General features: G+C 40.5%; 8 protein-coding genes across 9 annotated transcripts in view; 4 read left to right on the top strand and 4 right to left on the bottom strand.

The window, feature by feature from the left end:
- LOC146614956 (NACHT, LRR and PYD domains-containing protein 14-like) overlaps positions 1–14,823 on the top strand; it is a 26,476-nt gene extending 11,653 nt beyond the window's left edge. Inside the window, exons 5-11 of the mRNA XM_085375525.1 lie at positions 1,082–1,255; positions 2,989–3,165; positions 3,458–3,631; positions 3,750–3,923; positions 4,137–4,310; positions 13,636–13,813; positions 14,776–14,823. Coding sequence (XP_085231651.1) covers positions 1,082–1,255; positions 2,989–3,165; positions 3,458–3,631; positions 3,750–3,923; positions 4,137–4,310; positions 13,636–13,813; positions 14,776–14,823 — 1,099 coding nt within the window. The remainder of the gene's footprint in view (positions 1–1,081; positions 1,256–2,988; positions 3,166–3,457; positions 3,632–3,749; positions 3,924–4,136; positions 4,311–13,635; positions 13,814–14,775) is intronic.
- A 5,441-nt stretch (positions 14,824–20,264) lies between these two features.
- On the bottom strand, positions 20,265–30,300 carry LOC146614955 (uncharacterized). 2 transcript variants are annotated; one of them, XM_085375740.1, is made up of 9 exons: positions 30,226–30,300; positions 25,415–25,477; positions 23,844–23,969; positions 22,734–22,808; positions 22,414–22,509; positions 22,113–22,213; positions 21,626–21,701; positions 21,117–21,200; positions 20,265–20,387 (listed from the first exon to the last, which is right to left on the bottom strand). In XM_085375740.1, the coding sequence occupies exons 1-9, from the start codon at positions 30,283–30,285 to the stop codon at positions 20,265–20,267; spliced, it is 804 nt and encodes a 267-aa protein (XP_085231866.1). In that variant the 5' UTR covers positions 30,286–30,300. The 2 variants fall into 2 exon arrangements, with proteins under 2 accessions (XP_085231866.1, XP_085231865.1); XM_085375739.1 differs by having other exon boundaries at positions 21,626–21,680; positions 30,226–30,285.
- A 10,036-nt stretch (positions 30,301–40,336) lies between these two features.
- Positions 40,337–50,952, bottom strand: LOC146614954 (tetraspanin-8-like). Its single transcript, XM_085375741.1, has 8 exons — positions 50,896–50,952; positions 44,062–44,124; positions 43,409–43,528; positions 42,983–43,057; positions 42,810–42,905; positions 41,053–41,190; positions 40,810–40,893; positions 40,337–40,411 (listed from the first exon to the last, which is right to left on the bottom strand). Exons 1-8 carry the CDS (start codon positions 50,950–50,952, stop codon positions 40,337–40,339), a joined length of 708 nt encoding a protein of 235 aa, XP_085231867.1.
- Positions 50,953–53,916: 2,964 nt separating this feature from the next.
- On the top strand, positions 53,917–56,740 carry LOC146614953 (uncharacterized). Its single transcript, XM_085375753.1, has 3 exons — positions 53,917–53,946; positions 54,397–54,472; positions 54,596–56,740. The coding sequence occupies exons 2-3, from the start codon at positions 54,398–54,400 to the stop codon at positions 56,450–56,452; spliced, it is 1,932 nt and encodes a 643-aa protein (XP_085231879.1). The 5' UTR covers positions 53,917–53,946; position 54,397; the 3' UTR covers positions 56,453–56,740.
- A 1,241-nt stretch (positions 56,741–57,981) lies between these two features.
- LOC146614952 (uncharacterized) lies at positions 57,982–60,041 on the bottom strand. Its single transcript, XM_085375738.1, has 2 exons — positions 59,134–60,041; positions 57,982–58,630 (listed from the first exon to the last, which is right to left on the bottom strand). Exons 1-2 carry the CDS (start codon positions 59,950–59,952, stop codon positions 58,295–58,297), a joined length of 1,155 nt encoding a protein of 384 aa, XP_085231864.1. The 5' UTR covers positions 59,953–60,041; the 3' UTR covers positions 57,982–58,294.
- A 330-nt stretch (positions 60,042–60,371) lies between these two features.
- LOC146614951 (putative E3 ubiquitin-protein ligase TRIML1) lies at positions 60,372–65,370 on the top strand. The gene is made up of 3 exons (XM_085375735.1): positions 60,372–60,398; positions 63,764–64,046; positions 64,176–65,370. Exons 1-3 carry the CDS (start codon positions 60,372–60,374, stop codon positions 65,237–65,239), a joined length of 1,374 nt encoding a protein of 457 aa, XP_085231861.1. The 3' UTR covers positions 65,240–65,370.
- A 6,741-nt stretch (positions 65,371–72,111) lies between these two features.
- On the bottom strand, positions 72,112–81,635 carry LOC146614950 (F-box only protein 15-like). The gene is made up of 10 exons (XM_085375736.1): positions 81,433–81,635; positions 81,280–81,345; positions 78,758–78,862; positions 78,122–78,343; positions 77,745–77,921; positions 75,275–75,398; positions 74,135–74,217; positions 73,810–73,955; positions 73,231–73,349; positions 72,112–72,384 (listed from the first exon to the last, which is right to left on the bottom strand). Exons 1-10 carry the CDS (start codon positions 81,633–81,635, stop codon positions 72,112–72,114), a joined length of 1,518 nt encoding a protein of 505 aa, XP_085231862.1.
- Positions 81,636–89,563: 7,928 nt separating this feature from the next.
- dyrk2 (dual-specificity tyrosine-(Y)-phosphorylation regulated kinase 2) lies at positions 89,564–117,077 on the top strand. Its single transcript, XM_085375729.1, has 7 exons — positions 89,564–89,646; positions 107,296–107,399; positions 112,504–112,846; positions 112,960–113,123; positions 113,692–114,081; positions 114,166–114,256; positions 114,848–117,077. The coding sequence occupies exons 1-7, from the start codon at positions 89,607–89,609 to the stop codon at positions 115,480–115,482; spliced, it is 1,767 nt and encodes a 588-aa protein (XP_085231855.1). The 5' UTR covers positions 89,564–89,606; the 3' UTR covers positions 115,483–117,077.
- Positions 117,078–144,179: the final 27,102 nt, after the last annotated feature.

Genomic DNA, 144,179 nt, shown 5'->3' with positions numbered 1-144,179 from the left:
TGATACATACTGTGCTTCAACGTAATATTACCATATTGTGTGTGTAAATGGCACCTATTCAGAGACATGGTTACAAAGCGGATTTCAAACTCCAGGCTGTCAGTCACGCAGGAGAAGTTGGGAACAGAGCAGCTGAGAAATCTGGCTTTGTTATTATGCTCAGCGTCTTTTAGTTTACATTTTGACTGCACAATTGTGAGCTCTTTGTTATGCATAAAAACAACATTGTTTTATTTTATTTATGGAGCATTATTATTTAATAAATGCTCATAATTTATTTTTGAGTAATTTTTTCATGTACATCTATGCTGTATGTTAATAAAAGTGCCTGTGTGACATCTGGGACACCGCTTTGACTAAGAACTCTCTTTTTGTTCTTACTTTATGGCTTTAAAAAAATATCGAGATATATATCTTATATCGCCATCCAGCTAAAAAATATCGAGATATGAATTTTGGGTCATATCGCCCAGCCCTACTTCCAGCCAACCCAGGTGGCCTTGCATAGAATGTGAAGAACAGTCTAAACACAGTCGTTATCAGGGTGTTTTTGTTCAGCTCCAGCCTTGAGACCGCAGCTGGCGCCAAAGGGGTATCCGCATGAAGTGATGGTGTTTTTTTTTCTTTAGTGCGAACAACTCATATGAATTTCAAAGCTGTTCTAACAGTCCAACACTGGTCTCTCAATCTCCCGTTGGAGAGCCGTGAGCTTCTCCATGATGTTATCAAACTTACGTTCCGTGGTCTCGTCATTCTTGTGCTCAAAGAGCCGATTCTGAGAACTCACGAACGCAGTGAGCTTCTCCAAGATGTGATCCAATTTGCGCTCAGAGGTGTTATTCCGATTTTATTGGTACTACTTGAACTCCGCCTCTGGCTGCACATCGTATACTTCACTAGGTTTGTGTAAGCATTCTGTCTGCAGATGTGTGGAAAGAGCTGATATTAATTTGTCTCTGTCTGGATTCAGTTTGCACCATTGTGCTCTTTTTCTTTTGTTCAATAACATCTTACTTTGGAACATGCCACACAAAACACTAGTTCTTTATAATAACTTGTTCTGTAATATGTGTCATCACAGACTTTCTGGCTGTAAACTGTCAGAGACTCACTATGCAATCGTGGCCTCAGCTCTCATGTCCAACCCCTCCCACCTGACAGAGCTGAACCTGAATGGAAACAACCTGCAGGGTTTAGAATCAAAAAACCTTTTTGCTGCTCTGGAGAGTCCAAACTGCAGACTGGAGACTCTGAGGTTAGTTCACTGATTACTATTTCTGAAGATATTTCAATAAATTGAACTGTAAAGCTTTCCCCTTATAACCTGACTCTAGAGCTGTCAGATGGAGTGACCCATCTTTTTCCAGTTCCTTTACGGTATGTTGGTTTTGGGTATCCAGGACTCGAATTTCGGCACCAGATTGTGCACATAGTTTAATAGGTTAAATCCTACACTCTACATTACCTGATGCAATGCCATGTGTCAGGTTGTCTTGCCTTTAGTTTCTTCATGTGGTGTTCTGCACTAACAGCTCCCATACAGACCTCCATACTCAGAGACTGAGAAAGTATATATACAAGGGGAAGATTAGGGAGTGGAGACAGCTGGGAAACATGGTGGAACAAATTAGACATAAGAGGAAAGGGAAGCAAACCGAACGTTATACACAAGAGACAAGGACTATCAAAAGGAAAGAGGAAACCTGACAGACACAGTACTCAAAACTTAAAACAATGATATTTTGTTTTGTGATTTTATTTGCTGGGGTGCTGGAATTTATTTTACATTTTTTTAATTTAATACTCAAATGTTTTTTAAATGTATCCATCACAAATTTCTGAAATTAATTTTTATGCTAAGACCAGTTAAATATTCAACTCAGTCAATAGTTTTAAAGATATACATGTTTAATCATTAACTCAAATTTTAGAGTGCAAAATAAAGGCCAGAAAGTAAATTGACAGACCAACCAAAATATATTTTGAAAGGTATTCTGTATGTATGAGTATGCACCAGGAGGGGAATAGATAAGAACTAAAACTGGCTTCATAAACATGGTTGATAAATAATCTGGATTGAAAAATTGCAGCCACTCCTCCTCAACCTGTGCTTTTTTATTCTAGGGTCTACCTTAGAATATAAATTGCCTTGAGGTGACTGTTTTTGTGGTTTGGCTCTGTATAAATAAAATCTAATTGAACTGGACTAAATTTGAGGATTCTGAAAGTTAGTTGAACTCAGTATACTGATTTATACAAACTAAATTTTCATCATACCATAACCAGGTTTCTGTAAGGCAGAAAAAATCAATATGTTGAACAATTATTAAATCATTTACTCACAGTAACTTAGAGAGATCTAATGTTTAATAGTCCACATTTAATTGTTTTAGTTTTTGAAGCAGTTTAGGGTGTTATATTATTATTTTTTAATATGCTCATTTTTGGTTTGTTTGATGATGATCTGAGAGCAGACACAGTCTCTGTGGGGATAAAATAAAGAGGGAAACTTCAGAGAGGTGTGTGAGACTGCAACTCTCTTTCCTGGTACCAAATCAGGATGATCACTTTGTTATTAATTTGACCAAATGATGAAATGATGTGATAGAAATGATGTCATTTATATCTAAAGTAGGATGAATGCCAGCTTTCCCCACAAGACCGGTTTTTCCACAGAAAGCTTCACAATTCTCTATGAAACCCATGTCTATTATTTTTTTCACAAAGGACTAGGTTGGTGTGCATAATATTGTTTGAATAATAGGTCAGTGTAATATTAAAACTAAAGAGATCATTTAAAATCACTTTATATTTAAAGTATGACAAATATGCAATTAAAAAAATAAAATAGGAAGGGGCCAAACACCTTTTCACGCTCTGACCAAACATGAGTGTAAAAGTGAAAGTGAAAGAAAGACAGATACTAAGTACTCGTTTGATTGAGAGAAGGTAAAAATATTATAATAACGTGTTTTATTCCCGATTCAGTTTGGAGAGCTGCAGTTTGTCAGCAATCAGCCATGTTGCTCTATTCTCTGCTCTGAAATCAAACCCCTACCATCTGAAAGATCTGGACCTGAGCTACAACAACAACCTGGATGATTCAGGACTGAAACAGCTGTGTTGTTTTCTGGAAAGTCCACACTGTAGACTGGAGTCTCTGAGGTTAGGTCATTTACTCTCTGTTACTATTATAAATTTCATTATTAATTCATTTCCATTGTGTAGCATCCATTTAAAAATCAACGTTTTATTGGAATATAAATTGCTCTGTGGTCACTAAAGACTAGTGTTGGGCACAGATATTAAAATGAATAGCCACTGTTAGTTATTAAATTAAATAAATGTTTCATATGCCTGCTAAACAGTCACATCCGTATACAGAAGATTCCCTGAACTTCAAATTACCAACCTTTCCACATCTAATTTGTTTATTATTGTTTTATTCGTTACTTAGATTGGAGCTCAGCGGTTTGTCACCGAAAAGCACTGTTGCTCTGGTCTCAGCTCTGAAGTCTAACCCCTCCCATTTGAAAAAATTGGACCTGGCCTTTAATGACCTGCAGGATTTAGGCGTGAAACAACTATATGGTTTTCTGGAGAGTTCAAACTGTAGACTGGACATTCTGAGGTCAGTTAACCTATTCTGTGACTACTGATAAACCTAAATTTGATAGACTTCCATGAGTTCCATGTATAAATGACCAAAATATACTGTATGTTATCTGCATGTTTTATTCTCTATTTAGATTGGAGCTCTGCAGTTTTTCAGAGATTGGCTGTGCTTCTCTGGTTTCTGCTCTTAAATCCAATCCCTCCCACCTGAAACATCTGGACTTGGGTGGAAACGCGATTCAGGATTCAGGAGTGAAGCAGCTGTGTGGTTTTCTGGAGATTCCTCTATGTAGATTGGAGACTCTGATGTCAGTTTGCTTACTGTCTGCTATCACAAAATCTTATAATTTATGTGTATAGTATAGTTAATTTCCTCCTTCAAAACTGAGGAAAATGATAATGATTAATGAATAAGAAATTCTTACTGATGAGGGAAAGTATGGTTTATGTGCAAATTTAAAAACTGTCCATATGTGGCTGAATTGTATCTGATTTTATCCACATTTTTTTTCTTTGTTCAGTCTGTGGTGCTGCAGTTTGTCAGAGATCAGCTGTGCTACTCTGGTCTCTGCTTTAAGGGTCAACCCCTCCAATCTGAAATATCTGGACTTGGGTGTAAATAAGCTGCAGGATTCAGGAGTGAAGCATCTCTGTGGTTTTTTGGAGATTCCTCTTTGTAGACTGGAGACTCTGAGGTCGGTTCACTTTCTGTAATTCTCTAATACATAATTACATTATGGATACACACAGATACAAAGAAAATCAGAAATTAGGGATTGCTCATTTAATAAGGACAAATAATGTTTAGCTAAATCAGAATCGTTAGAATCTTTTTTTATATTGTCATTATGCAAAAAACACACTGATATTATATGCTGTTCTATTCAATGCAAAGAAAAACAAGGAAAGCAAAGAAAGCAATCTATTCATAACAATATAGAAATAGAAAATAAGAGTTTCTAATAAATAAATACAGTATAAGCATGATTAAATATGTACATATTTAACCTCCTAAGACCTGAAATCTTCCATGGCATGCATTTTTGATTTCTCTCTTTGATTTCTGATTTCTCTTTTGTTTCTAAGAAAAATGAGCACCACATATGAGGATATTCGTTTTAAATTTCGATAGAACAGTAGCAGTATAATGTCCTCGTAAGTGGATATCAGGCCCTTGTAAAGCAAAATTGAGTATTTTGGTCTAAATAACCCAAAATGTGATGTCCACATATGTGGACGCCAGGTCCTAGGAGGTTAATATGTACATATTAACATATGTAGATATGTGTGTGTGCTTGATTATTGATTGCACAAGTTTGAGAAGTGGACATACAACCCTAACAACATACAACTGATAGAGTTGTTTCGGTGGGTGCGAGTGCAATTGTAACCACGGTAACCTCTGACCCCACTTCCGCCAGTCCCTTTATTGTGGCGGGAATGAATCCTGTATAAGTTCCGGGTCAATCAGCTGCATGTCCCTGCTCCTCTGGCTGCTGTTGTCCCTGTGGTTGGTGTACTTGTCAGATCACGACAAATTTTGCACTACAGGCCAGTTGACAGCGTGCAATAACCCGGCCGATTCATTCATCTTTACACTACCTCACACTCGACTCAACGGTCAGGTTTTTTTTGTTCTCCCGCGATCAGCCCTGATCAGCGCGAGATGGCGAGCCACCCGACCACCGCTACGTTGCGGTAGGAATTGTGAACCTATGGACTGAATCACAAATTGTTGACACATGACCTATCACAGGTCCATGGAACTAAACTAAATCACATACTGGACTACACCTCATCCCACCTCCTTTTGGAACCTACTAAGCTGTTTTGTATTGTCAACATTATTTTTGTTTGTGATATATATGCATATGTTTTTATTTCTTTTGTACATCCGTCTATACACTTCTCATAACAAACATAATATATATATATTTGAGCTCTACTTTTGTTTCCTGTGTTTTATTCACACCCTCAGGCTCCATAGTCGAATCTTATTCTGATAGCTCATTGTCTATGAGGCTGCAGTCAGGCGCCCTGGTCCTTTAACCGCGTTACAAGTGGCGAGCTAGCCAGGAGCCTTTGTGTGTGAATATTTTGGGGTCTTACGTACAATTTTCTTTACTTATTTACTTCGCTTTTGCTGAACATAACATCAAAAATGGATTCAGTTGCACTTTCTGGCATAAATATATCACAGTCTGTGATGATCTCCGGTGTGTCTAACACAAAATCTGATAATGAAATTCTTGACTACTTGCGTACTTATGGGAATCTTAGCCGTCATTTTTACATAAATGATCCCGCAAGTACTTTCTTCAAAAACCTGATCGCTGAGTTTGTAGATACCACTGCTTTTACAACTCTAGAGCCGTTTCTGCCATACACCCACTGTTCTAAAAGTGTTGCCGACCTTGTTTTCCGCGTCACAGCTTTGGCCTGTGAGTACGCCGCCACGGAGGACAGCAGCAGTCCCCCTCCCAATTACCTCAAAGAGCTCAAGCATATTGCTGATCGCAGCGGGCACCGGTTTGAAGATGTCTTGAAGACAGTAATGAGGCAGATTGGTCAACATTTGCATGAGGCAGGAGCAGGTGATGATGGAAAAATTGAATATGATGAGGAAAATGGAGTAGATGAGGACATTGGTGTAGAGGAAGAAGAAAGTGAACTGGAGCAGCAGCAATTGTCTTCACCTCCTGCCAGACAGGTTCCCACTGACCAGCAGGGGGCATGACCTCGTCAAAGCCAGACTGGACCAACTCCAAGAGTATCACTCACAGCCCCTGATCTCAACCCACCACAAATACAAAGGGTTGTTGTTGAGCATGTGGTCCGAAACCCAGACATAAGCACCACAACTTCACTACGTCTCCGTGCTTTTTCAGGAAGGATTCCTAAGCCAAGTAGTGAAGCAGATTTTGAATCATGGCGTTCCCAAATTGATCTACTGCTTGCCGACCCCAGTTTGTCAGCTCTATACGTCGCCAGGCGTATTATAGAGAGCCTGTTGTCACCTGCTGCTGATTTGGTTAAAGGTCTAAGTCCCAACACATTGCCTTCAGTCATACTAAGTGTACTTGACTCCGCTTTTGGAACAGTTCAAGATGGTGAAGAATTGTATGCTCAATACTTAAATATTCTTCAAAATCCAGGTGAACGACCATCCGCTTACCTCCAAAGATTGCAGCTAACCCTCAGCACTGTTGTAAAGCAAGGAGGACTTGCAGCTGCTGACATGAATAAGCATCTGCTGAAGCAGTTTTGTCGTGGGTGTTGGGATAACACTATACTAACCAAACTACAATTAGAACAGCAAAAGGACAACCCACCACCTTTCTCTGACTTGTTGTTGTCGTTACGGACAGAAGAAGACAGACAAATTGCTAAGGAGTCACTTATGAAGAAATACATCGGTTCATCAAAACAAAAAGCTAACATCCAATCCCAAAGTACTTGTTCTTGTGGGCACTCTACAGCCAATGAAGAGCTAAAAGAAATGAAAAAACAACTCCAAACCCTCCAACAGCAAATGTCCCAACTTTTGTCCCAAAAACGTCCAACCGAGTCAAAGTTTAAGCCACGACAAACCAAATCCAGTCATTCTTCACCTCAGTCAAATACCAGACCCAAGCCATGGTACTGTTTTAACTGTGGAGAAGATGGCCATGTTTCTTCCACCTGCAACAACAGAGCAAACTCCAGTCTTGTGGAACAGAAAAAGAGCCAATTAAGAAAAAAACAGCAAGAGTGGGACGCTAGAAATACTTCATCTTTAAACTAGAAGGAGTTTCTGTGGTGGGACACACAGGAGCTGCGTGCACGAACAGTCCCAGAAACCACAACAAATTTCCATTGTTGCCAAAAGGGCTTGTGGGGACCAAAAGCACAGGCCAAATTCAAATCAAAGGCAACCATTTCAACTGTCTTCTTGATTCTGGCTCTCAGGTTACTACGATTCCTTTTTCTTTCTATAATACTTACCTTTCAGACCATCCAATCAAACCACTGGATGATCTGTTGGAAGTAGAAGGAGCAAATGGACAAGCCGTACCTTACCTGGGATACATTGAGATTAACATGACGTTCCCAGCTAATTTTCTTGGTTCATCCATTAATGTTGATACACTTGCGCTTGTCGTGCCTGACGTCCAGCAATCACCCCCAATGATACTTGTTGGTACCAACACTCTTGACGTTGCGTACAGCAAACACTGTGATACCCTCTCTGAGCAGTCATTCCTGCCATCTGGTTCCGGTTACATTGCAGTTTATAAAATCCTCCAGTGTCGCCACATCCAGAATTCAAATGACCAGTATGCTCCTGTAATCTTAAAGTCAGACCAACCGCATACGATTACTGCCGGCCAAACCACTGTCCTTGAGGGATGCCTGGTCACAAGGCTATTCCAAGGTGAGAAAGCAGTTATTCTGGAACACCCCACCTCCAGTTCTCTGCCTGGTGGACTCCTAGTAAAAACCTGCCTTGTGGACTTACCTAAACGTCGGCCATATTCTCTGCCTGTTGTAGTGAGTAATGAGTCCGACCATGAAATCCACATTCCAGCTCGAGCTATTATTGCAGAAATCAGCGCCTTCCAAGAGGTCATTTCCAAAGAGCAACCCACCCAGTATTCAGACCAGTCTATAGAGTCGTTACCTCCATCTCAACCACCATACAACTTTGGAGATTCCCCCTTAACTCCAGACTGGAAAGAACGTATTGTTCAAAAACTCAACACTATTCCTGAAGTATTTGCCAAACACGATCTGGATTTCGGCAGGACCAACAAAGTTAAACACCAAATCAAATTGTCCGATCCAACTCCTTTCAAGCAAAGACCACGACCAATTCACCCTCAAGATCTTGATGCTGTCAGGAAGCACCTGCAAGAACTTCTTGACTCTGGCGTTATCAGAGAATCTGACTCACCATTTGCCTCTCCAATTGTGGTTGCACGCAAAAAGAACGGCAGTATACGTCTTTGTATTGACTACCGCAAACTCAATCTGCAAACAATCAAAGATGCTTATGCTCTGCCTAAACTGGAAGACACCTTCTCCGCACTTGCAGGATCAAAGTGGTTCACGGTGCTAGACCTCAAGTCGGGTTACTACCAAATCGAAATGGAGGAGAAGGATAAGGCAAAGACTGCCTTTGTCTGCCCAGTAGGATTTTGGGAATTTAATCGGATGCCACAAGGGATTACCAACGCACCAAGCACTTTCCAACGGCTGATGGAAAAATGCATGGGAGAATTAAATCTAAAAGAAGTCTTGGTTTTCATTGACGATCTCATTGTCTTTGCACCAACTCTTGAGGAACATGAAGCTCGCCTGATGAAAGTTCTCACCAGACTCAAAGATTTTGGCTTGAAGCTTTCACTTGAGAAATGCATGTTCTTCCAGACATCGGTGAAGTATCTGGGCCATGTAGTGTCCCAGGCTGGTGTTGAAACTGATCTGGACAAGATTTCCACACTCACTTCTTGGCCAGTGCCAAAAAACTTGAAGGAATTAAGATCTTTCCTTGGTTTTGCTGGGTACTACAGACGTTTTGTCCAGGGATATTCGGCCATTGTCAAGCCGTTACATGAACTCACTGCTGGTTATCCACCTTCCCAGAGGAAACTGAGACGAACTGTAAAGCCAGAGAATTACCTCAACCCCAAAGAGCCATTTGGAGGACGATGGACGCAAATGTGTCAACAAGCTTTTGAGTCCATTATTGACAAACTCACTTCTGCCCCAGTTCTGGCATTTGCTGATCCCCAGAAACCATACACACTCCACACTGATGCCAGTGCCACAGGTCTTGGTGCGGTGCTGTATCAAGAGCAGGATGGAAAAAACAGAGCTGTAGCATATGCCAGCAGAGGTCTTTCCCGGAGTGAGTCAAAGTATCCCGCCCACAAATTGGAGTTTCTTGCTTTGAAGTGGGCGGTGACTGAAAAATTCCACGACTACCTTTATGGTGCTCAGTTTACAGTTGTGACAGACAGCAACCCATTAACATACCTCTTATCATCAGCAAAACTTGACGCTACCGGTTACAGATGGCTTTCAGCTTTGTCCACTTTCACCTTCAAATTAATCTACAGAGCAGGAAAGCAGAACTCGGATGCTGATGGTTTGTCTCGCCGACCTCATGGTGAACTGTCTGATGATCCTCTGTCACAGAAAGAACGTGAGCGAATCTGGAGATTTGCATGGCGACATCTCAATGAACCAGATTATGTCTCTATTGACCAGCATACCATCAAAGCAGTTTGTGACCGTCATCTGATGTACAGTTCAAGCACGGATCCTGATCTTGCTCTGGTGTTATCCATGTCTGTCAATGTCAACAGTCTGCCTGACAGTTTCACGGACGACATCCAGTTCACCTCCATGGTACTCCCCCAAATCTCAACAGCTGACCTTGCAGCCAAACAACGCCTTGACCCTGTCATCCGGCATGTCATAGCTCAGGTTGAACGAGGCGAGTCACCACCGCCATTCCTGAGGGAAGAACTTCCCGATCTACCTCTATTACTGCGAGAAGTAAATAAACTGGAGCTCCATAACACCCTTCTCGTCAGGAAGAGACAAGTGGGAAGTGACTTCGCATACCAGCTAGTGCTACCTGAGGAATATCGACCAGTTGTACTTAACCACCTACATGATCAAATGGGTCACATGGGAATTGACAGAACGCTGGACTTGGTCCGTTCCCGGTTTTATTGGCCTAAGATGACAAGTGATGTGGTCAATAAAATAAGACAGTGCGAAAGATGCGTGAGACGCAAATCCCCATCTGAACGAGCCGCACCTCTGGTCAATATCAAAACCTCTCATCCCATGGAACTGGTGTGCATGGATTTTCTCTCTGTGGAACCAGATCGTGGAGTCAAAGACATACTTGTCATAACTGACCATTTCACAAAATATGCCATTGCTGTGCCAACACCAAACCAGAAAGCCAGGACTGTTGCCAAATGTTTATGGGACAACTTTCTTGTGCATTATGGTATCCCAGAACGTTTGCACAGTGACCAAGGCCCTGACTTTGAATCCAGAATCATCCGAGAGCTTTGTGAAATGGCTGGGATCCACAAAATAAGAACCACTCCATACCATCCAAGAGGCAATCCTGTTGAACGGTTTAACCGAACATTACTGGATATGCTAGGAACACTCACAGCTCAACAGAAATCCCATTGGAAAGATTTTGTAAAACCCCTGGTGCATGCATACAATTGCACAAGAAACGATGTTACAGGTTTTTCACCATATGAGCTTATGTTTGGCCGCCAACCTCGCTTACCGGTGGACTTGGCCTTTGGACTACCCCTTGCCAAAGAAGGATCAACATCCCACACACAATATGTGGACAAACTAAAGTCCCACCTAGAAGAAAGTTACAAGCTGGCCATCGAAAACTCAGAAAAGGTGATGAAACGTAACAAAAACAGATTTGATAAAAATGTCACTGCATCACAGCTGAATGTTGGAGACAGAGTTCTTGTGAGGAACGTGCGGCTAAGAGGCAAACACAAGCTTGCAGACAAATGGGAGTCATCTGTGTACATTGTAGTGAAGAAAGCCGGCACTCTTCCTGTGTATACAGTTCGACCCGAAGGCCAAGACAAGCCCCTGAGAACTTTACATCGGGACCTCCTACTGCCCTGTGGGTATTTACCACCTGAAAAGGAAATGCTTACTAAGCAGAAGAGGAAAATGCCTGTCTTACCTGTGTCTCCTGTACGTGCTGATGATGCTGATAACAATGACGAAGAGGAACTAATCTCATACCTACCTGTTCCCTTCTCTGCTGAACCTGTCACCTTCACAACAACCATCGACTTACCCAATACTCCGCAACCTGTGCCGCTTATCAACCAGCCCGATGTCCCTGTAGTATTGGCTACAGAGGAAGAGAATGCTATCCTCTCAGAGGAACCTGTACCTGCTGAAGAGGAACAAGTTATTGCTAGCGGAACCGTGGAAGCTGGCTTTGAGCCAGTTGATCTTGTCGAAACTTCTCACGATGAAGAAAGTCTGTCTTCTGATTCGGAAGGATCCAGAAGTAACTTGTCACAACACTCACCTACTGAATCAGAGCCTCTCAGTCCTGAGGCAGAACCACCTTTGAGGCATTCAACCCGCACCAGGAATCCTCCTGATCGGCTGCAATACATCAAGCCTGGTAAGCCTCTGTTAAAGAGCGTTCAGACCTTCCTGCATGGGTTAAGTTCTGTCTTCTCCTTCGCTCTTCAAGACGATGAAGAAGAGGAGACGATGCCTTCACACCTCAGCCAACCAGTCATTCGCTGCCAGCCTAGTCCGTGTACGAGGACGTCCATGAGATTAGGGGGGGAGAGTGTAACCACGGTAACCTCTGACCCCACTTCCGCCAGTCCCTTTATTGTGGCGGGAATGAATCCTGTATAAGTTCCGGGTCAATCAGCTGCATGTCCCTGCTCCTCTGGCTGCTGTTGTCCCTGTGGTTGGTGTACTTGTCAGATCACGACAAATTTTGCACTACAGGCCAGTTGACAGCGTGCAATAACCCGGCCGATTCATTCATCTTTACACTACCTCACACTCGACTCAACGGTCAGGTTTTTTTTGTTCTCCCGCGATCAGCCCTGATCAGCGCGAGATGGCGAGCCACCCGACCACCGCTACGTTGCGGTAGGAATTGTGAACCTATGGACTGAATCACAAATTGTTGACACATGACCTATCACAGGTCCATGGAACTAAACTAAATCACATACTGGACTACACCTCATCCCACCTCCTTTTGGAACCTACTAAGCTGTTTTGTATTGTCAACATTATTTTTGTTTGTGATATATATGCATATGTTTTTATTTCTTTTGTACATCCGTCTATACACTTCTCATAACAAACATAATATATATATATTTGAGCTCTACTTTTGTTTCCTGTGTTTTATTCACACCCTCAGGCTCCATAGTCGAATCTTATTCTGATACCTCATTGTCTATGAGGCTGCAGTCAGGCGCCCTGGTCCTTTAACCGCGTTACACAATCATGGGTGTAGCGTATACAGTAGGGGACTTAGCACACATCCCTGTTTTAAGTTGACGTTGAGGCTGAGTGTTGGGGAGAGGTGAGACCCTACTGTGACTCTATGTGGGTGAGTTTCTGAGAAAGCCACTAATGCAGAGGCAAATGAAGTGTGGGAGGCTAACGTTGATAAGTTTTGTTATCAGTCTCTTAAGGATGATTTTGTTGAATGCCAAGCTGACGTTGATGAAAAGAAGCCTGGCATAAATATCCTTGTATTCCAGATGGGTCAGGGTCCTGTTTAGAGCTGTGGCTATGGCATCGTCTGTTGATCTCTTATCCCTGCATGCAAACTGGTGTTGTCGAATATGGGTGGAAGTCCTTGGATGATATAACTTTTGGCCAGTTTCTCAAAAGAAGTGGTTCATGTTCTGAACTTGAGTGACAACAACCCGAAGCACAGCGTCACTATCAACAGCATTGGGTCTGGGTTTGTAGTTAATAAGTCAGCCACAGCCGACTCAAGTTGTTGCTGTGGAGGTAGTCCTCAATTTTATTATTATAATCCAGCCTGGCCTGTCTGATGCCCTTTTTTAGATTTACTCTGGCTGAACTGTACAGTTCCACATGACCAGACTTGAAGGCAGTGTTTCTGTTCCTCAACAGGGTCCTAACTGCACTTGCCTTCCAAACCTTTGGTTGGCATACACCCAGATGCCGTGGTGATGGTGTCTGTGCAGTACTAGATATAGCAGAGTATAGATGTGGTGTACTCCTTCTGGTAGGCAGGCTGGTAACATAAACAAGGATATTTGGTCCAACTAGCACAGGTGGGGTGTTGTTATGGTGCTGTATCCTTGTTTAATGTTGGAGTAGACTTTATTCAGTAGCTTTTCCCACGTGCAGTACAGTTTACATACTGACAAAAATTGGGGAAGTAACCTGAACACATTTGATATAATTTATCACTGATTATATGTAGATGTTTTATTGTTTATCCAGTCTGAGGAGCTGCAATTTGTCAGTGATCAGCTGTGCTGCACTGGTTTCTGCTCTGAGGTCCAGTCCTTCACATCTAAGAATCCTGAACCTGAGTGACAACAACCTGCAGGATTCAGACGTTAAGCAACTCTCTAAACTTGTGAGGAGTCTACACTATAAACTGGATACCCCAAGGTTAGTAAAGGTTGATTGGTATTGTACTAAACACAGTTATTATGAAAGGTCAACACATATATAATCAAAATTTTCTTGTAAATCTCTATCATCCAAGTGTTGGCTTTGAATTAAATTAGTTATTAACTAACTAATTAATTATTTTACTTTTTTTCCTTTATTTGGCTTTCATTTATATCTTGTGTAAATGTTATTATTTAGTTCCAATCTATAGCACTTTGCATCAGCTATGTTTGTTTTAAGGTTCTTTATAAATAAAAATGATGATGATGATGGCTTGACATTAAATATCTCCCTCTGCCGGTTTTGCAGCCTACTGTAGCTTTTGTTGTGAGCATGTGTTTGAGTTGTTGTAAAGATGATTGCTGTTTTTGTGTTCAAGTCTAAGGATATAAACTTGGATTGTAGCTGACAGTCTTATAAGATTTAAAGAAACAGGTTCTCATTCATCAGAGTGTGGGAGCATAAATCTGCGGACTGTTGTTCAGAGAACCACTGTTACATTTAATAATCTAGTATCTGCATCTAGTCTTCATACAGAGCAGAAGTTCTTTTGAAGTTCAGAGTTGCATTTGCATTTTTTTCCCCGTCAGTGGCTTCATCTAGATATATTCAGTGAGAGCCTGCATGTTTATTTATTAGCTGATGAGATGTTCATTAATGCACAGAAACTCTTTGTTTCATTTAAACAGCAAGAATCTCATCATTAAAGTGCAATGAAGTATTAAAGATTCTCATCGGTTCATTTCCACTGTGAATTTGAGTGAAACAAACTTGATGTAGAAATTCTGTGTGAAGTTCAATATATTCACTCCAACATCTTAACATGAGAGCTGAGAGGACAGCGGTTACACCGCACATTTGCTCCTCTGCTGCATGTTTTACTGGAGGTGCTTCATCAACAAAGCGAATAAACTGAGTTTCCGTAAACAAAATATTAATCTCCGGTTCTTCTCTGATTTACAGCTGGGAATGATGATCTTGGCAATGGTGACAGTGTATGTGAGTGGATGAGCTGTGTCCTGATCATTCCGAGAGACTGAAGCAGCAGCAACGTGTGCGTTACTGGGAGGTGAAATGGAGAGTTAAGCTTCATCCAAAGAGAAGAAGTCTAGATGACTGTTAGTGCTGGAGCGTGAACTCTTCTAAGAGTATGCTAAGTGTATTCTTCTAACAGCTGCACTGAAGAAAAAACACATCAAGGGGGAAAGGGACACAGTTATTATTAAGGGGGAAAGGGACACAGTTATTATTATTATTATTATTAGTAGTAGTAGTAGTAGTAGTAGTACTATTATAACAACCAATGATCAATTTTACAAATATAAGTATAAATGAAAAAATATGAATACTGATGCTTTTAATGAAGGACAATGTAAATACTGGTGTAAGTATATACTCATATAGTTAGATATCATTCTTTTTATTTAGTTTTTTTTTTTCAAATAAGTACTTTCAGTTTAACTTCATTTTAAATGTTATTCAGCTTTTGCTTTATGTTCTGTGCTATAAATAAATCTATCATGATACTACAACACTTCAAACCACAACAATGTGTTGGTTATTTTAACATAGGCAGATAGATTTTAAAACAATTAAGAGTTTATTGTATTATATGTCTTCACTAATGGACAGCTTAAATGGCATTCTGACACAATCATTTTCGTCCATGGTGGCGGAAGCTACCCCTTCAGTAGCTCCTGCTTGCATTATATTCTTTATTGTCATTACCTGATGGAACATAAAGATGTTAATAATTCAATTTAATTCAATTTTATTTGATTTATACAGTGCCGAACTACAACAACAGTCGCCTCAAGGTGCTTTATATTGTAACGTAGACCCTACAATAATACATACGGAGAAAGACCCAATAACCATATGATCCCCTGTGAGCAAGCATTTTGGCAACAGTGGGAAGGAAACACTTTCTTATAACAGGAAGAAGCCTCCAGAAGAACCAGTCTCAGGGTGGGGCTTCCATCTGCCTCAACTGGTTAGGGCGAGAGGAGGAAGACAGGATAAAAGAAAGGAAGAGAGCCAGAGATTGATAACAAGTATGATTCAATGCAGAGAGGTTTGTTTTGTACTTTCAGTCTTCAATTTCTTTGGAAAGCTGGTTCTATATACTTTGTTTAAAAAAAACAACAAATCAATGATTTCAATGGGAAAAAAATCATCCAGGGTATCTGCACTGGTGTTGACTGGGTAATGTCTTAAGAACAAAAGGATGTATGAAGATCAACCGTCAGTGGGCTGAATTTCAAAAAGACCCCTGAAATCAAAGTGATGCAACAAAATGATGCCTGATAATGTCAGGGCATGCTTCTAGTCAGATGATGTATAGTGCTGTAAGGATTTTCTCCCAAGCTGGACCAGGGAATCACTGAGCTCCTTGACAGACTGAGGTGCAGCCTGGTGCCATCGGATGGATCGAAACATAACGTCCCAGAGGAGTTCTATTGGATGTAGGTCAGGTGAGGGAGCAGTCAGTGGTAGGGATGGGTACTGGTATCCCGTGCCATTATGGCATTTTTTGCTGAGATGTCATACACTTTGGATTCTAGCCAATCATTTTACCTTTGCAAGGATAGTAGGCGAGCCCAGGTACATATGTTCTTTTAGAGCAGAGCTACAAAGTAAAAATGCCCAAGGCGAAGCAGTCAAAAGTCTGGCTGTACTTCAGAGCAAAAGATGCAAACTCAGCAGCCTGCAACAAGTGCTTTAAGGTGATACTGTGATACTGTGCAAAGGAGGTAACACCTCGAATCTGATGACGAACCTGGTGACGTATAGCGTTTTGTTAAAAGCCGAGAAATGCACCGTATTTGATAGCTTGCTGCGAGACCTCACACCAACACATCTACTGTGGGTGTGGTGCCTGTTATCGGACCCGGAGTTAGCAACATCCCCCGAGAACCCGAAGAGGAGAGTCCTGGCCCCTAGCCCTGCCAGTTTAGCAGAAATGATGATGAATGATGATGGCAGCAGCAGCCGTTCTTTTCTGGGCGAGTAGCTTAATGTTGTCCGTGTGTAATTTACGTTGAGTAGGCTAACCACATTATTAAATTAATGCATGTAAGGTGAACTAGCAAACACCGTTGTAGTTACATGTGGCTGTCTTCTTGTTTGATGCCAGATACTCCCCTCACCCTGGCCAAAAAAGGCTAAAATGACCAAAGAAAACGGGGAAACAGCTAAACATGAGAGGTTTTTGGACAAAGTTTGTGTTTTTTCCATTGTTTAAGCACTGCTTCCAGCCAAGAACGATACCATACATGCCCTATATTTGCAGGAAAGGCTAACATTGTTATCTTTTTTTTAAAAAAAAACAGCTAAACATGAGAGGCTTTTGGACAAAGTTTGTGTTCTCCATTCTTTAAGCACCGGTTCGAGCACCGTTTAAGCACCGGCACCATTTCAAAAATACCGGTTTGGCACCGGTGTCAGATAAAACCTACACGATACCCATCCCTAGTCAGTGATATCAATTCCTTCATCCGCCATGAACTGTAACTGTCTTTTACAGGCTGCCACAAGGCCAGGCATTGATGTGCACCAGGGGGAACTCGGGACCTACTACATGAGAGTAGAATCTAAAAATAGGTCCATCCTGATACCTAACAGTAGAGTCCTGTTGCCTAGTCTGTAGGGTGTCTGTGTGTGGCTCCATGGATATGACTCCTATGACCGCTGGGTGGCCAGTGTTGGACCTTTCAAATCTGGTATTCTATCTCAAATGCTACTTGGGCTCCAGAGTGAGCACTGTGCCCAGTCTACACTGCTTGTTATGAAGTTTGTATCTGATTTTGAAGTCATATTCTTGCTCTTGTAGTGCTCATACCATTCTTCCTTGCACAAAGGAGTAGATACCATCCTGCTGATGGTCTAAGGGCCTTCTACAACCCTATCCAGCTTTCCTAGACTAACTGCCTGTCACCTGGAATCTCCTCTAAGCTCTTGAGACTGTGCTGAGACACAGCAAACCTTCTGGCAATGGCAAGTATTGTTGATGTGCCATCCTGGAGGAGTTGGACTACTTATATAAACTCCAGGTATCATCTCATAACCCCAGCAGTGACATTGAGCCTAACCAAATGCAAAACTAGTAAAAACAAAAAGCAGTCAGAAAAGATGAGGAGGAAAAAAGACTCATTGGCCTCCGCCTGTAAAACCATTCCTGTTCTGGTGGTTGTCTCACTGTTGTCTCTCTATTGCACCAAAGCAGCTTAAACAGATTTAAAAAAAAAAAAACTTCTACTACCTAACCAACCAGGTCAATAATCCACAAGTTTAATTGGCTCAATGCTGAACTCTGATTAAAAAGTGTTCCCATTTTCTTTGAGCCCTGTATATAAAAGGAGAGGCTTCCAGTTGGATAAAATAGTAAATGTCTGTTTGTGGTAATGTTCTTTATAAAGAAATGTTTCCATGTGGAATTAACATTTTACTTTCAAACTTTTTTCCTTGAGGGTTTTAGTCACTGAAGATGATTAGAAACAAGTTCAGATTTAAGAATTTAATTTTACAAAGCACACCACCCACACATTGACTTGCTGCAAAATGTCCATCGCTGCCATCTTCAGGTTGCAGCTTGAAATGCCAAACAAACACAGATGATGCAGGCTATCAGGCGAGTAGGAGAGAACTCCTGTATACTGGAAATAATAATAATAATAATAATCACTCTTCAAATATTGAAAATAAAAGCTGTTTTTAGCATCTGCCTCCTTATTTAGAGGTATGTTTGTGCCCCAGTAGTCTTTCAGTACAGCTGATTGTGTTACTGGCACTGATTTTGCAAACATCACATAAATACCACAAGTGGAGAAAGTTTTCAAACATGCTGAAATACAGAGAAAAGAAACTTACACCTAGCGCATACCGTTAAATGACAGCAAAAATATTATAGTCTGTTAGAGACTTATTAATGTGTCACAAGCAGAGATGGGCAGTAACCCGTTACTGTTTTAAAGTAACGAGTAAAGTAAGGGATTACTCTCGCAAAAACGGTAATTAGATTACCGTTACTTTCCTGTAGGAACGCTGCATTACTGCGTTACTAAAACCGTGATTTTTTTGCGATAATGTCTCATGACAATGACGTAAGCGAGTGCGACGTTCGTGACAACAGCTGTGTGCAGATCAACAATGGATAATATATCGAGTACGGGAGAGAGTATGAGCATGCAGCGTTTAAAGCGTGGAAGTACTGACCTTACTTTGAGTTTGATTCCGTAAAAAGTGACAAAAACATTAGTGTCCGTTGTGCGTGGGAAGAAAACTTCTTTTTATAGTGAAAAAAACCCTAAACTTCCAAGCAAGCACCGAGTGCGCTACGACGTAATGGGAAATTCACAAGTTAAAAAAAGGAGACTTTTCCATTTGATTACATTTTGTATGATGGATTATGTAGAAAAAGTAGAATTGGGCTGAAAGATCTATCACTTTATTACCTATTCAGGTTGTAAATCGTGTTTTTAAAAAGTAACTAAGTAATTAATTACTTTTGAAAATAAGTAATCAGTAAAGTAACGGGATTACTTTTGGGGGGAAGTAATCAGTAATTAGTTACTGATTACTTTTTTCAGGTAACTTGACCAACACTGGTCACAAGTTCCGTTAAATAGTTGTGAGACAAGACAAATAAGCCACTGTTTAAATATGCTCCTGTAATAACATTTGCCTACCCCAAAAAATGTAGTTTTACAACCAATCAGAATTAATATGGAGCAGATCCAGGAGAGCCGTTACACCCTCTGTTACTGTGATTGTTCTGAAAATGGTGGCAATTTGTCCAGAGGCATTTGCAAAACAGTCCTAAAGCAGTCCTCTGAATGGAGTTAAAAGACTAAAATAATTATTTATAACTGATTCTAGACCCAAAAACCCAGACTTCCTATTTTAGTTTTTGCAAATAGAGCGATTGCCAATTTATTTTTAAAAAATGTCTAAAACAGACTAACATCCTTTAGATTTTCCTCCAAAAAACAATGATTATGCCCATAAAAGACTGTCATTCTGCAAAAACACAAGTTAGCTGCTAAAGATTAATGATTAATGATGGCACCTGCTTTGTGCTAACTAGATACCAGAAGCATGTTTAAACAGTAACAGAAATTTCCATGTTGATATGGGAAGCAGCTGTAGTGGTTAAAGCTGATGCCATCAGGATGCTGCTGTTAGAAATTTGCTTCTGCTACTGAATACATGAAGGTATTTTGCTACAATGAAAAGTTTAAGTATCTACTGTTTTGATCCCCTTCCATTAAACACAAGATGAACATTTCAAGAAGGAAATGTTTTACACCATATACACCAAATTAGCATTTTCAGGCAACAGCTCCATAAAGCACCATGTGTTCATTCTGGACCATCTCATCAGCACCAGAAGCCCAGAGAGTGGAAGCGCATTAGTATCGTTGTCTTAATTTTGGGTGAAAGGGGGTCAGAGGTCAGGTGAGGGAAGGTTTAGGTTGGTATTTCACTCTGTCGTAGTCGTCGACTGTAGTTTCAACTGGAGGCTTCTTCCAGTATTTCTCCAGACCCAAAGCAAGACACAGAGCAATGGCTGTTATCTGCAACACACACACACACACACACACACACACACACACACACACACACACACACACACACACACACACACTGTGTATAATATTTTATACATCATTATTCATCACAGTAAAAATTGCACTGCAATTGCCTTGCAAAAGGGAAAAATCAGTGGTTGCCTGGTGACTTTTTCTTGTTGCACTTTTGGCTGTTTGAGACTGAAATCAAATTTCTGTGTAACACCCTGAATCTGAGCAAACGATTTTGATTGCAAGGCGATTGCACAGGTGGACCATTAGGGTCAACCTGTTTCCAAACAATCAATTTTGCAATGAAATCATAGAGTAAAAGCTTTTCTTGAAACTTCCAGTGTTTTAGAATGGATGGACACTATCAGAGAAACTCTTCCAGAAATTCTAGACAAGCACATATATAAACTAGACATTTCCAGAAATTAAAATTCATGTCTTGGGAACTTCTATGAACTTAAATTTCTCCTCTAATCCTTTTATACCCATATAAACCACGTTTATATGGGTATAGAACAACCATATAGCCTCTTCCTCAATCATGCAAACATATCTACAATCATAACTTTTAGATTTTAGAATTTTTGCATTCATGCATTTGTTAATTTCTTCAAGCAGCTGGAGTTTGTTCTCTTTTCAACTCTTTATATATTAAAAAAAAAGATATGGATCTTGGTTTTAAAGTAAGATAAAAAAAAAAAAGCTGAGTGTTTTTTTTCTTACTGCAATGGTGGCGAAAGCTGAAATGATTCCTATTCTGAGCTTGACTGGGAAACTCAGGTAGCTCTTTAGGATGGGACCACAGGGCTGCCAAAAATATAAAGGTGAAGAATCAACATGATTAAAAAAACGTCTGTTTTTGGCGTACATAAGTCAAATTTCCCTTTGCGTTTATTTGCTTCTGTTTGTCTTTATAACTAAACAACATTATAAAAGATTAACTGAACTAAAGAATAGAAAGACTAAACCAGACTGCCACTGGATCGAAGATGTACAGTGGGAAGATGGAAAATGTAAATTTAAAAGTATAATAGAAAATAGTAAAATAGAACAAAACATAAGAAAAAAGGATAATCAGGAAAACTAGTAAAGGAGAGCAAGAAAAAAGAAAAAATAACCAGAGAAAGGGAGAAAACACTGGAGAATTGTAGAAAGAAAGATGCTGAGGAAATAGTAGAACTGTGTGAAAATTAATGATAGAAGAAGAACAAAACCCTGAAGCAAATATTTACCTTGGAGTGCACAAACTGCTGGTTACTTCCCACCATCACACAAGGCTCATATGAGCTGGAATTACCAGGCTGAGATCTGTGGGCAAAAACAGAAAGCCAAAATTTAAGAGCCAAGACAACCCATCCATCCATCTTCTTCCACTGGGGCCGGGCCGCAGGGGGAGTGGTCACTACCCACAGCTCTTTACCATAGGTAAGGGTAGGGACGTTGATCGACAGCTAAATAATTTAAAAATGTATTAAACTTAAATATTCAGTTCATTTCAATTTTATTTATACAGTGGCAAATCACAACAACAGTCGCCTCTGTTGTTGTGACCCTATATTGTAGGGTGTACCCTACCTTATTCTGAAAAACAGCTAAAAACTCAAGCAAATTACACATTTTCTAAACGTATGAAATAGAAATTATTTTAAAAAATTAGATAAAAAATGACTCTACAATTCAATATTCAGCTAATCTATCTAAAATCCAGTCTTAACATACCTTGACTCACTGGTATAGGTGGTTGTAGGAGGTGTGCAGATACAGGAAAAAGGAAGCTGATTATCCCAGTCTTCAAATTTCCTCAAACCACAACAGGAGTCCTTGAAAACACACAAATATTATCATCAGTTAAAGCTCAAGGTTATCATTAGTCTTGGTGTTGAATTACTCATTCAGGTCATATATGTCTATAAAATTAGGTCATAGCTGTTGCTATGACAACAGGACAACAGGAAAAACTAAAAAGTTATATCACTTTTTCATTTCTTTATCCTTATTTTTTTTTCTTTGTTTCACTTACCGACGTCTGAAGCTTATTTAATTCTTTCTGGATGTCAGCTGCTGCTTTGTGTAGGGGTGTCACATTGAGAAACAATTCATCCACGGCAAAGTCCATCTACAGTAAATAATATAAACGTTTGAAGAGTGATACACAAACACAAGCAGAGTTTTAAGAGTAATTAACTTTCATCTGTATTACTTTATTACTTATTTAGTCAGTTTACAGCCCAAAGATAACGGTTTCATATTTCATAGTCATTGCATACCTCCAGGGGGCACTGGTGACAAGAAAGCAAGGACTGTCTAAAAATACAGTAAGTGAAACGAACAGGTAGTTACCTGAGCTTGAACCTGAACCAGGGGTGAGGCAACGATCATTAGTGCCACAAACTCCACAAATGTCAGAGCAGAAAACTGGAAAAAAGATTACAGGTTAATGCCACTACTCTAGTGTGTGTGTTTGTACTTGTATGTGTACGTTTTGGGGGACCACTTTGGACCAATAACCTTTGTAGTGAGGACATTTTTGGAACACAGGGGCATTTGGGGGTCAGCCTCATTTAGGGACAGCAGCTTCAAACTTAGCTTTAGAATTTGGGTTAAAATTATGTTTTCGTATATATGCAATTAGGGATTAGGGGTTGGGAATACTTGTATCAGCTAGGATCCTCACAAAGATGCTACATTTGAACTTGTGGAGTGAAGAGCCCACTCCTGAAGACCTTCTATGACTCTGTGGTGGCCTCAGCTATCTTTTATGGTGTGGTCTGCTGGGGCGGCAACATCTCTGCTGGGGACAGGAAGAGACTGAACAGGCTGATCAGAAGGGCCAGCTCTGTTCTAGGATGCGCTCTGGACCCAGTGGAGGTGGAGAGTGACAGGAGAATGGTGGCTAAGCTGTCATCCCTGTTGGACAACATCTCTCACCCCATGCAGGAGACTCTGACAGCACTGAGCAGCTCCTTCAGTGGCAGGCTGCGTCACCCACGGTGTGGGACGGAGAGATTTTGCAGGTCTTTCCTCACCACTGCTGTCAGACTCCACAACAAAGACTTCAACTGACCAAACACACACATCCACACATGTGCAATAGCAACAACACTAAGTGCATTACTCTTTTTCTGGCATCGTTGTATTATACTCAATTGTATATAGCATTTGTATTCTATTTTATTCGATTGCATATAGTATTTTATTTTATTCTATTTTATTGTGTACAGTATCTTATGGATATCTTATTCCAGTGTTTGTTCTCTATTTTTTTCTATGCAACTTTGTACATAGAAAAAATGTACAAATTTATTTTATGTTATCTTATCTGCTTTACTGCTTTAACAAAACTAATTTTCCATGCGTGGGACTAATAAAGTTTATTTTATTTTATCTTATCTTATCTTATCTCATCTTATCTTATTTTAACAAACACATGTATGAATTTGTGTTACTCACCACCAACAGCAAAGATTTGTAGTCCAAAGAGGCAGCAGATATGCCCAGAACAGACAAAACCATTGTGAGTGGACCAAACACCTGCAGGACCAGTAAGCCATTACTAATGGACAGCTGGTCAAACAACTGAAAGAGAGAACGTCAGATAACAAATATATTTTATTTAACCTAAACAAAAGGAATAAATAACAAATATTTATAATAACAACTATTGAATATGCAGAACAGTATCTGAGACCATTTCTAATGAGGCAATGAACAGGATCAGCAGAAATGGTAAATGGTATAGCCTGCATTTGTATAGCGCTTTACTTAGTCGCTAAGGACCCCAAAGTGTTTTACACGACATAGAGTCATTCACCCATTCACACACAATCACACACTTGTGATGCAGTGTGGAGCAGAAGGTCCAGATGCATCTTTTAGATTATGTGCCAGATCCTTGCAAGTCCTTTTCCTATTTAGGACATGACTTTGAGATACCACTCATCTGCTGTTGTTAGTCTTTAGGCCTGGCACTTCTTTTGCCCACTCCTTGTCCAGGTTCCTCAGATATTTTAAGGACACATAGCACACCATGTTGAGATATGCCAAGTTTTCAGCTGCTAGCTCTCTGGGAATCACCTTGTTGGTGCAAAAATATCATTTTATGTCTGTAAAACTGTGCCATCTTTGGCATTTTTATAGATTCAACAAAAGAAATAGGAAAAAGTGACATGTTTGTGACACACTTCCGGTAATGAAGTGCTTGAAGATGCTACTGAAAATTAATTTATTGGTGAAGTTGATTGTCACATAACACTGATTCATTGTTCGAGTTAGGTGCCTTTTTGTGCTTGAATTATTCTTAAGTTGGTTTTCTGTGGCTAAAAAAAGAAATCAATCCTCTAAAATTGTCAAGTATACTGGCTGGAATGAAAGTGAGGATAAAGCAGCCAGTGTCCAAAGAAAACTTTGAAAGACCCTCAGAAATCCTGGGAAACTATATTAAAGACCACTCTAAAGACTTCAAGAAGGTCTGGCTACTTGGAAGCAAACTATAACCAAATGACGGGGGATGGGTACTATTTAGCAATAATATAAAAGATAAAATATGTAAAAATGAAAATGTATAAAATAACTAATAAATGCAGTAACTAATAACAGCACAGCAATACACAATTATATTATTATAATTATTATATATATTCAAATATGCCTTTATTTAACCATAGTCTGTTTTTAGCAAAAAATAGAAAGAACTTTGGAAATCATACACGTTGATTAGTATCTATGTATGTATGTATGTATGTATGTATGTATGTATGTATGTATGTATCTATCTATCTATCTATCTATCTATCTATCTATCTATCTTCTTCCTATCAGTGCTAGAGTCCAAGCTACATTACAAGTGGCAGGCTCACAGTTGCATTGTGGATAATGTATGCACCAGAATCTTACAAGAAAGTAGAAGTTGTGTTATAAAATGTCAACTGTGAGTCTGAGGAAATATAATGTGAAATTAGAGCTGTTTCACTACATAGTTGATTCTTGTATAAAAAAGTGTGGTGAAAAAAATCCCATTTTACCTCTGCAACAGGTATATCATCAATGGGGGAAAAAGCAGCACCAATCATCACAAACCCAGACACCTGCATAATAAAAATGAATAAAGAATAAAAATAGTAAAAGGCAATGACTCAAACTGGTTTACACAAAAGTGGCTGTTGGTTGGGTTCACAGATCAGGAAGTCTTTAACAGCAGAAACATTCCTGTGAAATGCCTTCTCTTCCCCAGAGAGACTGGGAACTCTGACAGCTTTATATCACAAATGTAATCTGTCTCACAGTCAGCAAGTTGAAACTTTCCAAAACAGTCCAACTACACCTTAAACACTCATGGTTGTCTCATTCTTTGACTTCCACATTCCCAGCCTCTGTTGGCTTACTTAGTGAATATTCTCTCTGCAACTTGTCTTACGCAGTTTAAATGAACAGAAAAAAACAATAAAAACACTCACACATTTATTTCTATTATTTCTAGATGTTGCTTAAACTTAGTGGAGCACCAAGTAAGCTCCTGAGTTTGAGCCCCAGCATTCACAACCACAGAGATGCAAAATGTATACAGTGGGGCAAAAAAGTATTTAGTCAGCCACCAATTGTGCAAGTTCCCCCACCTAAAATGATGACAGAGGTCAGTAATTTGCACCAGAGGTACACTTCAACTGTGAGAGACAGAATGTGAAAAAAAAATCCATGAATCCACATGGTAGGATTTGTAAAGAATTTATTCGTAAATCAGGGTGGAAAATAAGTATTTGGTCAATAACAAAAATACGACTCAATACTTTGTAATATAACCTTTGTTGGCAATAACAGAGGTCAAACGTTTACTATAGGTCTTTACCAGGTTTGCACACACAGTAGCTGGTATTTTGGCCCATTCCTCCATGCAGATCTTCTCGAGAGCAGTGATGTTTTGGGGCTGTTGCCGAGCAACACGGACTTTCAACTCCCGCCACAGATTTTCTATGGGGTTGAGGTCTGGAGACTGGCTAGGCCACTCCAGGACTTTCAAATGCTTCTTACGGAGCCACTCCTTTGTTGCCCGGGCGGTGTGTTTTGGATCTTTGTCATGTTGGAAGACCCAGCCTCGTTTCATCTTCAAAGTTCTCACTGATGGAAGGAGGTTTTGGCTCAAAATCTCACGATACATGGCCCCATTCATTCTGTCCTTAACACGGATCAGTCGTCCTGTCCCCTTGGCAGAAAAACAGCCCCATAGCATGATGTTTCCACCCCCATGCTTCACAGTAGGTATGGTGTTCTTGGGATGCAACTCAGTATTCTTCTTCCTCCAAACACGACGAGTTGAGTTTATACCAAAAAGTTCTACTTTGGTTTCATCTGACCACATGACATTCTCCCAATCCTCTGCTGTATCATCCATGTGCTCTCTGGCAAACTTCAGACGGGCCTGGACATGCACTGGCTTCAGCAGCGGAACACGTCTGGCACTGCGGGATTTGATTCCCTGCCGTTGTAGTGTGTTACTGATGGTGACCTTTGTTACTTTGGTCCCAGCTCTCTGCAGGTCATTCACCAGGTCCCCCCGTGTGGTTCTGGGATCTTTGCTCACCGTTCTCATGATCATTTTGACCCCACGGGATGAGATCTTGCGTGGAGCCCCAGATCGAGGGAGATTATCAGTGGTCTTGTATGTCTTCCATTTTCTGATGATTGCTCCCACAGTTGATTTTTTCACACCAAGCTGCTTGCCTATTGTAGATTCACTCTTCCCAGTCTGGTGCAGGTCTACAATACTTTTCCTGGTGTCCTTCGAAAGCTCTTTGGTCTTGGCCATGGCGGAGTTTGGAGTCTGACTGTTTGAGGCTGTGGACAGGTGTCTTTTATACAGATGATGAGTTCAAACAGGTGCCATTCATACAGGTAACGCGTGGGGGACAGAAAAGCTTCTTACAGAAGACGTTACAGGTCTGTGAGAGCCAGAGATTTTCCTTGTTTGAGGTGACCAAATACTTATTTTCCACCCTGATTTACGAATAAATTCTTTACAAATCCTACCATGTGGATTCATGGATTTTTTTTTCACATTCTGTCTCTCACAGTTGAAGTGTACCTCTGGTGCAAATTACTGACCTCTGTCATCATTTTAAGTGGGGGAACTTGCACAATCGGTGGCTGACTAAATACTTTTTTGCCCCACTGTATATGTACACACACACACACACACACACACACACACATATATATATATATATATATATATACTTAACGAAGCAGGAAACAGGAAAGAAATTCCCATGTTGGAGTGTTTGTGAAATAATCTCTATTTATTGCAAACTGGCAACAAAAGCTGCTGTAATTATACCACAGATTGTCATTTTAGGCATTAAATTTGATTGCAGGTGTTGAAGAGAAGTTGGGAAGTACAACAGGAGGAATAAAAAAGCAGATAAAATCATTGACTCAAGGCAAAGGGGGGAAACACGATGGCAATATATGAAGAACAAATGAGTGAATAAACAACAGTAAATTAAGGAAAAGAGATTTTATAAATGGACAAAATGAACCTCTAACAAGTTTTCTATCCACATTTTATTTAAAACTTACTTTTTAAATCTTTTAGGTTTAAAAGTGTATGAACTTGCTGTATAAGAAGTTATAATGTAACATGGAAAGTGAAACTGTTCTCTGATGGATAAGAGCTATATTAACAACGCTGGGGCCTCAAAGATAATCTTTGACAACGTCTGTTCTACAAAGTTTTGATTTGCATTGGTCAACTTTACTTCTATCTAATGTTTTGTAAGAATAAAAGTGCTTCACTGAAACACAAGAAAGCACAAAGACACTGAAAAAATGGACATAAATAAAATAACAGTTAAAATAAGCAATAAAAGTATTGAGCTACTTAAAAGTTATAAGAAACATTTTGAAAATATTTTCCTTTAAAGATGTGGTTGTTTTCCCTAAATAAATCTAAAACTATATCTAAAAAGGAGGGCATCAATTGGTCATGAATTATCAGGAGCAAAGACCACATATAGCAGTATATCATCAGCCTAGCTGTGGAATGAAATTTCTGTTAATAACACAAATGTATTCGCATATATAAAAAATTGCTTCGATCTTGGTCCTCTACCAGAGGCCTGGGAGCTTGAGGGTCCTCCACAGTACCTTTGCTGTTTTTAGGACTGCGCTCATCTGGATAAAAATCTCAGAGGTTGTTCCTGGGATTTGTTGCAGCCAGTGCTCGGATGAAAACAGGGACCACTGTTGGCTTCACCCTACACATCTTCTCAAGCTCCTCTCAGCTGTTGGTACTTCACAGCTTCATAGCTACATCTTTCACTGAGGGCCTTCTTCTTTTGGTTGTCCACCACTGCTATGCCCGGTTGGTTTGTCTGTCTGTATCTGGAAGTCACACAGGATCTTAGCTCGGTCATTCTCAACCACCCTAGGGGTGTATCCCATTTTGACCTTGGGATGTCCAAGCTATATTCTGCATAGATGTTCCTGTATACTATGGCACCCGCTTGGTTATGGCATTCAGTGTTTCCCTGCTTGCTAGCATCTTGCACCCTGCTGTTATTCGCTGGATTGTCTCAGGGGCATCTTTACACAGCCTGCACCTGGAATCTTTCCTGGTTTGGTAAACCTCAGCCTGTATGGATCTCGTGCTTAGTGCTTTTTCCTGTGCTGCCATGGTTAGTGGCTCTGTGCTAGCTTTCAGTCCAGCTTTGTTTAACCACCAGTTGGATTTCTTGATATCAGCCACTTCTTCTATCTCCTGGTGGTACATGCAGGGGCTTGTCCTCCCATGATGGTTCCTCTTCTTGCTCCTCTCCTTTCTCTGGTTTCTGCTGCCTGAGGTATTCACTAAGCACACTATCAGTTGTGAGGCCATCTTCCTGATGTACTCATGGATCTTTGTTGTTTCGTCCTAGACCGTGGTTATGACACTCCCTAGTCCCCTGCCTCCTTCCTTCCTCTTATGAACTTAAAAAGTGAAGGTTCTAAAATTGTTGCTAAAAGACCTCCACATTATTTTAGTGTTTTAGTGTAGTGAAGAGAGATTTATTAGTAAAAAGATTAAATCAAGACTAAATGTTTACTTTAAATAAAAGAAAATCTTTTTGAGTACCACACAGTGCAAGATTTTGGCAACATAACACACCACCTAAAATATTTTAATGTTTAGATAAGTATTAAGAATACATGAAAACAAATACTTCACCCAAAAAAACAAGAAAAAAAGTTGATTCTATGCTGTTTTCTCTCGTTTTAAATATAGGGCTGCTTTAAGTTTTTATGTATTATGTGTTTTATTTTTATTGTTTTGTTTTATTTTATTGTTCTTAACATATTTAATGTACAGCACTTTGGTCCTGTGCTGGGTATTTTAAAGTGCTTTATAAATAAAGATTGATTGGATTTAAACGCAACATATAATAGTTGCCAAAAATTAGACAAATATAATCTTGCACCTGCTACCAGAAAGCAGTTGCTAGTTATTACCACAATTATCACAAATATGTATTTGAACCCAGAATGAAACTAAATTTTGTACGTGCTCAACGCAAAATAATTACATGTCTACAAAATTATAAGTAAAAGAAAAAAAGTTAAAAACAAACATACTGTTTCTGCTTTTCACCTTCTGTTTACAAGACTGTAGTTACATTGAAATTCATTAATTAGCACATGTAATCAACACCTGAATGACACACTGTGTATTTCAAAAATAGTAGATTAAGATTTTAGACCATTAGAATTTTTTAAGATTACCTTTTTAAAATTTTCATTTTTTAAAGATCCAATCACCTCCGACAGCCCACACAAACATGCAGTTAACAATTAGCAGTGTGCTTACCAGTAGCAACACAGTAACACAGATAGCAAGTCCTCGCAAGTAGCTCCTGCAGCGAGCCATGGCTGCTGTCTGAGCGAGTCCAGTTAAAATAGAAACAGAGTAAAGTCCAGAGCCCACTCCTGTGTGATGGATGTTGTTTAAAGCTCCGTGTTTGGCGGCAGAACGAATAACATGACCAAGTTTGGAAGATTGGCTGAGAGGAAAAGAGAGAAGGGGAGAAGAGGAGAGGAGAGGTTATTCCAGGTAACAATAACAACTAATTAAGTGTGGAGGGTGATTGAAATAGAGATATGAATGTCAGTAAGAAAACAGGAAGGTAAATGACAAAGAAGTATGAAAAAGAAAGTGAAAGTGACAGGAGGAAAGGGAGGAAAATAAGTAACAAGTGTGATGAAAGGACACAGGGAAGACAAATAGCATTTCTAATGTGAAAACGTGTTTATTTTTACACCATAAACAAACACAGCAGCAACAGCCCAACTTCATTGTTGCATGGCAACTGCAGACCCAACAATCCTGCTCCACAACTCCTTCCTTCACCTTTTCCTTCTGTCCTTTCAGCACTGTTCAGAACAGCATGTGATGGGCCAAAAGCATCTCAACTGAGCATAAATCATCGTTCTACCTGGAGAGGTGAGCTGCAAACTTAAATTTCTTGCAATTATCGTTACCCAGAAGAAGAAGAAGAAGAAGAAGTATCCTTTATTGTCATTATGTGTTCACACATAACAAACTCTCAGCACACACCAGAAGGTTGTTATATTAGTGGATCAGTTTGTGTGTGTCTTTAAGAAATACTGTTATGGGCCATTGCACATACGACCTCCAAAAGTGATTATCTTTTTGAACTGATTTAGACCACTGCTTCCAGGATTTTTTTGGAAGGATGTTTTAGCCGAAGTTAAATTGGACATTTTCCATTATTTTTACCTATGTTTTGATACCAGGAACATCTTCTAGCTGTGATTGATGCAGTTTTGCTATGGAAAACTGGATTCCATGATCTTGATGCACAAAGTCAGCTACAATAAGATGTTAATTTGGCTTCAGTTTGATTTGTATATTTGTGATCAAGTTATTTGCTTGGACTTATCAAAATAATATTTCAATTTCATATCAGTGTTATTTTGTAGTAAGTGCTGTACCAGGACGGGAGTAAAATAGACTGGAATCCAGCAGAGTCATTAAACTGGGTGCTGTGTTGACTTTAGGTTAAAAATAGCTGCAGGGGATGGACCAGCAGAGTGTGTTTATGGCCAAACTTATGTGTGTTAGAGAAACAGTCATAAACAGTGTCCCTGGTTGTTTCCCAGCAGACATTTACAGATTTGGGCAAAAATATAAAAATATCTCTGGAATCAGCCACATTAGCCAAAACAGTGGTAATGACGTGTGCAGTGTAAACATCCATTGCGGCTGTGAGATACCAGACGTAACTCTTGTTCTATGAGCAATTAATACCATAAGGCTTGGCTGCTTTGTTATTCTGACTGTTCCAAGCTGTTTCTGTAACATCTTCCTGATTGTTTTTGCTGAACGCAGGTGGTTTTCTTTCTGAGGAATTTAAATTTTATGCAGAAGGGGAGGGGCCAGGTTTAGTTTCCAAATTTCACGCCATCACACAGTTTGGCTTTGACTCACTAAGAACAGTGGTGTTGCTTGTCCTGTCATTTGTGTTTGGTAGTCAGCTATCTTATTTTCTTTAATTATGGATGTCAAGAAATAGATAAAAACTTCACTGTCAATTTAAACACCCGAAGTACTCAGATTGAAAGTGTAAAGTATAAAATGAATATTTAAAAAAACATTCCTTACTTTGTTATATTACATTACATATTTTGATTTTTATTTGTTTATTTTTAACAGGCACAGTGTAGATTAATAAACACTGTTATTTCTTTTCATCTGCAATCCCTCGCTAAATATCTAACCCGATGGTAGTTATACACTGAAACATACACATAACCGCACTGTATTAAGCATTAGTGAGATAATGGTGAATACTTCATTTATAAAGCATTATGCCTTATTATTATGTAATTTATAGATACAGATCTAAATGGTTTAGCCTTGATTAATAAGCTCATATATAATGAGACTAATGATAGCATTTTTATATAACATCAATTACAGATTTTCCATTTCGACAAATCTGTGCAAAAATATGGATTCATTTTCATTTTCTGTCTGATAGTCACACTGTTATGATGTTCTGATGGCAAAAACAAAATTAAGTTCCCTTTTTGAACGTGGTCGGGTTGTTGAACTGCATAAGCAGGGTCTCTGGCAGCATGCCATCGCATCTGAGGTGGAAAGCAGTAAGACAGTCATTTGGAATTTTTTTAATGGGTTATGGAATATAAGAGTCAAGTGGAAGACAAAAAAGTTTCCACAGCACTGAGTCGGAGGATCCAGTTGGCTGTCTGTCAAGACTCTGGGCAATCCTTGACCCAAATTAAGGTTGTTACTGGTGCTGACTGCAGCCCCTTAACATCAGATGGCATCTGAGACTGAAGGGCTTCAAAAACAAAAAACGCCAAAGGCCTTGTCTCCTTGAACACCACAGAACTGACCGTTTGGACTTTGCAAGAAAGCACCAAACATGGGACATTGAAAGGTGGAAGAAAGTTTTATTCTCTGATGAGAAAAAATGCAACCTTGATGGTCCTGATGGTTTCCAACATGGCAAGACAAGCAGATCCAACGTGAGATGTTTTCTACGCACCATCCTGCACGGGGGCGCCATAATGATCTGGGGTAATGGTGGTAAATTTGATTCTTTTTACTGAATTGAGTTTCAATGAGTCACTCACCAAAGTGAATCGGGTTCTTTTGAGTCATTTGAGTCACTGAGGCAGTTGCCCAGAGAGTGCAAAAAATGTACATTTTCACTCAAACTTAATTTATTTCTCTTTTCATGTATATCCTACTGCTAAGATGAGTGATTGAAAAAGAAAAACAACTATTTTTATAGAGTAAAAAAAAAAGCAAAAAAAAAAGATTTCTAAAGGGAACATTTATTTTTATTTATTTTTATTTGTATTTTCCTCAAATGTGTCAAATATATATATATTTTTGAATGTCCACTGAGCTGTGAGCCAGGGGGCAGTAATGCGCCTTAACATTGGTTGCCAACCAAGAAGAAGAAGGAGCTGTGAGCCAGGACTGACGTTGAGTGAGTCCTGAGTGATTCGTTTATGCTACGATTCATCACAGAAGGGAGTGAGTAGGGTTGCCAACTCCCTGAAAAATAAATAAGGGACACCTCGTGGCCAGGGCCGGGCGACCCAGTTGTCTTCACCCTTCCCAGTGTGGTGAATTTTCTAGCTCTTTTTTTGTGTGTGAAATTATTTTTTTAACCATTTGACTTGAAGTTGATTTAAGTAGATGCATATTCTATTCTTTGTGATATGAACACATGTGAAACAAATGATCATTTAGCCATTTATTTTTAGCTCAAAATGACAACATTAACACACTAAAACAGGTCTCTTTCTTAAACAGAAGCCTGTCATGCTTAACTTTTGAGAATATAAGTAAATCTTTCTTTAAAAGAACTCTGTCCTGCTTAACTTAAAATAATAGAAAACAATAGAAAGAAAAACATTCTTGTAACAGTGCACATTTAGTGCATTTAGTACAATTGGCTTCAGCTAAGGTATTATTTCAGCTTTTCTAATGCTAATCAGCTGCTCCTGTTTGTAAACCCGCTTGTTCCCATGATTACGCATCTTAACTCATCATCATTATTCATCTATGTATTACTTTTATGTATTAGTCATCAATTTGTTGTAATCATCTATCCTTGCAGTTGTTTATTACACAAAATAAGTTATATTATCACACTTCTGGCCACATAGCGCTGATATTCACTGCACATGCCCATATTAACTTTTTCCAGCCAGGTGTTTTCCTTTTCCCATTCTTCCCTTTCTCTGAGGGAAACAAACATTGCTGCTCTAATGCTGGGCTTACACTGTGCGGTTTTAGGCCCATTTTGAGCCGATTTTTGAGTGATCGGACCGATTTTGGCCTTCATCGTGCGTCGTGTAGTATATGTGGGGTAACGAGAAGTGATTAACACCTCACGACCAGCTCCCGATCATCAATCGCTCGTGAGGGTGTCACCACAGGCGCTCACACTGCTCACGCGCAAACACGTAAACGTCGGTGAAAAAGACGGCGTGATCTGGACACAAGCGATGGAGGCACAACTTGTAGAACTTTGGAAAGCTCATCCGAGCCTTTTCGATGTGGCATCACAAAATTATCACGACCACAACAACCGTGAAAATAGTTGGATTTACACTGCTGCTCAATCACAGCTGCCTGATCAATGTTTTTCATTAGCAATTTAGCAAAGTTGATGGTGGTGGTGTGTCTGTGTGAGTGAAAGACAGAGAGAGCGAGCGACAGATTTTCTGTTATAACCTTCATTTTATGGAGGCACAGTGTGAGCACTCAGGTCGCATCAGAGCATCGGGTGTTTTGGAATGAGACCCTGCATCGTGACCTGCGAACTTCTAACCCCTGTGAGTCAATCGTGCAGTTTGAGCAGGAGCTGAATCGCGCGACTGAAAAAATCGCACAGTGTCTGCCCAGCATTAGGTGTACTGTCATCCGAGACTTGCACTGCAGTGTCGGCGTTTGTTTCCCTGTTGGCCATGCTTCTTGTTGTGGTCATCTTTTGTCTTCCGGTATTTTCTCCGCAAGCGACCTTTCCTCGACCAATGAGATGAGCGGTAATCTGAATTGTCATACTCGAATTGTCATAAGTGTGCTGCCAGCTCATTGGTCACAAAGCAGGAGAGGGGCTGGGAATTATGTTTTAAAACAAAGCGTTAATTCCATTAAAAGTTATAGACTACTTTTGATTCTCACTGTATTATGGGACAAAGTGCGTCCCTTATTAGCTCAATACGGGACATGTACTTTTGTTTCTAAATACGGGACGATTCCGTTTTTTAAGGGACGGTTGGCAACCCTAGGAGTGAGTGAGTGAGTGAGTAAGTGAGTTATTTGTTTGTTTGTTTTTTGTTTTTTTAATAAATAGGACAGGGGGAATGAATGAGAGAAAGAGGGGGAGAGAAAGAAAGAAAACCAAAGGGGAGAAGAGACGGTGAGAAGGGGGGGGAAGAGAGAGAAAAAAAAAAAAAGAACTCCTGGGTCACCTGTATGGAGAAAAAAAAAAAAACAAACAAAAAAAACAAACAGAGGAGACAGCAAACAACAAAGAGTAACATAATAATAGAGAAAACAAAGCACCATCACAATAAACTAGCTAGTCATAGATATCAATATTTACTAAATAATAAACGATATTGTGCAGCACGCAAGATAGACAGCGCACAGTGTGCTTTGAGGCAGCAGCCAAGAAAGCTTTAGTCCGCGTCTGTGAATACCCATGTGTGCATACCTGTGTGGATCAGCATGCTTGCATTCCAAAGGTTTCTCCATGTAATGATCTGCTAGGGAGTGTGGGGGGGCCACAGCCCCGTCCTCCAGGGTGTGAAGCGGGTATGGAGGAGATCAAAACTCCAGACATCCAGAGGCCCCCAGAACACAAGAGACCATGGAAGACCAACAGAGGGGCAGCCGCGCCACTGTTCCAGTAAGAGCTGAGGAGAGTCCCAGATGAGGGCTCGCCCAGCAGCCGCGGAGCAGAAGTCAGGGGGAGTTGCAGTGACGCGCCCGTGAGCTCCGCCGGCCCCCAGCTGTGCCTGAGTGACCGAGCCCCAGGCCGAGAGGCCGGGGGCACCCCACCTCCAAAGGGGCCCGAGCGAGCCCCAGGCCCCAGGCCCCGACAAGCGGCCGCCAAGGAGTGAGCCGGTGTGTACCCGGACGCCCACCCCCAGACACAAAGAACCACCAACACACCGACACCTGAGGGAGTCCGCCACCGGCAGGGGAAGTGGTGGTGGGTGGAGATAGGCCAAGAGTTATTTGTTTATGCTACGATTTAGCTCAGGAAAGGAGGGTTTTTTCTTCCAGTTCAGAGCAGAAATGTTTTTGTTAAGAAACTTGCTGTTGTTTTTTCCCCACAATTTTAATGGTAAGCTAGATATATTTCTACTAATAAAATTAGTCAGCAACAGGGATGAGTCAGTGAGTCAGTTGGGGTGTGAAACATGATTCACGAGTCAGTAAAGTGATTCTCGAGTATTGAGAATCACTTAACTTTTCATGATTTGCACATCACTAATCTGGGGTGCTTTTTCCTTCAGTGGAACAATGGAGCTTCAGGAGGTGCATGAGCGTTAAATGGTCCACTAGCATCATATATTTTGAAGGTTAACATTAGTTAAATTAGCTAGCATAAAGCCAGTGTGTCCAGCTCTGCTATATGTGATGTGTCCAGAGCTTCCAACAGACTCGAGCATCACCTCTGCTCTCTACAGTTAAGTTAAAGTAAAACCTTCACGGGTCTCCAGAAAACAGTAATGAGCTGAAGTAACATGAAAACAAAATTTTAACTCGTTATCTTTAAGTTATGTTAACATAATCCTACTGAAGATCTGCCTGAAAAGTAAGTTCCGTAATTTAAACAGTAACCAAATGCTGTATGAAGTTAATCCAATATTTAACTTTAAACTTCATCACCTAAAAAGGCACCCACAAACCCCATCCTTCCCGAGGTACGAGTTAAGTTATTTAAGGTGCCTAGTTCTGCTGGAAGTTTCTTCTTGATGGTACTTTAATTCTCAAAAAACACTTGCTCACAGGGCATCATATATTTGTCGGGATTTTCTATGTATTATTGTTATTACTTTACTAGGGATGGGAATTTAGATGAATTTAACGACTCTGATACCTTTTTACCGATATCACTTAAGGATTCGATTCCTTATCAGTTCTCTTATTGATTCTCATTGGGTTCTTGCCCGCTCCGCTTTGAGCGTTACCACCATTACTAAGCAGCATATCAAACATTACATTTGTGCAAATTAGGATTAGAATTAGAATTAGAATTCAACTTTATTGTCATTGCACATTGTCATTGTCATTTGGATGCATTTCCTCAGTGTTGGGTCATTACTCAAAAAAGTAATGTAATAATAATAATAATAATAGATTGGATTTATATAGCGCTTTTCAAGGCACCCAAAGCGCTTCACAATACCACTATTCATTCACTCTCACATTCACACACTGGTGGAGGCAGCTACAGTTGTAGCCACAGCTGCCCTGGGGCAGACTGACAGAAGCGAGGCTGTCATATCGCGCCATCGGCCCCTCTGGCCAACACCAGTAGGCGGTAGGGTAAAGTGTCTTGCCCAAGGACACAACGACCAGGACAGAGAGCCCAGGGATCGAACCGGCGACCTTCCGGTTACAGATATTACACAGAACACATTTATTAAAAGTAATGCACTACGCTATTTAATTACTCCAGGGAGAAAAATAGTTGAAAGTGTTAGTTAGCAGAATAATGCCGTTGTTTCTGTCATTGGATGCAGTTTGCAGTTCAACATTATGCTCTTGTCCTTTTGTGCAATAAAAATAAAAGTAAGGTCCACATCCATGCTATGGTAAATGACCTGCATTTGTATAGCGCTTTTCTAGTCCCTAAGGACCCCAAAGCGCTTCACACTACATTCAGTCATTCACCCATTCACACACTGGCGATGGCAAGCTACGTTGTAGCCAAAGCTGCCCTGGGGCGCACTGACAGAGGCGAGGCTGCCGGACACTGGCGCCACCGGGCCCTCTGACCACCACCAGTAGGCAAACACGGGGTTAGTATCTTGCCCAAGGATAATTGGCATGCAGCCAGGAGGTAGCCTGGGATTGAATCACCGACCTTCTGATTAGTGGCTGACCTGCTCTGCCACCTGAGCTACAGCTATAAACTATCCTGCTATTTTCCTCCCTCGATAACTGAAATCAGCTGATAGCAGCGCAAGTACAAGAACCAATAAGCAGTACCGATAGGCAAACAGACTAACGATTCCAAGGAATTTGACTACTAGGAACGGTTCTCGTCGATTCCCATTCCTAGTCTTTAACTTACAACACAGCACATTGAAGCGACTGCTGTTGTGATTTGCCACTATACAAGTATAACTGAATTGCTAAGCTAAACAGAGCTATCACATCATTTCGCATGGAACATGCAGCTAAATAAACAAATGTTTCTATATACTGAGGTGTCAGAACTCACAGGGAAGGTTGTCCGATTTTGTCTTTATTGGGTAAATAGTTAAGGCATCAAGCTTTGGAAATGCATTCCACAACTTAATTTATTTTGGGTTTAAAAGTCCTGTTTCTGTCCATGTACAAAGGTAGATTTTTCTTTATCCGATTTCAGAATTATTGGGAGTAACCAGAATCTATGTGATATCCACTTGGAATTCTAAATGTCATTTCTATTGTTACATTTTTTATAAATTGTGTTTATAAACACAAAAATGTGACAACTCCATAATGATATTAATAAAAATGGTTTAATATATTAGAATTTTCTTTCTCAGATCAAGTCCATCATTAACTCACTTTGATCTCCCCATCTGATAGTTGATTAGAGTGAGTAAAAGTAAAAACACATTAGGAAGGTTTCTGTTCCTTGCAATTATAATGAGAAGGAAGTGAAGGAAGGAAATGTGAGCAGTGTGCGGAAACAGGCCACTTCCTGTCACAGTAAAATGTTCTGCATTTCTTGAATACAATTAAAGCAAATCAGCTGGTACTACCATAAAACTCAAACTCATGACAAAAATAAAAAATAAAACAAAAAACAAACAAACTTACCTTTGGTTAGATTGTATATGGCCCATGAGAAGAACATTTATCTTCAATCTGAATTTCCCTTCTTGATTTGTTTAAATTGTTATTTATTTTAAATTGTGTTTGACAGGTGATATAGTGATTAAAACCACTTTAAACAGCATCAGGAACAAAGCAGATTCATCCAGGCAAACACTGAGCATCCTCAGGCCTGAGGACATTAATCTTTGGTTTAAAAAAAAAAAAAAATCAATCACATTTTTTTTTGACGTTCATGCTTCCATGGGAAAACAAAAACTTGTAAATTCTCGGGATTCAGTTTTTCTTAATAATTATGGGATACGTGAAAGTTTTATTTAGTTGGCTGAATTTATTTTTGTTTTGTTTTTTTAAACGTCTTTCCTAAAATGGACTACAAAATAAATGAAGCAAATTAAGCAAATGTTGGAACACTTGAGAAGCTTGACATTTGATATAAAAACAAACAAGACACCCCCCGCGCAAAAAACAAAAAAAACAAAAAAAAAAACCAAACCTAAATCCCACCATGCCTTATTACCCAGTGAAAGTTTTTTAACAGGAGAAAGAAGAAACAACTTTTATATCAATAATAACCATGATTGAGTGCGAGATTTACTGAGAGGTATGTTAGAACAATTTCAACTTCCTGAGGATTGTCTTTGCAATAATTTTCAAAAAAAAAACAAACAAAAAAACCAAAAAAAAAAAAAACCAAACAAACACACACAAAAGAATATAAATAATATGGAAGCCAGTTACAACCAGAAATATGATTATAAAAAAACAGACAAAAACTAAAATGAAAAATCCAGACTATACACTTACCTTAAAAAAAATAAAATAAACCATATAAACCAGATTGACATTTTCAAAAGTTAAAAAAAAAAAAAAAAAAAAAGGAAATGTGACAAACAAGCAAAAAGTCACTTTTAAGAGAACATGAGAAACTAATTTTTATTTTGTGCACCAACTTGGCTATTGACTAAATATTTTTGGCTTAAATTGGCTTCCGTACATCGTCAAATACACAATCAAATCATAACCAACATACTCATAACAGTTAAAGGTTTGGGAAATTCTAAATCAACACCAGTTAATTATATTACAGTTATTTACTTTGCATTTACTGGGTAATTTCTAAAGCTGCCCGCTTCTCAGACACAAACTATTTTATCATTTCAGGTAACATAATGCCTTTTACACAAAATACAGATTATATAGAGTGTATTTTTTGGTAACCATTGGGACTCCATACTAGTGTATAAGAGGCTTTAATCTCAGTGCGCTTCTTCACAGTGAAAGCACAGGATGAGTTAGATTAGCAGAGGATATATTGTGGTTACATTTGGGCAGAGATGATGGTGCCTCAGGCGTTGGTGGTAGGTCCGTCCTTCTTGCTGATCTGACAGTAGAGAGCCATGGAGAAAGCCAAGCCGAAAATCTGCAGGAACAACAAATGACTCATTAAAACTTTAATAAAATAAGACAAAAGAAAATATAAAAATGGTAATTGTTAATCTTTGGGTCTCTTCCACATGGCGGGTCTTTTGCCCCATCCCCTTCCCCCTCACCCCCAGCTGGTCGCAGCAGACAGCTGGCGCTCCCTAAACCTGGTTCTACAAGAGGAATCAGGCACCCCCAGGCAACTGTTTTTGTGATTTGGCGCTATATAAATAAAATTGACTTAATGCCAATTAATTAATTAATCTGCTTTTTGCATGTTCTACAATTTTTCTATCAAGAGAAAAAAAAAAAAACTTAAAAATTAGAGTATGACTTTTTATCGAGTGAACTCAAATGTCCCCTGAAGTGATGTGGTGACTGTATGTGTCAGCTCACCAGCAGGATGGCGATGCCGAAGGCAATTCCCAGCACTATCACCATATTCTCCTTCATCAGGTTGACGATTCGGGTGGAGCAGGGCTGCAGGGTGAGAGCAGAGCAGCGTGGGTTATTATGGTTCATTTAACTGTGTCTCAGCGATGAGAGTAAAGTAAGAGTGTGGATTTCTTGTTCAGATATAAAGTGAAATCAGATTCCTGCTGGGATGCTCAATCCAGTGTTCAGCAGTCACAGCCTTACCGTGCTGTAGTAACCTTCTGAGCCACACTCAGCACCGGGGACAGGGGTGGGACTGTTGGTGACGTTGCAGCGACAGGATTCTGGGAATGGATCTGGAGACCAGTCTGTCTTTCCGTTCACAAGACCACAACACTTGAGCTGGGAAGAAAATACAAATAGGATTGGAACTAGTGTAATAGTTCTAGTAAAGCCCTTATTGCTGTTCAGCCTGTCACAATACAGAGGCTTTCCAAAAGTATTTGGCCCCCTTGATCTTTTCCACATTTTGTCACATTACAGCCACAAACAAGAATCAATTTTATTGGAATTCCACGTGAAAGACCAACACAAAGTGGTGCACACGTGAGAAGTGGAACAAAAATCATACATGAGTCCAAACATTTTTTACAAATAAATAACTGAAAAGTGGGGTGTGCGTAATTATTCAGCCCCCTGAGTCAATACTAGAACCACCTTTTGCTGCAATTACAGCTGCCAGTCTTTTAGGGTATGTCTCTACCAGCTTTGCACATGTAGAGACTGAAATCTTTGCCCATTCTTCTTTGCAAAACAGCTCCAGCTCAGTCAGATTAGATGGACAGCGTTTGTGAACAGCAGTTTTCAGATCTTGCCACAGATTCTCGATTGGATTTAGATCTGGACTTTGACTGGGCCATTCTAACACATGGATATGTTTTGTTTTAAACCATTCCATTGTTGCCCTGGCTTTATGTTTAGGGTCAGTCTCAAGTCTTTTGCAGACTCCAAGAGGTTTTCTCCCAAGATTGCCCTTTTTTTGGCTCCATCCATCTTCCCATCAACTCTGACCAGCTTCCCTGTCCCTGCTGAAGAGAAGCACCCCCAGAGCATGATGCTGCCACCACCATATTTGACAGTGGGGATGGTGTGTTCAGAGTGATGTGCAGTGTTAGTTTTCCGCCACACATAGCGTTTTGCATTTTGGCCAAAAAGTTCCATTTTGGTCTCATCTGACCAGAGCACCTTCTTCCACATGTTTGCCGTGTCCCCACATGGCTTGTGGTAAACTGCAAACGGGACTTCTTATGGTTTTCTGTTAACAATGGCTTTCTTCTTGCCACTCTTCCATAAAGGCCAACTTTGTGCAGTGCACGACTAATAGTTGTCCTATGGACAGATTCCCCCATCTGAGCTGTAGATCTCTGCAGCTCATCCAGAGTCACCATGGGCCTCTTGGCTGCATTTCTGATCAGCGCTCTCCTTGTTCGGCCTGTGAGTTTAGGTGGACGGCCTTGTCTTGGTAGGTTTACAGTTGTGCCATACTCCTTCCATTTCTGAATGATCACTTGAATAGTGCTCCGTGGGATGTTCAAGACCTCATAGAGATGCCTCAGGGTTGGGAAACTGACATTTGTCACCATGTATTTACATTGCATCATACCACTGACAGACTTGCAGGCAGTTGAATGCACAGTGCCCTCTGGTGGATGTGTGCAGTATGCACAGTCAATCTCATGACGTGTAGATCTGTATTCAGGCGCAGTTCATCTTAAATTTGATGTCCCAGCATTTTAGTTTATTCCCCCTGGTCATGTGTGAGCAGCAGGCAACTGGTTATTCATTTTTGAGTTACATGTTGGGCTTCAGGAAATGTAAATACAATGAGATACCCTGTATAATACCAGCACATTCAAATACCACAAGTGTGTTTCAAGATTTAGGTTAACTCGTGTATCTGATTGACTGCGTCTAGGAAAGTCTTTCTGTATTACTGAAGAAAAACTGTGTGTGTTAGTTACATCTTTCTGCAGATTCTTCAGGTCACTTTTCACCGTGTCAGGTTGTTTTGCAAGTGGCAACATATCTTTCAACTGCTTGTTCACCCAGTCTTCCATCTGCAAACAGAAACGCAACTTGACGTTTGAGCCTCATCAAAAATAAAATTAAGTAGTCACATAGTCGCTATTTTTACCTTATTCTGGCTCACAGCTCCTGCGATGCCTGCTGCCACCAGGAGGATGAAGATGATGAGAAGGAAGATGAAGAACTGAGGGAACACACATGATATAGATCAACAATTTTTGTAAGACTTGCTGAGGCGAAAAGTTAAGCAAAATGTGTGTTCTGTCCACCTAAAGTTCACACATCTTTTTAATCGACAAAAACATTTGTGTCATAGTAACAAACCAACATATTTCAGTTTTTTAATCTTACAACTTAGCTGAAATAACTTCAACATAGATAGAAACCCACCAGCAGTTGGCAAAAGTTTCAGTTACTGAACATCAGGTATGTGTGTCGGTACAATCCCTCAGTGTAGGTTTCATTAACTAAGTAATGTGTTTTGCTTCGCCTCCCTCCAAAAACATTCCCAAAATAATCAAAATGTGATGCTCACCAGCAGCAACATGCAGCGGCTCTCTCTGTAGGCTCCACAGCAGCCCAGGAAGCCGAGAACCATGATGATCGTGCCGATGGCAATCATCAGGTTGACTGCAGGGAAGTACTGATCGGTGATCTGTGGACAGATGAGGTGGAAGTCAAAGGCAAAGTCAAAGGTTGATCTAAAGTTTTAAAAGCACCTATATGTGTTAGAGAGGATGTTGAAGTTTGTCTTTATGGAATAGTTTACGTGTGATCAGAGAAAATGTGATAAATGTCTGAGTGACAGATGGAAAAATACACAAGGATAAAGGCAATGTGAAGTGAGTGCACGTTTCAGATGACTGGTCCTGGTTGCTGACCATGAGAGTAGCTCTGATGCGATACATAAAGCTCTGAAGGCAAAGCTGGAATCACAGTAAGTTTTATTTACCACATATTCTCCCTGAAGAATGAAACAAAGTCACCTTTTGAGTGTTACCACAGATGATATAAACACAGTAAAGACTTATTCTTGTATGAGAGGTCCACACATCATCTGGAATCCATTGAAGAGACCCACTGTCACACCACTATACTACACCATCGCCTGCACAAAGCCTTAGAACATGCACTTCTGTGCTCATCTATGCAATACTGCAGTCTCTTTAAAGTCCATCACTGGCTCACCTGGTTTCCACCCTTGCTGACTCTCAGGTAGATGGAGACGGCTAGGATGAGGCAACCGCTCAGCTGGAGGGAGAAGAAGATGGAGATTAACCGAATGAGCCAATTTTACAGAATCTGGCGACATCTGGTGGTGAAACTCTGCAATAACAAAATAGACATTGTGACATTTAACAAGCACTTCAATCCTCCCTGGAGGAAAAAGCTCTAAAGCTTACCTTTAACATCCAAGTCAGGGGAAAGAAAAGTTTTCAGAATTTGTAATGCATGGCAATATTTCCAGGTATATACACATGATAATATTTAACATGGGGCAGACAATTACCAGCAGGAATAAAATGGACACATCTACTCAAAGGTGACTTTCTTGTAAATACAAGATTGTTTGTGTAGTGTTGCTGAAATTGCTTATTTTGGTGCAAATGACGAAAAAAAATTATTATTTTTTTTAATATCTACCTTTTAATGTTTTAATTTTGATTTTCTGATTCTGCCATTATCAATGTCCTCCAGTAATGAGAGTCAAAGCTATGCAGCAGCATCACATTTAGACATGACACAGCACTGCCTAATCATGTTAAAGTAAAAATTACAACATTGTCCTTTATTTTCATCAATCATACTGATTAGAATAAGATTAATACATTTAAAATACATTTGATAAAAATCATAAGAGAACACTTACAGAAGGAATAGAGGGACAGAGTCCAAATAAATAAAAATCAATAAATGGTTTGACTAGGGTTACCAAAACATCTACCAGTTACCATAAGATCCTTTGTCACATCCAGCTTACTTTGAGCTGCCGCCCCCCCAAATAAATAAATAAATCTGACACTTCTCATGTTTCCAGAGTTTTTTATGTGAGGTCCTGATCACATGTGCATAAGTAAGCAGAGATTGTCACAGCTGTGAACCAAATTAAGCCACATCTGTCTGGTTAGTTTGATAACGTTCGCCGCCAACCACATATTTCTAACTGAAGAACAGGGAGATGGGACTGAGCAAAAAGGAATGAAAAAACCCTTTTACACTCCAACAAAAGAGGTGTGTGTGTGTGTGTGTGTATTTTTATTTTTTTTTCAGGATGCAACACCTCAAACTGCACCTGAGATAACAGCTAGTAGTGTTATCTCCCTGGTACTGATCTGTGTGGACTGTGTCTAGGATTTAGGCGGCTGGAACAAACATTGCTCAAATATCTCTAAAAGTAAAACCCTGGTTAACTTTAAAAAGGTCACAATTAGTGATTTAAAGTTACAGTCAGCTCTTTCCCTGTGCACGTGTTCTGGGTCAGTTCCTCGAAAACATGCCCAGCTGGGGGAAAGTAGATTTCCGTGATTAAAAAGGTCACAGATATACAGCAGGGTCAGGTTCCTAGTCAATCACAGGAATGTTAAGCAGCAGCATAGCATTGACTTCCTAGATCGTCTGTTTCCTATAGTACATTTTGTACACTGAAAAACACATTGAGGTTGTTTTCTCCTTGTGGCTACAATTAGATTTAAAAGAAAAAAGATGGACTTTCAGATGAAGTCGGAGGGGCGTGCTCATTTCTAAGAACAAAGTCATTAAAAAGGTCATAACGGCAGGAAGGACACACACTTCAAGTTCTTTATGGGGAAACCTTTTCTGCACAAACATTTTCTATACTGAAAAGTGTTTGAGCATTTAAAATATTCTCATATTCCCACTCATAAAGCATTTTAGCTGTAACCCCTGCATATTGACACACAAAGTCATTTAATTCACTTAAAAAGTAAAACTGGTGATTAGAAGCAGTGAAAGCTTGAGAAGGTTTACAGTTTTGTCAGATTTGGGCTGCTGCTTTCCCCTTTTAAAATCATTTTGTTTGAAAATCTGTGACGGGAGAAGTCTTGACCAAGTGCACAGAGGAAAGCTGTACAGATCATTATGAGATTAACAAAAATGACAAACTCATAACATATGCAGAATTAAAACAAGTCGGAGCTCCTCAAACCCCCCCCCCCAAAAAAAAAAAAAAAAAAAAAAAAAAAAACAAAAAAAAAAAACGCTCTGTGTCATTTCCCGTGCTTTCAATCGTCCTCGATATCACACACAAACAAGTCGTAGACATCTTTTGGGCAGATTACAGCAAAGTGACGTTCAGTCTGGTTTAACAACAAACAAAACCCTGCTGATGGCGATACTGCCCGAGGTGAAACATAACAAAACTCAGTTTTTGGACTCTACATTTGCTGTTGAGACATCTGCCCTCATGTAGTAAAGAACGAATAGAGGCCAAAAACACAGACGTGTCCCACCTGCAGAGTCAGACATTTGGTTCTGGGTCTCACAACTTCCAGGAGAGTGTGTGCAAATCAGTACCGATAACTGGGAACCGTCCTTTGTCAGGTGAGTGGGCGTGCAGCACAGGAGTGTTTCACCTGCTTTATCAGTGGAACAACACACCCAAACAAAGTCATTGTTTTCTTTGGGAGGCGTTGGCAACGGTTGCAGGGGATCATCACAGCACATACACGCAGAGAGACTTTCTGTTAGGAGAAAACCTGCAGAGCAACATGCTATCAGAGACAAACCCGCCCCAGGGAGCAGCGGAAATAAAGGCCGAAGCCTATATGAACTATAAACTACGTCAGGAATTCATCCCAACTTATTCTTTCTCACATTTACCACACGATTTCCTCAGGGATTAATAAAGTACTCAGATTCTGATTTAAAACCTTTTTAACCACAACCCACAGAGGCAGACACGTGGGGCCCTCTTAGCTCTGTTAATGTAATGGGAAACCACTGAAGTCTGTTCACGTGTTGTTGTCGTCACACAGTTTTGTCCTTTTTATGAGTAATTTCACGACATGCACAACTTAACCTTTAAGTGTCTTTCAAGGGTAACGTTGCCTGTTAATTATTTACCATTACTCCACCACAACGGGAAAAACCCAACAAAGATTAAGATTAGAGATCCCAGTGACAGGGCGCATGCACACAGGTTAATCTTGACCTCAGACTATTAGTGCTGAATATTATAGAAAAAACAAATACAAACGTCGGTATCATATCAAATTGATACGTGCTGGATCTATGTACTGACATTTTTGTCACTGAAGAAAAACGAGTCAAACATATTCTAGACAAACAAGATCCACCTAGAGTAATTATGTTACGCAGAAAGGTGAGAGGAATTTGGAAGTCCGCAAATCAGAAGTTGTTTCTCATAAAAGCATGACAAAATGTCAACGCGTGGGAGGAAGAGAAGAGAGACATGTGAACACATTTCTCAATGTCAAAGACAAGAAGAATAAACCATGTGGAGCAACTCATCAGTAAAAACATGACAGACTTCTACACTTTAGATTTAGTCTACAGTAATCGTTTGGTATTTAATCGACTCCGACTAAAAGAATTTAGATGGTTAAATCAGGAGTAAAACCAGTGAGTACGTCATGATTGGGCATGTTCCCAAAAGCAAGGAATGAGGGTGGTTAATTCCTTAGCACTGATTCACAGTTGGAGACTCATCGTCATTTCACAACACACACACACACTGCAGTGTGGCTACTAGTAACCACAGAGCTTTGCAATGCCATGTGACCACCGAAACTGTAAACGCCTCCCTCAGTGAGGTCTCCGAGACACTGCTTTAAGTGGACTGTCAAGTCATATCCGATGGTAACCCACCCAAACTTCCAGTTATTTAAGTTTTTTTATTATTATTATTATTATTATTATTCAGGAAATAATGAAGCTCTTCACATAAACAAGGAAGCAACATTTTAAAATGACACAGTACAGTTCCTCTTTTTTACTTGTTCAAACATCCCAACAAAAGGTGACACTTGGACTGATTTGTACAAATGTTGTCTCTGAACTCAATTAAATTAAATTCAGAAAGTGCTCACAGAGAATCAGCTGGATTGGTGGCAAGGATAATAGAGGAAGGACACAAAACAGGCCTCACAGACACAGAACCCAGGGGAGAGCCAGCTGTGTGGCCGTTTTGCATTTGGATCTTCCTCTAGTTCGTCTCTGTGGTCATTCAGGATGTTCTAAATCTCATCATCATCTAATCATTTTTTTACCTTATTCAATCTATAAGATGGAAAAAAAAAAACCCAAAGGAGAGTGGTCACCCATTTTGTGGTACCATATCTGTGCCTCACTTCACCATTATCCACGGCTGGCTTATTAGATTTCCTTTGAAATATTCAGTTCTAGCAGCAGGTTTACTGACAGCTGCTTTAATAATAATGTATACAAGCGTCCTCTTTGTTATGAAAAATACATAAAACATTGATAAAGCTCAACACTAATGCCACTCGGCTCTGTGCCTCTGGTCGGTGCTGAGTGCTGCAGTAATGCTTCCTGAGGGCTGGTCTGCAGTGGTTTCTGTGGCTGAGTGCTGTACAGAAAGACCTTAAAAGTTCCTTGAAGGACAAGGCGGAGTTGTGTTTGAGCAGATAGGTGGTGAAAGAGGATCTTTCTTTGATGTTTCTCAGCAGAGCACAATATGAAAACCAGCATTAAACGAGCTCCACAGAAAATAAGAGGCCTGCTCAACCCTCGCCACCATCATTAGGTAAACACATCACGTCCGCTGAGTGGCTGTAATTAAGTTGGGATCGATTTGACTTCAGTTCTGGGAATCTGAGAGAAGACCTGAAAATAACCACAGCAGGCTGCAGGAGGAAACCTTTCAAACAGGACGCACTGCTTGATGAGGATTACAAAATGCCAGAAGCTACATGCATGAGTTTATGACCGAATAACGTTTAAACCTGCGAGCAAACACACACACACACACACACACACACACACACGAGATGAACATGATAACATGCTTCTGCTTGTTCTGACTGGCTGTGCTCCAAAGACAATGACGTATCCGACTCGTCAGGCTGTAACGACAGAAATGACTTCATAACTGGGCCACTCGGCCAGACCAACACGTTCTTACTCCTTACGCGTAATATTTTACGCTAGGTGACAAATCGCCAACATTTTACGCTTTCGGATACCCAACACGTTCCTAAATGACGAGATTGTAAAAATGAGAAAACACAAGAACCGCTTGGACTCAATCTACACATGTTCGTTCATTTTCTTAAAAACGCTTTGGAAAACACAATTTTATGTCATTTCTGTGCTGGTTAAGGTTAAGAATAGGGCTGGAACGTGTATTACCACGGGACTGTCCTTCCACTGGATTTCACCCACAACCCGACGCGTACCATAAGAACGCGGAAGATAACCTTTGCGTTCCTCAGGAACACCGCGGGACGCAACAAAACCTCGGTATGGTACGCCCCGGGAGTGAGAACGGGCTGGCCAGACGGATACAAGTGCAGATCATGTACAGCATATGAAGCCAGCTTTATGAGCAGTGTTCATCATCTTACACCATAATCTAAAAACCCACAGATTTCACTGAAACTACGGTCTGCTGACACACCTGAAGTGACTCAGAAGACAATAAGACTTGCAGTCATTTATTTCACACAGTTTAATCTGCCTGATCTTCAAACTGACGATAAAATTAAATTGTCAACAGCCTTGGCTTTCATTGTCAAACAAAGACCAGTTTAAAAAATAAAAACATGGCTTAGCCATTGAAGTCACTGAAGAAGTTTTTTAGATCTGGATTCTCTCTGAAGGCCACCAGGTGGTGACAGCTGTGGTTTCAAAAAGACTTCGAGGCCTGAAAACGTTTATAGGAAACCTGAGTTTTTGACCAGACTTCCGTGAACAGTTTACTGCTGGGTTTATCTGCATGGTGATGCTGAAGAAAAAGTCTGTTTTGTAAATCTTGATCACGTCATGGTTGAAAAATTATGGTTATTTGTGCTGTTCTCATTGACTAACAGCACAATTCGCTTGTTGGGGAAAAACTTCACAATTACATGTGAAGTCAGACTAAGATTTACGTTTCCAGCACACCAGCGTTTGTAGTTTTGGCTCTGACGGGGAAAACAAACTCTTGCCTTGCACAAATACGTGCTCTTAAAGTCTTTAAAGTTTTTAGTGGGAGCGGCAACTCAAATACTTCAGCTCCAAAGCTGATAAAGGCCTTCCATTGTTCCGCCTACAAAAAAAAGAGATAATGTATGTTTCCTGCCACCACCAGGTTGGTGTTGAGCAACAACAAAAATTACTCAGTCAAGCTACATGTTGGGCTCCTAGCAGCACAGAATCTGTGGGATGGAGCAAACATTGCTTAGAAAATATGCAAACAGTGCTTTTTAGAAAGACTTCAGTGAACCTCCAAAGACCTACAAACAGCGATGTTTAAAAACAAACAAAAAAACAAAAACATCCAGGGAGCGCCATCATGCTGAATTGCTCAACTCAGGGGCGGAGGGGACAGCCATGCCCAGAAACTGAACAAATACCTGTTTGTGAAGCCAGAAAAATCTGATACAACCAGTTTTACTCAATTGATGGAAAGACAGAGGGAGGTCAGGACACACAAAGAATGCAGAAAAGGGAAAGACTGGGGGTTAAAGAGACCAAATTTAAGAAAAATCTTAATCAAGTTAGAAAAAGTAGAAATATATTGGAAATAAATAAATAGATAAATAATAACTTTAGTATTGAAAGTTGCATCACAGCTTCCTAAACCAGCATGCCACACCTACTGTGCCAGTTGTCAAACTGATTTAGGGACGAGGCCCAAATTAAACAAACTGAATGCTTCAAACACAAATCAAATAAAACCGGCAGGTTTGCAAACTTTTAAATCAGACTCAGTTGAAATCTGTTGAACAGCCTCAAAAACTCAGACGCCACCTGCAAACACCTGCCCAATCCATCACCTGTGAATAAACTGTAAGAACTCAAGTTGTCTTAAATACTCACCCAAAAAAGAAGGTTGAAGAAGAAGAGAAGGTATTTGATACACTTGTTAACAGCCATGGTTTTTCCCTCGATTCACGTCGACCGCCTGCTTCAGAGGACTCGAGCTTCCTGCACAGTGAACACACAGTCTGTCAGATCAGTAAACACACGAGCCTGCTCTACTGTTTCCACCCATTCAGGGTGTGTCCCTCACTGCACCCTCCTCCTCCTGCTTCCACATCTCCTCTCTCTTTTCCTCTTTTTTTTTTTATATTTTCATTTTCCCTGCAGGATTCCCTCGTTTTTTCCCCCACCAGTTTACTATAATCAGATAAAATTAAGATCAACATATGGAAAGAGCTCATGTTTAAACTCACTGCTCGGCTGAGACGAGAATCTGAATGATACTTCAACAACTAGGATAAAGGAGGATAAACAAACTGTTTCACTTCATCCGTAAGTTCTGACTTCTGATAAGTCAACTGCTGTTGTATGGATAGATGTGTTCAAACATTCACATCCATCTGTATCAGTTTTATACTTGTAAAGCAGCATCCGATGATCTGAATGATCTTCTGCCCGACATCAGCAAAACCAGCAATATAAATCTGACTTTACCCAAGAAGAAGCCACTAAGCCAAAATTCCAGCAAGATTAATGGGATTAGTTTAAGCATGAGAAGGTTCTTTAGTCTTAAATAACCTGTAACAAAAGCCAGAAAATCCTGATTAGGTGGCTTTCAGTTGCAGGGATAATACAGTGGGTGTTTCTGATTCCAGCTGCAGGACTTTTTTTTTTCTTTTTAGGTGGGTGGGTACGGAAAGCGACAACCTAGCTTCTCTGGAGTTTCCACATTTTACCAAGCTTAGAGGCTGCTTGGTACATTTTCACTCAAACATAAACTCCTGAACCCTCACAAAGTCATTTCCCCATCAGCGGAGCCTGGTTTCAGGGTAAAATCAGATCACCAAACCACAATTTAGACCCCGGTTCTTTTATACATAGTTGAAGACACCAGGCCACCACACTGAAAAGTAAACTTATTTCAGGTTCTTGTTTCATTTGTTTGTGTGCCCGAATTTGTGCATAGTGTTCCTCCTGGTTCCTCTATCACACATCTGACAATAAATGAGAACAAAGCAGCGAGCTGCAAATTACACCTCAGTGTAAACCAGCAGATGGCAGATTAATCATTCACATTACCTTCTGTTTCCGTTCTGTCATTTATTCACTCACTCACTCAGGCCTCTCCCAGGTACACTCTATTCCCCAGGCTTTCACTCCTCACCTGTTCCCAGTTTCCCAATCAGTGCACCTGCCTCCTTGTACCCGATTACCCCTCCAGGATTTCTCCAGTCACTGTTGGATTTTCTGTTCTACCCTAGTGAGTCTTTCCCTCTGGTTTTGACCTAACACCCACACACAGAGGTACAACTTATTTTCTCACTCATCTCAGAATCAGCCACCTTATGTGTCAGTAGATTATTACACATATTATCATCACAACTATTTTAACCTTTTAGTGTAATTTAAAAAGTCCAAATCATTCCCAGCTCACCTTTAATTTTCAGCACCTGTTTGGGCTTTTACCAAACATCAGGTTAAGTTAAAAGTAGAATGAAAACAAAAAAATGGAGACTTGGGATAAAACCGCCTCATGGTCACTGTTTCAGCAGTTAGAGAGGTGAGGCTGACATGGTTTGAACATGTGTTGAAGAGGGATAGTAGATATACTTGGCAAAGGATGATGAGGATGAAGCTGTCAGGCAGGAGGAAAAAAGGAAGACCCCAGAAGAGGTTCATGCAGAGGGTAAGATTCTGGCAACAGGGTGAGATGGAGGCAGATGATCCGCGGTAGTGACCCGCGGATCATCCCCTAAAGGAAGCAGTGGAAAATGGAAGAAAACGATAAACTAATGGCCTCTCAGACTGGTATTAATTTCCAGCAGACAGTGTAAAAATTAACTAACTACAATCACTTTCACTTTATATTACTATAATATAAACTACTATAACTATACATACTGAAAAAAACCCCCACAAAAATAAAGAATTTCCTCAATATATGCAAACAGATACTTTGCATATATTTGTATATACTGTTGGTGTTAGAATGAAAACACCAACAGTCGAAACATATTTAAAGTTTTTATCAAACCAGCTGATTCCTTTAGAAGAAGGGCATTCAATGTGTAGTGAATCATTAGCCTATTTTAATCTTATAGAGTATGAATGAATTAAATAAAAACTAAACATAGTTGTTGAGAAGTTCTGTCAGTAAAATGTGCTTTTAAGTCGCCATCTAACGGCAGCTGTATGAAAATACAGCAGAGTGAGTGCACACCTGTGTAACTCCAGCTTCCCCTTCACTGTCTGTGAGCTCACAGATACCCTCACACCTGTGTCTGGTCATTGTTTCTGAAGGTTCTGAGTATCAGGGGCTGAACTAGAAGGGTGGCATGGGGTAAGTGCCACCCCAAAATGATCTCTTACCATCCCAAGTGCCACCCTAGTTTTGCATATAACAGTGTTGTTTATTAAAATAAGATAGCATTAACACTTTGAGCGTAGTTACAGTTAACAGTGAATATAAATGCTAAAACTGAATATATTGCATAGTGTAACCCCCCTCCACCATTAACAAATGGTTCAGCCCATCGCGCAGACCGTTTTTTTTTTTCTTCTTTTTTTCCAGTAGTAAGCTATGGAAGCCCGTTTCCGCCACTAAAAAAAAAAAAAAAAAGATCCATAACTCGAAATTTCGAGTTATCTTTCTCGAAATTTCGACTTATTTTCTCGAAATTTCGACTTATTTTCTCAAAATTCGGACTTATTAACTCGAAATTTCGAGTTATTAACTCGAAATTTTGAGAAAATAACTCGAAATTTCGAGTTAGCGCTGCCAATAAGAAATCTACGTGGCTGATGTCATTTCCTTGTTACCCGGAAGTATATGGCGCAAAGGGGTGCGCACTCAAAACTGGATCGTGTCGTGAGCTGCTGTATTAACAACAAATGGCGCCAGGTTCTTCAGTTTTGAATGCCTTCCTACAAATGATAACTGGATAAAAGGTATATAAAAACAGTGTGACAGCGATTGTTACATACAAAGTTGAATAGAATGCAACGTCAGGGTTAACCAAAGGTACCTATAAGGTTTCTGTTACACGCTAATGACACCTGTTACGTCTGATGAAACAGACGTTTTGCTAAAAGCATGCGTAATAAGTATACAGCACTGTATAAAACAAAATCACAAATCACCCAAAACAGGGAATATGACTGACAACTATATAAATAAGGAACAAAACCAATAAAACTGTAACCAGACAACTGAGAAAATGTGGGATTGACTGTATTGTGATGCTGATTGTAGTTACAGTGCAAATGGACACTTAAAAATGCAGTTCCCACTTCTCCACCATAGTCAGAGCTCATAATGTAGGTAGGCACAGATACTTTGACGATAATATGGTGGCTTTATTTTAATTTTGTAATTTTAATTTACATCCTTCCTTACAGCATGGGAGACTTGACTGAATTCTTGAAACAAAGAGAAGTCTCTGAGGAAATTATACAGACCTTGGAGAATGAGAAGGTACTTAATTCCAACAAGATACTGGTTGAAATGCAACTTTTCCTCATTGTTCTTAAGTTAAAAATAGAATTGTATTTTCAAGGCTGGTTGTTTCAATAAATTAAATTATTTTTCCATCTTTAGATTGATGCCAATGTCATAAGTCTAATGACAGATGAGGAGCTGAAGACTTATTTGCCATCATACGGTGATCGTCTAGCAGTATTTGGATTTTGCAGACGGAGGGGCAGCAGCCGCAAGTCAGCGCTTTTTGAACGGCTGAAATCCAAACTGTCCAAAAGAAAATTATCTGAAGAGGATGGCAGTAGCACACGGCAAGAAGAACATTCCCAAACAACCCATAAAAGAAATGCTCTGAAGAGAAATAGAAAAATAGAAATAGGATGGATGCATTATGATGAAGACACTGAGGTTTTCAAGCAGGTTAGAGCTAGACGAGGAGGAGGAACAAGAAAAATAGACATCTGCAAGGATGCCAAGAAAAGGGACATATTACAGGTTGCAACAGGCCTGTTCTTTCCAGATGGAGGAAACATTCAGGGGCCCTTAACAGATTTTGACTGTGATCTGAAGGATTATCAAGAGATGATAGTCGATGATGCATTGACAGTAGGAGAACTTTATCATGTCACAAAACTTAATATCCTCAGGTTCTACCTCACCACAAAGAAAAAACAAAATGACAGCCTTCAGAGCTCCAACCCAGGTTTGCATCCATCTTCAGAAATTGAAGCGAGTCCTCAAAACCAAACCTCTTCTTTTACTGTCACTACAGTCCAAACATCTGCTCCATTTGAAACAATCAGCCATGATGTGACATACATTGAAGACACTCCAAACGATAACCTTCCACAATCTTCCACGCAGTCTCTAAGCGCTAACACTTCTCACAGCAGTGACATTATTTTTGTTGGCCCCTTTTCTGACAGTGAGCCAATAAATTTGGATGACACCCTGATTTTTTCTCCACAACCTGGTCCATCCAGTGAGAGAGTGAGGAGAGTAGTGGTGGTCCACAGAGGGCAGGTAATGTCAGAGCTCATTTCACATTTTAGTGATAAGGACCTTGAAGATGTCGACATCAAAATCCAGGTCTTACTGCCTGATGGAACACCTGAAATGGCCCATGACGATGGGGGAGTTGTGAGAGACTGTCTTTCAGAATTCTGGAAAGAATTCTATGACCAGTGCACCACTGGAAACGTTTACAAAGTGCCCTTCTTAAGGCATGATCTTGGGCAACCGGAGTGGGAGAGTGTGGGCAGAATCATTGCATTTGGATGGGTTAGAGAGAAATATCTGCCTGTGAAAATTGCACCTGCCATTCTGGAACAAGCTGCCTTTGGATATGTAAAGAGTGATATTGTGGAGAATTTCCTTAAGTTCATGCCTGACTCTGAGCGTACAGTGTTAGAGGCGTGGCGATCAGACTTTAGCACCGTGGACCAAGAAGAACTTATAGACATACTTGATAACCACAGCTGCAGAAAGATACCAACAGCCTGCAATGCCACTGAAGTCCTATTGGAGCTTGCACACAAAACACTTGTCCAAGAGCCTGCCTATGTTATTGAACAGTGGGCAAGAACACTCAGCACTGCATGGGAAAGCCTTTGTGATCTATCTTCAGTTTATGAAACCCTCCAACCAACTGTGAGAAAAGTTCTCAAGTGTCTCACTTTCCCTGAAACAATGACGGCTCACCAGAAGCTGATTCAGAAATATCTAACTACATATGTGAAGAATGCTGAGAAGGAACATTTGTGTTTGTTCCTCAGGTTTTGCACAGGTTCAGATTTACATCTGGGAAAGAACATCATCATTGGGTTTAACGAACTGAAAGGTTTCCAGAGACGACCTGTGGCACACACATGTGGGTGTGTACTGGAGCTGTCGATAAATTATGACAGCTATCCTGACTTCAGATCGGAGATGAACAGTGTGTTGGAATCAAATGTGTGGGTTATGGACATTATCTAAAGGTTTGATTCACGGACAATGGCTTAAAAGCCATTGTTGTTTTACAACAGATTATATTTGAGTTGTGAACTAAGACTAAAGTGTTCCCATGTGAATGTCACAGCAAAGGTTTCAGGTGTTTAAAAACTGAGTTCCAAGAAAAAGTATTTGGTGAAATACCACTGTAATGCAATTTGAGGTACTTCTTTGTGTTTCTGTGTTTTCCTATTACAACTGAGGCAATATTTTTCTAAACACTTGTGAAATGCATTTCTGCAGAGGTCTCAGAGTGGCAGTCTGGAGACCATTTATAAGCATTCCCATTTCCTCAGTCAGCATGTGTGCATGTGAACAATGAAAGCAGTTTTTCCACCTTTTATTCATTTTTTCTATTATTTGAATCCAAAATCAACTTTAAAAAATGCATTAGGTTAATTTTAATTTGTCAAATTTTATTAATGTAATGTCAAAAGATGACATGTATTGTAGTGGTTCACCAGAAAATTAGAGATTGAGACCCCTGCAATATGTAGTGTATAGTACATGTAGGAGATATATGCAATATCTCCTACATGTTTTATCATCGTGCACACATTTTACAGTTTACAAGTCAGGTTTTACTTTATCATTGTATTTTATTACAGTTATGTTTGTACAGTTCTGTTTAGCCATCTGGGTTATGGTGACTTTTGCTAAATTGAATGGCCATAAGGCACACCTATATGCTTTTATTTTGGATTTCTGTGAAATCAGCAATTGCTTAGCTGAAGGTTGATTTTTGGTTGGCTTTTCCTGATTTTTGTAATGGAAAAAAACCCCTGTGTATCATAGCCCCCTTTTTCAAAACTACATAGCCGATGGGGTAGTTATTTAAAAGATATTTTCCTATATTTCTGTTTTCATGTTTGAGCCTAATGTATTTGCTTCATAGTGGTTTTAGACCACACGTTCTTATTCTTTAATTGTAGGATATTGTTATCAGATCTTGCCATATTATCCTCACTCTTTTTATTGTCCCATTCTTTTTGTATTTTTAATAATAATTGAACTTTTGCAAAACATATTGCATATTTTTGTTGAGTGTATTATCGTACTTTTTCCAAGTCTTGTGCTTGCAATTAGCTTTTTATAAGAATACTTTAAGGTTTTTTGTGTTACTGTAAATACAGTACAGTTATTTTGTTTTAAGACAAGATGATGGCAAAAGATCTGTGTTTTATAATAAAGTGTTCAATGAGACAAATTACATCTTTAATTTTGGTAATTTCTGGGTTTTTATTATTCTGAGGCGCAATCCGAAAAAAAAAAAAGGTCCATAAATCTCACTCAGTTAGGTTATCCATATGCTAAAAAATATATAATTATACTGCCCATAATCAGGAAAACAGTCAGTATATATAAAAAGTCTCAGCAGTGAAAAAAATGACAGTGAAAATTTTTTTTACTGCTACATAACCAGATATTTCAAAACATCAATAATTACTCAAATAAAAAGAAAGATGAAAAAGCATATTTACAAAAAGTTGAAATCATAATTCCAAGGTGACATGCGCTGCATATCCTCCAAATAGCAGGTCTAACAGACATTATGTTTACATATGTTTTAATAATAAGGCTTTTAAAACAAAAAATTGGTTTGTTAATTGAAATAAACCATCCAAAAAAAAAACAACCCTCCAAAAATTAAATACAATTTTTATAGCCTTTTTCAATTGGCCCTGTTCGTGAAATACATTTTCAGGCCCTCAAAACCCATGTATGTGTGCCCCAAAAACGACAACCATCCAAAAATTAATAACTCATAAAAGTTTACAATTTAAATATGAAAATACAGAATTAAAAATGCATAACGATGTCTAACCTTTAAGGCAAAAGCTCCAACTCAGTAAGCATCAACTGCCTTAGCTTTACATACAGATCCACTGTATGAAACACATCATCTGAGAAGTCCAGGTTATGTTCTGACATGAGTTCTACACAGAGATGAAAGACATCCTCTTCACATGGAAAGTCTTTGAACACGCATTCTTCAAGGCAGGCTTCAACTTTGTCCATATTGACATGTTTGAGACAGTCCCTCGCGCCATAAATGTCTGGGAGGGCATACATAAAAGATGGTCGGCCATGAGGACTTCGGGAGTTGTGGACTGGGCGCATTCTGTGGTCATTCCAGGCCAAAGCAACTTCATTTAATTCTTCCTAGATGAAAACAAAATGAACAAAAGAAACATTTTCAGGCATACAATATGAAAATGTTAATGTACAAAAGCACAACTAACTTCTACATTGATTTTCTTAGCTTACACACCATTAATTTAGCTTTGAGCTACATTAATGATATATATCCGTATATATACACACACATACCTATACACACACACACACACACACACACACACATCATGAACAGACAGATACTTATTTACTTAGTTTTGACCCACCAAAAATGCTAACCGAGTACAGAGAGAGGCCTAAACACATAAATAATCAATGTGTTATAATGTATAATTGTGTTCCTTGATATATATGTGGAATTTTTTTTTTAACAAAACAGTTTAAAAAAAAAAAAAAAAAAAAAGCACTACTTTTCACGTGTACTTTAATATATCTGATGTTTCTATAATATACAAAGGCCGTGTGAGTTGTTACAAATTAAACAGTTACAATACATGTCGTTTACACAATCACCTATGTAAACTCACCTGTATAATGTGAAGAAAACAGAACTGGACCAATGATTTGTCCAAGAAAGAGTCTGAGAAGTGGCCATCCTCTCTTAGTTTGTCAAATAGTTCAATCCAGTACTGGATACACTGGCTTCGTAAGATTAGCCACCATCTTTCAATGCGTTGATTTCCTGTACTTGCTCCAAATATGACGTGCTCTCTTTCTGGTTCATTGTCTGTAAAGTGCAAAAATCGTTGCATGTGAGCCACATGGACGTTTTCTGTTCCTAGATCTAATCTCACTCGATCAGGGCAACCACCTTGTTGAATCACGGCATCCATGAAGTAGCCAGCAATTACTCTCGGGTCATTATTTGTCTTGTAAGCGTCTAGCCATATTATACTCCTTGAAAATCCGTCAATGCATCCACTGATTGCAATCCCAAATGGCTTCAGTTTATCGTAGCCGTCGATATGCCACACATAGTTGGGGCCTCTGCTATGATACACTCGCCTCCGCAGTCGTCTACGTGACCTCAAATCCACACCTTCTCCATCGAATAAACGGAGCAGAAGACGAACGGTTTCTCTGTCAGTAACAATGCCATTCATCCAACACTTCTGGTGCATCCAACGATACCCATGACACTGTCCTGAGGTTGCCAATTGTGCTTGTATAAAAGCTGCCACCTCTCCCACCTCTGTTTTGTTCTTTCTGCGCCAAAGTCGGTTGTTGTGTAAAATCCTTTCAAGTGTACGGAGGCTGATAGTAATGCCATGTGATTCAGCTAATAACGCAAGAATCTCCTCATTTGTGAAGCCACGCTTAAAATACTCAGCAATTTGTGAATTCATGATCCGTATCTATAATTAGCATTTCTGTAGCATTTGTAGCTGAGGGCTTCAGCTTCCGGGTAACACGGAAATGACGTCATTCACATAGATTACTGATTGGCAGAGCTAACTCGAAATTATGAGAAAATAACTCAAAATTTCGAGTTATTTTTCTCATAATTTCGAGTTAGCAACTCGAAATTTCGACTTAATAACTCGAAATTTCGACTTAATAAGTCGAAATTTCGAGTTGCTAAGTTGAAATTTCGAGAAAATAAGTCGAAATTTCGAGAAAGATAACTCGAAATTTCGAGTTAAGTATCCTTTTTTTTTTTTTTTAGTGGCGGAAACGGGCTTCCATAGTAAGCAATGCTTATGATTGTGCCAGAGCACATTCTGAACAACACCATGGGGATTTCAGAGTTCGCACAGGTGGTTGGATGTTACACTCTGGAAATGGAATGAAGGTGAGTGTTATTAACCCTCTGTGGTCCACGGACACGCTGCACCTCCAAATCACATGACTGATGTAAGCTGACGCAGCAACAAGCTGCAGCCACGTTGACTCGGTTTTTCAGCTCATAGTGAAAGTTCGGACTTCAAAGTATACACCGGTTTTTAAATTTTAATTACAGGCCAGTAATTAAAGTTATGGAGTTATGAAGTTATGTTAAATATATATAAGCCATGCTTTTTTTCTAAACACGGTTTTGTGTGTGTGTGTGTGTGTGTGTGTGTGTGTGTGTGTGTTTATTTAAAGCGTTTTCTAAAGACGGCTCGAAAACAGTAAAGAAAAGAAAAAAAGGCACTTCTTTCCTATCGGTGGAAAAATGTACCATGTCGACCAAATTTTTTTTTAAGTCATGTAGGATTTGGTTGTTTCGGAAGAGGGAGGGGAGAGTTTTGGGAGTGACAGTAAAGGAGAGAGCCAGAGTGAGCGAGTGAGAGAGAGACAGTTTTTAGATGTGGGAGATTTGTGACGTTTAGTGTGAAGTTAGTATAGTTAGTCTGTCGTGTAGTCGTTGTTTTGTTTTGTGTGTCAGTGAGGGGACTAACGAATGTCCCCTGAGGGAATGTCACAAAAGCACACATTTTTAGATAAATAGTTGTATATTTTTACAAAATGTGTGCATAAGTTTTCAAAATGTACAATTTATATTTGCATTTCAAGTTATAAAAATAATAACTGACTCAACATGTCTGGGTTTTTTTTTTTTTTTTACAGTAGAAAAATACTACCAGGATTTTAAATTTCCTGTGTGATTTCAGATCAGTAATACTAAGTATTTCAATGAAAAAACAACTAAATTTGGTGTGATAAGTCGTGAGGTTGTGCTGCAAAGAATGAAACCAAATAAGGCAAGGGGAAAAAATAAAATGAAAACAATTTGAGGGTGAAATACAAATGTAAAATCAAGTCGCCTCAACAATGGCCAGTTATATTTTGGACCTCAGTGGGTTAATCCAACAAATCATGAAAAATTAAGTGTAAATTTTTGTTCGTGACAGTGCAGATTTCTGACATTTTGTGTAATTTAAGTATGTAACAATTTGATTTTTTTTCTAACAAAAAACAGTGAAACTGAAGTTGAACTTGTGTTTGTAAATGAACCGCCCCATGTTGTGTAGCTTTCTGGATTTTATACTTATTGGTCTACATATTTATTTATCATACAGGCTACACAGTACATAAAATCAAAACTCACATTTTTTATGTAACTAAAGTGTTTAATTATGTGGGCTACAGAAAATAATTGAATTAGACTATATTTTTAGAAAAAACGTGTATACTTACTGCATTTGAATCATTTTAACTATAAGTAAACACCTACATATGTGTTTGGGGAAAAAAAGGCTTTGATTTTGCCACCCTAAGAAAATTTCTCTAGATCCACCCCTGCTGAGGATTCTTTTAAAATAAAAAAAATTACACGAGGGTTTGAGCTGTTACTAAGAAGGCATCAATGCTAAAACAAAAGACGTCAGTTTAGACTTGAATTAAAAGAATAGATGTTCATACAGGAGGAGATTGATATCCAAGTGTCAGGAACTGGAGTGAGAAGTGTCATTCAAAGAGAGCCACACAGTACAGAACAAGCCTGGCAGATGTAGGATGCAAAAAAAATTTAAAGACCCTGGAAAGAAAACAAGTGAGAGACATCTAAAGACTTCAGAGTAACTGCCCAGACACTCGTGAAGGAGTTAGCTAATGAAAACAATCACTCAGACTCTGCACAGGAATTAACTGTGAGGTCGCAGACCAAGAAAAACTCCACTTTTGCAGAAGAGACTAAAGTGTGCTAAGGACAACCTGGAGACAGATTATTCATGCTAGAAGTGAGTACGTTACTCAGATGAGCTCAAACTGGAGCTCTTTGGTCACAGAGACGCAGCTTATGTTGTTTTTAAAGAGAAAAGCGAGAGAAGTACAACCCGAAGTAGAGCGTCCCAACATTGAACCACGCTGGTGGGAATACTGTGAACGTTACTGGCTGACCTCCACAAAGCCCTCACTCCCACTGAAAATGTGTGAGGTGAACTGAAGACCAAGGTCCGTACCAGAAGGCCATTGAATCTGAAGGAACTGGAGAGATTCACGGGACATGTGCGATGTGTTTCTGTGTGTAAAGAAAATAATGTGAGCATTTAAAATAAAACTGGGGTGTTTGAAAAATCCTTGAACCGCTCTGGATCAGCTCTCCACTTCTTTGCCTTCTCGAGTCTCTGAGTCGTTGCTGGTTTTTCTCTGCCAGTTTTGTTTTTCCCATCATTTATTCAGCAATGGTCTTCTGAACCCTCTATCCACCCTGACCTTCTCCCTTTTGCTGAAGGTCCGTCTAACTATTCTTCAAAGTTTGGCTGGAGATTATATACGTTGTCAAAAGAACTGGGGGTCATTTTAAGCTTTATTCTTTAATGAAATATTAAATGTTTCATTCTTTGTCTTCTCACTGAGTGTTTTCTTATTTTTAGGAAATATCTGCTGGTTCCCCATGTGCTCACATGCTGTCCTTCCTGTTCCTGCACTCTTATAGTGCAGTCTGGTCTGCCCGTACACGTCTTACACGTGGGGTGTAACAACCTGAGTTACCGTTTAAATGAAGCGCAGCTCATAGGACGGTCCGGAGTGATGTCATACTGACATTTTTCAGGCTGTGAATGTGACGTGTAAGAAGCAGGGAAGGAAAGCAAGCTGTGGTGACTTTCTCTGGGCACGTTGGAAGTGGTAAGAAGACTTAAATATTTAATGTAATGATTCATTTCAGTGGAGCATTAAAGAAAAATGTAAGGAACTGTAACATAATCTGGATTCTCTGAGACTCAGCATGTCAGGACTCGTCTCACAGAGCCCGACACAGATGATTGTCTTCTTTTCTTTAGAAGAAAACACCCAAACTTTTGCTCATTTACCTGATTTATACAGCAATTTTTCCTACATTTAGTGGAAATTTCAATCAAATTAGTCCATGCATGGATGTAAATGTTCACTCGTGTGGAGTGAACAAAAACACACACAGCAGCACAGTGACTGACCCCTAAAACGAGAAAAGGACTAAAAACACTGAGTTTGCATCCGGTGATCTGGTGTCACTGCTGCGTTTGTTAAGAATCCAGAAGGCTATCAACACTGCAAAAGCTAAACTTAGGACATAATCAAAGCAAACTGAATCATTTTAGGTCTTAACTGCACTTTAATATTGCTCTAATATTTATTTAAAGTATGCGAGCAGACAAATTCACAAGAAGAAGCTTTTATCACAGCAGCGTAATGCTCATATTCATACAAGAATAACACAAACATCCCATCTATTTCTGCTTTTTGGTTTATCAGGAAGCCACAATGACGTCTACTAAAGAAGCTCTTTGGCGCACTCTTGAGCATCTGACAGCTGAACAGTTCAAGAACTTTAAGTGGTTCCTGAAGGAGGGGGATATGGAAAACGGTTTTCCAGCCATCCCAGAGGCCCGACTGGAAGGAGCGGACAGGTTGGATACGATCGATCTGATGGTGCAAAAATACCGCTGTCCAGGAGCTGTGCAAAAAACCATGAAGATCTTAAGGAAGATAAACAGAAATGATCTGGTTCAGGATTTGTCAAACCAGTCAAATGAAGGTAAAAATATGAAGAGCTGAAAAATAAAGGTTCACATTAGTTGCATGAATGATTGCATTTAATACAGCTCGAGAAAAATCCTCAATAAAAAAAGTTGTTTACAGCTTTTCCTGTTTTGGCTTGTTTTAGACCACAAGATCTCTGCAGCGCTCCCACGTGATGATGAGACAAGGAGGGCCAAACTGAGGGAGATGAAAGCCCAAATTGATCTGAGGATCAAGGAGAAGCAGATGAAGATCTGTGAAGTCAGACGCACAGCAGAGCTCAGCAGGAAGTCTGCAGAGCGACAGACCTCAGACAGCAGGAGGGCGTTTGAAGCGCTGGTGGCCTCTGTCCAGAGCAGTCTGGATAAAATCATTGGAGAGATCGATGAAAAGCAGAAAATGACACAGAAACAGGCTGAAGGATTAATCCAGCAGCTAGAGCAGGAAATCTCTGAGCTGACCAAGAGGAGCGCAGAGGTGGAGCAGCTTACCAAAGACCAACGTGACTTCCTGCCAAGCTTCTCGTTCACAAATGAGATGCTGACAGAAGCCAGGTTCCCCCAGCCATCTTACAAAGAAACTGTGACTCAGCTGAAGGAAAAACTCAGCAAAGACATGGAGATGTTTCTCGCTGTGACTGAGCTGAACAGGCTCCGGCAGTTTGCAGTGGATGTGACACTGGATCCAGACACAGCACATCCCAACCTCATCCTGTCTGAGGATGGGAAACAAGTTCGCTGTGGTGACATAACACAAACTCTCCCAAACAACCCAGAAAGATTTGACCGTGCTATTAATGTTGTGGGAAATCAGAGCTTCTCTTCAGAAAGCTTTTACTATGAAGTTCAGGTTAAGGAGAAAACCTCCTGGGATTTAGGTGTCGTTAAAGAGTCAATAAATAGGAAGGGATCAATGTATGTGAGCCCCAAGAACGGCTTCTGGATAATATGTTTAAGGGCAGGAGAGTACAAAGCCTCACGTGTCCATCTCAGTGTGGACTCTCAGCCAAAGAAAGTGGGAGTGTTTGTGGATTATGAGAATCATTCGGTCTCTTTTTATAATGCTGAATCCGCACAACTCATTCATTGCTACACTGACTGCTCCTTCAAAGAGAAACTCCGCCCTTTCTTCAGCCCCGGGACTCTTCATGGTGGCCAAAACTCCACTCCGCTCATCATCTGTCCTGTCTACGGCAACTGTCAGATCTGATCAATCATCCTTACAACTGCGTGAGACTCGTCATAGAGTCGTCAGCTTCTCCACCTTTATTTATTTATCACCCCTAAGTGGACATCTGAAAACAAAAGGTCCAGATGACTGTGACAGACTTATCACACCAAACCCTCAGCCAACATTTGAGTGGTTCACTGTTAACCCGATGGGAGTGTTCAGGGGTTAATATAGTTTGTAGTATTCAGAGGGTCCAGTGTGGCCCTCTGAATAGCACAAAAATGTAATCAACCCTTCACCGACCCCATGTCACACAGCAGCATCAGGATTGGGTCTCCAGTCGTTAAACAGATGGTGTCATATGGGGCTGTTTGAATTGTTTATTTTATCATCAGTTTTACAGCCTTCAAACTTAGATTTGTGTGTTGTTAGTTGTGATCTTGTGGAAGGTGTCACAGAAGGGCCACAGTTTTACGCTCAGTACAGTGTTCCCTGACAGATTTATTCTCGGCATTCAGTTACATGGTTGAACAGGTAACTTTGGCCTGAGCTTATTTAAGACCATGCCGGTGACCACTGCACATGAGGTTCGGTGTCATATTTTACTCTAAAAGTTCAGGGTTTGGTCTAAACTCTAGAGAAGAAAAACCTTCCCGCACAATCAGAGAGAGACTGGTTTTCAGCCTTCAGGGTCTTATTTAACACACAGACAGTCATTTTTCAAACATCTCCTCCCTCCAGCAGATCATGTTTTACTTGCATGTCGAGTGGGGGGGATCCAAACTGCGACGGCAACCATTCTAACTTTGCATGCAGCTAGCAGGAGAAAAACTCATTTAAATGCAGGTGTGGTTTTTCTACATTTAGACTCTGTGGTCTCACAAAGGCGCGTCTTTCACCATCCGCGATCTCATACTTTCTAATGCCCTCTTTTTGCAAAATGGAGCAGACATGGTTTCAATTTTCCCACTGATAGTATCAAAGAATATAGACAGTGTAGTGCCTTTAAAATGGCACTACACTAGTTTAAATACATTATTACAGGAAATATCATGACTGTCCAGTTCATCCATAACATTTTTCTTCAGTGTCACCTTCTTGTTCCTCATGCTTATTCTGATGGTGTTTCATAGAGACATTTTTCCTAGTCCACTGTGCAATGCCACCACTCACTTAGTGCTTACTTTCATTTTTCTTTCTGTGTTTGAGCAGGGATGTCAGACTCCTTTTGTCATAAGCTACTTTGATGTTAAGTGAATCAGACCAGTGAAACTGACCTTTCTGTCAGTGTAACTACACAGTTACACCAACACATCTTAATATAAGGCAAAGAAGTGCCGTTTTAACTGTACACCTCAGTTTTTCTGCATGATAAAGAAATATTGCTGTTGGGTCATTCCATCTTCTGCTCGACAGGAGCAACAGAAAAAAATCCTAAAATCTGAACGACCGTGGTCTAAAAAAAGACACACATATTTAACAAAATCATTCTGAAATCACATGAAAGTGGGTTGATGGATGACAAAAAGGTTTCTGAAGTTTCTCTGTGGTCATTATATACGGTAAAACTTTGGATGATAATATTTTTTTGTTCAAATCAGAGATGGTCAAACATAAAATTTTAAAAAGTTTGCTGATTTAAGATGGAATAAATAAATTTGTAAATTTACAGAAGATCTGGCAGCTCATTGTCCAGACTCTCCTATAATTTCAAAAGTGAAGATTTTGTTAAAATTCTGATTTTTAATTTTTTAAATACAGATTTTTCTCTGATAAATGCTAAAAAAAATCAACAACAGCAGTGTTCTGTCATTTCATTTGGAGTACAAATGGCAGTGGGTGAGGTCTTTATCAGTAGGAAAAGCTGTGACCAGTAAAAGTTTAATCTGGCCCCCGGGCCTTATTTTTGACACACCTGGTGTAAATGATTTGTTTTCAAACATTTTTTTTTCTTCTTCTTCAAGAAAGCCATCTTTACTGTTTACTAGAAAAGATCCACACTGAATTTTACTTTAATAAAGATGGATAATGTCATCAGTCTTTTTTTATGTCCCACATTAGCAGCACCCCCACCCCCCCCCCCCCACCCCCCCCAAAAAAAAAAAATTTGCTGCAGTTTCCCTTCGTATTTGAGTCCCTTTGTATTTCATTTTCATTTCAGTGACTGCGTTGATATGTTACCTGTATGCAAACTTCCTAAAGTAATAAAGACACGATGGGCAGCTGATTACAAAATAACTTAATCACCAGGACACATAAAACTGTACAGTAATAACAAAAACTACCTGCTTTGAGCTGGAGCAATAGATGATTCAATCAACAGGAACCAGCTGTGCTAACGAGCCTCTGTGCTGCACTTCCTGATGTAATGTTTCAGTAAACTGAGTAGCACTAAAATCAGAAAACACCAACCAGAGGATACAGCGTGGTTTCATCATTAGATGCCGGAGCAGTACTGTTGGGTCTTGTGTATTGCAGTTAACCGCCATGACTTACTGACACGTTTTCATGAAAACACCCTGCAGTCCTTGACGTCGGCCATTACTGGCCCACCAGCCCTGTGTGAGCTGAAGTGAAGCTCATTAGAAAGTTTAACACAATTATCTGAGACTTTATCTCCAAACTGACATTCAAGTCTCTGGTTTGTGTTTCAAACTGCAGACTTCAATCCTTTTAGTCATTCAGCAGGGCTGCGTTTGCATTTTTGATTAAATCTGTTCTTACGTCTTCAGCTCATCACGTGTCATTTCCTTCAGAGTGTTTGAAAGAAATAGTGCTGTGCTGTGGAAAACTGAGTCCACAGTCAATGATTCAGTAGCTGTAGCAGTAACTACCTGCAGAAACTGTTTCCCTTTGTGACTCGTCTCCCATCACTGTGAAGGAATTTTGGACCTCTTGTTCACAGCATTGCTCGAGGGTCCTGCAGCATTTCAGTCATTCTGTTGGAGATCAGCTGCTTTGCTTGGGGTTGTTCACCTGCTGCATGACCCAGTTTGAGTCAAGCTTCAACTGTTGAGCAGATGACTCACATTTTTGGTATTCAGTGCTGTGCAAAAGTCTTGAGCCACCCCTCATCTCTTGATAATTTGTGTCCGAGGAGCCAGACTTTCTACTGATTCCTTAAAGTGGTTTCGAGCAGTAGTTCTTCAGCTTTTTGAAGGTCTTTCAAAGCTTCTTTTGTCAGACATTAGCTGCCTTTCCAGTCCTTACACTGGACCATTTTAGAAGAATTATTTATTTTTGTTTGTTTAAGCCGCTTCACTCTGACCTGAGGTTCGCTGAATTATATATGAACTGGACTGAAAATCAGTGGCAGTAGGTCTGATGGAGTCATGAAAACATATTTGAAATTTTTGACTCACATTATTGTCAGTATGTATGGAGGAGGCCAGGAGGGAGGTCCAACAGTGAGTGTCTGCAGCCATGTGTTAAACATGGCGGAGGCTCTGCCATGACTTCTGGTACATCTTTCGCCACCTTACAATGAAGCGATTGCAGCCATTCCCCAACTGTGTGAATGGTACTCATAGCCATTGATCAGTAGTCTTTGATTAATGGACTTGTGCTACATCCATATGGACAGAATCAACCTTTTGGAATTTTCTTGTAAACTTTAACTAATGTGAAAATTAAATTACAAACTATTTCTTTCAAACACTCTGAAGGAAATGACACGTGATGAGCTGAAGACGTTCTAGTAGTTCTGAAGCAGGACGACACCGATGAAAATTTCTCAAAAAGAGCTGAGATGATTTTAAAGCTGATTTTAAATCTAAAGTTTTTATTCGAGCCTATAAAAGCTGAAGGTTTTTCACATTTCTGCTTGTCAAGAAGGAATCACGCAGCCCTTAGATAGAAGACAACACCAAACTTTTTAAGCTTATTAATAAACACACACAATGATTTAGTGCAGATGTTACGTTCCCCTAAAAGGGTCCAGGCGATGAAGGGGAAGTAACAAAAAGTGTCCAGGTTAGAAAAAGGAGACAGAGGCAAACTGGTTAAAGAGTTTTATTAAAGTTTCTATCAAATACTAACTAAAAGAGACGGTCAAGCCGCTATCACCATTTAAAGAAACAAAACAAAACTCAGGCGTTGGTCAATAAACTGAAGAGTAAGTCAAAAAAAAAGAGTTTAGTCACCAAACACTGGCAGGACTAAACAATCACCAAACGCAGCTCACTAGCAGTAAACAGCAAAAACACAGCTCACCAGCTGCAACCACTAACATGGCACTCTGGCCCAGAGCTCACCTTTCCCTGGGCTTAAATACCTTTAATTACTGATGTGAGTCAGCTGTGTAAAAGAGAAAGGTGGCACCTCAGGCAGAAGAGATTGTAGGACACGCCCACACAGGCACCTTCAGGAGGAGGCCTTGCTAGGGCTGTAACACAGACACAAAATAATCCTACAGATACTTTTGAGTCACTCAAAGGTCACTTTAAAAATCTACTCAGTCCCAGAAAACACACAGAGTTCACTTGTCCTGATTCAAGTATTTACAAAAGGTTGAAAAAGTAGAGGTTGTAAACATAAATGAACAAACACTGAATGTTTTTAATGACTTCATGTTGCATTAAAACAACAGCTGAACGTTAAGACTGACCATGTGTGTGCTCTGCTCTGTGTTAGGTCTGAAAACTCTGCAGACTTCAGTGATGGGACAGAAATCAGGTCTAACAAACTGCAGCACTCTTCATGGCTGTTTCCCTTCACTACTACTCACAGCGCTTCAGTTGTTCCACATTTTGCCGTATTTCACCTCAATATTTTCCAGACAATACTCCAAAATGACAACACGGAAAAAAGTCTGCGTGAGCGTCCTTTTTATTAAAAATAAAACATAAAAAATACGGTTTAAATACAACAAAATGTAGAAAAACTGAAGCTCTGTAAACACTTTCTGGATGAGTTGTATCTATATCTCATCATCTTGAACAAACACATCACCTGTGAGAGAAAACAGCCATGAAGAGTGCTGCAGTTCGCTGGACCTGCACAGAGTCTGTGTGGATGTGACAAATCATTCTTCTAAACTTTCCCCTGCATAAAGAGCTACTCTCTAAATTACACGTGATAGCTCAGAAACATTTTTACTTTTTAGCCTCTTCCAGCTTTGTTTCTCTCTGAAAAACAAGCTGCAGACTGCAGCACGAGCATCGAGTGATGCAGGGAGATTTTTGTTTATTTGGCGGGTAAACCTTGTCTCTGAAACTGTATTTTGAGCAGCCAGTGAAACAGAGCTCGGCTTTAGTACATTATTTTCTCTCGTGTACACAAACGGGCTCTGGAGCAGCGTTTGTTTATAAGTGAAGTCTCACAGCTCCTCCATCTCTCTCTGTCCACAAAGAGTTTTTACAACTTCTGCTTCGATGTTTTAAGTTCACGTCTGCCAACAAAAACGAAGCGGTCTCCATTTAACACCATCGAGTGTTGCTCACCAAAAAATAATTTAATGATGCATATGAGTCACTTCCTGTCCTGTATTCATTGTTTAAGCCCAGCTTGTTGTTTAACACCAGGCTAGTTATCATTAACCAAAACGAGATGCAAAAAAATATTTTAATTAAATAAAAACTTGAGTTTTGCGAAAATAAAAGCATTTACATTAAAAATGAGAAAATAGAAAACTGTAAGTTTCACACTCTGAACTTGTTAAATTGACACAGCCAGTTTTCTATTCTTACACATCTACATGGATTGTGTGACAGTTTAAAAACCCAGCTGAGCTGTGGTTTAAGAACAGCGCCACCTTTTGTCCAGTAACAGCATGTGCGAGTTGTGTGACTAAAGTTCAATTCAGACGTCTGCAGGAAATTTATCCAAACATGTAACTGGAAACCCCTTTTCTTATTTTGTTGAATTTTCTTTTAAAGTCAATTTTGACTTTTAAGTTGCTGCAGTTGTGTTGTACGCTCTTATTCCTTCAGTTTTCTTCTCTCATGTAAGATCAGGAACTGAAGAGCGAATCAAACTAAAAATATTAATAATTCGTCAGCCTTCTGTTGTTAACTCTGCTGCACAGATGGGCTGCTGAGGCGTACAGACGCCATGCTTCATCAAATTATTTGAACTGCAGACCTCAGTCTGAGGGTTTGTCTGCACACTCCATTCTGCCTCCTAAGATCATTAAACTGAGGAAGCAGGAAGATGTGATAGGAGCACCTGCTGACGCTAAAGCATAGAAAGCCTCATGCCTGACCGTGAAACCAGAAAGAGCCTTTTGTAGTTCTTTAAATGCAGCTGACACCAACCCTTTGACCTCTGAGGGAGGAAATAAAGATCAGATTGACTGCACTTCCCCAAAGATGAGGGAAGCCTTCAATGAGAATCAGTCAATGATGAAGACGTGGAGGTCAGAGAGCATGTCACATCTGAAGCTCCAGCTTTTTGTATGGATCTTTAGCGAGTTCTTCACACATTTACACTCATACATCCATCTGACTGGCTTTACTGGCTAAACCTTTGAGTCTATTGCTCTTAAAGAAGTCTGAAGCAAAAGGAAGATGAGCTGGACTGATTCAGACATGACCTCTGGATTATCTGGCTGAACTCGACCTGTCCTCAGTCCAGAGTTTCCCCCCCATGCTTTTCTCCCACTGACTGGGATCCATAATTCCCAGTTTCAGTCATTTAGGATAAAATAAAGGGACAAACAACAGAAGGTTTTAATGTAAATTATATTTAATCTGCAAAGTGCTTCTCAAAAACACAATTCCAATGAAATAAATGTGCAGTTTATTCTACACATGAGATCCTGTCACATGACTGTGCGTCAAACCATAGGCCAGAACAAAAGCACTCACACAGTCTCAATGAATAAAATGAACACCAGAATCTCTTCTCTGAAATTAAAATAAAAAAACTTATCTTTTAATTCAAAACAGACAAACATGTGAAACTGGACCAGTTCAGCTTTTGTACTTGGTGCTGAAGTGAGCGTTGACTTTGAGGATGGAGACGTAGAGCGTGAGGCCGACGAGGAAGAACTGCTGCTGCTCTTTCAGCCGGACCAGTTTCATCTTCACCTGCCCCTCAGAGCTGCGGTACACCATCAGGAAGTTGGTGCCGCTGTAGCCCAACGACTGCGACTTCTTCACCACGGAGATGGTAACCGGGGTGCTGACGCACCAGAAGGGTTTCTGGAACTCGTCCAGCAGGGTCAACGTCATGACGCAGCAGTTCTGAAGACAGAGTCAGAGCGAGACGTCACGGCGCGCCAAGTTATTCACACTAACATCACACCACCTATCACACATTTGTATTTGTATTCTATTTTTATCTTATTGTATATTTATTTTATTCTACTGTATATAGTATTTTATTTTATTCTATTCTGTACAGTTGTGTACTGTATTTATTCTTATTGTATTCTAATTTTTGCCTCATAACTTTTGCACTGTCCACTTCCTGCTGTGACAAAACAAATTTCCCACGTGTGGGACTAATAAAGGTTATCTTATCTTATACAACGACGTTAACACACGCAACACCACACTTTAACTGCAGCTTAAACTCAGACATCACATGTGTAAAACACGTCTGCACGAGTTCAAACATTTGGTTTCTTTGTCTGTACTGTGCAGAAGTCTTGAGCCAACCCTCATTTCTTTGTAATTTGGCGTTATAAGGTTTTTCCGTTGTTAGGGCAATTCACACCGACCTGTGAATCATTCAAGCTCACAGGATGAAGCTGTACTGTGTCTACATCCAACTCAGCAAGGAAACCATTTTAGCCAAACACACAACACAAACTGACATAAAACTGTATTTTTGCACCAAGGTGATTCCCAGAGAGCTGTTAGCCAAAAAAATGTCTTTCAGCATGATTTGCAGTGAGTCTCTAAAAAAATAAATAAATAAATAAAATAAAGAGCAAACTGGACAAATGGAAGATAAAGCCTTAAAAAATAAATAAATAAAAAATACACACTGGCATTTCAAAATCCTATGTCACCTTGTTGAGAGGTAGCTTGAGACCTCTGCACAGCACTATAAATCTCTGAATCATGTGTGTCAGACGGCTGTACCTCTACCGAGCCTTCCAGCTTCTCCCACTTCCAGGGCACACGGATGCTTCCAGACAGTGATCGGTGCTGGGACACATTAGTCCTGCTGATGACCTTCATTTCAGCAAGTCCCTGTTGAACTGACCACAGGCCAGAGAGTGTTGGTGATTTAAAATTTTTCACTTACTCCTCAGTTTGTTGATTGTAGAGTTTCCATAATGTGAATCCACCAAGTGTGACCATCCGCGCTCCATGTGACAGGATGGAAGTTACCGATGTCGTTACATACGGTGGAAAAACAGCTGTTTAAAAAAAAAAAAAAAAAAAAAAAAAAAAAAAAACAACAACCCTCGACAGACAACATGGCGCCCACCCCTAGTCTTTACCTGACATTATAAGAACAAGTCAATGTATAACTCAACGCAGCACAAATGTAAGGAAACAGAAATGAGTGTAAATCCTAAGATCAGAGTCTAAAGTGCAGTTTCTTGGCTCGTTTTAAATTAAAAAAAACAAACAAACAAACAAAAAGTTACATCTGCTCTTTTGTGAAAGACTCCCTGCTTAACAGGGAATGTAATCTCATTACTCCGTGATTACTTGTGCTGCAGGAGAGCTGGCAAAAGTGTCCCGACATGATCTGGGTCCTGGTATTGTGCAGGACGAAGTGCAGAGTGTAGCCGTGGAGACCAAATTTAGGGTCACGGTCGTCCACGGGGGGCGGGTCCAAAGGTTCGGAATATGGGCTGCAGGAAGGGACAAATGAGCATTAACACAAAACTGAATATTAAACAAAGTTTCTCTTAAACTGATGACAGACGTACAAATCCGGCCCATTTATTGTTAATATTATTTGGCATCACAGGAAAGCCAGGCTACTGATGCTGGCCTCTGTTTTAAAGCAGGACCACTTCCTTAAACTTACCAGACTGGAGATCCCAGCAGAATCTTCTCCACCAGCTTGTGGAAGTGCAGGTTGATCATGATGAAGGCTATGTTGCCCCGACCCTACACACAGAATCTTCTTTTACTTTTATAATTCATTTTATTCTAATAAAAACATACAAGTTAACGTTACAGAATTAGAGGCTTCACTGCAGAAGAACTACTTAAAGATGTTCTGTTATTTTAGGAACACTAACAGGAAAAACTGCATTTAAAAACACACAGAAATTCACTCAGGAATTAAAACTAGGGGTGGGACTCTTTATAATTAAGTAATTAATCTTGAACAATCACATTTCATCACATAAGAAAAACTGCATTTCAATGCAAAACAGAAAAAAATATAACATCCCTAGCCAAAATTAAGCAGACTTATTTTAAATACTTTAAGTACATTTTCAAAATGGTATTGTCTTTAAATAATAAAAATTTCAACATAAAGTGCAGTTTTTCTTCTTAATAAAAAGAAAAAAAAAAAAAAGAAAAAAAAAAGAAAAAACGCAGAAACAAAAGGGTATTTGACCAGCTTCACCTTTGAACTCCGAGTAACCTTAGCCAACTTTATTTTGTACATTAGGTTAAAACGGTGTGATCATCGACCATTTCAGTGGAAAAAAAAAAACAAAAACAAACAACCAACAAAACCCCATTGGACTCACAATACCTCCATTCTCATTTACGGTCCTTCTCTCAGCCAATTACTGTCAACTTAGACAAACTAGACTGTTCACATTCGCAGAGCTCAGTGCAGTTCTCCTATTTGTTACTATGTGACTGTTAGGGTCGCTGACCTCTAGAGGCTCTCCCCATGTGAGAGCTTTTTCTCCTGTGTTTCAGGTCTGCCTCATAAGCCGCAGCTGAGATGTGTTGCAGCTCATCAGCCACTGAATAAAGACTGACGTCTCGAAAGGACCTAACTGGAAAACGCCTTTCTTCAAATTAATTGCAATTGACACGTTAAATTCCCACCTTGATTTAAAAGTAATTTAATAATCAGCAGATAAACATGAGATGTTAAACAGATTATAAAATGTGCATCTAAACTTACAACACCTGCATTTAAAACTCCAGAGCCACAGAAACGTTTTGGTTCCTTTAAAGAGTTTTGTTAAATATTTACCCTCCAGAAGCCGATGACGACTCCCGGCGACAGACACGCAAGCCTGATCTGTCCGTCTTTGCCAGTGAGCTCATACGGATGGGTCCTCATATCCAGGTTTAAAATCAGAGAGCGCCAGGCCAGCCTGGAGGAGGAGGAGAGCACACCTGACCATCAAATTTAATTACTGACAGAATTCAAAAGGATGAATGAATTTGATAAATGACATAAAAGTATTAAAGGCCCAGAGTGAGGGCTTCATACTACCAGATATTTTTACACACACACACACACACACACACACACACACACACACACACAAAAAAAATAAAATGAAGTCAGTTAAATAAAAGTAAAAGCATTTAACATTAACAGAGCATTCTTTCCATGAAGGTGTTTAGTATCAGTTTTCACTTTTTGTGATCAGTTGACGACGTCAGCTCACTGTTGCAGTTTTAAAGGTCAATGATGGTGCGTCGTTACTCTGGAACATGGTCGATCTGCTCCTTAATATGGGTGGATACTCCATCTAACCATCACCAGAGGTCCACAACCCTGTTTGTCTGAACCTCATTAAATTCATGTCTAGAACTTCCTGCTAGCAACTACAGAGCATCTCCAGACTCTGCTCGTCCTCTCAGGCACGAAACCCTCAATCACACCTTCATCACCTCCAGCCTGGAGTGCTCTGCCTATCAAAGCCCTCCACATGCTGCACTTAGCTCAGGACTTTGCTTTGAGGTCTTACATGCCTTCGCTGACGAGAACAGCGGACTCCCGGCACATCGTTTTCAAACCCCCCGCGGTCTTTCACTACTCAGGTTAAACATGATATACAAGTCACAAAAATGTTATTGTATGGCTTTTTTTTTCCAGTGTTTTATTTGTTCCTGAGTAAATTGGTCTGGTGAGAATAAAGTTATAGTTTTCACATAGCTGAATCAAACAGAACACAGATTAAACAGAAGTGTGAGATGGTAGCGAATTTACTCCGGTGTCCTGTTATATTTGAGGGGGCAAGAAGCAGACGGCTGACTTTAAAACTCTACCGAGACAATCTGCAAAATTCATTAAAAGTTTAATAAACGATCATATTGTCTTTTTTTTAAAGTTAGCACATACCTTAAACACCTAAAGCTGTAAGCTAATGATAGTTATAACAGCAGATGCATGCTGGTGCAATGAGCTGTACGTTTTAAGTCCAATGGATGCATGATCTGATTAGTTGACTATCACAATAATCGTTTGTGGCAGCCCTACTGTCATTAAACTCCCAAATTTCCTTTAACCCTTTAAAGCCGGTCGGAGCAGGCACGCTCCGTTTTGCGTAACAATTTTTAAATCCCGGTAGAACCGGAACCACGTAAGCTAGCGCAATAATTTTTTTTGCATATGAAACCAGATGAGTTGTACTTACATCTTATGCCATCAGATTGTGCTAGGCCACGGTTTCCTTCCACATAAAGCTTTGCAAAAATTGCATAAAAAGCGCTTGCAGGAACAAAAACATAATATTCCAGAAACGGGCTTTGCTGATCCGATTAGCTGTTCAGAACACTTCCTCCATTGAAATAGACGTCAGTGCGAACTATCGCATGTCCGCCATTACCTCCCCGAAACCGGAAGTGATGTCATTTTCGTGGAAAATGTAGTTTTTTTACTTGTAGGCCTTATAAGCCTTTACTGGTGTTTTTAAAAGTCATGTTTGACTTTATGCTTTTCTGAATAGTTTCTAGGATGCTTAGAACTCGAATTGCACTGCTTTAAATATTTTATTTTTATGCACATGCTGTTTTCTCTGCAAATTTGCATTATAGGATTGGTTTTTGTTTTTTCTGCAGTATATAAAAATTGGTGTATCTCAAAAATAAAACTATGAAAGCACTCAAAATAAGTTTCCTGTTGTAAACTATTTTTTGCAACTTTTTTGTATTTAAAATTTTGAGGGATAAACCTCTTAAATTTAGAGTAGAAAATGTGTTTAAAAAAAACAAAACAACAATTTTCACATTTTTTGTAGTTTATTGCACTTTTTTGCAATTTATGTAGTTACTATGGACTTAATGCATACATATTATTAAAAATTGGGCTATAATGGTTGTATTGATGTATAGCAACTTGAAATGCTCCCAGAAATGGCTCCACAGCATGTAAAAATATAATATAAGCTCTGGCGGACTTGGTTCTATGGTAGGTCTTAAAGGGTTAAAATCCTTCTCCTCACCTATAAATCCCTCCATGCTCTTGCCTCCCAGGATTTATCTGATCTTCTCTTACATCCCATCTCAGATTCTACCTTCCACAGATAAAAACTTACTATTCAACCCTCAGACTGCAGTCTTTCAGAGACAGCCTTCAGTGCTCTTGAATGCTGCCTGCTCACTGACACCTTTGACTTTTTGTATAAAGCGGCCCTGGGTTCCAGTTTTGTCTTATTATTATTCTTAAATATAGAGAATAACACAGAGATACAGCTCTGTGGCCGTCTTACTTCTCCTTCCTGACTCCGTAGAGCTGGATGCTGTTGATGTCTTGGTAGGATGGAAGGCGGCCTCCGCTCCAGTGGACAATCATGGAGGACTCGAAGTAGTGCCCTCGGGTCTGCTCCAGCACGACCACCTGACCCCAGTGAGTGTGCAGCATCAGCTCCCAGCTCACATTCAGGTTCCTGCAAAAATCCAGTGAATAAATCTTTATTACACATACAGGAAACACGGGCCGCCCCGGAGTTCAACCAGGAACCATTTTAGTGACTTAAACAACCATTTATCCAGTTATGGGTCACAAACTCATGAAACCGACTAATCGAGCCTGAAATAAAGAAACAGAAACACTTTTGGAATAACCTGAAGAGGTAGCGGCTTGTACCTGAGCACCCACTCAGTCTGCTGGGGCAGGCCGGTGAATGGGCCGATGTCTCTCAGCTCTCCTCTCCACTTGTTCATCTCTCGCCCAGTTATCATCCTGAAGTACATCCACTTCCAGCAGCTCGTCAATCGATCCTCCGCTGGCTCCATCTTCACCGCCACGTTGCCCGCCGCTTTTGGCTTCCACCCAAACTCTGACATGTAGATCCTGTACCACAAGACGCTGGAGAGAAAAATGTTTCTTTTGCATGTTTCTGCTGTTTGTGCAGGAGCTTCTAATCTCACCACCTGGTGGGTAGATGAATCCTTCCACCTGCTGGCTGCAAGGGTGTATTACTCCAAGTGTTTCTAGGCTGTGTTCATGTTGCAGCTCGGCAGGTTTTGATGTTGTGAATTTAAAACGTCCTCCCAATTTTTTAGGACAGAAAACAATCACAGGTCTGTTTGTTGCATTTACATTTTTAAAAAGTATTAAGCACTTTCAGCTGCTTCATAGAGCCCTGCATATTTAACACAGTCCACATTTAATGAAAACTAAACTGAGATGCAGGCACTGCTGGAAATCCGGGCGCGTAAAATTCAGGATATACTGCTGAACCCATCTGATGCAAGGCTGTGCAGGTGTGCTTCGTCTTACTCGTCATTGGTGAGCTGGTAGAAGAGCTTGCTGACGTGGCTGATGCAGAACAGCGAGGACACGTCCAGGTACGACAGAATCTTGTGCAGAATCTCAGACGGCATCCTGGAGAAAAGATGAGCAGAAAACACGGTGAGGCCACAGAAATTTAGGATTTTTGTGCCGGTCGCAAAAATTTACCTGTACCTTTTAAAGGAGCCCTACTGTGCATGATTTTGCATGATTCACAGTCCAAATATCCTCAGTTATGTTATCCTGGGCTTTGTGCGGCCTGGGAGTGGGCAGATTGATCCAAATATCTACAGTATTGATTCCATTATTGCCATTAGAGTCAATGTTAACTTCAGTGATAGGAATAACGGCATTAACAGTAGCGGCGTTACTAACAGCGTTACTTTTTTCAGAAACTAGTAATTTAACTAATTACTATTTCTATTGTTATAATAATAATAATAATAGATTGGATTTATATAGCGCTTTTCAAGGCACCCAAAGCGCTTTACAATGCCACTATTCATTCACTCTCGCATTCATACACTGGTGGAGGCAAGCTACGGTTGTAGCCACAGCTGCCCTCGGGCAGACTGACAGAAGCGAGGCTGCCATTTCGCGCCATCGGCCCCTCTGGCCAACACCAGTAGGCGGTAGGGTAAAGTGTCTTGCCCAAGGACACAACGACCAGGACAGAGAGCCCAGGGATCGAACCGGCGACCTTCCGGTTACAGATACGCTTCCCAACCCCCTGAGCCACGGTCGCCACAGTAACTCACAATGAAGTTACTGTTACTAACAAGAAAATGTGATGCAGACGAGTTACTATTTTTCAACACACAGACTATTGAAGCTGTCTTCAGCTAACTAGGAGCTGAAGACAGCTTCCTGGCAGCACACAAGTGCTGCTGATTGGCTGAGGAGGAATAAAGTAGTCATGGCAAACCAATCACATGACCAGTTTAAGATGACATAGCAACAAGATGCTATGTCAACCCAAGACAACCCTGAGTGTCTTTTTGTGTTAAAAGTGGGGACTTTAAACAACATTCCAGTTTTTAAATTGTGTTGGGAAAAAAAAAAAAAAAAAAAAAAAAAAAAAAAAAAGAGTTATGATTAAAATAAAATATTTGTGATGTTTTTTCCTGAATATTATGGTTATGTCTACTGAAGAAAAGGGAAAAACTGTTTTCTAAAAAAAAGCGCTTGCAAGAAATCTTGCAACCAAAAAAAAAAAAAAAAAAAAAGGAAAAGACAAAGAAAGCGAGAGAGTGTGTTTTGAGATGTGAGAGATTTGTGACACTTAGCATCTTCGGAGTGTGTAGTTAGTGGGTTGTGAAGACAATCATTTTGTTTTGTGTGTCAGAACAATGAGGTGACTGTTGAACGTCACTGTTGCTGCCAAAAAGCCACCAAGACAGATTACAGTGTAAACCAGGGGTCGGCAACCCTAGGCACACGTGCCACAGCTGGCACGCGAAGGGTTAACTGATGACACGACCATAGCTGGACTGGCCATCAGGCCGATGGTGATTTTTCGTTTTTATGGGCCGATGATTTTTTATTTTTTTTGTAACAGTATAAACACTGAAAGGTGGTGGATTGGCCAGATGCTGGTCGATGTGTAAAAATAACTCAGTTGTTTGGTGGTGGCTATGGCGGAGCTTCCACAGAGGCCAGCAGGTGGATGAGGGAAAGGGGAGGCAGGAGGAGGAGAGACCCGAGGCGCCCGCCGGTCCCAGTGTCAGGTGAACTGAATTTCAGGTAAGAAGTTATGACTGCAGACTATCTGGGTCAGATATAAAACAAGTTTAGGTGGAGTTTATTTTCGTTGTGCGAACTTTATTTTATTCATAAGGTTAGTTAGTAGAGTTTCCAACTGTCCCGTAAAAAATGGAATTGTCTCGTATTCAGAGAAAATATTACGCGTTTCATATTGAGTAAAGGAATACAGTTTGTCCCGGACTTCAGCTAGAATGAAAAAAGACAAAGCTGGAGTTATTCTGTGTCTTTATGCTGCTTCGTCTTCTCTCATTCTCTCCCCTCCCTCTCCTGTTTCTACTTCAATCATGAAACTGATCAATGATCAGCTGATCGGCTTTTCTGACGCAAGTCCTGTCTCTCTTGTTTGTTTATCGCCCACCCCTGGTGTAAACGCTGGCTCAAGGTGGGAAACAGTACGAATGATACACCACCTGCTGTCAAGTGCTCCTCTATCTTATAGTGGACAGAAATTATTTTTTGGAGTGACTCAAATAATTTCTGTGGCATCTTATTGACTCTTAAAACATGTTTGTGGTTGTTACAGTAAAAATAAATTTTCTCTATTCTGATTTTGTGTGTTAGTCTGACTGGACCAAATTGTGTTAATACAGTATGTCAAAATGAAAAACTAACTGTAAATTCAGATATGTGCGTTTGTCCTGAAAAGAACGATACCAAACAAGACAAGATAAATAGTTTCTAAAGGTGAAATGAAAGTAAATATAACTACTTTTTCAAAATAACTTGTCCAACACTGGTTAGCTTACCTTTCCACCAAGTTCACTTTGGGAAATTCTGCTTTTTTGTTGTCTGTCGGTGCTTCTCGACATCTACTTAAAAATGACGAGAAAAATAATCATAATCATTTTTAATCAAAATTTTAATTCAGTAATACATTAACTTAACGGGGGGGTATTTACCGGGGCTCGTTCCCGCCACACTGCCTCTGGTTTGGGGACTCTGAAGTCGGCCACCTACGGCCACCGGTCTGTCTTCTGCTCGGTCGCCTGGGACCTGGCCGTCCTCTTCCGCGACCCTGCTGCAGTCTCTCCAGAACTGGCTGGTTCCACTTGTTCTGAGTCTGGGGAAAGCTGCGGGAAATTTCACTCTCTTTCTCCGCCATGATGGATCCGTTTGAAGCTGTTGGCCGCGTTCACAATGAGGCCGTGGCTTCCGGACAGCTCTCACCTTCACAATAAGAGCCTTACCACTAGATGGCAGCCACGCGTTGGCTAAGCAGCTCCACAGATTCATGCAGCATTTCTTAAATATTTAGCATTATTCTACCGTTTTTAATCATTTACCATTACCTGTGCACATGTTTTATCCCAACAGAGGTGGCTCTAACAGCCATAAGAATAGTTTGTTCTACCCCTAACAATGGCATCCTTCACTTGGGTCCCTGTATATCTATGCCACCGGTGTCAAACTCCAGTCTCCAAGGGCCGGTGTCCTGAAACCTTTACATGTGGTCCTGCTGCAACACACCTGAATAAATTAGGTAAATCATTAGCAAGACTTTTGAACTTGACTGCATGCTGAGGTGACAATTCAGCCATTTGATTCATGTTACAGCAGCTCATCAGTGAATGAACATGGAGTAATAAAAGTCATTTGTAAGTACATTGTTGCAAACACTTACATTTATTTAAATTTACTTGAGTAGGATTAGGGAGTGCATGTCACCTCAACATGCAGTCAAGTTCTGTAGTCTTCCTAATGACCTACTAATTTTATTCAGGTGTGTCGCAGCAGGGACAGATGGAAAGGTTTCAGGACGCTGGCACTCGAGGACTGGAGTTTGACACCCTGATATGCTTTTTAATACTCTTTCTCTTATTTCTCTTTACTGCTGTACCACGTGTGAAACAAAATAAATAAATCAAGTACCTCTATTCTCTATTCTCAAGAAAGCCGTACAAGTTCTATTGTGTTATTGCAAATCTTGTCAAATTACTCAGGGATTCATATTTAATTTATTTTAGAAGTGTATAGCAGATAATCAGGAGATCCATTTCAATGTGATCAAACCACTTCACCTGGACGCAATGAATCAACAGCCATCTTGAAACAAATACGGGCACTTATTTGGACAGTTATTTTTGAATGATCCAAATTCAATTCCATTTTTAATGTTGAGCAGTGTTGACTTTCCTTCAAAAACGTGTTTTAAAACGATTCTTCTGGAAGTTCACTCTGATACATCTTTGCTCAGTTCATTGATGGTAACTGATACTGCTCTGCTGTAGGAGGCTGTTTTTGGTGAATGAGCTGTAGTCTGGGATCATGACCTGATTAGCAAGACTTGGTTAAAATTAGTAAAGTCGGTGTTGAGAATATTCTGGGTGTGGTCCCAGTCTGCTGAATTGACCTATTGTGTGTGTGTCTGTGTGTTACACAAGCATGCTACACTGTGTAATTTAAGTAAAAGCCATGAAACCTGAGATCACACATGCACACACACACTCACGTAGTGACTGAACAAACTTTATTATCTACACAACACTGCCCAGGAGCAGCAGCAACAAACCTCTCTTTGTCGGTCACATAAACATGTTTTTGGTCTCCAAGCAGCTTCATAAACACACACAGCCTGTAAAGTGATGATGTCCTCATATGGAAGACTGCGGCTGATGAAGAGCGTCGCTCTCCTCAGCATCACTGACAGCTTTCTGGGACTTACAGCAAAGAAAAACAAGTTGGTCAGAATTACTTGGTGAGTACATGGGCATCACATTTATTAATGTTCACTGTTCTTGTTGTCAAAGGAGCTTGCAAAGAAAAGCGTCTGGACTTCTTTAAGTTGCTTGAAGACGTTTCACCTCTCATCCGAGAAGCTTCTTCAGTTCTAAGGTCAAATGATGGAGAGTCCCAGATATAAACCTAGTGGGAGTAACCCCCCACAGAGGGACAAAAGGACCCCCTGATGATCCTCTAATCGCCTGAGCCAAGGTGTGTAACTGGGCGTGGGTCCCAATCAGCCAGAGTTTCGGGTGAGTTCATTGTGAAACCTGGCCCCACCTTATCATGCGAATTCCTGAGATCAGATGGCCCAGGATGTGAGTGGGCGTTAAGGCGTCTGGGAAGGGATCTCAAAACTGGATTATAGATGGCAGAGAGTTGGTGTCGTAAACCCCCGCCTCTGTTCAAAGATGGTCGCTCACAGTGGACATAGATGGCTTCTTTCACTCCTCTTTCAAACCATCTGTCCTCTCTGTCCAAAATGTGAACATTGGCATCCTCGAAAGAGCGTCCTTTGTCCTTAAGATGCAGATGGACTGCTGAGTCTTGTCCTGTGGAGGTGGCTCTTCTGTGTTGTGCCATGCGCTTGTGAAGTGGCTGTTTGGTCTCTCCAATGTAGAGGTCTGGGCATTCCTCGCTGCACTGTACAGCATACACCACATTGTTAAGTTTGTGTTTTGGCGTTTTGTCTTTCGGGTGAACCAGTTTTTGTCTGTGTGTTGCTGGGTCTGAAATGTCGTGCTTGGAGAAAACTCTCCTGAGTTTTTCTGATACACCGGCTACACAGGGGATGACAATGTTGTTGCGTCTGTCTTTCTTATCCTCCCTCGCTGGTGTCTGATCTTCTTTTCTGTGCCTCTTTGCTGACTTTAAGAACGCCCATTTAGGATAGCCGCACGTTTTGAGTGCTTCCTTTACATGTGTGTGTTCCTTCTTTTTTCCTTCAGGCTTAGAGGGAACATGTTCTGCCCGGTGGTGTAGGGTCCTAATTACTCCAAGTTTGTGTTCCAGAGGGTGATGGGAGTCAAAGAGGAGGTACTGGTCCGTGTGTGTGGGCTTCCGGTAAACTTCGATGTTGAGGTTGCCATTCTCTTCAATGTGCACAGCGCAGTCCAGGAAAGGCAAACAGTTGTCCTTTGTGTCTTCCCTGGTGAACTTGATGTTTTTATCCACAGAGTTAATGTGCGCAGTGAAGGACCCAGGTGTCGTCTACATATCTGTACCAGTGGCTGGGTACTCTTCCTTTGAAAGAGCCAAGAGCCTTCCTTTCCACTTCTTCCATGTAAAGGTTGGCTACAATAGGTGACACGGGGGAGCCCATGGCACAGCCATGTTTTTGTCTGTAAAAGCCTTCGTTGTACTTGAAATATGTAGTGGTGAGGCAGAGGTCTAACAGTGTGCAAATCTGATCGGGTGTGAAGTTGGTCCTGTCCTCCAAGGAGCTGTCTTCTTGTAGTCGTTTTCTGACAGTCTCCACAGCCTCCGTGGTGGGTATGCAAGTGAAGAGAGAGACTACATCAAAGGACACCATGGTTTCATCTGGATCCAGGGTAAGTTTCTGGACCTTGTCAGTGAAGTCGGTGGAGTTCTTGATGTGGTGTGGGGTTTTCCCCACGAGAGGAGCAAGGATGGTAGCAAGGTGTTTAGCAATGTTATAAGTGGCTGAGTTTATGCTACTGACTATGGGTCCACAGGACAAGACTCAGCAGTCCATCTGCATCTTAAGGACAAAGGACACTCTTTCGAGGATGTTCTTGTTCTTTTTCACTGATCTATTTTTAACCTCTGATTAAAGCTGCACATCAATGTACATGAATAGATACAAACTGGTTGCATAGACTCAAGCTACACAATGACTCCAAAAAGGCACAACCAAATGAAAAAAAAAAAGATGACCACAAAGAGTATCTTTCAGTCTGGCTGTCTCTCTTCTTCTGTGTAAAAGACATGGTGGCTGTGCACAAGGTTGTGCCCACTATCTCATAATCTGACCAAGATTATTTTTAGATTTGTTTCTAATGTTCTGTTTACATGAGTAACATTGCGCATTTCTGTCACTGTCTTTTATGACAGACCTGTAGCAGACTGCTGCTCACTGTGCAGGTGTAACATAGACAGTGATCACTCATTTAAAGTGAAAGTAGCATACCATGATAAACAATATATCTCATATGCTATACCTACCAATAATATGGATTATACACAACTTCAAATAGGAGAACATTACACTTATACATATACACTTCCGTGTATTCATAATACACTGAAAAAAAATTGTTGCCACGGAGAGAGAGAGAGAGAAAGTACCAGGGGCAGAAGGAACAACTGGAGCAGATGTGGAAGGTAAAGTCCAAATAGGATCAGAGGTCTCTGTCCAGAAGAGCACAGGCCTCGTAACAGCTAAGATACTGCACCAAACCCTCAAACTCCCAGGACTTTAGATTTTTTTTATTGTGTTTATGAAAAATAATACTAAAAACACCAATTAAAAACATGAACAAACAAACAAAACATAGTTATGGACACAAGTTGTTTCTTTTTTAAAATATAAATAATACATAAAGTATAAATGTTTATATATATTTTTTAATGATAATAATGATGATGAGAAGACGAAATAACAGTCATAACAGTGCATATTTTGTATTATGCTAACCTCCTAGGACCTGGCGTCCAAATATGTGCAGTGTTGGGTAAGTTACTTTAAATTAGTAACTTAATTACATTACTAGTTACTTCTGTCAAAAGTAACTCAGTTACTTCAAGTTACTCGCTACTTTCAAAGTAACTAGTTACTAGGGAAAGTAACTTTGGTTTTACTCAGAATTCTCTTGTTAATGTGTTGCTTCCGTAATTGGATACCCAGCAAGATTGCCAGTCTTCTAGCTTGCTTACTTGCCACAAGTGCACTGTGCCACCTACCAATAGAAAGGAAAAAATAATGTCCATATTTCCATGAGAGAAATCCCACGCCTAGACCGTCGTTGACCGCCGCCATGATTCTAGCCTACGTCACAGCGTCATGTACGCTTTTTACATCCAACACGAAAACTGTAGTCGTGGTGCTTTCGATTGTACTCAGAACTCGGAAATTCTGCCCTCCGAATAGGAAGATGTAGGTAACACCAGACTGCAGATGAGCTGCATACAGGGCTGGACTGGGACAAAAAATCGTCCCGGGCATTTTGACTAGAGACCGGCCCACCATTACAGGAATAATCGTAAAGCCTTTGAATGAAAACAAACACTGTTGTGACAGTGATGTACACTGTTTTGATGGTATATATGCATCAATCTATGAATCATTTGTTGTAAGATTCAGATAATTATTTTTTAAAAGCTAGACATTTTAAATGAGAATAAGAAAGAAAAGTATTTCTTTGTGCCCACATCTCCCTGTTAATGCCCTACATGCCCCCCTGGCAACACTTTGCTAGATCCGCACCTGCACAGTTACCAGCTGTCAGCTACCTAAAAAATGATCCTGGGGTTATTTGTCTCTCAGAAACAGCTCATAACTTCCCTTCAACTCATTCATGTCACCTAAAAGGTAAACCTGTTTCTCCATCACCTGTTCAGCTCTGATGATTCAGTAAGGACATCTCCTGGTTTCATCTTCATGTTTCCCTCTCACCACATATCCAAACCGCTATCATGACCAGCAGTTCAACATCAGTAACATCATAGCACCCACCCAGCTGTATAGAAACTCCATCATGCTAGCTAGTACGAAAAAGTCAGCATAACGAAAATAAACTCCACCTCAACTTGGTTCATATCTGACCCAGATAGACTGCAGGTCATAACTTCTTACCTGAAGTTCAGTTCACCTGACACTCGGACCTGCGGCCACCTCGGGTCTCTGCTCCTCCTACCTCCCCTTTCCCTCATCCACCTGCTGGCCTCTGTGGAATCTCTGCGATAGCCACCGCAAGAAGTAACGAATAACGACCCTATATAAATCCCAGTAATGATTAACGCGTTCCTGATTTTGGCATAATAACTAGTTACCGTGCTCGTTACCACAGTAATAACGTAGTTACTGTAACGCGTTAGTCCCTACACTGCATATGTGGACATCACATTTTGGGTTACTTAGACCAAAATACTCAACTTTGCTCTACAAGGGCCTGATATCCACTTATGAGCAATGTTCCCTCTAATTTTTCATGTGTCTGAGCGAACACACAAACTCCCTGAACGATCCCGTGGACCACTGTGAGCAACAGCAGATGTGTGCACTGTGGTCACGCCAGCATCAAATCCATCCAAGTTACATGGTTTATTAGAATAATCAAATTACAGCATTTACATTTATGTTAGACTACTTTTAATTAACTGCTTTAGCCCACTTACAATGAAAATTTAAAATAAATGTTGTTCATGACCTGTGCAGTATGTTAACACTATTGGAAGTAAAAAAGCTCTGCCTCGTATTATGAGTATGAGTCTGTGGTCTGGGAGAGAGTCCTGTAACTCTCTGTCTGCAAAATACAGTAAACAATGACCAATGTTGGGCAATTAATTATATAGTTACTTCTTCAAAAAAGTAACTGAGTTATGCAAACAACAAAGTTTTTTGCAGCTGTTTACCTAAAAATGCAGCCAAGGCGTTTTTTTAAACAAACATTTCAAACTATTTACAGAACAATCAGCTGTTCTGCATCAAATTTGATGCCACACAAATTATTTGTGCAACTCCCAAAAATAATTTCTCTCCACTATGAGATGAAGGAGAACAGTCTGATACCTGCAGGCCTGACAACAGGAGATGTATCACTCCTGTAACACCTGTAACATTCAGCAGCCGCCTCATTGTTCTGACACACACAACAAAACAGTGGCTACACTACACACTAACTACACAAGATTTGCGCTAAACGTCGCAAATGTCTCACATCTCAAAACACCGCTGTCACTCCTAAAACATCCCCCCTTCCTAAACAACTAAATGCCATGTTGCCATATCATTTTTTGATTGGTCAACATGGTACATTTTTCGACCAATAGGAAAGGGTGGGGGTTTTGGGCGTTGTTTTTGCTCACAGGCGAAGAGTGCTTTCGAGCGTTTTACTTATAAAAGGCCGTTTGTTTCTCCTGCAGTAAATATAAACAACGATAGTATTCAGGAAGAAAACCAAACATTGCAAATATTTTTATCATAACTCTGGTTTTATGTGGCCTATCAACACAATTTAAAAACTGGTATAAAGTCCACACTTTTCCGTCAATTGTTCGGTCTGTCCTGCTCACATCTCCATTGGTTGTACACATTGTCATTAGGCTTGTCATCATCAGAAGCCACGTGGCTTCACTCCACATCAGCCACGCTGCTTTGCTAGCTAAAACAGTGTCGGGACATAAGGACGCTGTCATAGCCTGTCAATGACGTTGATTAGCTGCCTATATATGAATGTGAATTGGCTGGACTATGGGATAAGGTGGCATCGTTCTAATCCCATACGGGAGCAGCCAGTCACTTACTGACTAACACTGCAAAACAGAATTGTTAAAGTATTAATTTTAATTTTTTGCGCCCAACGCAGATTTTCTGTGCAGAGACCATGTCAGCAGTGCGCAATTGCTCACCCACGCAGCTTAGAGGGAACATTGCTTACGAGGACATTATATTACTACTGTTCTATCGAAATTTTAAATGAATATCCTAATATGTGGCTCTCATTTTTCTTAGAAACAAAAATTAGCTAAATTAGGTAAATTAAAAATGCATGCCGTGGAAGAGTTCGGGTGGTTTAGGAGGTTAAATTAAATTAAAATAGATTAGATTAGATTAGATTAATGTTTTAAAATGAATAAAATGAAGAAATATTCAATATTATCTCATATTATTTCACATTTTATATTTCTTATATATTTCTTTATTCTTTACATTATCTTTTTACATTTTTATTTGTTTTTTACATGATTAATTACTGTGTTTAATATTCATCATCACCAATGTACTATTTATCATTTGAAAATCTAATATAATCCGTTATTATTACTATTATTATTATTATTATTATTATTATTATCATCATCATTTATTGCTACTACTACTGTAACATATATCGGTGATTTAACAGTAAACTATTATAAATAACAAAATTAATTTATTATTTGTTTTTGTTTGTTTATATTTAAATGAGGCGATGGAAGCACTAATGCGTCTCTAATTGTCTCGGGGTCTGAAGGAGCGAGAGGAGGAGAAGTGGGAGGAGTAGGTAGAGGAAGAGGAGGGGTGGCTAATGGAGGAAGAGGAGGGGTGGCTAATGGAGGAAGAGGAGGGGTGGCTAATGGAGGAAGAGGAGGTGTTCTGCACAGTTGAGTCCAGAGGAGAGGAGCGGCCGCCATGTTAACCAAGAAGCCCGTAACCTCGGTCCTTCCGACGGGTGAGCATACCCTTTGTATCCGACAGAAGGCACCTGAGCCGGGCCACGGTTGAGGAGATGCCCCAGTGTTTCTCTGGCTGTCTTTAACGGCAGGTAGTGAGTGAGACACGGAGGAGCAGAGCGGGGAGGGCTGGGGGCTGTGCTAGCTAAGTGGCTCCAGTACGAGCAGCCCTCCAGGCTCGCCTTTTTCGGTCTCTGCTCTTTAAATTAAGCATAAAAGCTGGGAGCTAGCTGGGCTGACAGCGGGAGAAGTGAAGGAAGGAAAATCAGCTCTGTCCGTCAGGTTAATTTTTAGCAAACAGATGAGAAGTGACAGCAGCAGTAGCTTTTCCCACAGTCTCTCCTTGCTCGGTTATTCCTTCTGCTCTCCGTCAAGCTGCCTTTGTCACCGTGCTACTCCTCGGTGTCCTGGCTCTCCTGGTGCCCTGTGTGTGATGTTAGCTTTGCTGGTTTCTGTGTGTTTTGCGTGTTTTCCGTTGCCGGGTAATTCTTGGCCTCCGGCTCCACGGACAGAAATAAATCTTCGGTCAGAGGTCAGTTGGTTTGCTCCACATTAAAGGTATGGTTTCCCCCTCCTATCACTTCCTAAAATCTTAAGGAGCTTGACAGCCTCACGCTGAGCGTTACAGCTGATATTCTGCCTTTATATTCATATAAGGATTCAGTGGCTTTGTGCTAGCATGGAAGCTCTTCATACACTCCTGGCGTCTGTGTTTGAACCATTAATACGAGATTAATTCGCTCTCCAGAGGTTTGACGATTGTGCTTGGTTTTATTTTTATTTTTTTTATCATACACTTAATGTCAATAAATACTTTGATGGTTGGAGGCAGTTTCATTTTGCGTGATGAGCCTGATTGGTATATTAGCATTGCATTAATGCTGTTAGTGTGAGGAAGTCACAGCAGAAATTACTTATGGTATAAACAGATTAAAGGGCGTAGCCATCCATTTCTGCGTGGACTGTTGTTTTGAAGCCTGAAGGTTGGCCATAGTGGTTATTTTGAAGCTTTATTAGCCATAAACTCCTTTATTTACACTGATGCTATTTTTGGCTGGTGTATTCATAGACTTTTGGACATGTTGGATATAGACAGCCGCTGGTTTTTGGTTTGCTGTTTTGAAGCCACAGCTTTGGCCCATTTAGATGTTTTCTTGAAACCGGATGTGGGGCAGACTTGGGAAATTGTTAGCTTGGTTAGCTACTTTAATACTCTACTACTTTAAACCTTTGTTGTTGTTTGTTTGTTTGTTTAAGGACGTGACCCTATTTTGGAGCAAATGTATAATATGTACAATTTACTTTCTTGTTAAATAGGGTGCTGAAAAGGCATTTAAAAATATTAATGAGTTGTTAGCTGATGTTAGCGCTTGCTAGCATCATGATATTAAATGGAGTTCTAACTTTTGCTCATGGAAAATGTGTTTATATTTGAGCTAGGAAGTTGTTAGCTAGCCTGGTTAGCGAGGTACCAATTCACACTGTGATATAAAATGGTAGTCTAATCTTGGCTAGTGAAAATGGGCCTTAAATATACACACATGGATGTAAAAGCTAATGGTAGCCACAGGAGGGGTTACCTAGGGAACTATTCAGCAACTAGCTTGGTTGACAAGGTGATAACCAGGGTTACTGGGTTTTGGAAAACAGGCTTTATGTTTTGCTTATTGAGGTTTTGGAGACTCTTGACCACTAACCATGTGACTTAACTTATCCACCATTCTAGATGTGTGATAACTAAGGGAAGGGATCAAGTAAGTCCCCGATCACCCCAGTTGTGAGGTGGAAAATGAATATCATTTTTGTGAGCAATTTGTGGATTTTTATGGCAATCGTTGGAAAAATGATCGCTAAAGTCAGTCACGTAGGTCCCCTGGCAACTCACCTGTTGCTAGGGTAAAAGACCCCGACTAGTGTGCAAAAAACTTGTGATTGCTGCAGTCACAGTTTCAGTGGAAATGAATTGACTTGTGTACAAATTTCATCCAGCTGCTAAAACGCTGAAAAGTGCGACACAAAATGTAAATGGAGGTTTACCTTTAAAGTAAAAATTACACCTTTAACTTCATTTTTACTTTTCGTGGTTTTTTTTTTTTTTTGTCAGTGTTGTAAATCGAACAATTTCTGCAGTCTCTCATAGTATAAGGCCCTTACCGGTCACCTGTGGCAATTTTATTTTGACTGTGTTGTTTACTGTCGTGTACTGTGGACCATACTATTTTTACTCTTTATCGTACTGGTAGCACAAAACAAAAAAATCCTTGTGGGATTTTTTGAGCATTAGTAACAGTCACACCAGTCTCAAACAACCCTTGTTTAAGAGTAGAATCACATACACAAACTACAGTCCCAGACACAAGTTTAAGATCACTTGGGTGGGATTTGTATTTTGCATTGTTGGATCTTAACAAGGTTTCAAGTAGAGCTTCAACAAGAAGAAATGGGAGTGAGACAAAACATTTTTTTGAGGATGCAATTTATTGAAAACAACGCTTAAACTGAAACAGGCTATATATACACATGTATGTGTATACATACACATGCATGTATGTACGTCCTTATGGCATCTGAGGATAACGTAGGGATGTGTTGTGCAAGGTGAAACGAGTATTTCTTGTTTTCAAGATTTGCTCTTATTAACTTGGCACAGTAGTAGTAGTTCTTTTGACTTCCTTGATTGGTGTTGGCATATACCTCATTTTGGTAATAATATCTAGGTTTTGTTGTGCTGCCTGTTTCTGTTTGTTTTTACATAACAACCCAACTATTGTTACTGTTAAGTTGTTTTTCACAAGTTTATTTCAAACTGTGTTAACTAGAGCAGGGCGATATGGCCAAAAATATTTATCACGATATATATTTGAAAATTTGCGATAACGATATAACCGACGATATAATTGATGCGAGACAAAATACAACTCCACAACATTACTAGCGCAAAAAGACAACCTTCCATTTATTTTCACTTAAACAAGAAGCTGGTTTTTATGTACATTAAAGCTTTATAAAAATGTAACAGTGCAAATGCAAATTCCTTGCTGAAAGTTTAACCAAAAGGCATTTCCAGTAGAAATGGGCTGACATATCCTGAGCATAACCATGTATAATATCCACTGAAGTTAAAAAGAGGTGCTTTGCAACATTAAACTGCAGTGTGCAGTACGCATTTTTCGGACCATAAGGTGCACGGGATTATAAGGCACATTAAGCGAAACAAAGCAGTCAGATAAATCAAACTTTATTAAACTCATTCTTCTTGCTTCCTCCACTTCTGTACCATTGATTCATTAATGTTGAATTCTCTGGTAGCTGCTCTATTCCCATGTTGTTGCAGTATATTAATGACTAACCTCGTATTGTGGATGGATTATCTCAGTTGTTCTCCTGACTGAAGTTTGGTCCGTTTACAGCATCCTGCCATGCGATTGCATTTGTCTCTAACCATGAAGAACCTTCACGTTAACTTTTATAAGTGGAAAAGTGTTAGTGTTCGTCCTCCAGCTTCACTGTTTATGTTATGCTAACATAGCTGTGTCGCTAGCGATCACGTAGCACATCATTATATACCAGCTAGCCCAACTTCAGTAACCCTACAAACGTCACTGCTGTTTAGTTTCCTGTCTTCATTTATGTTGGAAGTGATAGCAGAACTGTACGTTTGATTTTTTTCAGAAATCTCTCAGTCAGAACATGCTATATCATGCTTAGGTAACTAGCGAAACTAGCGAGCTAACTTCCGCTAGCTTCCTGCTAGCTTCTAACTCCGTTAAATGTAATAACTTTTGTTTTCATGGATGCCTGGAAGTTAAACTTTATAGTTACACCTGGTAAAGCAGCAATGCTGATCGTTTTATTAAAGATGAAAGAATTTAGACAGTTTTTAACTCTAAGTGATGCTGCAGTGTTGTTTGACCTGAAGCATACGGAGTTTAGGACCCAGATTACTCCCAGATTTAAGAGCATCTTAGTCCGACAAATACGACAATAACGACGGCTGCTTGCATGTTCTGCAAAAAAATGTGCTTTGTTGTGTATCTGACGGACAAACACCAAACCAGTTCCACATCACGGAAGTTGCACCATTTTTACAAACCAATTCTGGTTCATCTGTTTCACTCAACAATCGGCCATGTGCGTATGAAAACAAAGGCACTGCGCATGCGCGTTTTACTCCCATTCTATCGCGATATTTCATTTTCCTATCGTTGCCTAACATTATACCGGTATTACCGTGAACGGTATAATATGGCCCAGCCCTAGTGTTAACTCATCTTCACTCTAATTCTACAATAAACATATTTAAAAGAAATATCACGTGCTTCATGAAATAAATAACAGGTAATTTAACCTTTTTAGGCCTCATATATACAGCAAGGTGTATGTCAGGCAGTTGTGCCAAATTTATTTGAAGCTTGTCTTGTGGATAATGTAAGGGTGTTATGTGTAGTAGCATGAAGTATATGCTTTGCAATGTATTATGCTATCTTTAGGAACTAAGACATTGCAGTTGAGTTTGATTGCACATTGCTGTATTCAGTTACAGTGATGTAAACAGAGGCAGGCAGCCAGATGTAACATAGCTCTGATATTATTGCTGTCATTTGCTCAAAGCCAGCGATGTGCTGTCAGTAATGAAGTTTAAACAGTGACTGATACAGAGTATAATTACTCTGTGATCACAGTCCTGTTTTTGTCATTTAAACTGTCAGACTTGTAGCAAGCTTTCCCTGCTCATCCCTCATCCTCGTCTAACCACCTGCTTTATAATCAGTTCATTAGCTGCTTGAATCAGTCTGTTTCCTGCTGTGTGCTGGCAGTTTGTGCCAGTTCATGCACTGTTTCCAGATCTGTGTCCCAGTTTCTCACTGTACACCAACAAGCATGGGGTGGATGTCGTAATGTTGACGCTGTGTGCTGACAAATGTCTGTTAAACTGGCTCTGCTGCAGCAGCACACGGGGTTTTAAAAGGTGCTTTTGAGAGGAGGGCGGAGTTTGCAACTGTCTCGGTTATCTGTGTCAAAGCAGATGGTGCCTGGTTATCAGAATACCCACATTCAGAGAGTTTCTGTCTTTGAAAACATCACAGCTGCTTGTTTACAAGTAGTGCTGATCATCACTCTCGCAGATAGATCGACAAACCTCGTTAATGTGGGTTTTTACCAGCTGCTGCTAATTAACAGTGATTCTGAAATGGAAAGGTTTGGATGTCATCGGACTGATTTGTTCTTGTTTTCCATTTGAATGCACTACTGCTTAATTCTTGTTTCTTAACACGAGTTTTCCCAGTTTCCCTGTCTTTATCTTCATGTATCTGAGTGTCTGTGCCATAAAGTGACTAGTTTTGACTTCTAAAGGGCAAAAATAGGTGAAATTGTGAATTTTCTGATATTAATTTTCTTGGTGATTTTACCCAGAAATCAGGTTTCAAAGTCCAAACAGTGAAAATGTGGCAGAATTTGTGGCTTTAAAATAAAAAGATGCTGCTGAAAGGGAAGTGAAAAGTTAAAAAGGCGAGGCAGCCTGAATAAGTATGATGACGGCATCCGATTTCCATAATTAAACAGAAACATGAATACCCAGCACATACCTGCCTCCTGAGGCGATAGGTTGATGCTTTAGTCCAGCTCTTGGTTTAACCGCTGCTCTTTAAAAGTAGAGTTTGGATGAATTACAGTTTGAAAAGTCTTCACATGTGTGACTGAACAGCAGCAGTACAAGTCAGTTTACATCTTCATGACTGAAACAGTTTGTTTACCCTCCTGCATAGTAATGTTAGCACACCACCAAAGGAACAGCAGCATGTGTTGATAAAAACATAAAAGTAATTAATGGCTTTACTGCAATTTTTACACTTTGTAAAGCCACCCAGGTTCTGTTGGGCCATTTGGCTGAGCACTTTTGGTCCCCGGGCTGCATGTTTGACACCTCTACATTAGTGGATTGCCCAACCAGAGTCCTAACAGCCAATCGGCAGCTTCAAAACTGAGGGACTTTGACTCCACAGCTGTATGTGCTGCTAAATTTGGGTGTCATTAACACCCAGCCATGGGCGTCTGTTTTTAAAAAAAATTTTTTTATGATACTTCACTCACTATTTTTACAGTGTTAGAAGTAGGGAATAGTGTAGAAGTTCAACTAAATGTCAGTGAGTCATCTACAGGACCCTGTGAGGGACAGCATGCTGTGACTTTGGGAGCTTCGTAGTTTTTTTTTTACCCACATCTTTTATATCTCCAGCACCTCTGCTGGCTTGTGACATTGCTGAGCGTCACAGCGCTGACTTTCCCACTCGACCGGTTGAGCAGCATGCCGAGCATGCCTGCCGGCTCTCTGGCATTTCCAGCTCGGTGTTGAGTTTGCATTCAGAGCGCTGCTTTTCCACTCCGGTAGCATGCATTTGTCGGGCTCGCAGCGAGGCAGGCTGTGTGCGCCTTCAGTACAGATCCCTGTTACACTATCAGTACGTGTTGCAGGAGCCCCTGCAGAGTTGATGAAGGGCTGAGAGCCCAGCAGGACACTGGATGGTCTGAGTTAGAGCCTGAGCTGCTCTGGAGATTTAACCTCTGCTTTTAATGCTTTTATTGGCTGATAATTTTATTTTTCTGACTGAAGCAAGGACTTTAACCCTTTAAAACCGGTCGGAGCGGGCACGCTCCGTTTTGTGTAACTATTTTTAAATCCCTGTAGAACTGCAACCACGTAAGCTAACGCAATAATTTTTTTTGCATATGAAACCGGAGGAGTTGTACTTACACCTTATGCCATCAGCTTGTCCTTGGTCACGGTTCCCTTCCACACATAGCTTTGCAAAAACTGCATAAAAAGCGCTTGCAACAACAAAATCATAATATTCCAGAAACACGCTTTGCCAATCCGATCAGCTGTTCGTAACACTTCCTACGTTGGAACAGACGTCAGCCCGAACTATCGCCTATCCGCCATTACCTGGCCCGAAACCGAAAGTGATGTCACTTTCGCGGAAATGTATTTTTATTTTACCATCAGGGCCTCATAAGCCTATACTGGTGTTTTTAAAAGTTATGTTTGACTTTATGACTTTCTTTGTCATTTCTGGGATGCTTAGAGCTCAAATTGCACTGCTGGAAATAGTTTATTTTGATGCATATGCTGTTTTTTTGCAAATTTGCATTGTAATATTTATTTTCATTTTTCCTGCAGTATATAAAAATTGGTGTATTTCAAAAATAAAACTATGAAGACACTTAAAATAAATTTCCTGTGGTGGGAAACTATTTTGTGCAACTTTTTTGTATTTACAGTTAAGGCTGCTCGATTATGGCAAAAATGATAATCACGATTATTTTCACTGAAATTGAGATCGCGGTTATTTGACGATATTTATTTAACCCTTTAAGACCTACTATAGAACCAAGTCCGCCAGAGCTTATATTATTTTTTTACATGTTGTAGTGCCATTTTTGGGAGCATTTCAATTTGCTATGCCACTGTTATAGCCCATATTTTAATAATATGTATGCATTAAGTCCATAGTAACTACATTAATTGCAAAAAAGTGCAATAAACTACAAAAAAATTGAAAATCGTTTTTGGTTGTTTTACATATATTTCTACTTGAAGAAATTTAAGAGGTTTATCCCTCAAAACTTTAAATACAAAAAAGTTGCAAAAAATAGTTTACAACAGGAAATTTATTTTGAGTGTCTTCATAGTTTTATTTTGGAGATACACCAATTTTTATACACTGCAGGAAAAACGAAAAAACAATCCTATGATGCAAATTTGCAAAGAAAACAGCATGTGCATCAAAATAAACTATTTCCAGCAGTGCAATTCGAGTTCTAAGCATCCCAGAAACTATTCAGAAAAGTCAAACATGACCAGTATAGGCTTTTAAGGCCTACAAGTAAAAACTACATTTCCGTGAAAATGACGTCACTTCCGGTTTCGGCCAGGAAATGGCGGACATGCAATAGTTCACACTGACATCTGTTTCACTGTGGGAAGTGTTACGAACAGCTGATCGGATCGGCAAAGCGTGTTTCTGGAATATTATGTTTTTGTTCCTGCAAGCGCTTTTTATGCAATTTTTGCAAAGCTATATGTGGAAGGAAACCATGACCGAGGACAAGCTGATGGCATAAGATGTAAGTACAACTCCTCCGGTTTCATATGCAAAACAAATTATTGCGCTAGCTTACACGGTTCAGGTTCTATGGGGATTTAAAAATAGTTACACAAAACGGAGCGTGCTGCTCTGACCGGCTTTAAAGGGTTAACAATGACTTTAAAAAATAATATAAAATAGTGTGCAACACCACTGAAGTTTTTTTTTACCTCTCTTTTCAACCAACGGCAGTCACTCTCCTCTCCAAATAGTTTCTGCTTAGCTTTCAGATCTTCCTCGGCTCCTCTTAATCAGCAGTCTCCAACCTTTTTTGCGCCACGGACCGGTTTATGCCCGACAATATTTTCACGGACTGGCCTTTAAGGTGTCGCGGATAAATGAGGGAGGGGCTAATAATCGGCTCAGTCATTTTTAATGATCGTTGAAAGTCCAGATCGTAATCGTGATTAAAATTCGATTAATTGAGCAGCCCTATTTACAGTTTTGAGGGATAAGCCCCTTAAATTTCTCTAACTAGAAATGTATGTTTTAAAAAAAAAAACAAAAAACGATTTTCAATTTTTTTTTTGGAGTTTATTGCACTTTTTTGCAATTTATGTAATTACTATGGACTTAATGCAGACATATTATTAAAATTTGGGCTATAATGGTTGTATTGATGTATATCAACTTGAAATGCTCCCGAAAATGACACTACAGCATGTAAAAATATAATATAAGCTCTGGCGGACTTGGTTCTATGGTAGGTCTTAAAGGGTTAAGTTTCTTTCAAATTTGTTAAGTAAGAGTTGTAGTAAACATTAGGAGTCAGCTGATTTCTGTATTTTCAGGCCTGACAGAGACATGGATTATAAGTAATCAGACACTGATAACAAATATACACTGGCATTCAATATTAAATCTAATTGTCCACGTTCAGAGTAAAAGAAAAAATGTTTGCAAAGTTTATTGCAATGAATTGCAGCTAAACTAAAACTGTTTCCAAGTCGGCTTCAGAAAGTATCGCTGTACAATATCTGCTCTGAACCTCTGAAAAACACTATCCATCTTATAAAAATGGGGTAACCATCAGTGCATTTTCCTCGTATGTTTCCTCTTATTTATAAATGTATTTCAAGCTTCAGTAAATTAAACTGTATGTAAAAATAAAAGTCGTTTTGTGATCACAGTCGTGGTGATTTTCCTTTGGGTAAAATCCATAGTCTCTTTGATGGATGTCAAAAATGGTTATATGCAAGAAAAAACAGTTTTCACAGTGAGGTATATTTCTGTCCGTGTACATGCTGTCATAATGTGCAGTAAGGGCTCTCTTTGCTCCGTTGTTTCTCCATGATGAAATGCCTTGTATGTGTTTTTGTACAGTTTCTGTCATCCCTGGTTGTTGCTGTTTGCTTTTGCTCATTTCCTGTTTATTATATTTTATGAGCCAGATGTGATAAATATGGCTGAATCTGTCACTTTTACATGTTGTACTGCGTCTTCTTAGATAAAAGTCAACAATAACAGTAGTATTAAAGCACTTTCATTTTCCACTAAGAAACAAATATTAAACTTTGAGCTGTTTTTTGTGGCTGCCTGCTATCTTAGCTGCTAGCATGACCGTCCATTCTTGTTGTTAGCGTAGCTTTGGCCACTGTGCTCCTTTTCTCTGTTTGTGATTATGCCTTGAGCTTGTTCAAATTGCTTGTAGCAGGAGGCCGTGGGTAGCCCTGGCATGTATTTCTTCAGGTTGGCTGTGTCTGCCATAGGGCCTGGTCTGTCAGTCAGAACAGGTTGTTAAAGTTTGAGATGCTTCGGGGACAGACGCCTCTGTCTCCACAGTAAGGTGCATTCCTCAAGTATTTTTAGTGTAACGTTACCTACCGTCATGCATGTTTGCCATTACTCAAATGCTGTTGTGACTCAAACAGAGAGGATGTCATGTTTATTAGCATCTTTGGCTTCAAACAGCAGCTTCGTTCATTTACTGGAACTTTTTCAGACTGTGGACACTTCTGCAAGCTAATTGGGTTTTACTCATGACAGGTAACCAATAATCGAACCGGAGATCTTTTGTTTGCTATGCTTATGCTATGTTCTGATCATTGAAAAGTCTCAGCAAGTCTCTGTGTGGCCAACAACAGACACACATTATGCCCATATCGTGGTCTAAACCAATCAGAGATAGTCAAAATTAAAAGTGCCTCAAAAGCTTCGAACTGAATATCTTACTTGGACTATCTGTTTATTTTATATATCTTGAGATATTTGAAGTTTAAATTTCAGCTCACTGAAGCACTTTAAGCACAATAACTTTTTCAGCACTGTATTTTTCGGACTATAAGGCGCACTTAAAATATTTTTATTTCCTCAAAAGTGCGCTTTATGTATGAATTTTGGTTGTGCTTACTGACCACAAACTGATTTTATGTAGTACATGGCGCTCAAAAATCTGTCAAAATGTTTTAGTATGACTTTGGTAAGCTACGAAGCCGCACCGCTTGATGGATTGTTGGAGCATTACAGCTACTGTAGTCAGGAGAACTTTGTGTTGACAATAGGGCTGCCTCGATTAGTCGACTAGTCACGATTACGTCGACTATCAAAATCATAGAATACTAATAGTCGACGCGTCGTTTGAAGCTTTGTAAGATCCCAAAAGACACAGGAATAAGTAGTAGGATTTAAGAGTGTAATAACGGACTGAAACAGAAGATGGCAGCACTGCATGTACAAGGATGCCAGCTGCCGTTAAACCCAGAAGAAGAAGCAGTGTCCGGTATCGTAGCTGTGTCCAAATTCAGGAACCGCATCCTTCTGTGCCCACATTTGTAGGCCGATTACGTTACAGCGACACGACGAAGACGGTCCAAATTCGAAGACTGACAAATGCGGCCCACAAATGTGCCCTTGATTTCCCCAGATTTGAAGGATGGGTCGGGTGTATACTTCGTGGCCCAGCCTATCCCAGAATTCATAGTGTGGCCCTGCTCAATTTTCAACTATGGCGGCTGCTAGTTAGTTTTAATATTACTGTTATTATTCTCTCTGGGTCACAAAATAAATGTGTAACATATTTTGAGGCAAGGATGTAGCTGTGTAAACTTGAAATATCTGCTCAGTTTATCAAGACACCGCATATTTTCAAAACGTCTGTTACCCACCAGCTCGATGGCTAGCCGGGGTTCAAGGCTCACTAAAGCCGGTGAGAACACCAGACTCCCAGCAAATCGTTTTCAAACCCACCGCCGTCTTTCGCTACTCAGGTTAAACATGATATACAAGTCACTTAGATAACTTAAAAATGTTATTGTTTGGCTTTTTTCAGTATTTTATTTGTTCCTGAGTAAATCGGTTTGGCTGAGATTAAAGTTATAGTTTTTACACAGCAGAATAAACGTCAAGCAGACAACAGACTTGAGGGGGGGGGGAGGAACAAACTATCTTATCAAAAATGATAATTGGAAAAAAAAAAAGGAAACATGCCTGCGGTTAGGGCTGCATGATTAATCGTTAGAAAATCGCGATCTCGATTCATACTTATGTGCGATCTCATTTCCAAATTACGACGATTTAAAAAAAAAAAAAAAGAAAAAAAAAGACGACGACGATTGTACCGCATTTTGATCCGGGACGTAATCTGCATGAAAACAAGCGCTCACTCTTCCTGCTCAACAAATGACAAGGGCGGAGCCTTATACCACGTGATACAGAAGCTGTGGTGTGATGCTAAAATTAGCAGGGAAAAAACAACGGAGAGCACGTCAGGGATGACGAGAAAGTGACAGGAGAAAATCCGTCCCGGTCAACCACCAAAACATCAATAACAGGAACCTTATACAGCGCTTCCCTATACAGGTCGAACTTTCACAGGCACAAAGAAATTACGGAGGCTATCACTTATCACCTGACCAAAGATATGGCTCCCATCAACACTGTGCAAAACGAGGGATTTAGGAAAATGATCAACACCCTAGACAAACGCTACACAGTGCCGTCCAGCAACTATTTTTCTATTATTTTGTTGCACTACCTGCTCTATACACACAGTGTCGAGCAACGGTGGAGACGGGATTTCAAGCAGTACAACATTTTGCAGCAACAGAAAAACGTGAGACATTTGTTGTTTTTAATGTTTATTTATTGTTTTTATGTTCAGTCTCAACTGTTATGAAGTTGATGTGCAGTTAATAAGTGCAATAAATATTTATACTGGAAAAGAAAATCGTGAGAGAATCGTGATCTCAATTCTAAGCCAAAAAATCGTGATTCTCATTTTATGCAAAATCGTGCAACCCTACCTGCGGTGTCAAACATTTCAATCATTCATTTCAAATTCTCTTTTTTGTATGTCCATCTTCATTCAGCTTTTTTTTTTTTTTTTTTTTTTTTTTTTTTTTTTTTGTTTTGTACGTTAGCCATTTCCCCCAGTCCTTCAAAAAGCGTTCTTCCGTCAGTTTCAGTTTATATGTAAAGTTCTCCATCTCCATAATGTCCTCCACTGCTTCTTTCCTGGTGTCTCTGTCTTAAGCCAGTTTTTGGTGATGGCCTTCTTTGCTGTTGAAAGGAGAATCTTAGCCAAGTAACGATCCTTTACATCTACAGTACCTTCCAAGTATCCTAGATACAAAACAAGGCAAGTTCTGGGAATTATGTAACTAATATATCACAGAGAGCTGAGTGAATTTTGACCCAGGAAGTGTGAATGTTTCTGCATTTCCAGAAAATGTGTGTATGGTCTGGTTCATCCCATCCACACAGCCTCCAACACTGTTGTTGGGGGCGATCGTGGCTCAAGAGTTGGGAGTTCGCCTTGTAATCGGAAGGTTGCCGGTTCGAGCCCCGGCTTGGACAGTCTCGGTCGTTGTGTCCTTGGGCAAGACACTTCACCCGTTGCCTACTGGTGGTGGTCAGAGGGCCCGGTGGCGCCAGTGTCCGGCAGCCTCGCCTCTGTCAGTGCGCCCCAGGGTGGCTGTGGCTACAATGTAGCTTGCCATCCCCAGTGTGTGAATGTGTTTGTGAATGGGTGGATGACTGGATATGTAAAGCGCTTTGGGGTCCTTAGGGACTAGTAAAGCGCTATATAAATACAGGCCATTTGTTGTGTATTGGTTTGTTTATTTTTAATCTTAGGTGTAATAAAGTAGCAAATTTGATTTTTCCAGATGAATTCTCTCCACTTTAATGATTGAGTTGTATTCTTATGTTCTTTCCATGTTTCATACCACACCTTCTCAGTGATTTCTTCATCCAGCTCTTTCCCATTGTCCAGTTATATTTTAGATAGCAAGGAGCAGACGGCTGAGTTTATTAAACTCCACCGAAACAATCTGCAGTTGTCATTAAAATTTAATAAACCATCATCTTGTCTTTATTTTTAGTTAGCACATACCTTAAACACTTAAAGCTGTAAACTAATGATAGTTATATAAGAGCAGATGCATGCTGGTGCAATAAGCTGTACGTTTTATGTCCAATGGATGCATGATCTGATTAGTCGACTAAGTGCAAAAATAATTGGTGACTAATCAACTATCAAAATAATAATTTGTGGCAGCCCTAGTTGACAAGATTATTAATCATTTAGAAATCAATATTCTCTGTATGGACAGCAATTTAAAAAAAAAAAAAAAAAAAGGAATGTGTAAAGCTGCGGTGTTAAGCGATGCGGATGAAAAATTTGTTTGCACCTAACTTTTGTGCTGGTGCACCTAAGAAAGGGGGGGGGAAAAAAAAAAAAAGTTGGGCGCAACAGTGCAACTGTGGCAAAAAGTTAGTCTAGAGCCCTGATCTGACTACAGTGTTTCTGGCTAACTGATTAAAAGTTTTTTCCAATAAAATGTAATCAAATAGGCAAAAATGGCGGCTTTTTAAAATCCCAGTGTGACATAAAAGTTTTAGTTTTGGACTAACAAAAATTAGTCCACAGTCTCCGACTTCATCATGCAGTTGTTCGGCGTCCTGCGTCATGCCTTGTGGGCTTGCCGATGTGGTTTTGCCTCACCCTCCATGTCATCCTCATTAGCGGGATTAAGTTTGGATTAGAGGCGGAGAGCAGCAGTACGGTCCATCTGCCTGCTTCAACTTGCACCGACACAGAAAGTCACCGGACGGTGGCCTGCAAGGGTCCTCTTTGTTTATCCATTTATTGTTTCCATGACGAGCCAGCGGAAGATTCTGATTTTCATTTCCAGCTGTTCGGAAAATATTTTAATGATCTGGAGCTTTCTGATTCACCGATGATTGAATTATTACAGAAATAAGCTCACAGGCACGACTCAACATAATGGGTGGGTTAGCTTACTGATCAGCCATCTAAAACAGAGTTTGGGCTGTTTTTGTTGAAACCAACTTTACTTGTGAAATCTGATAAATGCTGATTTTACTTCAGAATGAGGCTTTAAAAATATTTTATCCTGAGAAAGTTGAGCATCTACATGTGATATTTCCCAGGTAGCACATGGAAGTATCCTGTACCACGTCCATCTGTGCTGCAGGCATTTGTGTCTATAACCTCCTGAAACACAATCTGAAGCTCACAGCGTAAAGTCCTGATTGGCTGTGTGGAGGCGAGAAGAGTCAGCCACTGAACTTCTCTTTGTTGCTTTATGTTTTCATTTGTTAGTTACGTTTCCCGTGAACGACCCAAAGTGGCAGAGAAGACATGAAAACTTTGACTGTTGTCAGACACCTTTTCCCTTTAAACTCCTTGGAGTCCTGTCACCGTTTTCGGGGGTTCAGGTCAGAGCTGTTTGAAATCTGCGTATTAACCCTGTGCAATCAGTATGTGGTAATGTTTGGCCTGCTCTTGTTTATATCACTGGTTCCCCTTTAAAAGTGATGTGAAAGTGACTGCTTTGCTCCCTCAGAGGCAGTTCTTAAGTTAACAGACTCTGCTGGTTGCTGAGTTTTGATTTCCTGCTTCTCCTTTTTCACGTCGTCACTCTGAGTCGGGCCGTGAACCATTGACAGCGGCAAAAGCTGATAAGTGTCTTGTTTAAAGTCCAACATGCTTTATCACCCAGCGGCTGTTTAAACTTTTGGCTCTTCAGTTAAGAAGACACTGTGACCTCTGACCCGTGCATCGTGTTGCTGTCGTCATGTTGCTATTAAAGAAGGTGAAGCTGCAGAGGGAGAGGCAGAGAGGTAGGCACTGTGTTGGAGATTACGAGGCTAAATTAAAACCTTCATCCTCCTTAGACTCTATAGGACTGACTCCAGAATGAACAGGATTGCTTTGGGTCAGTCCAGTCCAGAGCTATTTGAAGGCATTTAGCAGGACGGTCAATGAGCTGTTTACATGCGGACTGGTAGCTAAGCTTTCAGCCACTTCAAGCTTTCTTATGCTGTATTTACATGGTACTGTACAGACTGCAGTGTTTCCCACAGGTTTATTTTTGGCACATGTGTATGTTTGTGTATGTGTCAACACAAAGTTTTTACACATTCGTCACCTTTACATGTTTCAGGTACCAAATTAATCTTGGACAAAAATAACCCGGGTAAATAGAGATCGACAGACCACGTGACTTTCGCACGTTGCATTGTAAGTACGAGTGGCAGCAAAATTAAAATACTGCATCAAGCGCTAGCATTTCCAGCACCAGTAACCATTAATTCTGCGGTTTTAATCCCTACCTGCATTTTATTTGCTCTGAAAACAGTTATGTACAAAATGAAAGGAGAACACGGCAGGTCCGTACAAAGACAGACTTGACGAAAAGGCTATCTTCGCTCTGGAGTACTGGAAGAGAGAGGGGGCAGCGACAGTCGCTTTTTCCAGTGAAAGGGATTTCTTGTACCACCGTGCATTTCGGGATTTACCCCGCAATCCAAGCCCTCCGTTGCCTCTTCGTGACTTCGGAAACATGACTTGAACAATTTTTCTTCCACGAAGGAATCCGATAAAAACCAATTGCTTTACCCGTTGGCTTCCAGTGGCTGTCATGCGACTGGCTATAGCAGTTAATAATACAACAGCTTCTTGCCATTTTTTGTGTCTGTTTATCTCGGTGTGACTGCTGTCTTGTAAAAGCCTGTGCGCGCTAGCCACTTGTACCCACAATCCTTTGCGGTTTTACCCTGGAAATGACGCCACATTTTCGATCGCTATACAAAATACAGTTTTTAAATGATTATTTCATTCATTAAGAAAAAAAAACATATCCAAAGCTAACTCATCTCATGTGAAAAAGTAATTACCCCCTCTAAGTCATAAATTAACTTTTATTGTCTGATTTCTGCCAGATCTGTTGAATTATTAAATTGCTTAAATAGAACCTGTATGATAAAGTGAAGTAGCCTAAAAGATCTCAAAAAGCAACAAATCATCCCAGGATCTAAAGAAATGGATGCGAAAGATCTGCTGGTCTGCTGCCGCAGCTCATCTGCTGCAAGTTTCAACGTGTTTTGCATTCAGAGATGCTCTTCTGTATACCTTGGTTGTAACGAGTGGTTATTTGAGTAAATACTGCTTTCCTGATTGAAGTTCAGCAGGTCATCTTGACCATGTCTGAGTGCTTTGGGGTGCTGCTGTGTGATTAGCTAATTGGATAACAATTAAATAAAAATAAATGTTAGAAGCAGTTTACTCGCAGCAATTCAACTGCAAAAACCAGAAGAACATCATCTTTGTTACCTTGTGGCAGCGTGAAAAGGGTTTTTGGTGCAGTGATTAGATGGTACAATACAAACAGGAAATGTACACAAGGTCAAAGACTACAGCATCACAGAAAAAAGCTGTGGAGTCAGATTTCTCTTGTTCCAGGAAATAAAAAAGAAGATTAAGAGTTAAGTTTATTCGTACAGCTCTTATCAAATGCAGATAACTTTCTTTAAAATTGAGAACTGGGGCATTAAGCTGTTTGAGTTTTATCAGTTTTATCAGCATGTCTAAGTAGGTAAAAATTGAAAATGATATACTAAGCTAATTCAGATTTAAAAATAAGTAAGTAAATGGTGATATTTTTATGACAGTTTTTTGCAAGAAAAGTTACAGATTAACTTTTCTTGCAAAAACTGCATAAAAATCAGCAGATCTTCACATATGTGAAGCTGCATCTGTAGAATGTTTACAGATATTGTTTCAAGATATTTAGTTAATAACTGTAGCTCCTGTGCTGCTGGAATAACTGGAGGTTTTTCCATTCTTCCCATTCCTCCACCATGGTGTGAATTCAGCTCATTTTATCTTCATAGACAGCACAGTGCTGAGTTGGTCTAAAACCTCTTAAAACCACAGTTTTAGTCTTCATTTTCGTGATACTGCCCAATAAAGGTTGTGTAACTCGTCAGGTTTCCCATCTATGACTTAAAAAAAATCCATCTTGGCTTCCTCCTGAGGCTAAAACACTCAAATTAAGAAACTTTTTTTTTTCCAGCATTTTCTTTTCTTTTTTTCTTTTTTTTTTTTTTTTTTTTTTTTTGTTTGTTTGTTTGTTTGTTTGTTGTCCAAGCAGGACTAGTTGAAACACAGGCATTGGTCTTTATGACGTAAAAGGCATTAAAACACACATGACAATAACAAAGCTGTCATATAATCATCTTTTCTCACTCTTTCAGGCAAAACGGGCGAGCCGGTCTACTCTCCCGGTCACAACGGCTCTCAGGCCACGTCGCCTGCCGCCCTGCCCCCACTTCGCAACAGTAACCACCATCATTTGACGGTATGGCTGCACACTGCTTTATCATTTATTATTTTCACTTCTTTGTCATTGTTGTGTTCAAAATAACACATGTGAAGAGCATAAAGCAGATATCATGCCTAAGTATCTGGACTTCTTCCTCTTGATCTCAGAATCTTTAAAACTTAGATGAACTGTGAGTAGTTTGCTCATTTAGGTTTAACCAAAATTCACAAACTGTGTAAATGTGCTTTGATGAAATTAGTACTCAAACTGTGTTTTCTTTTACCAAAATACAAAATTTTTCTTCCAACTAGGCCAATTATGCTTTACCTACTTTTAATGTTTGAGGTGACAGTGTTGCTGCAGTTCTAGGAAGCCCTTATTATACAAAAGCTTTCAAAGAGCCGCCTGGTAAAACAAACGGAAGAAGAAAAAGACTATGAACCCTGCACGCAGCAGGCTGTCAGGGAGCGAGGGGAGAGAGCAAGCCATGCGCCGCCCTAATTGGCTTTATGTGAACGCAGGTGAGACTCGGTAGTCTATCAGCACAGAGGATGAACCACAGAGCAAGGGCAGGATAATAATGATGATAGAAAAAGTTGAAAAAAAGCTGCCTAACAAGGTTTTGAACAACGATGGTAGCATGCAGAAGTCATTCAGATCGCTCTATCAGAATCAGAAAGTCATTATTTATCCCTAAAGGGCAATTATTTTATATTTGTTTATCTGCTCTTGGCTCTGTGTGATGTCACGAATAGGGAATGTCACTAATAAGGTCATTTGAGTACCTCAGACTAGTTTATATCCTCTTTTACTGTGTGGTTCTCCTTTTTTTTTTTTTTTTTTTTTTTTTTTCTTCCCTATTCTCTTTCCGCTCTCAACAAATCGGGGTTGATGGCTTCCCCTCCAACAGTGTCTTCCTGTTAATAGGGAGTTCTTCCTTTCCACCATCACAGAGTGCTTGCTCACAGGCAGTCACCTGACCATTGGGGTTCTTTACCTTACAATACACATGAAAATTAAAATTGAGCAGTCTGCTGAGCTGAATAGAAGCTCCGCTCTCCTCCTGCTGTTCAGATCTTCTGTTTGTGGGAGGCTGCCAATCAGGAGATTAAAGGAAGTGGATGAACTACACCAATGTAGGGGTGGGCGACATAAACGATATACGATAGAAACGATATAAATTTGGCTAACGATAGAGCGTTATAGTCAAAATCTCTATCGCGCATGTTGATGATGTCATCAAGCTGTGCCTGTTTTGGTCGAAAGCATCGCAGCGTGTCACCACCCGATCCGTACCAGAAACCCAATCGGTACCCCGCATGCGCGAAAGGTTTCTACTTCCGGTCGTAGCGTTTTACGATAGTTATGAGTCAGAGTATCTGTTAAGATGTTAAGAATAACAAGTATATCTTAAAATGTTTGCAATAATGAAGCATTTCAGTACAATGTAGACAAAAACGAAAAATAAAAAGAAAGTTACGGATCAGGACTCTCCGATCCTTACTGCGCATGTGTAAAGTCTGACCGTACAAATCGGGTCTACCCGATCCGTACCGCGCATGTGCAGAGGTTTTCTTCTTCTTCTGTTCGTTTAATGGCAGTTTACTCCCCAGTGTACGAGGATACCGCCACCTGCTGACCGAGCGAATAAACCCTATTATAAACTGAATTATCGTCATTACAAACGTGTGTTAAATCTGATTTAGTGATAGTCGAGTGTGTTTATGCTTGTCTGTGAGGAGAGGATTGTTGGAATAGTGATGATGATGTCCGCTATCACTGTCAATTGTCAGTAAACACTTCATCTGGCTGATGAATCTACACGTGAGATATTACAAAGTCTGCATTATTAACTCTGTAATTAGGCGCCATTCTTCTTATTTTACGGCGCTGTTGCTCAATCGGGGAACGCTCTCTGTTGAGGAGAAAAGCATGAATTTCTTTGTATACGGATTATCCATTGTTTAAATGTCCCGGGCAGTCGAAAAGGAGGCAGAGCTGTTGAGAAATGCTAGGAGCTAACTGGGCGATAACAGTATCATTCAAATATATTGAATGTCGCAATGTTGGCAAAGAGAGGAAGTGACGTAAGATTTGCGCATGCGGGGTACTGATCGGGTTTCCGGTACGGATCGGGTAGTGACACCGCGGCTAAAACCATTATCATCTGCAAATTATGGCGGGCGACAGTCATAGTAAAGAGATGAAGCACTTTTGAAATATGGGGAAAGCCAAAAACTGCGCTTCCTCCACTTCCGTAACATTGATTCATTAATGTTGAATTCTCTCGCAGCTGTTCTATTCCCGCGTTGTTGCAGTATATTAATAACTAACCTCGTATTGTGGATGAATAATCTCAGTTGTTCTCCTGACTGAAGTTTGGCCCGTGTATAGCATTCTGCTATGCGATTGCATTTGTCCCTGACCACCAGAATCTGTCACGTTAACTTTTATTGAGTGGGGGAAAAAAGTTAGCGTTCATCCTCCAGCTTCACTGTGCTAATGTTATGCTAACATAGCTGTGTCGCTAGCAATCACGTAGCACAACATTATATACCAGGTAGTCCAACTTCAGTAACCCTGCAAACGCCACTGCTGTTTAGTTTTCTGTCTTCATTTATGTCGGAAGTGGTAGCAGAGCTGTACGTTTTAATTAGTTTCAAAAATCTCTCAGTCAGAACATGGTATGAGATGTTTAGGTGGAAACTAGCGAGCTAACTTCCTGTTAACTTCTAACTCCGTTAAATGTAATAAATTCTGTTTTCATGGATGTAAAACTTAATTGTTACACCCGATAAAGCAGCAACGTTGATGATTTAATTAAAGATGAAAGAATTTAGACCGTTTTTAACTCTTAGTGTTCGTTTGGCTTTGGGACCTGAAGTGGACGGAGTTTTGGACCCAGATTGCTCTGCGAAGCTCCTCACTACGGCAGCCGTAATGCTCTGACAATCCATCAAGCAGTGCGGCTTACCAAAGTTGTACTAAAACATTTTTTAACAGATTTCTGCACGCCAAAATCAGTTCGAGATCAGTAAGCACAACCAGCATTCATACATAAGGCACACTCTCGATTTTTGAGGAAATTAAAGGATTTTAAGTGTGCCTTATAGTGTGGAAAATATGTTATACAGAAGAAAATAATATATCGTGATATATATCGTTACCGCACGTGCTTCAAATTATATCGCAATATGAATTTTAGGCCATATCGCCCAGCCCTACACCAATGCCTACTTTAAAATAAATACCGTAACTGTGAAGCTGTTACCAAGAAGAATGTGAATCTGATCCAGTTTAATTATAAACATTAAGTCTGCTAGTGTGCCTCAGGTACATGGTTTTATTCTGATAGTCATCAGCAGGTGAATAACAGAAAAAGTGATGAACAGATTAGCGGCAGATGTTCTGCTCAGACCTTTGTGGTCAGCAGCTTCGTGCAGGTCGTGATTTTTTGAGTTTGATTCAGATTCTGCAGCTCAGGGTTTTGTCCCGTTCATCTTGGCTCATCGTTGGGAGAAATAAGCTGGTGACGTCATCTGTCGGTGTTGGCGTGTTAGCATACTGTTAGCGCCAAGAAGCAGCACTTCTGTGCACCAGCCTGCTGCAGCCACATGGCTAATAATAGCCTCCTGTGCCAGGATGCTTTAAACAGCTAAATGGTTTATAGGCTGGTGTGAAGAGCAGACACACGCACACACAAGACTAATGCTATAAAAGAAATAATGCATCATTTATTTGCTCTGTTTATTTTATCGCCACTTTTGTACACGATAATGACGTTTCCTGTGGCACGTCAGTGGAATCTCTTACCAGACATTAACATTGATGTCCAGGACGGCAAATCGGAGGCTTCTTATCACTTGGAAAAAGTCACATGTTTAATCAAGGAGCAAATATTAATTGTCAGAAACTGATCTTCCAGCCTCAAGTAATTTACCTGCATTAGTGTGCCTTAAATACAGTGTGCCTTATGGTCTGAAAAATATGGTACACAAAAGAAAAAATAAATAAAATTAGAGCTCAGCATATAAAAACATTAAGAATTTTATTGCATTATATTAATGAGGGCAACCTAACGACAAGTGAACCCTGGAAGAAATAAAATCTTATATTGGGGCAAATTCTTTAATCACAGTTGACTGATAATTCTGTACTGGCAGTTTTTATTTCTCAGTAACGATTGAAATGAACAGAAATGTTGATTATTCTTCAAAATAACTGCCTGAATATGTACCTGGACACAATTCAAGATGGGTGTCCAGTGGCTAACCTTTCACCTGAAAGAACTCATTTCCCAGCCCTCTTATATAAAACCATTTAAAAACATGGAAATATTACACCTAGCTTTTTTATGTATGTTTAATAATAAAAATAAATAATCTGCAGATTAATGAATAATGGAAATCCTTGAAGGAAAGAAGCAACATTTGGCTGACTGAGTCGAGGTGTAGTCAGGTAAGGGAGGAGTCAGCAGAGCCACATGTCATCTTATATGTCACTGTAGCTGCTGAGACACACACACAAACCTGTTTGTGTGAGTGTTTCATCTCCTGATTTTCATCCTCATGTTTGTGCCACCGTGTCCTCAGCTGCCGGGTCACGAGAACACACACTTACTGTGTTTTTGTGTTAAGCACCAGGTCTTTGAACCAAGCCGCTCTGCCGTGTGTGTGTGTGTGTGTGTGTGTGTGTGTGAGTGTGAGAAAGCACCTCTGTTATCTGAAAGGACCCAGGTGTGCTGGTCACCACAGCAACGGGGAGTGACTCAGTGAGCAGGAGACAAAGGGAGACAATGAGACGGAGGCGCCTGTTAATCAGAGGGGGATAATTTCCCGGACACAGTTCATCTTTCCGGGAATAGTTTTTGTGTAATTCACTCATTTCTGGGTGTTAATTATCCACGTTTCTCTGAGAGCGCACGTCCAGGTCCATATTTGGATGACACGCATCAGAAAATGAATAATTAAAAGGAGAAAAATAAAGTCCCAGAATCTAAACTTAAACCAAAGACGACATAAGTGGTCATAAAGTGGCCACCTGCTAGTTACTGTTTTTAAATAAACCTCGGTTTCCTCGGCTCAACTTGCAGAGGACTCTCTCTTATTTTTAGCCAATATTTCCCTCTGTTTTCGGTCAGGGAGGCTCTAAAGTTGCGATGTCGGACGCCGTCCAGCTGTCATCGCAGTCGCAGGGCCATGTCACTCAGCTCTATGAGGAGAACACCAACAAACGCCCGGTGCTGACCTCCCAGCCCAATGGGCTGGCTCCAATCAGCTCGTCCCGACCTGGCTTGCCGCTGCCAGACCGGCAGACCTCGACGTCAGAGCCTGCCCACCACCACCGCCAGAGCAGCGCAGCCTCCAACAAGTCGACGGACAGCAAGCCGAAGGTCAACCCCATGACCCCGGAGCAGGCCATGAAGCAGTTCATGTCCAAAATTTCGTCATTCGAGCAACACGAGATGTTCAGCTATCCCGAGGGTGAGTGTCCCTAACCACTCCGCCTGCAGATGGTCGTTCTGATTGATTAGAGGTCGGGTGTATTGACAGGAGAGAACCACCAATAACTGATCAATCATCTGCTTCCTCCTCAGTGTATTTTGTTGGCCAGAATGCCAAGAAGAGGCAGGGGGTCCTCGGTGGAGCCAACAACGGGGGCTATGACGATGATCAGGGGTCTTACATCCATGTACCACATGACCACATCGCATATCGCTATGAGGTCTTGAAGGTCATCGGCAAGGGCAGCTTTGGACAGGTATGACTGCTGACCCCCCCCTAATTTCCTGTTTTTAAGTCTCTGAATTTTTTTTTCTTTTTTTTTTTCTTTAAGATTATTTTTGTTGACTTTTTATTAAATTTTGTTTGCGGTTATGTTTAGTTCCTGACTTTTTAAGAGTGATGACAAGTTTTAGCGTCTTTGTGGTAATAATTTTTAACCTTAATGCCTGCAGAAGATTCCAGATGTTGTAGTTTGTAGCAAAGACAGTAGACATGGTTATTACACAGCTTAGCAGCTGAGCTTTGTTTGCTTTATAAAGGAATGCCACAACAAAAGGAGCTTTTAGTTATCAGGTTATGAGTCTTCATGTTTAATTTTAATATGAATTTTTTAATAGAGAAATAACAGTTGTAGAATAGAACCAGGAAAACTATGAATATTAAAAATATCTTTGCATACTCCTCTATTCCGAGACTTTAGTTGGTGGGGTTTTTTTGGGGTTTTTTTTTTTGTTTTTTTTTGTTTGTTTTTTTTGTTTTTTGACATCAAGAATATCTAATCTAAGATTAATGACGGCGTCATGCTCTTCCTTTTCCTCCTGCAGGTGGTGAAGGCCTTTGACCACAAGACTCAGACACATGTGGCTCTGAAAATGGTCCGCAACGAGAAGCGCTTCCACCGGCAGGCAGCGGAGGAGATCCGCATCCTGGAGCACCTGAAGAAGCAGGACAAGGATTCGAGCATGAACGTCATTCACATGCTGGAGAACTTCACCTTCCGAAACCACATCTGCATGACCTTCGAGCTCCTCAGCATGAACCTGTACGAGCTCATCAAGAAGAACAAGTTTCAGGGCTTCAGCCTCCCGCTGGTCAGGAAGTTTGCCCACTCCATCCTACAGTGTCTGGATGCACTGCACAAGAATCGCATCATCCACTGCGATCTCAAGCCCGAGAACATTTTACTGAAGCAGCAGGGACGCAGCGGCATCAAGGTCAGCTGCTGTAAACAAATCAGAGGAAAATCCCCTTTCTTCACTTCACAGACCCTTTCAAACTGCTTCTCTTTCTCTCCTCAGGTCATAGACTTTGGTTCCAGCTGTTATGAACATCAGAGGGTTTACACCTACATCCAGTCCAGGTTCTACAGAGCACCGGAGGTTATTCTGGGTAAGAAAAACACTGAGAGCAGCGTTTCCTTTCGCATATGGAAGACAAAATAAACTGGCACGTTATAAGTTACTCAAAGGAATAAAAGCCATTAAATAAAAAATAATATTAAAAATATAGAAGAAGACTGAATTTAGGGAAACTGATTTAAACATTTTAAATAAATAGTAATAAAATATATATAAAATTACGTATTTAATTTTTTAAAAAAGGTTTTTAACCAAACTAGTCATCGCTTTTGAGCTCTGACAGCAGAGGTTTTTTTTTTTTTCACTTTTAAGATAATGTACAGAATAAAAGCTTGTTATTCTGACTTTAAATGAGAACCAACCAGCGACTTAAAAAAACAAAAAAAACCAACAACGAACGTTTCCCTTTAAAATTAATGTGCATCAAGTTATCTTTGCAATTTAATAATAGATATAGTTATTATTACTTGCATTCTGATGTTTCAGGAAACTCTTGAAAGCAGTTCATTGCAGGAAACGGTCTTTGGACTTCCTGAATGTGACTGCTTTACTTTTTGTTTGACCGACTAGCCAATAATGACACAGGCTGGATTTGATGGTGACCCTCTTTCTTCTCTTCCAGGCTCCAGGTATGGGATGCCCATCGACATGTGGTCTCTGGGCTGTATCCTTGCCGAACTGCTCACTGGTTACCCCCTGCTGCCGGGCGAAGATGAAGCTGACCAGCTTGCCTGCATCATCGAACTCCTGGGAATGCCCACTCAGAAGCTCCTTGACGGCTCCAAGAGAGCGAAAAACTTTGTGTCATCAAAAGGCTACCCACGGTACTGCACCGTGACCACGCTACCCGATGGCACCACAGTGCTGAACAGCGGGCGCTCGCGGCGGGGAAAAATGCGCGGCCCCCCGGGCAGTAAGGACTGGAGCACGGCGCTGAAGGGCTGCGATGACGTGCACTTCATCGACTTCCTCAAACAGTGTCTAGAGTGGGACCCGGCACTCAGGATCACGCCCAGTCATGCGCTTCGGCACCCGTGGCTGAGGAGGCGGCTTCCAAAGCCTCCGTCAGGAACCACGGCTGGAGAAAAGACCTCATCGTCCAAACGTGGCACGACCACTACTGATGGCGCCATCACCTCCATCTCAAAGCTCACCACCACGTCATCCTCCTCAAAAACCAGGACTAACTTAGCAGCTATCACGGACGCCAACGGAAACATCCAGCCGAGGACAGTGCTGCCCAAACTGGTCAGCTGAGAGTGAATGCACCCCACTCGCTGCAGGGAGGATGGCAAACCAGCCGAATAAAATGGTTTCGTCCAGTTTGACAAACGTTTGGTTTTTCAGCGTTGTTGGGGTGCATTCAGAATAAACACGGCATGGAAATGTGCGGATTGGCTACTCCGCCGCACAAAACCCAGTTAGATGAACTTGCTTGCGTTCAGGAATGCCTCAAATCCTCAGTTTTACATTTTGAGCAGTGAGACACGAAGTAACCGCACATTGTTTGGACCCGACTGCAGCGCCACTCAGACAATCAGAACTCACTATACCGCTCTGTAGCTCCAAACTCACAAACACATCAACAACATGGTGCTGACGGGGGAACAAGGCTGTTTTTAAAGCATTTTTAGTACAGAATCTTTTTAGCTGGTTTGATTAATCAATTTAACAGCTTCAGTCTTACAAGGTTATATCCAAACACAGTGTAGGGCCTTATGAAGGAGGTTTATGAGGTTAACTGACAGTTAAGTTTGATATATCCTTTTAATTCTAAAGGTATAGTTGTGCAGTGATTAGCTTTCTAGTCTTTGTTTTATGTCAGAGTGGAAAAAAAAGTTTGTTGGGTTTTAGTTAGGGGTAGATTGGTGGTGTTTGTTAAAAGCCCAGCAGAACCCACTCCCTGCTAGGTAGCTAACTTTGTTAGTTAGCTTTTGTTTTACAGTGTAGCTAGCCTTTTTTTTACCGTGCTAGCATAGTGCCTGTCAGCTGGCTAACTGCTAGCTGGCACTGTTTGTTGTTGGACAGCTACGTGTTTCTTAGCTGTCCCTTTGCTAGCTATTTACCTTTTGACTGGCTAGCAGTTAGCTTAACAAATTTTAAATCTGTCAGCTAGCTATAGCTGGCTCCACGTTTGCCTTTTTTGGCAGTCTGGCGGCTAGCCTTAGCCGGTTTTTAGCCATAGCTCGTTAGCTCTTCACTGCCCAGCCTTACGAAGCACAGACAGAATGAAAAAGATTTTTAATATCTACACTTTGTTTTTTGATGGGGATAAAATAATGCCTGAAAAGAAGAATGTTTGAAGTAAACAAGTACCAGTTTTTTCCTTTTGTAATGAATCAAAACTGAGCACTGAGGGCACGAAATGGGGTTTGAGGGAGAGGAGCTGGTTTAATAGTAACATTATAAACCTCACAGCAAAGAGCATGGATTAAAAAAAAATACATTTAATGTTGTAAACCAAAGGGGACAGTGAAGAATTTTCTTAAATAGCCATTTTAAATAGTATTTAATAATAATTTGTCATTGTATAGAGAAAATAAAAGATGATTGTTGACCGTTACGCGGTAGACGTATCACCTGAGCCCAGAAAAAAAAGTTTATCTAAAATTAACTTGTACACAAATCCTCATGTGCAACAAAATGAGTGTAAGCAACTTTGATTTTCAAAGTACCATAGGTTTACTAAGCTCCTCCATTTGGTTTTTCTCAAAGTATGGCGAGGTTGTTTTAAACCACAGCCTTTAGAGCCATTTGGAGCATGATATGTAGTGAATACCCTTTTTAAAAAAGTAACAAAGAATAGTTAAGGAGCATCTACGTCAGAATGGATCGAGCAATAACATCTAAAGTTCAGCCTTTTCTTTTTTTTTTCTTTTTTCTTTTTTTTTTAAACTTGCGGCAGTCAGTGAGCGATTAAAGGTGAATACCAATGGGACCTAAGCATAGTGAGCCACTGCATCTGGCCCTGAATGACGCAGTAAAATTACAGATTAATTTAATGATTATTGATTATATAGATCCAAAAAGAAGTACATTTGCTGATACACGGATCAGAGTTAATTATTGAAAAATTTATAATGGGACGGGAGATGATTTTTATTTATTTGCGACACGTTAATATTTATTAATCTAATCTATGTATTACGTGCAGTTTATACTGTATACTTGAATGTGTGTGAGCTGGATGTATGTACTTGTGCGTGTATGCGCGTGCGCAGTATAAAGGGTCTTTTTGTTTGTTTGGGTTTTTTCTAAAGCTTGTTCCCTCAACCCTGCATACTTTTACACACACACACACACACACACACACACACACACACACACACACACACACACAGAGCTGTATCTGAACGCACTCTAAAACTTAGGAAGATGACGACTAGGAGAAAAGCTGGCCCACAGTTGGCTGTGTGCACCATCAGCCTGGTGATGTAATGTAGCATGCAGGAAGTGGACGATGATGCTCAGAAGGAACTCTTGTTTAAAAACAAACAAAAAAAAAAAAACAGACACTACCTGCTCCACCCATCTCAGGGGAAGCTTTGTCCCCCTTCTGGAGGAGGAAGAGGAGGATAAAGGGGGGGATCCTCTCTGATGTTGGTTTTTTTTTTTTTTTTCTGAGGACTTGATTGGTTGAGTTTTATTTTATTTTTTTAATTCAGTGAGATGAAGTGCAGAGAGTCATAACTGTGTGCCTTCAGTATCTCATTGCCATGTCTCTCTCTCTCACTCACACACACACACACACACACACACACACACACACACACACACACACACATTCTTAAAGAGGTGATGTCATAGCATCAATAACAAAAATGAACAACAAAACCTCCCAGGAAGTCCGTCAGTATCCTTTGGTGCCAATCACACCAGCATGGTGAGATTTAATGGCTTAGAGTCTGGATGCTGATCAGTTCCTGGTTTGTTTCAGTAAAGCCCAAAGATACCTTGTGAACCCGTGTGACCTTTGACCTCTAAACCCCAGCTTGTCTTCACTGATCTGATACAATGGTTTTGTGGTCAGTGGAGACTCAAACACATGTTTAGCACAGTTTACAGAGCAAACAATAGTGCAGCAGAAAGCTCAAACAGTGGACACAAACACCAAAACGCCCACATTTGACCCTGTGGAGGTGTTCTTGTGAAAAATCAGTCCGGCTTTCATTTTGATCTAGGAAACCGCTGTTTTGCTCAAATCCCAAGCCCTGGATACATTTTAGAGGTTTTACTCTTGATTCTTAATACTTTTGACTGTAAGCAAGTCAGATTTATAGCTTTCTGTATAGTCACTCTGAGTCCTGACCCACTATAAATGGCAAACTTCCTGCCATAGGTAAGACCATATGGGGCCCGGAGTTGTGAATGAATCAAAAAATGATGTAGTAATACTAAATTAGTGCCACCATATTTCAGTACCTGTATCCACCTGTGAATGGTTTCCCTGTTATTGCTATCTGCTGCATTACAGAACATGCCAACTTACCAGCCAAAGTAGCTTTAAGCTAACCTGTACCGACATCCACAGGTGTGTGTGTGTGTGTGTGTGTGATAAGATGATTTTTGGGGTGGGCAGGGGATGTATAACATGGCTGCACAATGTATAGACACATATCAGCCCACTGTCGCCATCTGTCACTGTGGTACAGACCAGTGACACCTGCTGACAAGAGGGCTAAGCTAACACTAGCCGTTCGACTGCTAGCGCCCAGCCGCTAGCTGCTGCACTGACGTTTGTTTTCTTTGCAGTGATGCTAACACTAGCCTATTGCTAAATAAATGCTAGTAGCACATTTTTACCTGCTAGCGTTGAGCTCTGCACAGAGGGTGCTCGTGCAAGCTGTTAGCATTAGCATTAATGTGGTTTTAAAGGTTTGTTGTTGTTGTTTTTTTTTTAAATTTAAATATTCGTACCTCAGATCGCTCAGTTATTATTATTATTATTATAACCGCTGTCACTAACACCCAGGGCATTTGGTTGATTCTACCAAAGTGCATTCCTTTACAAAGCTAGCTCAGAGCTAGCTGCTCAGATAGACACGCAGGTAGGTAGGCAGGAAGTATGAAAGAACGCAAAGGGGAAGTGGACAGAAAGGCGATTGAGTGAGAAGCAGCTGTTGTTATTGAGATCAAAAGAGCATGAATTGCTTTGTTTTGTTTTTGTTTTTCTAAATATTGTCACTGGCTGCAGTCACGCTCATGATGTTTGATTTAAATAACCTCCGGTAGCAACCAGTTGGGTTTTTTGTTTGTTTGTTTTTATTTTGGAGGGGACAGCAACTATAGCCTGGCTATCTTGCTAGCTCAATGCTACACTAGCCAGTTAATGTACAATCCCATTAGCCATTTAGGTTCTCTTCGGGAGTCTTTGCAGCCAGAGGTTAGCGGCTGATAGCTTGAAGCTGCACTGTATTTCTGTGATATTTGCCAGCTGGTTTTTATTGTGGATCTTATCTGTAAATAATGTGCAAAGTGTTTGAATAATAGTTGTTTTTTTGGGGTGGGGGGGGGTTAAATGCGCTGATGTGCCACGCCGCAGCCAGTTTTACAACGTACTGTATCTACTGTACAGAACACAGAAGTTGACTTTTCTAGTGAGCCTTTGTTAAATTTTATTGTGGTGCAAGAAAAGGATTATTATTAATAAAACAGTTTTATTGTTCGTCTTTAGGTTTCTGTCTTTTTGTGAGTCGGAGTGTAATGAATGGGATAGATGTGCCTCTTTCTGCCCACTTTTAAATTGCAAACAAAAAATGGAAAAAAGGCACAAAACATGAGAACACTAAGAGTTATTTAGAAGTTAAACTAAAAGGTAGTACAACCCCACAAGGTGCACAAGCACACTGAGACTTTGTCTGACAACCCCGGTGCCTCTGTAGAGTGGAAACTCCGGAGTAACAAAAAACAGCTGAAAGTAATAAAGGAAAATGAGGTAAGAAATGGAAACTAGAAACAAAGCACGTAAGAATCAAATTTGAGTTGCCAATGCAGGAAAAGTCTTGGATTGGCCTCCCCAGAACCTGGACCTCAACATTACTGGACCAATGTGGGATCATCGTGACAGAAAATAGTACAAAAGGCAGAAATGTGCAAAGAAGAGGATTGAATGTCTTTCTAGAAGGCTGGACAACGCAAGACATCTGCCTAAGAGTCCATATTGTGTTAAAGAATGAATGGTCCTAATAAATCCATTTCAAGCTAGTTAGAATTATACAAACTTTTTATTCCAGTCTGGAAACAGAGAACAATTCAGCTTGGAGTTTGAGTGTTTCTCCTCTTCTTCCATCTCAGGTAGAAATCCATCAGACACTTAATGACTTGCAGGAGTCTGTGGAGGAAGCTGAGCGATTAGAAGGGGGTTGCCATGACAACACAGTCTCCAAAGTATTAATGAATGCAGAGTTTTCAAGGAGGAGGACGTAACATCACATGCGACAAGGAGCCAGGAAACTGTGAGGCACGCTGTCATGGCAACCAGCTCGGCGTTATTAGCGCTGTTTAGATTAGCGCCGACAACACAAAGTGTTAGAATACAGAACACACAGGATGTAAAGGTGTCACAGGTGTAAAAAATAGTCTTTATTTACATTTAAATTTACTTATGAGAGCCATGTGAAGGACAGATGCCAAGAAGCAGCAAGTTAAGAGAAGATTTACCCCTCTTCTTCATAATATCAGCCATCAGATCCTCTGTGCTGTGGCCTTGTAGAGACTGAACAGAATTATTTTTAGAGCCTGTAGTTACTGGAGGTCCTTCACACAAAGTAATAGTTTTCATCCAAAATGCACCTGATATTAATAATTAATTGAATTCTCAAGTATACAAATGATCAGACAGCTCAAAAATGACCATTATTGTTGCCTAAAACCAGCACGGTACTTCTCATGTTTTACTCTGTTGGACCAAAATATCTTAATTACCTCCATAAAAACCCGTCAAACCTCCAAATTCACATTAAACAAGAGGATCTATGATAACTAATCAACATTAACCATTTACTGGCTGTTTGTTTGTTTGTTTTGTCTGGGGGAAAAAATGAAACCAACATGCTTCTTCAAGTTCTTTAGTTCCTAAAATAGTAGAACCTTTGGCTGTATTGGTTTATTGCACAATTAAGATTTTGACTGGATGCCGATCGCAGCGGCCATCTGTAATTTGTATGGAAGAAAATTTACTTTTCAAAGTAAAATGTGATCCTCAGCATTACTTTAAATGTTATCAATTCCAGTTTCACTCCTGCTCAGTGAATAGTTTCTGAGTATTTTCAGATTAGTCGACTAAAGCAGCGGTCCCCAACCTTTTTTGCGCCACGGACCGGTTTATGCCCGACAATATTTTCACGGACTGGCCTTTAAGGTGTTGCAGATAAATACAACAAAATAAAACTAGTACCGGTACCGAAAAAAAGATTTATTCATAACACACGTGAAAAGACCCAGGAAAACAGAGTTAACGATAAAAACCCTGAAAACCATACATTTCACACCTGAGCCTCAACTCTCGCGGCCGGGGGGTTGGGGACCACTGGACTAAAGCAATCAAAAGTATTTTCTTCTCTAGCAATAAGTGGTTGCCAGATGGTTGCAGACTGGACTCTTGGAGTCTTAACTCCACACGGTTTCATGTCCAAAATAGTGGAAAAAAATTATTGATGTGTGGTAAGTAGTCACATGACTGCAAAACCTCAATAATGATATGCTATCTGGTAGCTAGCAACACAGCTTAGAGTAATATAAACACATTAGCTTAAGGACAATAGAGGGTGACTGTTTTTAATGCTTCTCTTTGGAAAGCAAATGTGTTTGGCACAACAAACTATTCAGAACATGCTTCTGCTTGCTACAACTGCCTGACAGGACAGGTGTTTAACAAAAAAAAGTTCATAATGAAAGTAATGGTAGTTCTTGGTGGGCGGAGACAAACACCATCATGTGATGACAAAGTCTGAGATGATCTATCCACAACACCAGGCAAGTCATTAATAGGTTGCTGCACTGTTTGGATTTTTTCCTATGAAAGAGTCGTGATCGAAATCTTAGCGATTCCTTTGTTTCTTTTTGTAATATTGGGTCTCAAGAACACTTTAGACTCAGTTTTTAAAACCTTAAAGGCATTCTTGGTATGAACAGAGCTGTAACTTTCCAGTAACAATCAATGGGCGTGTCCAACAAGGTGTAAAGATTGGACATTTTTCCCATTGTTGCCTCCCTCGTGACTCACAGAATCCTGGGCATGTTCACTGAAAGCACAGCTGTTCCTGCCCTCTGGTAGCTGGAGGCTTTTTTGGGGATTTTTACACCACACAGATTATTGATGTCGAAATGCTTCCAGAAAAGATGCATTTAGACTCTGTAACCTGCTGCTGGGTGTGGGACACACAAGACACGTTTCCACAGAACGAGGAAATATGCAGCACAAACAGAAACTATGTCTTTGTTAGGCTGTAATTTAACAAAGGGCACAAAATGTCTTGAGTGTGAAATATTTCTTTACACCAAGTAACAGTATGTGTTGGTTTTTGGTTGTTACAGGTTTTCTTGTTAAGAACTTTCTAATCTGAAACAAGCTGCCAGACAGTAGCAGTACAGAGTAGTTGGCAAGTTAATACTGACTGATGGATGCTTGAAGTCTAACAAAAGCTTAGTTATACCCAGTGAGCTATACAAAGGAAATGGCTATGGAGCCAATCCTTTTAACCAGCTGTGCACATAATGTCCACAAACGATCAGAAGAAACACACAATGAAGTTCAAAAACGTCCACTAATAGACAGAGCCTCTTTTCAACTCATCTCCCCAGAGTCATGTTCTCAGTCTTTACAGTTGGCTGTTACGCAAGTTCCCAATGAAATCAGAGGTTGGTTTCACCCATTACTCCAGTTGCTCATTGGGCGTTTCCTTAGCCAGCCTCCCAATAGGTGCCCACATATGACCCAATGGCTTTATCTCATCTTCAGCTGTCTTTCTCTGTCTGCTTTGGTCTTTCTAGTCTTTGTTTGCCCACCTCTCTAATGGCATCCTTGTTCATTCTGAGGACGTGGCTGGTTCGTCTCCAGGTCTTTCACAGTACACCCATGTAGACTCTTTAAAAGTTAAGTTTGAGTTAATCACCATGTTCCCAGAAAGCATGTTTGTCCCTATAATGATATTAAACAAACACACACACACACACACACACACACACACACAGAGGTTGTCACATCTGCGCCCATGCATACACATTTCCTATTTTCGACACTTCTTCTTTCTCGCCTGTCATTAACAAGATAATTAGTTTGCCATGGTAACGAAGTACAACCATGTGATTGGAGCAGCTGTGCTCTGTTTAAGGCTGCAGGGGGAGATTAGCAGGAAGGACATGGCTGCTAATTATAGCAGCTGAAGCAACAGGCTAACATGCTAATGGCTCAAAGAAGTCCTGCAGGAGCAGCTGCTGCCTGGCTCAAGGGCAGGTGTTCAGAGAAGCCATAATGCAAGTGGAAGTCAACCAGAAATCAAAATTTTGTGGAAGTTTTGATGCTTGGTTTTCTCTTCATTTACTTTGAAATGGACTCAAATCAAGGTCTACTCTGGATGTTTGAGTGGTTTCCTCATAATTCAAAACTTAACGTGCATTCTGGATAAACTTAAAACAGTTATATCACCACCTGGGAGGGGTTGCTGCTCAAAACAAACTAAAGCATGTGAAAGGTTGACTTTTCGCTGACTGACAGCAGGCTGATAACTTAAATCTCATTTTTCTTATTGACTGAGCACCATTTTCTTTAGTGTTCAGAATAAAAATCAATCAAACAACTCCAGGTTTCTTTTCACCACTGTAGACCAGGGAGAAAAGGTCTTAGGATGGGCATGGTCAGCAACAATACTCAGATAGGTTGTAGCATTTTAAATGATGCTCATGTAACCCTGGTAAGATTTACAGCATTCAGAAGTACAGGGTTCTTTGAATGCATCGTAGTTCTTGTCTGATCGTTAAATTTCCGGGCTTGCCCTGAAGGCATCACCTGCAGCTCAGTGTACGCAGTGTTGCCAACTTAGCGACTTTGTCGCTATATTTAGCGAGTTTTCAGACTCCTTAGCGACTTTTTGTTTGTTTTTTTCTGAAAAAAGTCGCTAAAAAAAGACGTGAAAGTGCGTATCGCTTTTACTCTCAACAAGTAGCGGGTGCTGTAACGCAGTCAGTTCTTCTTTTACTCTTTTACTCTTATGCTGTTTTGTGCATCACAAGGTTTAAAACTACTTATAAACACACACACAAAGTAACTCCACCAGAGTGCCTATTTCGGGTCACTTTTACCAGTCCAAGCCCGGGTAAAGGAGCAGGGTTGGAATTGTGACATTAAAAAACCAATAATTGCTAAAAGAAATTTAATTTGTAGTTCTAAATAAACTCTAAATGCATTTAGGACGTTTTTACTCACTTTATGTCTCTTCCACGATGTTATTTCTCTCTCCAACAACATAGGTTACAATTGGATTAACATGACCAATTATGCAAATTAGGCGATGACGTCATTTAGCGACTTCTAGCGACTTTTAGGACAACCACACAGCAAATTCAAAAGTGTTAAATGTTTTGGTGTTAATAGTCTTCTTGCAAAAGTAGAGTTAATTTTACTCTAAGCAGAGTCACATTCTTTTAATGTAACCCTGAGGTGTAAAATGATAGTAGTTAAAATCGAGTGTTAAAAATGAGTGTTTCTCTGTCAAATCTGGAGGTGTTACAATGGAAACATTAACTCTTGACCTCTTAACTCTGAACTCCTAGAGGGGCTATGACACCAATAGAGTAAATTCACAGACTCCGCCCCCAGCACGGCTCCAATCGAAGCTGAAGGGAAGCCGTTTCAGAACATTTTGCTCTACATATTTGAGTTGTTTGCCATGCTTGGTAAGTCATTTTTTCAAAGATTGTTTCAATTATTATTATGAGCTTTTACTTCTGTGGCTCTTTGGAGTTGAGACAAAGCTGTGTGAAAGGCATTAGCCATGTTGCTCGCTGATAGCATAATATTCTGTTTTAGTTAGCTGAAAGGTATTGTTTGTGGGCAAATACCACAGCCTTGAAAAAAAGCTTGCATGTGAATTTTCAGTCAAACTTTTGGTCAAATACACCTAAAACAAGGTCTAGAATGTGAAATGTTGGTATAATGGTGCTACTTGAAGCCTGAAAACGATCGCCCATAAAAAAAACAAAAAAAACCCCAAAAACGAGCAAACAGCAGTAGCAGACGTCCTGACTGGGTTCTACGTTAGCATAGATCCCTCCAGAGTTTTGTGCACACGAGCAGCTGGTCCTAGCACACTTCAAATCCTGTCTCCCCCCCACCCTGGACCCCCACCAATTCGCATACCGCCAGAACAGGAGCACAGAGGATGCAGTCTCCATCGCACTGCACTCTGTCCTCTCACACCTGGACAACAACAACACCTACGCCAGAATGCTGTTTATAGACTTCAGTTCAGCATTCAATACAATCCACCCCTCACAACTCATCAAGAAACTGACAGACCTGGGCATCAGTTCCCTCATCTGCAAATGGTTACTGGACTTCCTGACCAACCGCCCCCAACATGTCCGGCTGGATAACCACTGCTCATCTACCATCACAATGAACACCGGTGTACCACAAGGCTGTGTGATGAGCCCTTTCCTCTACTCCCTCTTCACCCACGACTGCAGACCTGCTGATGGTTCCAACACCATCATTAAGTTTGCAGATGACACCACGGTGATTGGCCTCATCAGTGACAACGATGAGGCCGCCTACAGGGAGGAAGTGGATCGTCTGGCTGAGTGGTGCGACAGAAACAACCTGCTGCTTAACACCGAGAAGACCAAGGAGCTCATCGTGGACTACAGGAGGAATGCTGACCCACATCCACCCATCCACATTAAGGGGACGGCTGTGGAGCGTGTGAGCAGCTTCAAGTTCCTGGGAGTCCACATCTCCGAGGATCTCACCTGGACGACCAACTGCTCCAAGCTGGTCAAGAAGGCTCATCAGCGCCTCTTCTTCTTGAGGACTCTGAGGAAGAACCACCTGTCCTCAGACATCCTGGTGAACTTCTATCGTTGCACCATCGAGAGCATCCTGACCAACTGTATAACAGTCTGGTACGGGAACTGCTCTGCCTCGGACCGGAAGGCGTTGCAGAGGGTCGTGAAAACTGCCCAGCGCATCGCCGGAGCACCACTTCCTGCCATAAAAGACATCTACAGGAAGCGGTGTCTGAAAAGGGCTGGGAAAATCATCAAAGACCCCAGTCACCCATCACATGGACTCTTCACCCTCCTGCCCTCTGGGAGGCGCTACAGGAGCCTCCGGACTAAGACCACCAGGTACCGGAACAGCTTCTTCCCCACAGCTGTCAGACTCCTGAACTCTGCCTCCTGACATCTGACCCACGTTAACATATGGACTGAACATACACACACCCACAATGGACAACTGTACCCTCAAACACACAATAATAACATGGACTGAACCACCACTCACAACCACTAGCACTTTATATAGCCTCTGTAGAAACTATCTACACCCTCACTTATCTTAACTGCACTACTGTATAGCTCTGTGTAAATAATCATTCTGTACATTCGATAATCTTTAATCCTACAACTGTTTACAACTTCCATAGTTCACATTTCTGTATAGCTGTATATCTCAGATTTCTGTAAAGTTATTTATTTCATATTCTGTATAGTTTTTCATATTTATATCCTGTTCATAGCTTGTACTCACTACAGCCTGTACATACTTATAGTTATAGAATATTCACAACATACTTCATACCGTGTACATTATAACATACCATAATAGACCCATTTCTGTAATATACTTACATATCTATACTATTGCTAATATATATTGTAATATATCTATATCACTAAAGCACTTCTGGATGGATGCAAACTGCATTTCGTTGCCCTGTACCTGTGCATGTGCAATGACAATAAAGTTGAATTCTATTCTATTCTATTAGGTAAAAATGAAAAAGGTTGAGGTTTTACATTTAGTTCAGTATTACCTGTTGCCTGCGTCCTTGTTTTTTGGGAAAATACTTTACACAAGTAATGGCTCAAAGAGGATTCCTTTTTTTTTTTTTTTTTTACTGTGCTGCAATTGTTTACTGGATTATTTGTGCCATTAATTAGTGTCAACTAATTTTTATTCAATCTCCGCACAGGATATGCTTGTGAAGATGGAATATGGGGGAGAGCAGAAGTGCGTTGAAGTTCCACAAAGGGATGAATGAAGGACATGCATATTGTATTGAAGAAATAAGTGATGAGAATGCTGTTATTTGCATTTACCATGTCAGACCTTTTGATAAACAAAATTCTAATGAAAGTGAGAACATGTATACTGTTACATCTTTCAGAAAATGTTTTGAAATTGTGGTGCACAGTTCAGAATAAATGTTTTTCAAAAACCATTGCATCTTTTTAGTAAATGTTTATTTCCAAAAGAAATTTCTAGAAGTTCAGAACAGTAAAATTCCCGCTTTTTAGAATGAATTAGAAGATAACTCTTACGTAGTTAAACGAAAATACTCTTTGAGAGTTAATATATAAACTCTTAACACCAAGTGTTAAATTATCAACTCCAGACAGATTTGGTGTTTAACACTAAATCAGAGTTAACGTACCAACTCTCCAAAAAGAGTTAAATTAACACTCTCTGGTGTGGACCCATATAGACACTTTAATAGTGTTGAAATCAAATCCGACAGTGTTAATTTGGACATGCTGGATTTGCCTTGCAATAGTGATTTTCCTTACTGAGGAGTTGGCAACACTGGGTGTGCGTGAAGGTGTGGTGTAGAGGGAAAAGGATGGCAAGGAAAAACTCCATGCTGCCGCGAAGCACGGTTTCCCAGTTAAAAGGAAAAAAAGAGGTTAACATTTGTGAGAGAGCTGCCGTTAGCGGTGAACCGCAGACGGGTACCTACCTCGAAGGAGTCGGAGTGTTTCTTTGAACTTTTTGAACTATTCTGTGAGTTAGCCTAGCTCACTTAGCACCGCAATTGCAGTTCAATGCACTAAAAAAAAAAAATAACTAACCAGTCAGAATAGTAGAAAATGTTGTTTAATGATGTTTAAGATGTGTTTTCATAGTATTGCGATGTTGTGACAGTTTTGTTTATTATGAGTGTTTATTGTTTTTTCCTTTCTTAGGCCTGCTAGTTTCTGCCGCTGCCAGCTAAGTGGTTATACGCAGTTCACGTGCGATAGCTGTGCTGTAGCTGTAACTGCGGGTGATGCAGAGTAATGCCAGTGTATTTACTTTTTATGTGCCACAAGATGCAAATTTATTTTAATATTTAAAAAGAACCAAGGACATTAGGAACAAAGACATTTAAGGAATGTGGACATCTAATGTTCTGCATATTTCTGTGCAGACTGGTTTTTTTTTTGAGGGACAATTCCATGTGTGCTGTGTAAGGAGCTGCCATCGCAGATTTAAGGCACCATTACTGCTGTGGAGGTCTTCTGTGGATCAGGACGCGGACACGTGATACCTGCCGTACCAGGAGGGCGGTAGGGAAAAAACAAAAGGAAGTCCACCTGAGAGATACAGTGGGGCAAAAAAGTATTTAGTCAGCCACCGATTGTGCAAGTTCCCCCACCTAAAATGATGACAGAGGTCAGTAATTTGCACCAGAGGTACACTTCAACTGTGAGAGACAGAATGTGAAAAAAAAAATCCATGAATCCACATGGTAGGATTTGTAAAGAATTTATTCGTAAATCAGGGTGGAAAATAAGTATTTGGTCAATAACAAAAATACAACTCAATACTTTGTAACATAACCTTTGTTGGCAATAACAGAGGTCAAACGTTTACTATAGGTCTTTACCAGGTTTGCACACACAGTAGCTGGTATTTTGGCCCATTCCTCCATGCAGATCTTCTCGAGAGCAGTGATGTTTTGGGGCTGTCGCCGAGCAACACGGACTTTCAACTCCCGCCACAGATTTTCTATGGGGTTGAGGTCTGGAGACTGGCTAGGCCACTCCAGGACTTTCAAATGCTTCTTACGGAGCCACTCCTTTGTTGCCCGGGCGGTGTGTTTTGGATCATTGTCATGTTGGAAGACCCAGCCTCGTTTCGTCTTCAAAGTTCTCACTGATGGAAGGAGGTTTTGGCTCAAAATCTCACGATACATGGCCCCATTCATTCTGTCCTTAACACGGATCAGTCGTCCTGTCCCCTTGGCAGAAAAACAGCCCCATAGCATGATGTTTCCACCCCCATGCTTCACAGTAGGTATGGTGTTCTTGGGATGCAACTCAGTATTCTTCTTCCTCCAAACACGACGAGTTGAGTTTATACCAAAAAGTTCTACTTTGGTTTCATCTGACCACATGACATTCTCCCAATCCTCTGCTGTATCATCCATGTGCTCTCTGGCAAACTTCAGACGGGCCTGGACATGCACTGGCTTCAGCAGCGGAACACGTCTGGCACTGCGGGATTTGATTCCCTGCCGTTGTAGTGTGTTACTGATGGTGACCTTTGTTACTTTGGTCCCAGCTCTCTGCAGGTCATTCACCAGGTCCCCCCGTGTGGTTCTGGGATCTTTGCTCACCGTTCTCATGATCATTTTGACCCCACGGGATGAGATCTTGCGTGGAGCCCCAGATCGAGGGAGATTATCAGTGGTCTTGTATGTCTTCCATTTTCTGATGATTGCTCCCACAGTTAATTTTTTCACACCAAGCTGCTTGCCTATTGTAGATTCACTCTTCCCAGTCTGGTGCAGGTCTACAATACTTTTCCTGGTGTCCTTCAAAAGCTCTTTGGTCTTGGCCATGGCGGCGTTTGGAGTCTGACTGTTTGAGGCTGTGGACAGGTGTCTTTTATACAGATGATGAGTTCAAACAGGTGCCATTCATACAGGTAACGAGTGGGGGACAGAAAAGCTTCTTACAGAAGACGTTACAGGTCTGTGAGAGCCAGAGATTTTCCTTGTTTGAGGTGACCAAATACTTATTTTCCACCCTGATTTACGAATAAATTCTTTACAAATCCTACCATGTGAATTCATGGATTTTTTTTTCACATTCTGTCTCTCACAGTTGAAGTGTACCTCTGGTGCAAATTACTGACCTCTGTCATCATTTTAGGTGGGGGAACTTGCACAATCGGTGGCTGACTAAATACTTTTTTGCCCCACTGTACCTTATCATTTTCTTTTGCTACTTTTATTTTTTCTTCGCCTGGTTCTTTTTTGTTCTCAAACCCAAATAAACTGGTAACTAAATGAAACTCATATCATAAAAACTGACGGTTGACAACCAGTAAAAGTCTAGTGGTACCACATTTTCCTTTTCTTTGGGGGTGTTGAAATATTGTATTTTCTTTCTTGTCTTACATCTATTTTGATTGTTTCAATTATTTTTGTGATGCATTTGAGATTGTTACTGCACTTGAAGGTATCTCTACATTGAAAATGAGCAAAGGGAACTGATCCAAAGAAGATGAATATATACGAACACACACACACACACACACACACACACACACACACACACACACACACACGAACACACACACACACACACACACACGAACACACGAATAGGGATGGGTATCGTTTAGGTTTTATCCGATACCGGTGCCAAATCGGTACTTTTGAAACGGTGCCGGTGCTCAAACGGTGCTCAAACCGGTGCTTAAAGAATGGAGAACACAAAATTGGTCCAAAAACCTCTCATGTTCAGCTGTTTCTTGTTAAAATATAACAATGTTAGCCTTTTCTCCAGCTATGGGGCATATATGGTATCACTCTTGGCTGGAAGCAGTGCTTAAACAATGGAAAAAACACAAACTTTGTCCTAAACCTCTCATGTTTAACTGTTTTCCACTTTTTCTTTGGTCATTTTAGCCTTTTTAGCCAGGGTGAAGGGAGTATCTGCCATCAAACAAGAAGACAGCAGCATGTAGCTATGATGATGTTTGCTAGTTCACCTTACATGCATTAATGTAATAACGTGGTTAGCCTACGAACAACATTAAGCTACTCACGCAGAGAAGAACGGCTGCTGCTGCTGCCATCATCATCCGTCATCATTTCTGCTACACTGGCAGGGCTAGGGGCCAGGACTCTCCTCTTCGTGTTTTTGGGGGATGTTGCATAACAGGCAACCCACCCGCAGTAGATGTGCTCGGTGTGAGGTCTCGCAGCAAGCTATCAAATACGGCGCATTTCTGGGCTTTTAAAAAAAACGCTATGCGTCGCCAGGTGTTTCATTAGATTTGAGGAGTTACCTCCTTTGACAGTATCAGCTTAAAGCACTTGTTGCAGGCTGCTGAGTTTGCATATTTTGCTGTGAAGTACAGCCAGACTTTTAACCGCTTCGCCTTGGGCATTTTTAATCTGTAGCTCTGCTTTAACAGAACGTACGTACGTACCTGGCCCCGCCTACTATCCTCGGAAACGTAAAATGATTGGCTAGAATCTAAAGTGTATCACAGCTCAGGAAAAAAAAGCACCGAAATAAAGCACCGAAATGTGCGCTGCTTTTCGGTCTGGTTACTACCGTTTATGTCAGAACTGGCACCGGACACCGGTACCCATCCCCACACACCCACACACACACACATATATGAATATAGATATAGATCTATATCTATCTATCTATCTATCTATCTATCTATCTCAAACTTTGTTTCACAAACCTGGGGTTATGCGTGTTATGTGGGTTGGAAGTCTTATTTGCTCTTACAGAGTCTGCTACTGCCAATCTCCTTCCCAAACCTAGTAGATCATTGAGCGCAAATCTGAGGAAACCTGTGATGACTCTAAAGTAGAAGGCCCTAGGTCTGAGATTTCTGATACGAGCCCTAGATTCAGATATTGTAGACATTGCACTTGGGCCAGCAGTATAGATCATCTATTTATAGACAGAGGGACACACATTCAGTTACACTCAGCTGGTACTAAAAGGCCCAAAGTGCACTGAGAACACCATTACACCAATAGCAATCTGAACTCTTGATACCAGGCAGGATGGATCTATGCTTTGATGCTGTTTACACCAAATTCTGACAATATTATGTCACAAAAGTAATCAAGACTCATCAGACCCGGCAACTTTTCCAATCTTCTGTTGCCCTGTTTTGGTGAGTCTGTGTGAATTCTAGGCTCAGTTTCCTGTTCTTATTTGACAGGCGTGGCACCTTACTGAGGTGCCACCGAGTCCTTTGATGCGCTATCAAACTAAAGTGTTTGTTCGTGGGATTTGGTATCACAACGCCAACGCACACCTTTTACAAATATTGGTGACGTCACTGACTTTGAAAAACTACAACATGTGATTCCCAAACGTTGAATAATGGAGAATTACTCTCATTTTTACCTTTTTCACCACATGGTTACTGCAAGATAAGTACTTAAATTAATAATTGTCAAAATCTTTGCAGGTGCTTTTGATCATGTGAGTCATTGACTGACTCATGGATTCAGTTCCAATAGACGTCTCAGGTCTAAACTGTTCATCAGCACGTTGAAAACTTGGGAACGTTTATTAATGACTCACCAGGAGTCACATTTTTCACACCCTGACAACCTCAAAATGAAGTTATATTAGTGATTGTTAATTAAAGGTTCTCAGGTGTGACAGGTGAGTTAAGGAGCTCGGTCTCACCCTGAGTGACGAGTCTCTCTTTGCTGAAGACGACAGGTGCTTGAGAGGATCAGGATGAGAAGGAGGGAAGTGACTCACCCTCTCAGCCGTCGGATTAATCTCCAAAATAAACGTGGCATTGTTTACCTGGACCCGCCCAGTCCGCCAGATCAGCCAATCAGACTTGGTGGTAGTCGGAAAAGCAAAGTGAGAGGTGCAGGTGAGTCAGCATGTACGTGTTTGTGCATTACACAGTGCAGCTGGCATGCACAAGAAACAGAAGACAGCAGTGACGTCACAGCATTAAAAACACTACTGAAGCGAATGGGAAAAACACAGACTGTACAGTTCCATAAATAATGACTAAGCTCTGTTTTACTTCATTTATGGTGAAATATGTGATATTTTAAAGTTGACTCAAAATGCTAAGAAATGACCTAAATGGAGTTATGTTTGTCCATTTTAATTTTTCCATTCTAACCCTCTCTTATTGCTCATAATTTTGGACTTTGTTCTGTTTATTGCTCAATCAATTCTTATCGAAACATCACTAAACTGCATACCACACTGTTCCGTGTTTACAGTCTTATGTCTGGATTAACGGGCAGCTTGCAAGACACATGGAACTTTACACATGTTGATTATCTTCCATGAAACCTCCGTCACAGTTTCCCCGAGTGGCTGCTGAGTCAGTGAACGTCTCTGAGCTGGCAAGCAGGGATGTGGCGATGGAGGTCAATCTGGACTCTGTTTTTGTTTCAAGCCTGACAAGCCAGACGTGGCTGCGGCAGGAACCAAATAAAGAAGAGTGTCTGTGCGTCTGCTTAAAACTGGATGTGGCTCAGGACTCTGCAGGAGGTCATGAAGGCCACGCAGACACACACACAGGTAATCTGAGAGGCTGTGACTTGCTGAAAAGGATTATGGGTCTAAATTAATATCGCCTACTGTACAAATGTTCACCCAAACAGACGGCATACTCAATGCAGCAGCTGTTCGTGCATGACGTTCATGGCTTGCTGTAAATTCTTTTGTTGTCTCTGTTTCCACCTCCTTTCAACTGCTTCACCTTTTAGGCCTTTAGTTTTGGGTTTCAATCCAGCTGTTTTTAGGTACTTTGCATGAAATTATCCAAACAGCTTTTGACTGCGGTGAAACTGTCTGAGCGTTAAAGAAAGTGCGATGGGAACAGATGTGGCAGATAATGACGTCTACTGAAACTTATGCTGCTGCTCCGGAAAAACGAGAAGCGAAATTAAAAACATCAAATTTCTCTGTGGAGCGATGAAGAAACTACCCCACATGCCATTCCTGCATTATGTTTCTGCCCAGACGAGAGACAAAGAATCTCATTGCTGATGTTTATCAGAAAGATTACATAAAAACTACTGGGCACAAGTTTCACACATGTAGGAGAGGAGGAGTGTTACGACCCGGCTCAAAAGCCGCAACATAAAAAAAAAAAAAAAGGAGACGAACAACAGAGTGTGGGTGAGAAGTAGGGATGGGTATCGTTTAGGTTTTATCCGATACCGGTGCCAAATCGGTACTTTTGAAACGGTGCCGGTGCTTAAACCGGTGCTTAAAGAATGGAGAACACAAAATTGGTCCAAAAACCTCTCATGTTCAGCTGGTTCACCAGGCCATCAGACTGCTGAACACGTCATAGACACCTCAGCTTCACTACTGGAACTTTAACATTATGCACTCCATACTGTACAGTAATGCCACTGTTTTGCACATGTCTCAACTCTGTATATTTTATATATTGTTTACTCTATTTAATTTGTAAAATATGTGTACACACACACACGGGAAAATATTTACTATACACATCCAGAAATGCATATACTATTATATATTGTACATATATTTATTAGTTTCAGATGTAGCCATTCTTGTATTTTGCTTGTTTACATTATTGTATTTTGCACAACTCTGTTGCTTGTGAAGCTCGCACACAAGAATTTCACTCACATATGCTGTACCAATGTACCTGCACATGTGATGTGACAATAAAAGTGATTTGATTTTTGTAAAAAGATAACAATGTTAGCCTTTTCTGCAGCTATAGGGCATATATGGTATCACTCTTGGCTGGAAGCAGTGCATAAACAATGGAAAAAAAACAAACTTTGTCCAAAAACCGCTCATGTTCAGCTGTTTCCCTCTTTTTCTTTGGTCATTTTAGCCTTTTTGGCCAGGGTGAAGGGAGTATCTGCCATCAAACAAGAAGACAGCCGCATGTAGCTATGATGATGTTTGCTAGTTCACCTTACATGCATTAATTTAATAACGTGGTTAGCCTACTCAACGTAAATTACTCACGCAGAGAAGAACGGCTGCTGCTGCTGCCATCATCAGTCATCATTTCTGCTACACTGGCAGGGCTAGGGGCCAGGACTCTCCTCTTTGTGTTTTTGGATATGTTGCTAACTCCGGGTTCGATAACAGGCACCACACCGCAGTAAATGCGCTCGGTGTGAGGTCTCGCAGCAAGCTATCAAATACAGTGCATTTCTTGGTTTTTGGGAAAAAAACAAAAAAACAAAAAACAAAAAAAAAAAAAAAACCGCTATGCGTCGCCAGGTGTTTCATCGGATTTGAGGAGTTACCTCCTTTGACAGTATCAGCTTAAAGCACTTGTTGCAGGCTGCAGAGTTTGCATCTTTTGCTGTGAAGTACAGCCAGACTTTTGACCGCTTCGCCTTGGGCATTTTTAATCTGTAGCTCTGCATAAAAGAACGTACGTACCTGGCCCCGCCTACTATCCTCGGAAACGTAAAATGATTGGCTAGAAGTGTATCACAGCTCAGGAAAAAAAAAAAAAAAAAAAGCACCGAAATCTGCGCTGCTTTTCGGTCTGGTTACTACCGTTTATGTCAGAACACCGGTACCCATCCCTAGTGAGAAGAGGTTTCATCCTAAAATGGAAAACCAGGTTGGCTAAAATGGCTGGTGCCACCAAGGCAAAGACTAGTGCACTGCCCGAAAGCTTGCCTCAGGTATGCTTTTATCCACACCTGACTAGGTGTGGCCAATTAGCACCAGCTGAAAACACTGAGACGATTAGAAGCTGCAGAGGGACGTAACACCTCCTCCCTTAAAAGGGTTCCTCTAGGACCCTTAAATTTATTAAAAGCCCCTCTGAAGCCTTCAGTTCCTTATAATTAAATAAATAAAAGTTAAAGCTAACAGAAGCACAGTGTTCACGTTATAGTTGGCATCTCTAAGCATGGATGGGCATGAGGATTTGAAGTTGCCACACTGAACAGACAAAAAGTAACATGTGACCAAACAAAGGAGCACAACAGTCAAACCCAAAATGATTACCTGATCTGCTACAACACAAGACCAAAAGTAGCAACAAATAATCACAACTAAGTGATCTGTTGTCTCCACCACACAAACAGTCACATACAAGTGGCCCTATACCACAACAAGTTACTTTAATCCAAGGAGTTCAGTAAATCAAGCACACTAGTGATCAACCACAAACTGGAGAGCTATGGCCACACAATGATCACATCAAGGGTGGCTCAGCACCCCACAGTGTTATTGCCATCACCTGGCCAACAACACTCACAAGTGATCCAACAAAATAGCCATATTCCCCACAACACTAAAAGGTCACATCAAAACACTCACCTCACAAGGATCTCATTAGCATCCATCAACACTGACATATGCACACACAATGCCAACGAGTTTGGTGCCACTGATTTACTATGTGCAACTCCCAGCCTAAAACACTAAAAACAACAAAACCCTAACTTTACCTACCCTAGTCTTCAGTGGTGTACCAGGCTCGAGGCAACTTTAAACGCGAACTCGAGAGCAGGCAGCAGACCAGAGATATAGTCTCCTACCAAACTCTGAAGCGTACCCCCACCCAGGATAGCCACCAAACACAATAAACTAAAACAATAAAGCAAAACAACAAACAAGTGCTTCGATGGAAGGGCAGCACAGCCACCCAGCTGAAACACACTTACTAAAGGGAGTTTGCACAATTACACTGAACACCATCACTCACCCACTTAAAAGCAAAACAAACTGACATTCAGTCTCCACTAAAATGTCCAAAGATCCCGGACGAGCCACCACTTATGTTACGACCCGGCTCAAAAGCCGCAACACAAAAAAGGAGACGAACAACAGAGTGTGGGTGAGGAGAGGTTTCATCCGAAAATGGAAAACCAGGTTGGCTAAAATGGCTGGTACCACCAAGGCAAAGACTAGTGCACTGCCTGAAAGCTTGCCTCAGGTATGCTTTTATCCACACCTGACTAGGTGTGGCCAATTAGCACCAGCTGAAAACACTGAGACGATTAGAAGCTGCAGAGGGACGTAACAAGGAGCTTTATTTAAAATGACAAAAAATGGCACTGACCTTTGTATAGGTTGTGCTTTTTAAGCTATATGGAGCTGCTGACACATAGGGATGGGTATCGAAAACCAGTTCTTGTTGAGAACCGGTTCCCACTGTTTCAATTCCTTGGAATTGTTTGCCATTTTTGCAAACGATTCCCTTATCGATTCCAGTCGCCCCGAATGACGTCACCCCGTTGCGGAGCATCATTTACCTGGCAGTAAACACGGTACCTCAAAACTTTGGTTATACTTTACAAGAATGGATGACAACAGAGCAACTTGCAATACTTGCTAAGTAGATATTTCATTTAAGGGAGGAAACACTACAAATATGCAAAAGCATTTGCTCACAAAACACGCGATAACCTTAAATGAATGTCGTGTTTTTAATTCGCTCCGGACTCGTGAATCTCAACCCAGCAGCAGCGGTAACATTTGCACGTCCTCTCCCGTTAATGCGGCAGGTAAATAATCAACTAACAGTGCATATTATGTTAGCGCGATCTGCCTTATTACAAAACCTGCCATTACTGTGCATTTAGGTGACCATGATGAGAGAGACAGAGTCTGGCTGGCTCAGATGCTGGCAGTTCTCGCTGCAGCCTACCAGTAGCGTCTCCTTTCAGGCCAGGATAGACGAATGTCACTGAGCAGTGACTAAGTTTGTGGTCAAAGGCTTGCACCCATTTGCCACAGCAGATGCCCCCGGTTTTCGGTAAGTGAATGTGTTTAATTGTAGGCTGGACATTACTGGATATTCTTGTGTAACTTCTACAGAATAATTTATGTTATACTTTGTTATTGCTACAGACGAATATTTATTTTATTGTTTTACATTTACAATTTTTTCCTGGGGACCCCGTGACACCCCATTGAAGAGCCATAGGCTGTGGATCTCTTAAGATCTCACTGTTGGGTTTGTAAGGCCATGTTACTCCTAAATTTCTATCTTGTTCAAAGAGAAGATATCAAACAAAGTTCTAAGCTAATTGACCTCAGTGTTCTCCTTTTTAAAAAATAATCGATAAAGAATCGAATCGTTAAACAGAATCAAAAATGGAATCGGAATCGTGAAAATCTTATCAATACCCATCCCTACTGACACATGAAGCTCCCAGCACTCAGTTTTTGTGCTGATGTTAATGCCAGACAATGCTGGCAGCTTTATTGCACTGCACACCTCAGCATAGAATCCTGTTACAGCACCAAGCTATTTAGAACAAGCTGGAAGACAAGGAAGACAGCATGGCTTAATGTTTGATCTTACACATCTGTGGCAAAGATTGGGAGGCATGGCCCAACACTTTTGTCCATATAGTGCATGTGTGTCTTATTCTAATGTGCTCTTCTTCTTCTACAGTCAGTTTGATGTTACCCAGTTGGAGAATTAGTTCCGCCAAGCCTTTTATCTCATTAATCATAGTTTGTATAACTGTATTAATTTTTCTTTTTTCATAGCTTATTTATTATTATATTTTGTCTGTCCCGTTTGTCCCATCATTTTTATGGAGGTGACCCTTCCCATGAGTGATGTGGGTAGAGATTTCTATCAAGCCAAATCGCCTTCTACTTTCTTTAGAAGTGGGATGTGGTTTAATTTAGTTAAATCTGCAAGCTTAGGAGAGACATTAATACCTAAATGTTTAATATTTCAAGATTGCAGTGGGGTAGAAGAAGAATTATGGAAGGAGCAATTAATTGGAAGAACTGTAGAATTTGACCAGTTAACTGAATAAACTGAAACTCTTGAAAAAGAGTTTATTAGCGTAATTACTTCAGAAACGTTGGTTTGTGAGTTTTGGAGATTAAGCAACACATCATCCGCATAGAGACTGATTTTATGTTCTACGTTCTTGCATCTTATGGCCTTAATTGCTATAGCCAGTCTAATTGCTGCTGCTAGTGGCTCGTTAAAAATAGCAAACATTTTTAGATAAAAATTTCAAGTTAACTGTTCCAGCTAACGCTTTTTCTGCATCTAGAGATAATATTGTGGTTTCAATGTTTTTTACTGCATGAGTAGTCTATTAAATTAAGTAATCTACGTGTATTTGTTGATGAGTGCCCGCCTTTTATGAAACTGGTTTGGTCAGGATGAATTAAAAGGGGGGTTATCGTCTGTAATCTCTTGAGAGAGCCTACATTTATAAGGGATATTGAACGATAACTTGAGGAAAATACAGTGAAAGATTCTTGTGCACCTCTGGACTTCAGTGCAGCTGTTAGTTTCAGATCACTCTGCATGGGTCTTAAGTAAAGTAAAATTTTATTTATATAGCACCTTTCAAGATAAAATCACAAAGTGCTTCACAGACGCTAGAACATAAAACAGCATCAACCAAAGGCAAGTTTAAAAAGATGGGTTTTTAACTTTTTTTAAAAAGAACTTACAGAGTCTACAGATCTCAAACTCAATGGAAGAGAGTTCCAGAGTCTGGGAGCCACAGAAACAAAGGCTCTGTCACCTTTTGTTTTCAATCTAGTGTGCTGGACAACCAGCAAGCTCTCGTCAAAAGACCTCGGGGACCTGCTGGCAATATAAGGATGAAGAAGATCACTGACGTAAATTGGAGTTAGTCCGTGCAGAGCCCTGCAGGTCAGAATTATAATCTTAAAATGGATGCTGAATTTAATGGGAAGCCAATGCAGCTGGATCAGCAGGGGAGTGACATGGGAGTACCTGGAAGCCTTGGTCTAAAGCCTTGCAGCAGCATTTTGAACACCCTGCAGACGTTCCAAGGAGGCCTTACAGGTAAACAACGAGTTACAATAGTGTAAACGAGATGAAACAAAAGCATGTATAATCATTTCAAGTTTGGAACATGACACAATAGGACTCAGCTTAGCAATGATTGTTACGTGGTAGAAACAGGAGCGGACCAGAGATTTAACATGAATATCCAAGGACAGAGCGAGTCAAAGGTAACACCAAGATTCCTAATAGAAGATTTAACAGAAGAACCGAGTGGGCCTACATTTTTTACTACCAAAGGTACAAATTTATCAGGAGCAAAGACTAGGACTTCAGTTTTCTAAGCATTAAGTTGAAGATAATTATCAGCCATCCAACCTCTGATAGAATCTAAGCATCTCTGCAAGATTTGAAGTTTAGAAACATCATATGGCCTAAAGGAGATATATAGCTGAATATCATCTGCATAGCAATGATACTTTAACAGTGCTAAGAATCTCCTGAAGGGGGAGTAAATACAACAAAAACAATATGGGTCCCAAGACAGAACCTTGTGCCACACTATAGGCAAGAGAGGTGAGAGAGGACATGGAGGTAGCCACAGAGAAGGATCGTGCACACAAGATGAACGGATTCTAGGATTTAAACCACTCCAGAGCAGTTCCTGATATATGCACCCAGTGTTTTAGTCTAGCAGAATATGATGGCCGACAGTATCGAAGGCTGGGGTCAGTTCCAACAACAGTAAAACAGTGCACTCGCCAGCATAATAATTCATCAATATATCACTGGACACTCTAAGAATTGCAGTTTCGGTGGAATGAGCTCTATGAAACCCAGATTGGAAATGATCAAGAATGTTCATCAAAAACCACTGTGAGTTGCTTGGCCACAACCTTCTCTAAAATCTTGGCAATAAATGGTAATTTTGAGATAGGTCTATAGTTGATAAGCAGAGGAGCATCAAGTTTCGTTGTTTGTTTGTTTTTACCACTGGGTGAATAACAGCGCTTTTACAAAAAACAGGGACCTGACCAAAAAGCAGAGAGGCATTGTAAGCACACTAGGACCAGTGGACTGAAAGACCTTTTTAAACCAAGGTCCAGATAAAACATCAAGAGGGCAGGAGGACGATTTAATTGAATCAACTAATTTGACCACCTCAGGTAAGGACACTAATAAAAAACCTTTCTAAAGTAACAGGCCTAAAAGAATTTGGAGCAGACAAGAGGTACACAGAAGGAGAGATATTGTTCCCACCTTGCTAACTTTTCCAACAAAGAATGAAAGAAAGTTTTCACAGTCATCATTCAATGAAATTGGGACAGCAGGTGGAGCAGGAGCAACAATATCACTAATGGCATCAAAAAGTACCTTGGGGTTACCTCAGCTCTTTGAGACTAAGTCAGAGAAATAGGCAGCCCTTGCATATCGAACTGAAGTGTTAAGAGAAGCTAAAAGGTCTTTTAAATGAAGAAGATGAACCTGTAACTGAGTTTTTCTCCACAAATGCTCCACTTTACCACATGCACGCTTTAAGCAGCAAATGCTTTCGTTTATCCAGGGGAATGATTTTAAGACAGGAGCTAATCTGGATTTAACAGGACAAATATTATCTAAAATGGAGAGACAATGACTATTAAAAAGATCAACATCATTAGAGACAGGCAAGACTAAATGAAAAACATCAGAAAAGGAGAGAGGGACCAGTGTGTGTCCTTTGGTATGTGCGGGGCCAGACACATGCTGTGTAAAATGAAAAGAGTCTATGATGCTAAAAAAAAAAACCTCTGGCAAAGAGGTCTGAGTCATCATCAATGTGTATGTTAGAATCCCCAATTACAACCAGTCTGGACAGCTTCAGGGTGGAAGATAAAAAGCCACTGAACTCCTTTAAGAACTGACCATTTGTTCCAGGTGGACGATATGCTACAGGCTACAGCACAGTAACACGGATCTTTATTTCCAATTTTAACCAGCTGTAGTTCAAACGATGAAAAATTCTTGACCATTAATGAGCGACAATAGATCCGACTTCGATACACCACAGCAAGACCCCCTTCTCGACTAGACGTCCGAGGGTGGCTAGTGAAGGAGTACCCACCCAAGCTAAGTTTGATGAGGGATGATGTCATGCCTGCACAGATCAGATCGTTTCCTCTGAATGTTCTCAGACTCTACAGAAGAAATCAACTTTGAAGGGATCATCCTAGGAATGAATTCTTGAAGCACAGCAGCCATTCTCCTGGTCTCACTTCTCTCAGACTTGGAAGCTGGAATCTTCAGATAAAATCTAGGAAAACATCTCATTTCTATCTGGATTCCCAGCTCTCATCAGCAGCAATGATCCTTTAAGTGAAATACAGCTCAGTTTCTAAACAAGAGGTAATGTTTGTTTTCTGCAGAGGTTTGTGGTGTTGTGAAATCACAGAAAGCAGAGTGCGAGTATCGGAGAACTGAAGAAAGAAGCGGTCTCAACATGACTGAGAAAATCACCCTGAACCAGAGATTGGAAAACTGGAAACCAGGTTTTTAAACTTCATGAATTCCTTCTTGGATTTTTCTGATCAGACCTTTCACTTAAACTAGGTGAGGTTCAGACTGGAACATGTCAACATCTAGTGGATGTGCACAGTGACCTGGACATCAGCACACAGTCCACGGACTACCAGAAACATGCTTTCCTGCACAGATAAGATTAAAGGGAAGGGCAGGGTAGTGTGTAAGTTTAAGTTTAAGAAAAGTAAGCCGATCCTCGGGCATGACCTGCTTTATGCACTTTTGAAATGTATTTTAGAATAGAATAGAATAGAATTCAACTTTATTGTCATTGCACATGCACAGGTACAGGTATAAACTGGATGTCATTTTGTATTTAATAATCTTCAACCTAACAACACTGTTTCACCTTTCAGACCATTTCCTGTTTCTGAGCAGAACAATGAAGACCTCCAACAGGATGTTTTCTCTCCTTAAATCAGCCGTGAGTTCAGGTTCTGCCTCCATCTTGTATTTTAGGCGTCTTTACATTCTGCTTTGGGACAAACAGCTGGTGTATATGTGAGCTTCATCCTAACTGATCCTGAATGCAGACGCTCTGCAGGCAGAAATATGAGTAGATGTCAGAAAGATGACTCTGCAGCCCCCACACCCTCAGCCCTCCAGCTCTCCCAGCATGATCTGGGCTGATAAATGAGCAGGTGGAGAAGGTGGGGGTCTCTGACCCACAGACCTACATTACGAAGACAAAAGGGAGAGAAAAGTAGAGTTAGCGGATTCAAGTCAGATGAGGATTGGTAACGGCTCTTACACTTGAACAGACGCCAGTGCTGTGACCACTGTCCTGCCGTTGCCATGGTAACTAACCATTCATACTACTGTAAAACCCTCTTATTTCCAGTGTAACCATGATAACTGAATCTAATCTGAATCTGTTGAATCCCATTACCCCAAAATGTAATTCATGCAGAACAAACCCTAACCTTCAGCCATGATAGGTGCTTGCTCACCTCTTTCTGCAGCGCCCCCTGTTGTGTGCATCTGGCGTGGCTCATGTGAGACAAGTAGTTCAATAGAGGTGAAGGTTTGCACTTCACAGAGTTGAATAGTTTGGATGGATCTTGTTCCCAAGGCTGGAAAGATGAAGTAAAAGTGTGGCATTGGATTTCAGCACCAGCAGTAATTCAGATGAAGAAAGAGCTGCAAGAAAAGCTTTCAGTTCGCCAGCTGACCTGCACACCAGCCCTCACCTGTGACTCAGCTGCAGTTATAAGCTCTGGGTGATCACTGAAAGAATGAGGTCTGAGCTCAGAGTTAAGGAATAGCATAAAAGAGAATATCTTTAGTATGACTATAACATGCAACATGCAAAGTGAAATTAAGTACATTCTCACAAAAGTCATAAAAAAACTATTAAAAAACATAAAAAAAAAAAAAAAAAAAAGAAGCATTCCATTCTCTCAGTTTGCACTGAGCTGCTTCTTTTAGTGGTCTTTAAATGAATCACTGGACTCTCCTCAGCTCTTTCAGGGATAGTGGCACGGGTGCCCCTCCGTTGGTCTTCCTTGGTCTCTTGTGCTTTGGGGGTCTCTGGATGTCTGGAGCCTGGATCTCCTCCATACCTGCTTCATGCCCTGGAGGACGGGGCTGTGGCTCCCCACACCCTCTAGCAGATCATTACATGAAGGAACCTTTTAAATACAAGCGCGCTCATGCTCACAGGTGTACACACGGGTGCTCACACACACAA

Source organism: Diplotaxodon limnothrissa, linkage group LG17 (genome assembly GCF_057381915.1).
Source record: "Diplotaxodon limnothrissa isolate DT_005_m linkage group LG17, D_limnothrissa_male_GT1.1, whole genome shotgun sequence".
Taxonomy (NCBI): domain Eukaryota; kingdom Metazoa; phylum Chordata; class Actinopteri; order Cichliformes; family Cichlidae; genus Diplotaxodon; species Diplotaxodon limnothrissa.
The sequence above is the reverse complement of the archived record's forward strand: the minus strand, read 5'-3'. Positions and strand labels throughout refer to the sequence as shown.

Bases quoted from the DNA above. Each gene is read 5' to 3' on its own strand.
- LOC146614955 (XM_085375740.1), bottom strand. From the start codon at position 30,285: ATGGCTCGCTGCAGGAGCTACTTGCGAGGACTTGCTATCTGTGTTACT. The intron at 25,478-30,225 runs GTAAGCACACTG...TTTATTATGCAG, and splicing joins GTGTTACTGTGTTGCTACTG to GTGTCTGGGTTTGTGATGAT. The intron at 22,510-22,733 runs GTAACTACCTGT...TATTTACTGTAG, and splicing joins TGGTTCAGGTTCAAGCTCAG to ATGGACTTTGCCGTGGATGA.
- LOC146614954 (XM_085375741.1), bottom strand. From the start codon at position 50,952: ATGGCTGTTAACAAGTGTATCAAATACCTTCTCTTCTTCTTCAACCTT. The intron at 44,125-50,895 runs GTGAGTATTTAA...TTCTCCCTCCAG, and splicing joins TCTTCAACCTTCTTTTTTGG to CTGAGCGGTTGCCTCATCCT. The intron at 43,058-43,408 runs GTGAGCATCACA...GTGTTCCCTCAG, and splicing joins GCCGCTGCATGTTGCTGCTG to TTCTTCATCTTCCTTCTCAT.
- LOC146614953 (XM_085375753.1), top strand. From the start codon at position 54,398: ATGGGAGACTTGACTGAATTCTTGAAACAAAGAGAAGTCTCTGAGGAA. The intron at 54,473-54,595 runs GTACTTAATTCC...TTCCATCTTTAG, and splicing joins AGACCTTGGAGAATGAGAAG to ATTGATGCCAATGTCATAAG.
- LOC146614952 (XM_085375738.1), bottom strand. From the start codon at position 59,952: ATGAATTCACAAATTGCTGAGTATTTTAAGCGTGGCTTCACAAATGAG. The intron at 58,631-59,133 runs GTGAGTTTACAT...GTTTTCATCTAG, and splicing joins GTTTTCTTCACATTATACAG to GAAGAATTAAATGAAGTTGC.
- LOC146614951 (XM_085375735.1), top strand. From the start codon at position 60,372: ATGTTACACTCTGGAAATGGAATGAAG. The intron at 60,399-63,763 runs GTGAGTGTTATT...TTGGTTTATCAG, and splicing joins ACTCTGGAAATGGAATGAAG to GAAGCCACAATGACGTCTAC. The intron at 64,047-64,175 runs GTAAAAATATGA...GGCTTGTTTTAG, and splicing joins GTCAAACCAGTCAAATGAAG to ACCACAAGATCTCTGCAGCG.
- LOC146614950 (XM_085375736.1), bottom strand. From the start codon at position 81,635: ATGGCGGAGAAAGAGAGTGAAATTTCCCGCAGCTTTCCCCAGACTCAG. The intron at 75,399-77,744 runs GTAAGACGGCCA...CTCCTCCTCCAG, and splicing joins TACGGAGTCAGGAAGGAGAA to GCTGGCCTGGCGCTCTCTGA. The intron at 74,218-75,274 runs GTAAATATTTAA...TTCTGTGTGTAG, and splicing joins TCGTCATCGGCTTCTGGAGG to GGTCGGGGCAACATAGCCTT.
- dyrk2 (XM_085375729.1), top strand. From the start codon at position 89,607: ATGTTAACCAAGAAGCCCGTAACCTCGGTCCTTCCGACGG. The intron at 89,647-107,295 runs GTGAGCATACCC...TCACTCTTTCAG, and splicing joins AACCTCGGTCCTTCCGACGG to GCAAAACGGGCGAGCCGGTC. The intron at 114,082-114,165 runs GTCAGCTGCTGT...TTCTCTCCTCAG, and splicing joins AGGGACGCAGCGGCATCAAG to GTCATAGACTTTGGTTCCAG.